Below are 112,231 nucleotides of genomic sequence, written 5' to 3' on the forward strand. Positions count from 1 at the left end.
CCTCACTGATATTTGTGTTCCAACACTCAACTTGGAAGTCATCTCCCTGGGAAATCTCTGACCCCATGGGCTGGGCCAGGCCAGGTCCCCCAGTTGGGTTCCCAAGGGCCCAGTGTGCCTCCACGTCTAGCATACTTCACCCCGAATTACAGCTGCCTTTGTCCTCATTGTCCCCCGCATCAATACAGAGGCTCCTCATGGGCAGGGACTGGATCCACAGGGCCTGGCACACAAAAGACTCAAGTAAATGTTGAATGAACCAAATAATGGGTCTCTAGGAAATAAGTTAACAGAGATAGATGTTGAGAGTCAGTTTTATTGCCATCTCTGGGAGGGGCTCAAATCCGCCCAATCTCCTTCAGCTTGGCCACCAGGTCCTCAGTGGTCTCCACCTTGACGCCGGCCGTGCGCTGGGGCGGGTCCTCCACACTGATCACAGAGAGCTTGGAGGTCAGGTCCACACCCAGGTCCCCAGGCTTGATCACCTCGATCTTCTTCTTCTTGGCTTTCTGCACATGGGAAGCCATTGTTCACAGGGCTGTGGAACTCCTGCCACCCTCCTGCCACCTCCTTCCCATGGGTGCCAGGCCTGCAGACCAGTCCCATGGGCTGAACCCTCTGAACCCACCCACTGGCCAGGACACACGAAACTTCTCACAGGGCCACACCTGGTGTGGACAACTCCTGCTGGCTAGGAGGCCCTGGGAGGCCCAACTACTGCAGCAGTCCTCCTTTAGGTAACCAAATCAGGAAGCCTTTCACTAGCTGCAACAGACTGGCAAACCCATCCTTTTGGTAGTAATGACTCAGTGGATTTTTGGTTGAGATGGCATGCTGAAGGCTCCCAATAGGCTGAGATGATGCACTGAACCCTCCCTATAGACTGAGATGATCCCTATAGGCTGAGATGATGCACCGAACCCTCCCCATGGGCTGAGATGACGCGCCGAACCCTCCCCATGGGCTGAGATGACGCGCCGAACCCTCCCCATGGGCTGAGATGACGCGCCGAACCCTCCCCATGGGCTGAGATGACGCGCCGAACCCTCCCCATGGGCTGAGATGACGCGCCGAACCCTCCCCATGGGCTGAGATGACGCGCCGAACCCTCCCCATGGGCTGAGATGACGCGCCGAACCCTCCCCATGGGCTGAGATGACGCGCCGAACCCTCCCCATGGGCTGAGATGACGCGCCGAACCCTCCCCATGGGCTGAGATGACGTGCCGAACCCTCCCCATGGGCTGAGATGACGCGCCGAACTCTCCCTATGGGCTGAGATGATGTAGTGAACACTCTCTAATGGCTGAAATGACTCATTGAACCCTCCCCATTAGTTGAGATGATCCAGTGAACCCTCCCTGTTGGCTGAAATGACTCATTGAACCCTCCCCATTAGTTGAGATGATCCAGTGAACCCTCCCTGTTGGCTGAGATGAATATTCTCTATGGGCGGAGATGACCCACTAAACTGTTAATATTGGCCAAGATGACCCAGAGAACCCATCCTACTGGCCATGATGATTAGTGAACTCTACCTGTTAGCCAAGAGACCCCATGCACCCTTCCTAGTTAACTAAGATGATCTGCATGGTAACTTCACATTGGCAAAAATTACCAAGGGGACCCTCCCTAATGAACCTAGATGACCCAGTGAACTTGTTCCACTGGCTGGAATGACAAAGGGAACACCTTCTGCTGCCCAGCGAAGCCTTTCTACTGGCCTAGATACCAGCAAGCCCTCCCTGCTAGCCAAAGCAGCCCCCATGAACTCTCAGTATTGGCAGAGATGACCCAGCAAACTCTCTCTATCAGCCAAACTCCAGGTGACGGCTTCCTGTGCACGAGACCTCCTTTGGATCCTTCCCTCCCCACGTGCGACCACCGGGGGGCACTGGGCTGGCAATGTGCTTGCCACCCCCAGGCCCTCAGTGCCCGCTGGCCAGGGGCTCACCATGATGTTGGGCAGCGTGGCGTAGCGGGGCTCGTTGAGCCTCAGGTCAGCTGTCACCACAGCTGGCAGCTTCAGGCGCAGGGTCTCCAGGCCCCCATCGATCTCCCGCTCCACTTTCAACTTGTCCCCCTCCAGCGTCACCTGGGAGGCGAATGTGCCCTGGGGAGGGACAGTGTAGGAGGAGAGTGGGTGAGGCTAATTCAGGTCCGACCCGAGCAGTCTGCTTATGCCACTACTGAGTACACGCACGGACTAGTGAATGAATGAGGGAGCGAACAATGCAGGGTCCCATGAGGTTTAGAATCGACCTTGTACACCTGGGAGAGGGTCTCTTTCCTTTCCCTGAGAGCCACGGTGTATGTCCTGATGTCCTATGTCCTGATGCTGCCAGTGAGGCCTCCCCGCCTTCCTGACAGGGAACATGTACTGAGTGCTGAGCCCTGCGCTAAGCAACTGATGTATCAAGTCATCGAATCCTCGCAGGAACTTTATGAGGTAAATGTTATTATCCCCACTTTACAGATGAGAGAAACTGAGGCAGCAAGATGCTGAGTTACACGCCCACTGCCACCCACAGCTGGTAAATCCAAAAGCTGACAATCTGGCTCCCAACAGCCCCCCGTGAGGCCCCTCCGCTGGGCGGACAACAGAACTGTGTGTGTCCACACCAGTCCTTAAACCACCTTCTGGGACCCCGTCCTCTACCCAGGTCCCTTTGCCTCTCAGTCCTGAATCAACATTTCCTCCCCTGGTAACTGATGCCACCTACACTCCTCTTTGTCTAACGACCTTTGTCCCTGTCCACTTATTAACTGGACACATTTTTCAGGTCTTAGTGTGAACATCACATCCCTTCATTCACAACCTCCTCCTAGTGCCCTTATGAACCTGACCCTGGAGACACACTGTGAACACGACCAGTGACGCACCAGCTTGGGTGGGCTCATATTCTGCCAGGGAAGACAACCAGTCACCAGGGAAAAACACACACACACAAATGAGATCATTTCCAATCAGAAGGAATAAGAAGAAAATAAGACACATGATATGAGAGCAAGAAGGGCGCACGTTGGAGAAGCTAGTCAGACAGTGGTAAATGCTTTGAAGATAAAACAGGATAATGGTTTTGAATGTGTTGTCCCATCCAGTAGCCGCTGGCCGCGTGTGGCTGTCCAGCCAGTGCAGCTGAAGAATGAATTTTTAAATTTTATTTAAATTTAAATACTGATAATTTGGCCAGGCGCAGTGGCTCATGCCTGTAATCCCAGCACTTTGAGGGAGCAAGGCGGGTGGATCACTTGAGGTCAGGAGTTCAAGACCAGCCTGGCCAACATGGCGAAACCCTGTCTCTACTAAAAATACAAAAATTACCCAGGTATGGTGATGCACGCTTGTAATCCGATCTACTCGGGAGGCTGAGGCAGGAGAATCGCTTAAATTCGGGAGGCGGAGGCTGCAGTGAGCCAAGATCGTGCCACTGCACTCCAGCCTGGGGACAGAACAAGACTCCACCTCAAAAAAATAAAAATAAATAAATACTGAGAATTCAAGACACATTATCATGATTGTGGTGATGATTTCATGGATGTAACACATATCAAAACTTAAATTTTGGAGGGCTGAGGTGAGCAGCTTGCTTGAGCCCAGGAGTTAAAGACCAGCTTGGGCAACATAGTGAGACCCCCATCTCTATCTAAATAAAAGAGTTTAAGAAAAGCAAACTTAACAAATTGTGCAACTTAGATATGTGCGGTTTATTGTAGGTAAATAACTCAACGAAGCTGTTTAAAAAAAAACAAAAACAAACAAACAAAAAAACACAGATACCCAATGCAGTTACTGGAAATGCAGTTACTAGAAAACTTTTGTTTTGAACAACTTGGGTGTGTAAATCTATTTCAACTGTCATCTTTAGGAATGTGTTTCTCATAGAAATTTAGCACCTGAATTGAGATGTGCTGTAAATATAAAATACATGCTGAATTTTGAAGATTTAGTACAAAGAAAATCCAAAAAATGTAAAATACAGATGGTCCCTGACTTATGATGGTTTGAATTAAGATTTTTCAGTTTTCCGATGGTGTGACAGTGATAAACATTCAGTAGAAACCATACTGCCAGTGTCCGTACAACCATTCTGTTTTTTTAGTTCCAGTACAGTATTTGATAAATTACATGGGATATTTAGCACTTTATTATAAAATGTGCTTTATGTTAGATTATTTTACCCCACTGTAGGCTAACGTTAAGTGTTGTGACATGTTTAAGGTAGGCTGGGCTCAGCTATGATATTTGGTAGATTAAGAATATTAAATGCATTCTCTCAGTTATAATATTTTCAATTTATGATGGATTTATCAGGACGTAACCCCATTGCTTGTAGAGCATATGTATCTTAATATTTTTATGTTGATTACATGTTAAAATAATATTTTAGATATAATGGGGTGAAATAAAATATAATTTTGTCTGTTTCTTTTTACTTTTTTATGTAGCTGTGAAAATTTTTAAATTTGTCTATGTGCCTTGCTGCCTTGCTTCTTTTTTTTTTTTTTTTTGAGACAGGGTTTCCCTCTTTCACCCAGGCTGGAGTACAGTGGTATGATCACAGCTCACTGCAGTCTCGACCTCCTGAGCTCAAGGGATCCTCCCACCTCAGCCTCCTGAGGTTGGTACTACAGGCATGTGCCATCACACCCAGCTAACTTTTCTTTTTTGGTAGAGATGGGGTCTAACTATGTTGCCAAGGCTGGTCTCGAACTCCTGGGCTCAAGTAATCCTCCCACCTTGGCCTCCCAAAGTGCCAGGACTACAGGTGTGAGCCACTGTGCCAAGCCTGCATTTCTTTTTTCTTTTTTTGAGACGGAGCCTCCCTCTGTTGCCAGGCTGGAGTGCAGTGGGGTGCGATCTTGCCTCACTGTAACCTCCGCCTCCCAAGTTCAAGCAATTCTCCTCCCTCAGCCCCCTGAGTAGCTGAGACTACAGGCGCACGCCACCACACCCAGCTAATTTTTAAATTTTTAGTGGAGACGAGGTTTCAACATGTTGACCAGGCTGGTCTCAAACTCCTCCTGACCTCAAGTAATCCACCTGCCTCGGCCTCCCAAAGTGCTGGGATTACAGGCATGAGTCACCATGCCTGGCCCCAGCCTGCATTTCTATTGGACTGGCAGAGATGGGGATTGGGGAACCTGGAGTTGAGCGGGTGGGCATGAGTATTTCACGTAGGATGGCAAGGAAGGCCCCTTTGAAGAGGTGATACCTCAGCAGAGACCTCAAGGAGGGGAACAAGAAAGCCATGAGGCAATCTGAGGGAACAGTGTTCCTGGAGGAGAGAACAGCAAATGCAAAGGCCTTGAGGCAGAAATGAAGTTTGAGTGATGAGGGCCTGGCCCTCAGCAGGTGCTCCCCACTCCAGTCTCACCTGTGGCCAGTCGAGAAATCCAGCTGTCATCTGCCCTGTCTGGTTACAGTCATCATCGATGGCCTGAATGGGGAGAGACAGAGAAGACTGTATGACAATCAGTGGAGCTCATGGACCATTCGGGCCTCTGTCTAGAACAGGGGTTGGCAAACTTTTTCTTTCTTTTTTTTATTTTTGAGACGGAGTCTTGCTCTGTCACCCAGGCTGGAGTGCAATGGTACAATCTTGGCTCACTGCAACCTCCGCCTCTTGGGTTCAAGCAATTCTCCTGCCTCAGCCTCCTGAGTAGCTGGGATTACAGGCACCCAACACCACGCCCAGCTAATTTTTGTATTTTCAGTAGAGACAGGGTTTCAACAGGTTGGCCAGGCTGGTCTTGAACTGCTGACCTCAGATGATCCCCCAAAGCTCTGGGATTACAGGCATGAGTCACCACACCCAGTCGGGTTGGCAAACCTTTTCTATGGTGGAACAGATGTAGTAAATATTTCAGGCTCTGCAGGTCATACGGTCTCTGTCACGGTGACTCAGCGCTGCTGTTGTAGCACACAGGCAGCCATAAATAATATGTAAATGAATGTATGTGGTGATGTTCCAATAAAGCTTTATTTACAAATCAGAGGTCGCTCTGGGCCATAGTTCACTGACTTTTGGTCTAGAACGATCCCCTCACTTGGACCCAGAGATAAGCAGCCACTTGTCCAGGGACATGTGGGGCCACCTGGCATCCCTGTCGTCAAGTCTCTGCCCTCTGTATAAAGCCTCTCAGGAGTCCCACCCTATGTGGCCCCTGGGCAGCTGCGTGAACAGGATCTGGGCCAGCAAGGACATTCTAGCCCCAACCCAGTGATTGGTTCAGGGAGGGGCACATGACTCAAGCTGCACCAAAGAAGAGTCAGCCCTGGAAGTTTGCTGGAGCCCTTGGGAAAGATGCTCCTTTCTTTCTGCTGGGGTCACTGGGCTGGTGGGATCTGAGCCTGGAGATGCAGACAGTGAAGACAAGGTAGAGGGGAGCCTACAGCTCATATGTGACCCTGGATCAAGCTGTGCCTGAAGCCCCTGATTTACATGAGATAATAAATTCGCTTTCTGGCTTCAGCCAGTTTGAGTTGTGAATCTGCTTCCTAGAACAAACAGTATCCTGACCAGTTCATCCGTCATTTCCCCAGCTGGAGGCCCTGGCACCAGGAACTGTCCCTGGCCCAGGACAGGTAGGACATCGGAGTCTGAGAATGACCAGCAAATGCAGGGGGCTGCAAAGGCCATGCTTCCAACACCTCGGCCTCTGCAGCCCCACCCAGGCCCTGCCTTTTTGGCCTGTTCTCTGGGTAGGCCCTTCGGCCACAGTTGACTGATCTGTACTCTGATGCCCCTGCTGTTGATAATCTCTCTCTGTTTTCTTCTGACTTTCTCAGGGCTGGGCAGGACACCCAGTGACCTACCTGGACCCATCAGCCTCCTCTTTGTCCCAGAACTGACCTGGCCCTGGGATCCCCATCTCTCTCCGGGGGCCCCAGCTCTACCTGAGCCTGCTGTGCTCTGCTGTCTCCGTGCTCTGCTTGACATACCTTGCAGTCTTTGGCCTTCCTTCTCAGCCTCATCCCTAATTCCCTGCCTCTTCTCACTCCCGTCTGCCTGTGGCTCTTCTGACGTCCCTCTTCTGCCCCTTCCCTGGTTGAGGCCATGAGGTTTGCCCTCAAATGAGATGAGCTACCCCTGAGCAGAGGTGGTGCCCGAGGGTCTCCTGGGGGAACAGATGAGCTCCATGTACCTCTATCTCAGTGGGGAGCACCAGTGTGGCAGGGAAGGTTCTGGTCGGGTCCTCACCCAGCCCTAACCTCCTTCCCTAACTCCTGGCCTCCAAGTTCCCATTCCAGTCCATTCTCAAAGCCCAGGGGGGCTCTTTCTGCAGCTAGTGCTGATCCCACCCCTCTTCTGCTCATAGACCTCCCACAGCTCCCCAGTGCCCTCCAAAATTCTCAAGTCTTTGTTTCAAGCCCAGGCCTGTCTCCTGAACCTGCATCGATGTCTCCTGGGCTCTTCACGCTCCCCTTGTAGGATCCTCCTCTAACCTCCTGTTCTTCCTGGGTTTCCCACCTGTGTTAACAAGGCAGAACCAGGCACTGTCCTTGCCTCCTCCCTGCCCTCCCTCCCCATGCTAAGCCCAGTCTCTCCTGCCACATCATGTCTCTGCTCTGTCCTGTCACCTTTGGCTGAGACCTCATTCTCCCCACGTGACCATCACCTCAGCCTCCCAGCCTCTAAACTCACCCGAAAGGATCTTTCTTCTTTTTTTCTTTTCTTTTCTTTTCTTTTTTTTTTTTGAGACAGTCTCACTCTGCTCCCAGGCAGGAGTGCAGTGGTGCCTGGAGTGCAGTGGTGCGATCTTGTATCACTGCAACCTCCGCCTCCCAGGTTCCAGTGATTCTCATGCCTCAGCCTCCCAAGTAGCTGGGATTACAGGCAGGTGATACCACACCCGGCTAATTTTTATATTTTTAGAAGAGATGGGGTTTCACCATGTTGGCCACGCTAATCTCAAACTCTCGACCTCAAGTGATCCGCCCGCCTCGGCCTCCCAAAGTGCTGAGATTACAGGCGTAAACCACCGTGCCTGGCCCAAGAGGATCTTTCTAACACCCAGAGGGACTCTGTCCTCCCTGCTCAAACTCTCTGTCAGAAGGGTCAGCAAAGTCCCAAGCTGCTCAGCCTGGAGTGGTGAATGCCCTGGGCCTGGCCACCTGCTGTCTCACCCCGTATCTCCACCACCCTCCTCCCGAGCAGGGATGAGCAAGGGGGCACAGGGAGGGCTGACCACAGCTACCTGTTTGCCCAGCAGCACCAGGTCCACCTTCTCCTTCTCTGCCAGCTTGGCCAGGACCCGAGCCACCTGCAGGGGACCCAAGCGTTCTGCTTCTGCTGGGGGCACCTCCACGTGGATACCTCGGTCTGCACCCATGGCCAGGGCGGTACGAATGGTCTCCTGCCAAGGACAGAGGGGCTTGACTTGGCTGCTATCCTCAGGGGGACCTAGGAGTCTGGCCCCCATCCCCTCCTCCCTCAGACCCAGGAGTCCAGGCCCCCATCCCCTCCTTCCTCAGACCCAGGAGTCCAGGCCCCCATCCCCTTCTTCCTCAGACCCAGGAATCCAGGCTATCAGCCCATCCTCCCTCAGACCCAGGGGTCCAAACTTCCAGCCTCCTCCTCCCTCAGACCCAGGAGTCCAGGTCCCAGCCCCTCCTCCCTCAGACCCAGGAGTCCAGACCCCTCCCCAAGACCTTGAGCACCTGGCACTGTGCAGGCCCACAGCTGACGGCGATGACCTCCTTCACCAGCTTCTTCTCCTTGAGCCGCACAGCCTCCTCCACTGCGATCTCACAGAAGGGGTTCATGGAGTGCTTCACGCCATCCGTGACCACACCGGTCCTGTCAGGCTTCACTCGGATCTGCTCAGCAGGAGGGGAGGGGGCGGGGTCAGGAGGAAACAGGCAAGAAGGTGGGGGCCTCAGCGCCAACCCTCTCCCAGGCTGGATGAGGACAACAACAGCCTGGAAAGGGGCAGGGCCTTGTCCAGGGTCACACAGCTCCAGGGACAGAACTGGGTTAGAGTTTGTAGGCAGGGGCAGGTCACCCTGTCTCCTTCTCTCATCCAGCCATTCCTGGGTACCAGGGACATCTGACTTGATCATCCCTACTGTTGTCACTGCTCCTCTCAGGCCTGAAAGAGTGTTTCTCAAATTTACAGTATTTATGGTAACCCACAGTGAGAGGTACATTTTACTGTATCTCCAAGTGTATATAAATACATAACACACTGATACATAAATACAAATGAGGAGAAGAAAAGGAAAAAACAGTTAGGTAGACAGTTAAGGGTGGTCCTCAGAGAAGCAGCCTGCCTGAAAAATCACAGCTACAGGCAACAATAGAGCAGCCTGGGGAAAACTCAAGCTGTCCAGCACAGAAGCCTTTTGTTCTTTGCGTGACTGACAGGCTCCCAGGAAAAGTTCCCTCCCCTTTTCAGGCACGTACATGGTGGTCTCTGTGGGAACTTGCACGGGGAGGGGCGGAGCTTACCTAAAACAAACCCACGGTTACACAAACAAGAGAAGCGGAGCTTTGTGCTTGCCTAAAGACGTACCCACAACTACATAGATAACGGAGAGTTATGCAGATAGCTTTACAGATAAGATACTCAAACAGCTACAGAGATGAAAGGAGTTTCTTATAAAAGCTTTTGGTGTCTTTTGCTGTGCAGAAGCTCTTTAGTTTAACCATCAGAGTGAACAGGCAACCTACAGAATGGGAGAAAATTTTTGCAACCTACTCATCTGACAAATGGCTAATATCCAGAATCTACAATGAACTCAAACAAATTTACAAGAAAAAAACAAACAACCCCATCAAAAAGTGGGCAAAGGATATGAATAGACACTTCTCAAAAGAAGACATTTATGCAGCCAAAAAACACATGAAAAATGCTCATCATCACTGGCCATCAGAGAAATGCAAATCAAAATCACAATGAGATACTGTCTCACACCAGTTAGAATGGCGATCATTAAAAAGTCAGGAAACAACAGGTGCTGGAGAGGATGTGGAGAAATAGGAACACTTTTACACTGTTGGTGGGACTGTAAACTAGTTCAACCATTGTGGAAGTCAGTGTGGCGATTCCTCGGGGATCTAGAACTAGAAATACCATTTGACCCAGCCATCCCATTACTGGGTATATACCCAAAGGACTATAAATCATGCTGCTATAAAGACACATGCACACGTATGTTTATTGGGGCACTATTCACAATAGCAAAGACTTGGAACCAACCCAAATGTCCAACAATGATAGACTGGATTAAGAAAACGTGGCACATATACACCATGGAATACTATGCAGCCATAAAAAATGATGAGTTCATGTCCTTTGTAGGGACATGGATGAAGCTGGAAACCATCATTCTCAGCAAACTATCGCAAGGACAGAAAACCAAACACCGCATGTTCTCACTTATAGGTGGGAATTGAACAATGAGAACACATGGACACAGGAAGGGGAACATCACACATCGGGGCTGTCGTGGGGTGGGGGGAGCGGGGAGGGATAGCATTAGGAGATATACCTAATGCTAAAGGACAAGTTACTGGGTGCAGCACACCAACATGGCACATGTAAACACATGTAACAAACCTGCACGTTGTGCACATGTATCCTAAAACTTAAAGTATAATAATAATTAATAAATAAATAAATAATAAATAAAAAGCTTTTGGAATCAACTGTAAAAATGGCAACCCGCTTGGGCTTCCCTCTCCTCTGCGGAGAGCTTTCTTCTTTTGCTTATTAAACTTCCGCTCCAACCTCACCCTTTGGGTGGTCTATGCTCTTTAATTCTCTTGGTTGTGAAACGAGCTCGGATAACACCTTAGACAACGTGACCAGTGACCCTGACCTATTTCACAAATGCCACTGCAGTGTAAGGGTCAGTGACCAATACTGACCCTGGCTACACACACACCATACCCTGACATTTTCTACCCTTTTTCAGAAAAATGCCAGCCCTCTGCCTGGATGTCATGATCACACATGGTCACAACCTAATTTGGAAAACACCAGCATGAAAGACCTCTTTGCTAAACAGACAAGGGAGGTAAGGGAGGTGGGTGGCAAACCCCACCCATTTGCTTCTGCACATCATTTTTGTCTCTCCTGGGCCCCACTGTGTGCCTGGCTCTGAGCTGGATCCTGGGGACTCCATCATGTGCCAGGGAGAGAGGCTTCCGGTGTAGACCAGGGGGTAGCGTGAACCACTAACCACTCTCCTATTAGTTTCTCTCGGCTGCCGTAACAAATCACCATATATTTGGTGGCTTAGAATCTTACAGCTCTGGAGGACAGAAGTCCAAAGTCAGTGTCACCAGGGTGAGACCAAGGGGTCTGCAGGCCCCGGGAGGAACACGTTTCTTGCCTCCTCCAGCTTCTGCTGACACTCCCTGGCTTGCGGCTGCATCGCTTTATCTTCAATGCCAGCATCCTCAGCTCTGTCTTCACGTGGCCTTCTCCTCTCTCTGTGTGTCTAGTCTCCCTCTGTCTCTCTCTTATAAGGACTCTTGAGATGGCATTCAGGGCCCACCTAAATAATCCAGGATAATGACCCCATCTCAAGATGCTTAATTTAATCACATCTGCAAAGACCCTGTTTCTAATTTCTTTCTTTCTTTTTTTTTTTAGATGGGCTCTCGCTCTGTCGCCCAGGCTGGAGTACAGTGGTGAAATCTCGGCTCACTGCAACCTCTGCCTCCCGGGTTCAAGCAATTTGCCTGCCTCAGCCTCCCAAGTAGCTGGGATTACAGGCATGCATCACCACGCCTGGCTAATTTTCGTATTTTTAGTAGAGACAGGGTTTCACCATGTTGGCCAGGCTGGTCTTGAACTCCTGACCTCAGGTGATCTGCTCTCCTCGGCCTCCCAAAGTGCTGGGATTACAGGCATAAGCCACCATGGCCAGCCTGCAAAGACCCTGTTTCTAAGTGATTTCCCCTTCTCAGGCGCCAGGGATTGAAACCTGGCTGTTTTGGAGGGCTATTTCTTGGCCCACCACAATCCTCTTTTTTTCTTTCTTTTTTTTTTTTTGAGATGGAGTCTTGCTCTGTTGTCCAGGATGGAGAGCAGTGGCATGATCTCAGCTCATTGCAACCTCTGCCTCCCCAGTTCAAGCGATTCTCCTGCCTCAGCCTCCCGAGTAGCTGGGATTACAGGTGCCCACCACCACGCCCAGCTAATTTTTTGTATTTTTAATAGAGACAGGGTTTCACTATGTTGGCCAGGCTGGTCTCGAACTCCCGATCTCCGGTGATCCACCCACCTCGGCCTCTCAAAGGCAGGGGATTACAGGCGTGAGCCACCGCTCCCGGCCCAACCTGAGTTTTTATAAGGTCATTCTGGATTCTTGGTGGAGAAAATTGGAAAAGGATGAGAGGAAGTGGGGAGAGAGCTAGGTGGCTGTTTGTCACCAAAGTGAGAGGTGACAGTGGCTCAGACAGCTGTGACAGCAGAGACAGATGCAAGAGGTTTCTGGAGGTGCAACTGACAGGCCATGGTGCATGATGGGAAGATGACACCAAAAAGGGGCTTCCAGTCAGTACATCAGCCAGAGCCGGGAAGACGGCGAGTTTGGTTTGGGGCACAAATTTTTAAAAAGCCTCTAGGGACATCCAGAGAAGCCTTGCTAGGGAGCTGCCCCATTTGGCCTGGAGCCTGCCCTCTTCCTCTTCTCCCATGTGGCCGCCACCCAGGGCTTGGCCAGAGCAGATCTCGGGTGGCAGCTGAGCCTGGTGAGGACACTGGGATGCTCTTGCTATTTCCCTGCCCCTTTTTCTCTGGGGCTGTGGGTGTAACTGTTCCTCCCACAGGCAGGACAGAATCCAAGATGAGAAGGTGGGACCCATAAGGGGCTTCCCACTCTGGCTGTGCCTCATGGAGAGGGTAACATTAAAAGATGGAGGACGGAGACCGGGCGCAGTGGCTCCTGTCTGTAATCCCAGAAATTTGGGAGGCCAAGGTGGGAGGATCGCTTGTGCCCAGGAGTTGGATACTAGCCTGGGCAACAGGTTCTACAAACAACAACAACAAAAACAAAAACAGCTGGGCGTGGTGGCTCACGCCTGTAATCCCAGCACTTTGGGAGGCCAAGGTGGGCGGATCACCTGAGGTCAAGAGTTCAAGACCAGCCTGGCCAACATGGCAAAACCCCATCTCTACTAAAAATAAAAATAAAATAAAAAATTAGCCGGGCATGGTAGTGCACGCCTGTAATTGCAGCTACTCAGAGGCTGGGGCAGGGAGAATTGCTTGAACCCAGGAGGTGGAGGTTGTAATGAGCCAAGATTGCGCCACGGCACTCCTGCCTGGGCGACAGAGCAAGACTCCGCCTCAAAACAAACAAACAAACAACAACAACAACAACAACAAAAAACATTCAGGTATGGTGGCACACACCTGTAGTCCCAGCTACTCAGGAGGCTGAGGCGGGAGGATCACCTGAGCCCAGGAGGTCAAGGGTGCAGTGAGCCGTGATCATGCCACTACATGTAACCTGGGTGACAGAGCAAGACCTCATCTCAAAAAAGAAAAAGAAAAAGGAGAAAGAGGAGAAGGAGCTGGAAGAGGAGAGGAAAGAGAAAGAACTGTTATTTTCATCTCTCTGGTTGCCCAGGCTGGAGTGCAGAGGTGCCACCTTGCCTTACTGCAACCTCCACCTCCCAGGCTCAGGTGATCCTCCCACTTCAGCCTCCCCAGTAGCTGGGACCACAGGCGGGCACCATCATGCTGGGCTAATTTTTTTTTTTTTTACTTTTTGTAGAGAAAGGATTTCCCCGTGTTTCCCAGGCTGGTCTGGAACTCCTGGCCTAAAGTGATCCGCCTGCTTCGGCCTACCAAAGTGATGGGATTACAGGTGTGAGTCGCAGTGCCTGGCCTTTTTTCTTAAAAAAAAAAAAACACAACATAGGAGTTGCCCCTTTAAGACAGAAAAGAACCTCATCCACCCATCAGTAAGAGGCCCCAGGCTTCTTGCTGTGAGTCAGGGAGGCTTCTGAAGGGCCTCAAGCCACATCTTGCTCTTGCTCTGGCAGAACTCCCAGCCCTAAGCTCCTGATTCCCAGGCTCCTGACTCCTGAGGAGAAAGGGTAAGAACTTTCCAGACACACACACACACACACGCACACACACACACCCGAGGAAACAAACTAGCTCATCTTCTCAATTAAGCTTGAGTTGATTTTAAGCTTCAAAAACAGTTTAGTTATATTACATAAGTCAGGAAACAATGGTAGGGCTGAAAAATGATAGCTTGTTTGTTTTTTAAATAATGATGGCTCATGCCTGTAATCCCAGCACCTTAGGAGACTGAGGAAGGAGGATCACTGGAGCCCAGGATTTCAAGACCAGCCTGGGCAACATAGAGAGACTCCATCTCTACCAAAAAACAAAATTAGCAGGTCATGGTGGCGTGCACCTGTAGTCCCAGCTACTGAGGAGGCTGAGGTGGGAGGACAGCTTGAACCCAGGAGGGTCGAGGCTGCAGCGAGCTGTGACTGTACCACTCTAGCCTGGGTGACAGAGCTAGACCTTGTCTCAAAAAGAAAAAAAAAAAAGTTTTATAATTGAGGTAAACCATTCAGCATTAAGTGCTGGCTTTCTCTTAAAGAGACGACATATCCACCAATATCAAAAACAGCCTCAAAGCTGGGCGTGGCGGCTCACACCTGTAATCCCAGCACTTTGTGGGGCTGAGGTGGGTGGATCACTTGTGGTCAGGAGTTCGAGACCAGCCTGGCCAACATGGTAAAACCCCATCTCTACTAAAAATACAAAAATTAGTCGAGCGTTTTAGCACATGCCTGTAATTCCAGCTACTTGGGAGGCTGAGGGAGGAGAATCGCTTGAACCCAGGAGGTGGAGGTTGCAGTGAGCAGGGATCACATCAATGCACTCCAGCCTGGGTGACAGACCAGATTCTATCTCAAAAAAAAAAAAAGAAAAGAAAAAAAAATTTTTTTTAAAAGCAGCACTGACCTATGCAGACAACGAGTCAAGGGTTTTATATGCATTAACTCGTTTGACCATCCTAGTAGCCTGTGAGGTTGGTTACTGCCATTACCTCTCATTTTACAGATGAGGCAACTGAGGCACAGAGAGGCCAAGTACCTTGGCCAGGGTCACACAGCATGGAAGTGGCAGGACCACGGGTCTAACCCCAAATCTGTCTTGGGAACTGTGAGACTCTGAAAGAGGCTACGTGTGCCCACGGTGTTAGGAGAGCCAGCCTTCCTATTTGTTGTCCACTGCAGGCAAGAGGGATTTTCTTCTCTTCTCTTTTCTTTCTCTCTCTCTCTCTCTCTCTCTCTCTTTTTGATACAGAGTCTTGTTCTGTTGCCCAGGCTGGGGTGCAGTAGTATGATCTTGGCTCACTGCAAACTCTGCCTTCTGGGTTCAAGCGATTCTCCTGCCTCAGCCTCCCCAGTAGCTGGGACTACAGGCGCCTGCCACCACGCCTGGCTAATTTTTTGTATTTTTAGTAGAGACAAGGTCTCACCGTGTTAGCCAGGATGGTCTCAATCTCCTAACCTTGTGATCCACCCGCCTCAGCCTCCCAAAGTGCTGAGATTACACGTGTGAGCCACGCCCGGCCCACGCCTGACTAATTTTTTTATTTTTAGTAGAGATGGGGTTTCGTCATGTTCGCCAGGCTGGTCTCGAACTCCTGACCTCAGGTGATCCGCCCACCTCGGCCTCCCAAAATGCTGGAATTACAGGTGTGAGCCACCACGCTCGGCCCAAGAGGGATTTTATAAAGTGATTTTCGATAGCTCTTCCTGAACCCCTGACACAGCTCAAGGACTTGTGTGGTTCTGTCCTCTCGGCTTTTCTGTCAAGCGAGTCCCTGGGCACGCGCTAGGGCACTCAGCAAGCAGGACAGCCAAGGCCAGGGAGCCACCCCAGTGACAGATCACTAACTCGGCGGGGGGCAGACAGAGAACTCGTCCCTGAGGTGACATGTGAGCCCCACATGTGCCCTGTCAGACAAGGTGGCCTTGCTGAGAGCAGGAGGGGCAAGTGTGTGGAGCCCAAAGAGGAAAACCTGAAGAAACACCAGGCGCTCCCAGACGAGAGGGTGTGGCTGGTCGGGGTTGGGCCCCGAGATGGAAACACGTTTTCTGGGCCTGGAGTTTCTATACTGTGGGGTCATCTCTAAGAAAATGAATCCCAGATAATGAATACAAAATTGCCCAGCCTCTCCTGGGTTTTTTTTTTTTTTGTGAGACGGAGTCTCCCTCTGTCACCCAGGCTGGAGTGCAGTGGCACGATCTCGGTTCACTGCAACCTCCGCCTCCCTGGTTCAAGCGATTCTTCTGCCTCAGCCCCCCGAGTAGCTGGGACTACAGGCACGCGCCGCCACGCCCAGCTAATTTTTGTACTTTTAGTAGAGACAGAGTTTCACTCTGTTGGCTAGGATGGTCTTGAACTCCTGACCTCGTGATCCACCCACCTCAGCCTCCCAAAGTGTGCGTTTACAGGCGTGAGCCACCAGGCCCAGCCTTTCTCCTGGGGCCTTGAAAGAGGCCCTGAAGGTTAAGCTTCATCAGCTTCCTGGAAAATGTGCCCCTGAACAGGACAGGGTGTTACTGAGTTGCCAAATACCTATTAAAATGCTAGATACATGCACATACCCAGAAACATGCACACAGCCGGACACACATACACACACACACACACACACACACACACACACATATGAATACACTCTGAGCACAGCACTTATGTTTTGAATAAATGACTAACTAAACATCCATTACTACTTCTCCCAATAAAAACACTTATTGCAGCTGGTCACAGTGGCTCACACCTGTAATCCCAGCACGTTGGGAGGCTGAGGCGGGCGGATTACCTGAGGTCAGGAGGTCTAGACCAGCCTGGCTAACATAGCAAAACCTCGTTTCTACTAAAAATACAAAAATTAGCCAGGCGTGGTGGCTCACACGTGTAATCCCAGCTACTCAGGAGGCTGAGGCAGAGTTGCTTGAACCTGGGAAGTGGAGGTTCCAGTGAGCTGAGATCGTGCACTGCACTCCAGCCTGGGCAACAGAGATAGACTCCGTCTCAAAAAATAAAACAAAACAAACTACTGTGTGCCAGGCACTGTTCCAAGGGCTTATTTAATTTTCATTACAACTCAATAAAGTAGATAGTACCATTATCCCCATTGTACAGAGTAGAAAAATGAGGCTCAGAGTGGTGAAGCAATTTCCTCAAGATCACACAGCAGGAAGTGGACGCAGGTGCTGGGCTTGGAGTCTGAGGTCTGCACTATTCTAGTAGTGCACCCACTGTCTCAGGAAGCAGTGACCACATCAAACTGTCTTCCCCACACCTGGAGCTCAAATTCCAGAAGGGGCGACAGACACCAGAGCAATCAATAAGTAAACAACACTGTGGATTACAAAGTGTCCACACCAGCTTCCCTCTGGGGACAAGCTGGGCTCTCAGAGGGTGCCCCTGCTCCCACCTCTTTCATGGACAATGTGAGTCACTCCCTCCACTCAGTTAGGTTGGCTCCTTGAACTTTCATCTCTAGCAAACATACTTTCCTCTCCCTTCCTAGTTGCTAAGTATAGGGGAAAACACAGCAAAACACAGGGACCTGGGGCCTGTGATTTTAAGGAGGCAAGCAGGGAAGTCCTCCCAGAGAAGGTGATGTTTGAGCAAGGAGGTGAAAGAGGTCAGGGAGTGAGCACGTGATTCTGGGAACAGAGGTGGATCGGACATGGCCCCTCTCTGCAGGGAGCTACCAGCCTGGGGATGATGGAGTAGGGCAGTGGGGAACGTGGGGTAAACAGAGGATCCCAATCCAGTCTGGCGAGGGCTGATGGAAGCAAATCTAGGGACTGCAGAAGCCCCCAGGGATATACCAAGGCAACCTGAGGGTGTAGGGTCAGGGGCTTCCTGGAGGAGGCGATGCCAGGGAGAATCACTAAATTATTATTATTATTTTGAGACTGAGTCTAGCTCTGTCACCCAGGCTGGAGTACAGGGACACAATCCTGGCTCACTGCAACCTCTGCCTCCCAGGTTCAAGCGATTCTCCTGCCTCAGCCTCCCGAGTAGCTGGGACTACAGATACATGCCACCATGCCTGGCTAATTTTTTTTATTTTTAGGAGAGATGGGGTTTCACCATGTTGGTCTGGCTGGTCTCAAACTCCTGACCTCAACTGATCCACTCGCCTCGGCCTCACAAAGTGCAGGGATTAGAGGTGTGAGCCACCGTGCCTGGCCGAGAATCACTAGATTTTGATATAATCCATGAGTTGGAGTTTGGGCAGGACAAAGGACAGAAAGCAGAGGTAGGAGGGTGGTGCTGGAAGAAGGCATGGAACGGGCGAGCCGCGGCCTGGTCTGTCAGGACAGGAGGAGCAGGTCACAGTGGCAGAAGCACAAAGGGTAAGGGAGGGTCCAAGGAGGGAAGTGGACGGCTGAAGCAGACCATGAAGAGGAGGCTGGACCACAAAGCATCCCAAATGCCAGGCAGAGGGGCTGCGACTCTGTCCTGAGGGTGCTGGGGAGCCACAGGCAGGCTGGGAGCAGGGGAGAGCAGGGTGAGCTCTGGGTGCAGAAAGGCCCCTAAGGCTGGGTAGAGGTGGGCTGAGAGGGAGAGACTGGGAGTGAGGGAGGACCAGGGTGAGGGTCCAGGTGAGACAATGACACCAAGAGACAATAGGGCAAGAAGGGCGGGGGGTGGAGAACTGACAGCTTTGGGAGAAGGGAAAGGGGGTGGGACAGTACCCAGGTCTAATCTGGTGTTTAGGAAGCTGTCAGGGTCTGAATCATTTATTTGTTCTGAAAAGGACATCAACAGACACATCCAGTGAGACAGGATGTAATGCAGGGAGCCCTGGGGCACTGCGGGAGGGGAAGGCAGCACCCTCTGGAAAGGACAGTAGCTGATTCAACGCGGCCTTCACGCTTCCCCTCTGTTCTCTCCCTGAGCACACCAGAGACATCCATGTGCCAGGGAGTGATGCTGGGACCAGAGCTGAGTCAAACGTGGGCCTGCACCATGGGGGAGACGGATCCAATCCCAGACATGCCAGGCGGGGAAGGCCAGGGCTGGGATGGAGAGAGGAGGCCCAGGGAGCTGTAGGACTCCAAAGATGTGACAGTAACGAACAGTCAGAGCAGGGAAGAAACCAAGTGTTGGGTCCCAGGACCCCAAGAGGAATATGTCTCAAAAGGGCTACAGGTGACATCCCTGTCATGTGCTGCCAGAGGCATCATTAGGACAGGGGGCATTGAGGGAGATGGGAGAGCAGAGTCTAGAGCCAGACTTGCCCAGGGTTTCGATCGTAACTCTGCCACTTACTGGCTGGGAGATCTGACAGGCCTCAGTTTCCTCATCTATCCAATGGAATTAATAATACAAAGGGTCGGCCAGGCATGGTGGCTCAGGCTTGTAATCCCAGCACTTTGGGGGGCCGAGGCAGGCGGGTGGATCACCTGAGGTCTGGAGTTTGAGACCAGCCTGACCAACATGGTGAAACCCCATCTCTACTAAAAATACAAAAAATTAGCCAGGTGTGGTGGCGCATGCCTGTAATCCCAGCTACCTGGGAGGCTGAGGTAGGAGAATTGCTTGAACTCGGGAGGCGGAGGTTGCAGTGAGCCAAGACTGCGCCATTGCACTCCAGCCTGGGCAAAAAGAGCAAAACTCCGTCTCAAAAAGTAAAAATAAATAATAAATAATACAAAGGGTACTGAAAGGACTGAATGGGTTAATCTCTGCAAAGGACTTGGAACGATGCCTGCCACGTAAGTACCCGCTAAATGCTGGCTGCTATCATCACTGACACTTTCATGCTCAAGTCTGGCTCCTGTACCCTCTTCCCCAGCCCACTCCCTAAGCAGGCAGGGGCAGTATCAGTGTCAACTTTGTGACCCTGGTTTTGCCCACCCTGAGGCCTCCAGGGTGCCAGGCCCTGCGCTAGGTAATGCTGGCGACACGGAGGTTAAGTCCCCAGGCTGATGGGAAGGACAGACATGGACAGACAGTCACCATCTTCAGTCCAGTTCAGGCCAAGCATTGAGAGAAACGGGCCTGAGAGACCGTGTCTGATTCACCTCTGTCCACACCAGCTTCCCTCTGGGGACAACAAGCCAGGCGCTCAGAGAGCACCCTCCCCCCTCTTTCATGGAGAATGTGAGCTACCTCCAGCTCAATCAGGTTGGCTCCTTGAACTTTCATCTCTAGCAAACACACTTCTCTCTCCCTAGCTAGAGCCTCCTGGCTCACCCTGTGGCTATGGAGGGTGGAAAGCAGCTTCTGGGGCCCCACAGGACCCTGTCTGACTCCCTCTATAGCACATTTCGGGTAATATAAGAGTACAATGGTAAGTAATGCAGCCTAGTGGGTGAAAGCAGTCAGAGGAACCCGGATAGAACTCTCGGCTCTGCCCTTCTCTAGCTGGGTGACCTCTCTGTGCCTCAGTTTCTCCGTGCGTTAAACAGGGACCGTGACTTCTTCCAGTGGGTAAGAAATAGAGATAGCAACTCACTCTGAACAGTTATCAAGAGAGTGAATCCAGAACGAGGGAAAAGAGAACATGGCCGTGACCCCGGAGGGATCGGATGTTAGAACTTCACTCTTGGATTTTTGCCCTCAGGTGACTTTGACGTTTGGGGGTTAAAGCGGCAGAGGTCGGGGGTTACGAGAAGACCCCCACCCAGCGTGCGCTCGTGGCCCCGGAAGCACACGGCTGCGGGACTCAGGGATGTGGGAGAGGGGGGCCCGGTCACCTTCACGGCGTAGTCGATGACCCTCTTGACAGCTACGAGCGCGCGCAGCTCCGCCATCTTCCCGCCGCAGCCACTTACAGGGTCAGCCCGCACCCTCAGCGGCTCAGTCCAGAAGCCCCACCACCCCCGCCCCCCGCGCCCCTCTCTGCGCCTGCGCGCAGCGCGGTCAGCCAGTCAACCGCTGCAGAGCCCGCCTCCCCGACAGAGGACCAATCGAGAGGCCGGAGGGAAGGGAGGTGTGGCAAGCAATGCAAACCAATGGGAAGCGGATCTCGGGGAGCGAGCGGGACCTGGAGAGGGAAGGAAAGGCCTGGCGGAGAGGGCAGGGCAGAGAACTAGGGGAAAGGTCGTGCACTGGAGGGAAGCGCGCCCGGAGTTTATAGATCCTCTCGGTCCTATAAACACTTCCCGGTATCCCCGGATCTGCTCTCCCTCTCCAGATCCCCCACTTCTTCCCGGCCTCTCCAAGTTGCGCTACTCGTATTCCCACGCCTCTGAATCCTCGCGCGTCGGTCTCTCCACTCTCTCCATCCCCGTGTTCCCTGTCCCTTCCATATCCGTATCCTCCCCTGTCCGTGTCTCTACTTCACCTCCATGTCGTCCCCACAGCCTCTCCACACCCTCTCCAAAGGCCCACGTCCCCGCCTGGCCCCGCCCCTCCCACATGTCCCTGTTCCCATCCCAATCCATGGAGACTTGTGTCTCCATGTCTGTGTCTCCCTGTCTCCACGTTCCCTATGAGTTCATGTCCTTATGTCTTCCCTGAGCCTCTATGCAACCCCGTGCCTGCGTCCCCACGACCCGCAGAAAAGCACGCGGAGCCGCAGCGCTAAAAAAAAAGCCGTTCCTTTATTCTGCCCCAGGCAGGCTGCAGTCACAGACACACGGGGAATCCACTGATGGCGTCGGTGCTCTGCATGATCATGTCTGCCAGCAGAAAGCAGAAGCCTGGGGGGACGGGGGTGCGGGGCAGGGAGAGGAAGGTGGGCCCTGGGGCGGATGGCCGGGAGGGCCCCGGGGACTGGGGTTTGGGGCTCCAAGGGGGTCTCTGCCGGGTCTGCGGGAGTCGTTAGTGTGTTGGGGAGTCCCCGAGAGGTCCCCGGGGTTTCCTGGGAGGGCAGCTGGGGAGCCTCTGGGGTGAGGGTCTTCTGGGCAGTCTCCTCCACCCTCTTCCCGCTGTCCAGGTTACCCGCGAGAATTGAGAAGGGTAAGGCCAGCCACCCAGAAAAATAGGACCAAGAGAAGAAGACGTTGTTCTTCCACGCATTCTTCACGGTGTAGCCTATCAAGGCGGTCAGCAGCAGCAGTCCTGGGCCCCGCCCAGCCGCAAGATGAGCTAGCTGGGCCTGGTGGGGCTGCACCCAGGCCACGCCCCCTCAGACCCGCCCCCTTCTATCAGACCACGCCTATCGCCTCTCAGCCCGCCTCTGGTCCAGGCCCCTTCCTGCTCCTCCCGCTCTGAACTCTGTCTCGAGCCCCGCCCACCTCTCTCGGCTTCTTCCAGCCCTGCCCCTCGGATCCTGGCCGAGTACCTCAAGCCCCTCCCCTGGTGACCAGGCCCCTCCATCACCCAGGGCCCGCCCCTGCCTGCCCGCCTGGGGCGGTCTGCAGTCTCACCGCCGAGGAAGAGGAAGGCACTCGTGGTCTGGCCCCGCAGCGACTCGCCCTCGTCGCACCGAATCCGCAGTCCCATCACCATGCCCACCACGCCGACACCCACCGCCAGCACCATGCACGCCACAGTCACCGCCAGCGTGGCTGGGGAGAGCGGGCGCATCAGCCCCCGCGGGCGCCGCCCCAGTCACTACGGGTTCGGCCGCAACCGGAAGCTCTCCCGTCTCCTGCCCCCAACCCGGTGTGTGGCCAGGAGCCGAGATCCACCGACCGGGAGTCAGGCGTTTGGATTGAGACTTGGAGGTCACATCAAGACCTGCGGTTACTGCCGCTACCAGGACGGGGAGGGGGTCGGGGACAAGCCCACGAGTCGAGGGGCGGGGTTCGTGGCGGCCTCGGCCGACAAGGGACAGCTGCAACTGAGCCCGGGGTGGAAGGGGTGGGCGTCTCGCCATGGGCCCAGCTGTGTGTCCCAAGCCCTGGGGGTCTGAAATGCCCTCTGACATCTGGGCGGGCGGAGCCTCACTCTGGCAGGGGATGCTGGAGCAGATGCCGTGGTTGCATTCCTGCCACAGGCCACTGTGGCCCTCTTGTTGGCGGGTCCAGTAGTTGGTGGCCGTGGAGAGCACCATGAGGACGTTGGCCACGAGGCTGAGCAGAATGCCCCCACTCTGGAGGCTCCGCTTCACCCCCATGCCACTGAGGCTGCAGCCGGGGGCCACAAGGGCAGGATGGGCCCAGGCCTTTCCTACCCCAAGGCCCCCAGCTGAGGAGCCCGCTTCCTCCACACTCCTCCCCTGGTACTCCTGCCTGAGGTCCCTGCTTCTGGGGACCTGAAGACCCCCCTCCCTCAACAACCCTGCCTGAGGACCCACAACCTCCTCCCTCCAGACCTCGTTCCCCTTACTGGAGACCTTGAGACTTCCCCTGAGAGGCCTCTGAGACCTTCACCACAGGCTTTGCTGTGAGGAACCTGTCTTCCCAGAGACCTCCCCCGACAGCCGAACGCCCTTTCAGCCCAGCCTGTTCAGTGTCCTCCCCAGACACCCCTCCACACAGGCCCACCTAAGTGACTCACACCCAGTGCCCTAGGGCTCCTTAGACACAGAGCCCAGAGAGACGGGGGGAGGGAGGCTGGGTCTCTGTGAGGCCAGGGGTTCCAGAACCCCCTCCCCCAGTGGCTGTTTAAAGGGATAATCACTACCCCCACCACCATACGCATACACCCCCGCAGCTCTCAACTGAGTGACTGCTTAGATTCAGACCGCAGCTTTGGGGGCCGTTACATGATAGGCCAAGTCCTTCTTTTATCATTATTATCATTATTATTTTTTGAGATGGAGTCTTGCTCTGTCGCCCAGGCTGGAGTGCAGTGGCACGATCTCGGCTCACTGCAACCTCCACCTCCTGGGTTCAAGCAATTCTTCTGCCTCAGCCTCACAAGTAGCTGGGACTGCAGGTGCACACCACCACATCTGGCTAATTTTTGTATTTTTAGTAGAGACGGGGTTTCACCATATTGGCCAGGCTGGTCTCGGACTCCTGACCTTGTGATCTGCCTGCCTCAGCCTCCCAAAGTGCTGGGATTACAGGCGTGAGCCATCTCTCTCTCCCAGGCTGGAGTGCAGTGGCACCATCACAGCTCACTGCAGCCTTGAACTCCTGGGCTCAAGGAAACCTCCTGCCTCAGCCTCCTGAGTAGCTGGGACTACAGGCATGTGCCACCACACCTGGCTAATTTTCTTAAGATTTTTTATAGAGATGGGGTCTTGCTATGTTGCCCAATCTGATCTCAAACTCTTGGGCTCAAGCGATCCTCCTACCTTGGCCTCCCAAAATGCTGACATTATGGATGTGAGCCACCACTCCCAGCCCTTTCTTAGAAACTTCTCTTTCCCTTGGCCGGGTGCGCAGTGGCTCACGCCTGTAATCCCAGCACTTTAGGAGGCCAAGGCGGGCAGATCACCTGAAGTCAGGGGTTTGAGACAAGCCTGACCAACATGGCAAAACCCCGTCTCTACTAAAAATACAAAAATTAGCCAGGCTAGCCGGGGGTGATGGCAGGTGCCTATAATCCCAGCTACTTGGGATGTGAGGCAGGAGAATCACTTGAACCCGGGAGGTGGAGGTTGCAGTTAGCTGAGATCGCGCCATTGCATTCTAGCCTGGGCGACAGAGCAAGACTCCATCTCAAAAAAAAAAAAAAAAAAAAGACAAAATTAGCCAGGTATGGTGGCACACGCCTGTAATCCCAGCTACTCAAGAGGCTGAGGGAGGAGAATTGCTTGAACCCGGGAGGCAGAGGTTGCAGTGAGCCAAGATCACACCACTGCACTCCAGCCTGGGTAATAGAACAAGACTCCGTCTCAAAAAAAAAAAACAACCTTCTCTTCCCTTGACATTCTAGGCACCGCAGAAGCTCTCCAGGTCCCCAGCTGTCTGACTGCAGACTTCTGCTCCTCTGCCTTCTCCCCTTCACTTGTAAATCTGGGTATCCCTTGAAGCTCCACCCTGCACTCTCTTGCCAGGCAAGCCTCCTCACGGCCAAAGTTTCAGTGCTCCTTAATGCTCCATCCAAAACTCCATCTCCAACCCAAGGTCTCTCCCCTGAGCCTGACTCAAGTTCTCACCTGCTCCTGGCTGCCCCTCAGGGCCTTAATAGTCAACCATATTTCAACAGAGCTTAGTGTCTTCCACCATATTAGGGATGGCCCTGCCATCCCATCCAGTTCATCGAGCCAGACCCTTGGGCACTGTCCTCACCTTCTTCTTGCCCTTCACCCTGAAAAGCCTTGGGTCCCCAAGTCCTGCTCCTCCTGCCCCTGAATCTGTCTGGCTCATTCCCTCCTTTCCTGGTCCCAGGTCAGGCCTCATCATGTCCCACCTATTGCATTGCCAAGTTCCTCCCTCACCTTCTGGCCTCCCCTCCATGTCTACAGGGGGGTCTTTCTGGCACCCAGAGCTGACACTGTCCCTCCCCTGCCCACAATTTTCTCCCAACTCCCCATCATGCTCAAGAGAAAGTCCAGCATGACATTAGAGGCCACAGCCCCCACCTGCCTCTCCCTCTTCATTTTCCATCCCCCGCCCCCCACATTCTATATCCTGGCCCTAAATTACCGATCTTCATCCCCACAAGACTCCTGACTTTTCTGCACGTTCATCTTTGGGCCCCTCTGCCTGGATATTACCTTTCCCTGGCCCTTAAGAAGCTCCTAAATGTTCTCTCTCCAGAAAAGTTGTCTCCATCCCTCCACAATATGGTCAGTCTTTTTCCGGCATTCTCCCTGCACTGGGACTGCTGTCTGGCCTGTATTAACTGCTTCTGGTCTGTAAGTGCCTCCTCCCCACCACCCCACAGACTGAGCCCCTGGTGGGCAGGGCCTGGGTCTGACCCGTGCCAGTGTCCCCAGCATGGGGAAATGTGCAAAGAGAACTGACTGAGTGCAAGGAAGGGCTGAGTTCTGGCAAAGGGGACAAAATCAGAGAGGGAGAGAGAAGGAAAGAGAGCCAGCTAAAGGGAGAAAGACACAGGGAGGAAGAAAAGTGCTGGAGAAGGGGAGACATAGACACGGGTTGGAGCCTGTGTCCACATGGGCCGGGCACTCGCACTGGGCAGGAGTGCCCTGCAGGCTGGTCGGCCTGGTGGGCCCTCACCTTCCCTTGGTGCCCAGCTCCTACCATGGAGCTGGCAGACAGTTGGCTTATGTCTTGGCAGAATTAATCTCAGAATAACCAGATTCCAGCCAAATTTTGTTGAATGAATGAAGAAACAAGAGGAGGGGCTGGGGAAGGGCTAGAAGGGCGGGGCAGATGTAGGACCAGACTTTCCCGAGGCTCCAGATGAGGCCTTTGGAATACAACACTCAAAACTCATCTTGCCGCTCTTGCCTTCTGCTCACAAGGTTTCATAGCCAGGACGGGGACCGCCACAGTGAGCACCCAGGCTCAGGGCACCTGGGGAGCCAGAAAGAGTTTAAGCACTTGCCCCTGCCCTCTGTCCTCAGGGACCCCAACTGGACCCTCCCAAAGCTCCCCAGGGCAGTGGGCAGGATAGTCACCTGTACAGAGCAAGAGGATAGCTGAGACCCAGCCCAGGTAGAAGGACCAGGAGAAGAAGGTCTGGATCTGGGGGTGTGGAGGCTGGTCCCACCACTCGCTGGTGTACACCGCCATGGCCACCGCCATGGAGATGGCTGGGGACAAGGACAAGAGAGATGGCTCAGCTCCTCGGCAGGAATTCGCTGGCTCCCGATGCCCCAGTCCAGTCCAGAGTCCTTACCTGCAGCAAAGGCTGCGGTGGTTGAGACAAGCGGGCCGTGGCCTAGGCGGAACAGTGAGGGGATGCAGGACAGGACCAGGAAGCTCACGGACACCAGGGCCCACAGAACAGCTATAATGCTGAAGGTCTGCGTCACGTGGATGTAGCCTGATCGGGAGAAGACCACTGAGCACCCATCCCCGCTGGCAACCCCTCTGTAGGACACCCATTCCCCTTACCTGATATGATGTCCCCATGCCCTGTTGGCCAGAGGCCCGAGTGAGCTGAGTGGGTGGGACCCACAGCCTCAAACCAGAAATCGGTGCTCAAAGCAATCAGGCAGAACATCAGGCCCAGGGAGCCCACCAGCAGGGCCAGGGACCGGCAGAGCTCCATGGGGGTAAGCTCAGGGCTTCTGGGTCCTGGAGAAGGAAGAGGCTGCTGATCAGACTCTTGAATCTCAGAGAGAAGGAGGCTGTGCACCCAGACTCCTGGGTCCTTAGAGCCCAAGAAAGAGAGAACAGCAAGCAGTCGGGGCAGCGAGGGGTCCTGCGCTTTGTCAAATGAGGCTGGTTTGGTTTCACACAGTTCCCGGTAGCTTTTCACATACCCTCCCTTCCTGGATTGCACAGGCAACGTCCTCCCTCCCCTCCCTGGGGTCCGGTTCCCCGCTTAGTGTGTGATGGGGGAGGGCACTGAGGGTGTCAGATCATCAGTGGTTTGGGCGGTGGTTTAGTACTTGCCTCTGTCACAGGTTCTACAACTCCCACCCATGGAACCTTCAACACCAAGTCGGGGCTTCCTGGAAGAGGTGAGAGAGAGAGAGGCTTGGGGGCCCTGAGGTGGGAGGAAGCCAATCAGGCTAGGGTGTGCATTAAGGGGGAGGGCAGATGTGGCTGGAGGGGACAGTTGGGGATGTGTCATGCTTTCCTGTGGGTTCTGCAGTCTTCCATTCTGGGATAGGAAGTCCCCAAGTCTAGGGTCTCTACTGAAGGAGGGGAATTGGGAGTTAGAACTCCTGGGGCTTAACGAGGAAGGAGCCGGGGGCCTGAACTCCAGGTCCTGAGGGAGGAAGGGGCGGGCAGGAGCTCAGAATCCTGGGCCCCAGTTTGGAGCATATGCCAAGGGCAGGCAAACAGCAGAGAATCACAGTTCTGAAAGGTTTGCAGAGAGTCAGACATACCCACATCCTCAACTGATTAATGAGTTCAGTGGCATCCCTGCTTGGGTTGGGGCTCCAGCCTGGTGGCCTTTATCACCAGGATCGGGGGGCCTAGGGGGTGTTGGGGGACATAAGGATTTTGGTCCAGGGTTCTCCAGCCCCCCAAACGCTAGCCTCTTCCATCCACACCAACATCAGATCCTGGCAATACCTCATCTACGAGCAGGTATAAGGTGACGGTACCACAGCCCAGGTAGAAGGCCCAGGAAAACTTGACCTCTGTGAAACAGGGTGATATGGTTAGGGTTTGTGTCCCTACCCAAATCGCACCTTGAATTGTGTCCCCATAATCCTCACGTGTCTAGGTAGAGACCAGGTGGAGGTAATTGAATCATGGGGCCGGCTTCCCCCGTGCTGTTCTTGTGATAGTGAGTGAGTTTTCACAAGATATGGTGTTTTTTTAAGGGGCTCTTCCTGCCTTGGCTTGGCCTTCTTCCTGCCTCTCTGTGAAGACAGTGGCTTGCTTCCCCTTCACCTTCCACCATGATTGTAAGTTTCCTGAGGCCTCCCCAGCCATGCTGAACTGTGAATCAAATAAACCTCTTTCCTTTATAAATTACCCAGTCTCAGGCATTTGTTGTTGTTGTTGTTGTTGTTGTTGTTGTTGTTTGAGACAGAGTCTCACTCTTGTCACTCAGGCTGGAGGGCAGTGGCAAAATCTCGGCTCACTGCAATCTCCACCTCCCAGGTTCAAGCAGTTCTCCTGCTTCAGCCTCCCAAGTAGCTGGGATTACAGGTGCCCGCCACCACACCCAGCTAATTTTTGTATTTTTAGTAGATTTCAGGTTTAGTAGATTTTCGGGTTTTCACCATGTTGGACAGGCTGGTCTTGAACTCCTGACCTCAGGTGATCTGCCCACCTTGGCCTCCCAAAGTGTTGGGATTACAGGTGTGAGCCACCACGCCTGGCCAGGCAGTTATTTATAGCAGTGTGAGAATAGACTAATACATAGGGAGTAGTCTGGAAGAGGACCTCTGTCTTGGAGATGAACTGGTCCAGCAGTCCCAGGACAGCTGGCAAATGTGGAGAATGGGAAATGACCTGGAAGACTGGTTCCTCTCCTTTATTGGAGAGACTCAGATTGGCAGCCCCCATCCTTCACTCAGATCTGCACCACTCTGAGAACACATTTATGAGCACAGGCTCCCAGAGGTGGCAGAGGCCATGAGCAGGCCAGGCCTCCGGAAAATCTGCCATGGTGTGCAGTGAGTAGCAGGTCAGAGCACACAGCCTATCTGTGACCCTGACCCCCTCCCAAACCCAAAGCCATCCTTAACCCCAAACCCAACTCCATCCCCAAACTCAATATCAAGCCCAGTTCCAACTACAAATTCAACCCATCCCTATCCCCAAAGTTAACCCTATTCCCATTCCTGAACATAACTCCATACCCAATCCCATCCCTATTCGTAATCTCCACCCCAGCTCCAACCCCCATCCTCAAATAGAACTCCATTCTCAGTCCCAACTACACACTCAACCCCATGCCCCGATTCGCCCCCATCCCCAAACCTAACGTCATTCTAATTCCCAAACTCAACATCATCCTTATTCCCAGTTCCAACCCTTAAACCCTTCCCACCCTCAAATCTAACTCCATTCTCATTCTGAAACCCCACCCTATCTCCAAACCAAACCCCTCTCCATTATTAACCCCAGCCCCTACTCCAAACCCAACCCATCCTCTTCCTGAAACTTGACCCTATTCTCATTCCCATCCCAACCCTTTTTTTTTTTTGAGATGGAGTCTCACTCTGTCACCCAGGCTGGAGTACAGTGGCATGATCTTGGCTCACTGCAACCTCCGCCTCCTGGGTTTAAGTGATTCCTGTGCCTCAGCCTCCTGAGTAGCTGGGGTTATGGGTTGTACGCCACCACACCAGGCTAATTTTTTTTTTTTTTTTTTTTGTATTTTTAGTAGAAATGGGGTTTTGCCATGTTGGCCAGGCTGGTCTTGAACTCCTGACCTCAGGTGATCCACCTGCCTCAGCCTCCCACAGTGCTGAGATTACAGGAGTGAGCCACTGCGCCCAGCCACTGTCTTTTCATTCTTCTCTGCAACCTCTATAATTCATACCTAACTCCGACCATTTTCATTCTCCTTTCACCTCCAGGTCCAAGCCTGTAACCTCATTTCTCATCTCCCCAAGTGGGTCCCACTACCACCACCATCACACCCATGCATGCATGCACACACAGAGGTGACCTGTACCTGGCTCCAGTGAGTCTCTGCACATGTAGGTATCACAGGCTGATCACAGGCCCAGGCCCTCTGACAGACACCACAAGCCAGTAAGAGCGGGTGAGTGAAGGTCATTTTTTTTTTTTTTTTTTTTTTTTTTGAGACGCAGTTTCACTTTTGTTGCTCAGGCTGGAGTGCAATGGCATGATCGGGGCTCACGGCAACCTCTGCCTCCCAGGTTCAAGAGACTCTCCTGCCTCAGCCTCCTAAGTAACTAGGATTACAGGCATGCGCCACCATGCCCGGCTGACTTTCTATTTTTAGTAGAGACAGGGTTTCTCCACGTTGGTCAGGCTGGTCTCGAACTCCTGACCTCAGGTGATCCACCTGCTTCAGCCTCCCAAAGTGCTGGAATTACAGGCGTGAGCGACCGCACCCAGCCAGCCAAGACCATCTCTTAAGAGCACAAAGGCAAGGCAGCTGGGGCCTTGAAGAAGAGAATTGCTCACAGGATCTCCAGCAGCTTTCTCAACCAGATGTGGTCTGTGGTTGCCAGAGGAAAACCCCAGGCCTCCTTCTGAAGCTTTTCCTGAGAGCTCTGTGAAAGGAAAATCTTGGGGCCCCAGAATTATTGAGCTAAAGGGGAAAGTCAGGCTGGGAACAGCTCAGGGCAAACCTGCCTCTCATTCTATTCAAAGTCATCCCTCTGCTCACTGAGATCGATGCATATCTGATTGCCTCCTTTGGAAAGGCTTATCAGAAACTCAAAAGAGGCCATGCCTGTAATCCCAGCACTTTAGGAGGCCTAAGCAGGTGGATCACCTGAGGTTATGAGTTCAAAACCAGCCTGGCCAACATGGTGAAACCCCATCTCTACTAAAAATACAAAAATTAGCCGGGCATGGTGGTGCACGCCTGTAATCTCAGACTCAGGAGACTGAGGTAGGAGAATCACTTGAACCCAGGAGGTGTAGGTTGCAGTAAGCCGAGATTGTGCCACTGCACTCTAGCCTGGGCAACAGAGTTAGACTCCATCTAGGAAAAAAGAAACTCAAAGAATGCAACAATTTGTCTCTCACCTACCTGTAACCTGGAAGCCCCCTCCCTGCTTTGAGTTGTCCCCACCTTCCTGGATGAACCAATGTACTTTTTACATCTATTGATTGATGTGTCATGTCTCCCTAAAATGTATAGAACCAAGCTGTGCCCCGACCACCTTGGGCACATGTCCTCAGGACATCCTGAGGCTGTGTCACGGGCGCATGTCCTCAACTTTGGCAAAATAAACTTTATATTGTTCTTTTTTTTTTTTTTTTTTTTTTTGAGATGGAATCTCGCTCTGTCGCCCAGGCTGGAGTGCAGAGGCAGGATCTCAGCTCACTGCAAGCTCCGCCTCCCTGGTTCACGCCATTCTCCTGCCTCAGCCTCCTGAGTAGCTGTGACTACATGGCAAAATAAACTTTCTAAATTAACTGAGACCTGTCTCAGATTTTCGGGGTTCACAGCTCATGTCGCCTGCTTGGCCACTTGGTTTTCTTAGGTCTCTGTCAGTCTTGTCTAAGCACTGTCAGTTTTTTTGAATCACCCGGGTCTCTTCCAACTTTCTCCAGCCCCTTCCAACCTCTCCCGGGCTTGAAAGCTCCTCAGTAGCCCCCATCTGCCATGGAAGACCCCCAAAAATTAGCTGGGAGTGGTGGCGTGCACCTGTAATTCCAGCTACTCGGGAGGCTGAGGCAGGAGAATCGCTTGAACCCAGGAGTCAGAGGTTGCAGTGAGCCAAGATCGCACCACCGTACTCCAGCCTGGGTGACAGAGTGAGACTCCATCTCAAAAAAAATAAAATAAAATAAATTTAAAAAGACTAATCCTCAATTAACCTACGTTCTATTAAAGAAATGAATGCTAATGGTAAACAGTTATTATGGAAGGCATCATCATTTCTATTGAGGTGCACTCTAGTCATAATATTTAATGGCTATTATAATGATAAAAAGATATTAAATCTCAGTATCATTAGAGTACATTTCAATAAATAATACTTTATGTAAGTCAATAAACAGCACTTACTTTATGTAAGTCAGTTGGCCTGAATAAAGATGTATTGTTCAACAAATGTTCTTTTGAGTGATTACCATGTGCCAGGTGCTGTCTTTGAGGATTTACAGGAAACCAAAAGCAGACACAGGCCAGCTGGGGTGGCTCACGCCTGTGATCCCAGCACTTCGGGAGGCCAAGGTGGGAGGATCACTTGAGACCAGTAGACAGAGACCAGTCTAGGCAACATAAGGAGACCCCATCTCTACAAAAAATTAAAAAATTACCCAGGCATAGTGGGTGGTGCATGCCTGTAGTCTTAGCTGCTCAGGAGGCTGAGGTGGGAGGCTCAGTTGAGCCTGGGAGGTGGAGGCTGCAGTGAGCTGTGATCACGCCACTGCATTGTAGCCTGGGCAAGAGTGAGACCCTGTCTCAAAAAAAAAAAAAAAAAAAAAAAAAAGCCAACATTGAATCTCAAAGTTGTTGGCTTGAGTAGCTGGATAAAAATGGGATTGTTTGGCTGGGCGCGGTGGCTCACACCTGTAATCCCAGCACTTTGGGAGGCCGAGGTGGACGGATCACTTGAGGTCAGGAGTTTGAGACTAGCCTGGCCAACATGGTGAAACCCCGTCTCCACTAAAAATACAAAAATTAGCTGGGCGTGGTGGCAGACGCCTGTAATCCCAGCTACTTGGGAGGCTGAGGCAGGAGACTCACTTGAACCCGGGAGGGGAGGCGGAGGTTGCAGTGAGCCGAGATTGCACCACTGCACTCCAGCCTGGGCAACAGGGTGAGACTCCATCTCAAAAAAACAAATAAGTAAAATAAAAAATGGGGTTGCCATTTCCTAAGATGGGGAAGACCATGGGAGGAACACATAAGGTGTGTGTGAGATCAGGAACTTATTTTTGGATATGTGAGATTGGAGATGCCTCTTCTTTTCAAGTGGGAATGTTGAGTAAGTAGGTTGAGCAGGTAAGTTGGAGTCCTGAGTCTGGAGTCATAATTATATCATTATTATTGCTAGAGTAAGCCCCTATAAATATGATTACTAGAATAAGTCTCGGCAAATATTTCTATTTAAATAGGCCTCAATAAATTATTAGAGAAATCTTCAATTGTCATTATTATTAGAGAAAACCTCTATAAATACAGTATTTTTATTTGAGGAGGCCCCAGTAAATATTGTTTTAGGGAATAAGCCTCTATAAACATAACATTTATTAGCATAGCTGTAGTAAATAGTCTGATTAGAATCAGCCTTATGAAATAGTCTTATTCTATGATAGACATCAGTAAATCTCATGGCAGTTAGCAACCATTTATTTTCTTTTTCTTTTTCTTTTTTATTTTGAGACAGTCTTACTCTCGCTCAGGCTGGAGTGCAGTGGTGCTATCACATCTCACTGCAACCTCCATCTCCTCGGACTCCAGCGACCCTCCCACCTCAGCCTCTTGAGTAGCTGGGACAGGCACACACCAACATGCCCAGCTAATTTTTTTTTTTTTTGTAGAGATGGGGTTTTCTCATGTTGCCTGGGGGACTCCTGGGCTTGAGCAATCCACCTGCCTTGGTTTTCCAAAGTGCTGGGATTACAGGTGTGAGACACCACACCCAGCCAGCATCAATTAATAGAATGAATTACTAATGAGTGAATGAAGAGAAGATCACGGTCATGAATGGTGTGTGAAGAGCAGGTGCCGGAGGTAAGGCTCAGGGTTCTGGTGTTTCCTTTGAAGGGACGCATCAGGGGAGGAGAGAGGAGGCTGGGGAGAGCCAACTGGAGGTGGGGTGGGCAGGGAGTATTTTCAGAGATCTTTTCATTTGTCCGATTATCCTACACATCCATATCCTGGAAGTTGAACTGTGGTGAGCTCCTGGACACGGACTGTTGATTTATCTCTGTTCCCCTCCCTGCAGAAACTGAGAAGGTCAGGCCTCCATAATACAGCACCCCTGGGCTGGGTGCGGTGGCTCACGCCTGTAATCCCAGCACTTTGGGAGGCAGAGGTGGGTGGATCATCTGAAGTCAGGAATTCGAGACTAGCCTGGCCAACATGGTGAAACCCCATCTCTGCTAAAAATACAAAAAGTAACCAGGCGTGGTAGTGGGCCCCTGTAATCCCAGCTACTTGGGAAGCTGAGGCAGGAAAATCACTTGAACCCAGGAGGCAGAGGTTGCAGTGAGCTGAGATCGCACCATTGCACCCCAGCCTGGGCAACAAGAGCGAAACTCCGTCTCAAAACAATGAAGACAACAACCACAAGAAAAACACACAAAAAAGCACCCCTGCCCACACCCACCACCCTTACAGCTGTTTCTCCCCATCCTAGTCCCTCAAGGATTAACACTTTAGTAGTTTCACATCAGTTTTATTAGGCCCCAGAAAGTTGCTCTAATGGATAGTCCATTTTTCTAACAACCTGCCAGGCAGACGGGGACTTGAGTCTTCTCAGCTCCCTCCCATGGGCCCTATTCTTCCTCCTTCCAGCCTAGGACCAGGAGTCAGCCTCCCCCCACAAACCCACAGTCCAGAACTGAGCCCCCTCATTCCCCTAGGAACCAGGATTTCAGGCCTCTAGACCCTCCTCCTCCTCTTCAGTGGCCTCACTTTAACTTCCAGATGAAGTTGGGGGACACATTTGGGCTCAGCGGGGTGTAGACAGGCGCCGGCATTCCTGCACCCGGTAGGCGCACATGTAGAAAATCCCTGCATGAGAAGAAGTTCAAATTCACCCCCCCAAACCTCCCCCAGCTCCATTTCCACCCGAAGAGAGCCCAACACCCTACTCTCTTTCTCCCTGGGTATCCCCGACCCCAGACTCCATAGGCCTGGAGTCTTCCTCCTGACCCAGTGCTGTGGGACTCATGTGGGACACCCTGTCATCTTCCACCCTATCTGCTGCCCACTCTGCCCCAGACACTGACCTTCCCACCCCTTGCCCCCAGTACCTGCGAAGAACGTCATGAGCACTGCCACCCAGCCCAGGATGTAGGACCAGGAAAAGCGCCAGTCCCCAAAGCGGCGGCCCAGGAAGCTGACGGTGACTCCAGTGTAGATGGCCAAGGCCAACACGACGAAAAGGGCTGGGGAGAGAGGGCGGGAGGATGCAGGTGGGACTAAGGCTGGGTGTGATTTTGGAGGTGGGCAGAGAGCTGATGATGGGGGTGGGAACTAAGATTGGGGAAAGGGGTGGAAATGGGTTGGGGGTGGGGATAAGAGTGAGGATGGGGGTTGAGTTGAAATTAGGGGTAAAGATGATTGGGGGATAGGTTTGGGATGGGGTTGGACACGCTTGTGTTTTATAATGTAATTGGCCATTGTCTCTGGTTCCTGGGAAGGAGAAACAATATTTGGAACTTCCTGAGTAATAGGAGGGTCTTTGTTATTCTTGAGCCTCTTGGGCCCAACCTGAGTTTATGGTAATGAGATGAGATGACTCAGGGTTGGGTGTGGTTGTCAGAAAGACCAACCAGGTCAGGCACAGTGACTCATGCGTGTCATCCCAACACTTTGGGAGGCTGAGTAGGGTGGATCACTTGAGGTCAGGAGTTCAAGATCAGCCTGGCCAACATGGTGAAACCCCGTCTCTACTAAAAATACAATTTAAAAAAATTAGCTGGGTGTGGTGGTGGGTGCCTGTAATCCCAGCTACTCAGGAGGCTGAGGCAGGAGAATCACTTGAACCCAGGAGGGGAGGTGGAGGTTGCAGTGAGCTGAGATCGAGCCACTACACTCCAGCCTGGGTGACAGAGTGAGACTCCATCTCAAAAAAGGAGAACAAAAAAGAAAGAAAGAAAGACCGACCATGATATTAGAGGGTTGAGGCTCTGAACCACTTGATATCAGGGAAGAAAGGAAGTTGGAAACTGCATTCCATCAATGACCAACGATTCAATCAGTCATGCCTATTTTACAAGACTCCAATAAAACCTCTGGACACTGAAGCTCAGTGGCGCTCCCTATTGGTGAAAACATCTGTGTGCTGGGAGGGTGATCGCTGGCTCCACAGGAAGAAGGCTTGGAAGCTCTGCATTTTGGGCTCTCCTAGACTCTGCCCTCTGTGTCTCTTCATTTGCTTGGACCTGAGTTGTGTCCTCTATAACGAAACTATAACTGTAAGTATAGCACTTTCCTGCATTCTATGAGTTATTCCAGCAATTTTTGTTGTTGTTATTGTTGTTGTTGTTTTTGTTGAGACAGAGTCTTGCTCTGTCGCCCAGGCTGGAGTGCAGTGGCACAATCCCAGCTCACTGCAAGCTCTGCCTCCTGAGTTCATGCCATTCTCCTGCCTCAGCCTCCCAAGTAGCTGGGACCACAGGCGCCCGCCACCACGCCTGGCTAATTTTGTTTTGTATTTTTAGTAGAGATGGGGTTTCGCCATGTTGGCCGGGCTAGTCTCAAACTCCTGACCTAGTGATCCACCTGCCTCGGCCTCCCAAAGTGCTGGAATTACGGGCGTGAGCCATCGCGCCCGGCCTCCAGCAAATTTTTGAATCTGAATGGGTCTTGGGAACCTCCTAGTTTGTAGCCAGTGGATCAAAAGCATGGGTGGCCCAGGCACCCGGCTTGCAGCTTGTAGCTGAGGTGGAAGCAGTCTTGCTAGGGACTGTGGTCTTAACCTGTGGAGTCAAACACAAATTTTAGGTGATTCGTGCCAGAACTGAATTGTAGTACACCAGCTAGTGTCAGAATAGACTGGAACTAGAAATAGTCATGAGGTTGGTTTTGGGTGTGGGGATGGGATTAGGGTGGGGTGGGGTTGAGTGTGAGGAGGAGTAAGGGGTGAGAATGGTGTTGAGGGGTGGGGACAGATTGCGGTTTGAGATGAGAGCGAGGAGAGGGGTAGGGAGAGGGTGGGCTTACTCACTTGAGGAAAAAAACATGATGCCAGCAGAGAAGGGCCGGGAGATGCGGGAGAAGGTAGGCTGATGAGCAAAGGCCATGATGCCCATGATGATGCCGGAGATGGCGCATAGGGCAGACAGGATCATGAAGGCCCGGGTGGCATTCCAGTATGCTGTGGGAGCACCCCATGGTCATTCCCACACCTCCCCTGCTCTAAGTGAGAGATGCTGCTACCTCTGAGATGAAAATGCCTTGCCCCTTTCCATATCCCTAACCCAGCTCATCCTTCCCTTCTTTGCAAATGCCCTCTTCTTCACCTGGCAAACTCCTACTCATCCTCCAAAGCACAGCTCCCGTGACCCATCCTCTAGGAAGCATCTCCCCACCCCTCAGTCATCATCTTCACCCACGGCTAAGGGTTGTGACTCTCTTTGTCTGTCTCCCCCTCCAGCCTGATTGCTCCTTGAAGACAGGCGGTGGGTTGGTTCTGTGTCATAAACACCCACACCACACATTTGGTTTGCATTCTGGCCTTGGGAAATGTTTGTTGAATGAATGAATGAATGAATGCTGATTCCCTATATTTTCCTACTAATTACTAGTCTCTCTCACATTTCTTTTTTTTTCTTTTCTTTTTTTTTTTTTTTTTTTTTTTTTTGAGACCGAGTCTTCCTCTATCACCCAGGCTGAAGTGCTGTGGCACAATCTCAGCTCACTGCAGCCTCCACCTCTGAGGTTCAAATGATTCTCCTGCCTCAGGGTCCCGAGTAGCTGGGACTACAGGTGCGCACCACCATGCCCGGATAATTTTTGTATTTTTAGTAGAGACGGCATTTTGCCATGTTGGCCAGGCTGGTCTCAAACTCCTGGCCCCAAGTGATCCACCTGCCTTGGCCTCCCAAAGTGCTGAGATTACAGGTGTGAGCCACTGCGCCCAGCCTACTCTTTCATTTATTTTATACTACTTGCTTATATCTGAAAATGTCCTATTTACTTGTTTTTAACTTATTTATAATGTCTGTCTCTCCTCAGTAAATCCTTAGCTCTCAAGGACAAGCACCTTGCTGTCTCATTCACCACTGTGTCCCCAGCACCTACACCTGGTGCATAATAGGTGCCCAATAAATGCGTGAAATGAATTAATGTTGAGCACTGGGGCCATTCTTCTCTTGTGCTTTGCCCAGGGATGGCCCCTCAGGAAAGATAATAATAATCTCTTCATCCTTCAGCAACGGCTAACTATATGCCAGGCTCGCTACCCAGGTGTGATGTTATTTATTCCTCCAGAGCCCTACTCTATAAGTACCATTTTTATGCTTCTTTTTCAAGTGAAGAAATGGAGGCCCAGAGAGGTAAAGTGACTTGCCCGAGGTCTCATAATTAGAAACAGGGCTGGAGTCAGAATCCAAGCTCCAAGGCCCACGCTCCTAACTGCTTGGCTATTCTGTCTGCTGGAGCACCTGGGAAATGGTGCACCTCAAACCTTGCATCTTGCCATTGAAAAGTAAAAAGTCTAGGATCTTTGTAAAACCCAGTCTTCTGCCTTGTAGAAGCCTCGGTGAGAGAAATTCCTGGCTGTTTCTCCATGGATTTTATGGGTTATGCCTTTCTGTCCCCCGCCTCAAATGTTTATGTTGAAATTGTAACTAGTGCCTTAGAATGGTAACTTATTTGGCAATAGAGTCTTTGCAAATATAATTAGTTAAGACGAGATCATGCTAGAGTAGGGTGGGGCTCTAATCCAAAGACTGGGCTGGGTGTGGTGGCTCCTGCCCAGTGTAATCCCAGCACTTTGGGAAGCCAAGGCAGGTGGATCACCTGAGGTCAGGAGTTTGAGACCAGCCTAGCCAAAATGGAGAAACCCTGTCTCTACTAAAAATACAAAAATTAGCCAGGCTTGGTGGTGGGCACCTGTAATCCCAGCTACTCAGGAGGCTGAGGCAGGAGAATCACTTGAACCCGGGAGGTGGAGGTTGCAGTGAGCCAAGATCATTCTACTGCCCTCCAGCCTGGGTGGCAGAGCGAGACTCCAACTCAAAAACAAAACAAAACATAAAACAAAGACTGCCGTCCTTATAAAAAGAGGAATCTGGACACAGACATGCTTTTAGGAAAAATGCCATGTGTGAGGAAGGTAGAAATTGGGGTGATGCATCTCCAAACCAAGAAACACCAAAGATTCCCAGAAAATCACCAGAAGCCAGGGAGGGAGGGACATGGAACAGATTCTCCCTCACAGCCCTCAGAAGGAATTGATTTTGCCCACATCTTCATCTCGGCCTCCAGAACTGTGAGACAACACGTTTCTGTTGTTCAAGCCACCCAGTCTGTGGGGCTTTTTTATGGCATCCCTAGCACACTAATTCAGGCTGGTCACAGCGGCTCAGGCCTGGAATCCCAGCACTTTGGGAGGCCGAGACAGGAGGATTGCTTGAGGCCAGGAGGGTTTCTTTTTAAGTATTTGTTTTATCTTATTATTATTTTTTGAGACAGGGTCTTGCTCTGTCACCCAGGCTGGAGTGCAGTGGCTCTATCTTAGCTCACTGCAGCCTTAAACTTCTGGGCTCAAGTGATCCTCCCACTTCAGCCTTCTGAGCAGCTGGGGCCACGGGAGCACACCACCACGCCCAGCTAATTTTTTGTTTTTTGTTGAGATGGGGTCTCCTTACGTTGCACAGGCTGGTCTCAAACACCTAGGCTCAAGTGATCCTCCTACCTCAGCCTCCCGAAGTGCTGGGATTCCAGGCTGAGCCACCACGTCCATCTGAAGCCGGGAGTTTGAAACAAGTCTGGGCAATACAGTGAGATGCTGTCTCTACAAAAATCAAATCAAATGAAATAATGAGGCCAAGTTCGGTGGCTCACGCCTATAATCCCAGCACTTTGGGAGGCCGAGGCGGGTGGATCACCTGAGGTCGGGAGTTCGAGACCAGCCTGGCCAACATGGTCAAATCCTGTCTCTACTAAAAATACAAAAATTAGCCAGGCATGGTTTTGGGCGTCTGTAATCCCAGCTACTCGGGAGGCTGAGGCAAGGAGAATTGCTTGAACCCAGGAGGCAGAGGTTACAGTGAGCCGAGATAGCGCCATTGCACTCTGGCAGGGGCAGGGGTGACAGAGCGAGACTCTGTCTCAAACAAAACAAAACAAAACAAAAACAAACAAACGAAAAAAGGAAAGACCTTCACCAAGGCTCCCTGTCTCCTGCATCCCTGGCAGAGATAAGACAGAGAGGTGGCTCAGGGCTGTCCCTCGGGGAATTCCCAGCCTGAAGCAGGAGAAATGTAGAAGTGTCACAAAGGAGACAGCCAGAAATGAGAAGGATGTGTGGAGTCAGGCAGACCGGACTCTGAAGCTGGTGGCCCAAGGCAAGTCTTTTCACTTCTCCCTGCCTCAGTCTACCTCTCCAGCAAACAGGCATCGTCCTGCCTCTCTCTCAGGGCTGGCTCGGGGAGAGATGAGTGGGCGAAGTCTCCCATGCCTGTCACGTCCGGCACTCAGTGACGCTTAGCTCTTCTTCTCAGCTACTCAAGAGGATGTTTGAATTTTGAGATCAAATCTCATGTCTCACTCTTACATACAATTGAACTGCCCGTAGTGTTGTTGGGGATGGAAGTGAGTTTATCCATGTAAAGTGCTTAGAATAGCACATAGGGCATAGTAAGCACTCAATCAATGCCAGTTAGTATTATTGCTATTACTAGTAGTAATACACAATATATTATATATTATTAATTAATTTTTATTTATTTTTTAGACAGAGTCTTCGTCTGTTGTCCAGGCTGGAGTGCAGTGGTGCCATCTGGGCCCACTGCAGTCTCCGCCTCCCAGGTTCAAGCGATTTTCCTGCCTCAGCCTCCTGAGTAGCTGGGATTACAGGTGCACACCACCATGCCTGGCTAATTTTTGTATTTTTAGTAGAGACCGGGTTTCACCTTTTTTGCCAGGCTAATCTTGAACTCCTGACCTCAGGTGATCCGCCCACCTCAGCCTCCCAAAGTGCTGGGATTACAGACGTGAGCCACCACGCCTGGCCAAATTTATTAATATGTTATATAGTAAGTGTGCAATATAATATACTCTACATTATATGTTAATTTATTATATAATATATAGTATAATATATACATTATTAATTTATTATATAATGTGCCATGATATATACTATTTATTAGATAATGAATGTGTAATATAATGGACTCTACATCATATATAATATATTACATGTGCATTACTTATATATGTAGCATATTATATACAATATATTATATATTAGTAATTTATTATATAATAGAGGTGCATGTATAATACACTATACTGTATATTAATTTATTAATGTATATATGTAGTTATATATATTACACATCATAAATTATATGTAATAATATAAATTGCATATATTACACATAATATAGTCTACATTAACTTAATATATTATAGATGCTATGCAGCAAGCAATATACTATATATCTCTATGTATCTCTCTATCTATGGCCTGGCACATTATAAGTAGGCAAAAATACTTTATGCTACTTTATGCAGTATTTAGCAAATTCAGGGCCCATATTTCTTCTGTATCCACCAGTACCTAACGTAGTTCTTGGTCCATAGTACATATTTAGAAAATGCTGTTTCGTGACACTAGCCCCAACTGCTGTGCATGACACCTTTGAAGCGTCAGGAAATGCCACCTCTCCCAACTTAACCTTCAAACCAGCACCCCGTGAAACTGCAGCTAGAAAACAACCCTGTAGTCCCAGTTCTGCCCCCTCCATGCTGAGTGACCTTGGGTTGCTCCCTTTCCCTCTTTGAGCCGCAGAGTTCTCCATCTGGAATACAGGTGTCCTTGGGCCCCGAGGTCCGCCCTGCTCTTTCCCCAGGCGCGGCCTGGACCCTGGCCGGGGGGCTCACCGATGCTGTCTGTCTGCAGGTAGCACTTGTTGCCCAGGCAGTACCGCCACAGGCCCTGGTGGGCGAAGGACCCTGACAGCCGGTACTGCATCCAGTGGTCTGTTGCCGTGGCCACCACCAGGAGGATGGTCCCCACCCAGGCACAGAACAGGCCACCACCCATGAAGCTGTACATGGTGATCTGTGGGGAAGGGGAGAGATGGGATTGGGAGCTGAATTCCCGGGACTTGATGAAGGAAGGAACTGGGGGAAGAGAGGGCTCAGGAGTGGGATGCCAAGTGCTTGGGAGAAGGAGATGGAGACCTAGACGCCTGGGTCCTGGGCGAGGAGGGGACTGGAGCCCGGACTCCTGGGTCTGAGGGAGGAGGATGGTAGGGATCCTGGAAAGACAACAGGGAGGGGGGGCTGGGTTCTGGGAAGAAAAGGCCGGGGGCCTGGACTTCCAGGTTCTGAGCAAGGAATAGGCTGGAGGCCTAGCTTCCTGAGTCGTAGCTTCCTGAGTCCTAGGTGAGAAGGGGCCCAGGAGCCTGGATTCCTGGGTGGTGGGTAAGGAAGGGGCTAGGGGCTAGGGGGTGGGACACCAGGTCCTGGGAGAAGGAGGAGCTGGGACCCTAGACTCCTGGGACTTGGGGAAGAGGGGGCTACAGGTCTCATGCCTGGTGCCTACCTGAGTGGCAGAGCCTGCCCGAGCCCTCCTTCTGCCACGGCCCCTCTGTGCAGACTGAGCTGAGCCTGGTCACTGGCCTCTTTGCCCCCTTAGGTTCCCCAAATCCCTTAAGCCTCCCTACACAATGGTCCCACTACCCAGCAGCTTCCAGCAGGCAGAAATGCAGCGGTGGCAGAGGCCTCAAATGGAATTCGCTGAAGCAGGCATCCAGGGGGCTCCCCCCACCCACTCACTGACCTCTGTGACCCTCCCCGGAACCCAATACCTTGTCGCCAGCCTTGCTCAAAGCAACCCTGGCTTTGTCCGAGCTGTGTAAGCACGCACACACACACATACACACACGGGCGCGCGCACACACGCAAGATTCAGGGAGAGTCATGCGTTTATTGTTCAACCAGGGCTTTCTACCTGAAGAGCAGGCAGTGGGGTGGGGAGTCACAGGTGTCTGGATATGTGGGATCAATGCGGTTCTTTGTGGGGATGGACACAGGGCTGTGGCTGAGGTTGAGGATGGAGCTCTTTGGGGCTGTAGATTCAGAGGACATTAAAGATGGGCTGAGGTACACAGGCAATGAGGAGAAAGGGGTTGGTAAAGAGGGTGGGTTAGGGTTGAGGCACAGAAGTGGAGCTGGGACTGGTGACAGGGATGGGAATGAATGGGTTTGGGAATAGGGTATTGAGAGTGGGGAAGAGAGAGGCAGGTAGGAGTGGCTTTGGGATTAGGGAGAGGGTAGGGAATGGGGTTGGAGGAGCCCTGGGGGTTGAGAATGAGGTAAGGATTGTGGTTGTGGTTGGGGATGGCATTGGGAATGGGGTTGAGGCCATCAAGGAGACAGGCCTGGGTACGAGGTTTAGGGTTTTCTTCTCACTTGGGATTCAGGTGACTTAGGTCAGGTTCACCAAGTGCCTCACAGGAGCTACTCCTGGGATCGTGGTTTTGGGGAGAGGGGAGGATGGAAGATGTTTCTTGGGGTTCTTCTGACAGGGCTGAGATCACTCTGGGCCCCAGGAAAACCCTCCTGGGTGACTGCAATCTCAGGTGCCGGACCCTCCAAGGTCCTAGTACTCTGTCTCCCAGTCCTCAGCAGCCAGTGGTGTTTCCAGGGGCGGCTCTGGACCTCGAGCTTCCTTCTTCCCATCCTGGGCAGGCAGTGTTGGTGGTGATGGCAGTGTCATTGGTGGGGTCCTGGGGCCAGCCCCAGGGCCCCCCGCCCGGCCCCTCTCTGGCTGCTCAGCTCTCCCGAGGCCCCGTCGATGCGGGCCTCGGCCCCAGCCTGGCCTGTGCCTGACTTCCCAGCCTCCGCGTCCCCTGGGAGGCCTCCTAACTGCCCCCGGCTGGGAGTGGCCTGCCTGGGGGCAGCAGGGGCAAGAGGGCAAGGCCTGTTGGAAGGTGTAGGCCCCCAGCAGGGCGCTGTGCAGGAGGCAGGAGAGGGTGTCCAGGCGTATGGGCACGGTGACAGAGGCCACGCTCTCCGGGAGCCCCAGGTGGGTGGGGTCTGTGGAGCTCAGGAGCAAGGGTGGAGGGGCTGGGAGAGGCGCAGGGGGCCATGGCTCGGTCCCAGATGACGGCAGGGACAGGTTGTTCCTAGAACAACAAAAAGACAGGTCAGTGGGGCTCAGCGTCTCCGTACTTCCTTGTTTCTCGCTGCCAGGCTGTCTCTGCACCTCTGCGGAAGGCAGCCATCTCTCCATCCTCAGTGCCCACCTGTGACTTCCTCCCCCGCTTCTCTCTTTTTGTTTCTAACCCAGGTCTCTCTAAAGAAACAGACAGCTCTGCCATGAACTTCGGCATCAGACAGAACTCAGTTCCAATTCCTGGCGGCCTCGCTTTTGGTGGTGTATCTTTGGACAAATCATTTTCCTATTCCGAACCTTAATTTGTGTATAGTCACAGATGGCTTTGGATGGTATCAAAGGTGCGTATGACAGGGCTGGGTCTGGTAAGTGCTACAACAGTGGACAGCTACGATTTCTCCAGCCTTCTGGGGATCCCTGGAGTCTTCACATTTCTTGGTTTATTCTTGGAAATTTCTGTTCGATGAGTATCTGTTTCTAGCTCTTTTTTTTTTTTGAGACGGGGTTTCACTCTTGTTGCCCAGACTGGAGTGCAATGGCGCTAACTTGGCTCACCGCAACCTCTGTCTCTTGGGTTCAAGCGATTCTCCTGCCTCAGCCTCTCGAGTACCTGGGATTACAGGCACGCACCACCACGCCCGTCTAATTTTGTATTTTTAGGAGAGACAGATTTCTCCATGTTGGTCAGGCTGGTCTCGAACTCCCGACCTCATGTGATCCACCCGCCTCGGCCTCCCAAAGTGCTGGGATTACAGGCATAAGCCACTGCACCCGGCCTCCGCCTGTTTCTAAGTATCTCGCTCAACTCTCACCAAGATCTTCTAAGATTCTGTACCTATGTGGTGATACCTGAGCCTTTTTTGTTTTTCCTGATTCTCTATGCAGGTCTGTTCAGCGCGCCCTTTCTCTCTCGTTTTCTCTGTCCCCTCCTCTCTCTGGGTCTCTGTCCCCCTCTCAGGAGGTCTTTGTTTGTCTCACCCTTCAGGCCCAGCCCCGTCCTTTGGTTGTTCCATCTCCACTGCGGCCCTCTTACGTATCTTCTAGCAACTTCGCCTCCGAGATCCTTCGGGGGCCGGGAAGGTTGGGGAGGGGCCGAGGCCGAGAGAGGCGGGGCTTGGCCGGGTCAGAAATGGGGCGTGGCTCGCGGAGTTATCCGGGCTCCCAACAGAAAGCGCTCAGGCGGGGAGCTGGATCTAGTTCCCCAAGATCGCTTACTTAAGGCCTCCAGCACCCTGTAGCCCCTCCTCCCTCAGACCCAGGAGTCCAGATCCCCAGCTCCTCCTCGCTCAGACCCAGGAGTCCAGATCCCCAGCTCTTCCTCCCTCAGACCCAGGAGTCCAGATCCCCAGCTCCTCCCTAAGACCCAAGAGTCCAGATCCCCAGCCCCCTCCTCCCTCAGACCCAGAAGTCTAGGGCCCCAGCCCCTCCTCCCTCAGACCCGGGAGTCCAGATCCCCAGCTCTTCCTCCCTCAGACCCTGGAGTTCAGATCCCCAGTTCCTCCTCCCTAAGACCTAGGAGTCCAGATCCCCAGCCCCCTCCTCCCTCAGACCCGGGAGTCCAGGCTCCAGCCCCTCCTTCTTCAGACCCCGGACTCTGGTTCCCCAGCCCCCTTCCTCTCTCAGATCCAGTAGTCCCGGGACCCCTGCCCCCTTCTCTCTCTCTCTCTGTCTCTCTCTCTCTTTATTCCTGCCATATCCTCAAGACAGATTCTTTAGGACTCAAGGGACGTTTTAGGTAGGGAAATGTGGACACTCCCCAGGGCAGAGGGCGTGGTAGATGGTCTGGGGGTCTTAGCCATTCTAGGCGCTGGGTTCTACTAGGTGCCGTGTCTCTAACTTGCTTTGTAACTTTAGGTCCTTCTACTCTCTATGCCCTAGTTTCTCCATCTGAGAAATGGGGCTAATATTACTGTCCAGGTTCTTGTGATATTACTTGTGTATTAGTAAACACAGAATCTGGACCACAATTAGGCTGAACACATGAGATTTACTTATTGTTATTGCTGGTGGTTGTGACGGTGTTTTGCTGAGAAGCAATCGTCATTATTACATGCATTCATTTAAGAAATATTCAATGCCTGCTATGCTTTGGGCTCCAGGCTTCACACGGGACAGAATAGACATGGCCCCTACTCTCAGGAAACTTGCATGCTTGTAAGGGAGACAGACGAGACATACATAGCATATATTCTGTAAGAATAAGTACCTGAAGATGTCAAATCAGGGCAAGAGGATATAGAGGCACCGAGGTAGGGAGATAGAGCAGATAACGTGGTTAGGGGCCTGGCCTGGTGGCTCACGCCTGTAATCCCAGCATTTTGGGAGGCCGAGGTGGACGGATCACTTGAGGTCAAGAGTTTGAGACCAGCCTGGCCAAGATGGTGAAACCCCATCTGTACTAAAAATACAAAAATTAGCTGGGCGTGGTGGCAGGCACCTGTAATCCCAGCTATTCGGGAGGCTGAGGCAGGAGAATCGCTTGAACCTGGGAGGCAGAGGTTGCAGTGAGCTGAGATCGTGCCGCTGCACTCCAGCCTGGGCAACAGAGTGAGACCCTGTCTCAAAAATAAATAAAATAAATAAATAAATAAAAATACAAAAATTAGCCAGGCATGGTGGGGCATGCCTGTAGTCCCAGCTACTTGGGAGGCTGAGGCAGGAGAATCACTTGAGCCCGGGAGGCGGAGGTTGCAATGAGCTGAGATGGCACCATTGCACTCTAGTCTGGGCTACAGAGTGAAACTTCATCTCAAAAAAAAAAAAGAATAAAAAATTAAGTAGATAAGATGGTTAGAAAAGGCTGTTATGGGAAGGTGCTGGAAGACTGGAAGTTGAATATTCCTGGGGAGGGAACAGCTTCTGAAAGTAAAACAAATGTAGTGATTCAGGGACTGGAAAATAATCAGCTAAGAGGAGTGGCATAGGTCTTTATATTTTTAAATAAATGCTTTATGTTGCAATACTTTTTGCGTGTGTTTTTTTTTTTGAGACAGGGTCCCCCTCTGTCACCCAGGCTGGAGTGCAGTGGTGTGATCATGGCTCACTGCAGCCTCAACCTCCTGGGCCCAAACCATCCTCCTACCTCAGCCTCCCAAGTAGCTGGGACCACAGGCACACACTACCACACGGGGTGCCTTATTTTGTAGAGACAGGGTCTCAGAATGTTGTCCAGGCTGGTCTCAAACTCCTGGGTTCAAGAGATCCTCCTGTTTTGGCCTCCCAAAGTACCAAGAGATTACAGTCATGAGCCACCATGCTCGGCCTGGAATACTTTTATACTTAGAGAAAAGTTACAAAGATAATACAGAGAGTTCTCATTTACTCCAGACAGGAGTTCCCCGAATGTTGCCATCTTACATTGTCATGTAATGTACATGGTACATTAGTCACAACTAAGAAACTGACAGGACTATTAGGTAAACTGCAGGCTTTATTTGGATTTTACCAGTTTTTACACTAATGTCCTTTGTTTCTGGTCCTGGATCCAATCTGGACTACCACATTGGATTTAGTCATCCTCTCTGCTTAGTCTCCTCTAATCTGCAGCCCTCTCTAAGTCTTTCCTTGTTTTTCACAACCTTGAGAGTTGGGGGAGTTCTAAATTATTTTGTAAAATGAAGGTCTTTTTTTTTTTTTTTTTTTTTTTTTGAGACAGGGTCTCCCTCTGTCACCTAGGCTGGAGTGCAGTGGTGCTATCTCAGTGCACTGCAAACTCCACCTCCCGGGTTCAAGCGATTCTCCTGCCTCAGCCCCCTGAGTAGCTGGGATTACAGGCGCCCGCCACCATGCCCCGCTAATTTTTGTATTTTTAGTAAAGATGGGGCTTTACTATGTTGGCCAGACTGGAGATCTATTTTAATGAATAATATGAACTCATTTAATCCACATTTTTAAAAATTATGTATTTATTTTAATAGAGAAGAGGTCTCTCTATGTTGGCCAGTTGGTGTTAAACTCCTGGCCTCAAGCAATCTTCCCACCTAGGCCTTCCAAAGTGCTAGGATTACAGGGTATTTTAAAATTTTATTTATTTATTTATTTATTTATTTATTCATTTAAGACAGTCTTGTTCTGTCGCCCAGGCTGGAGTGCAATGGCACGATCTCTGCTCACTGCAACCTCCGCCTCCCGGGTTCGAGCGATTCTCCTGGCTCAGCCTCCCAAGTAGCTGGGATTACAGGCATGTGCCACCATGTCCATGTCCAGCTAATTTTTGTATTTTTAGTAGAGATGGGGTTTCCCCATGTTGGCCACGCTGGTCTCGAAATCCTGGCCCCACGTAATAATCCTACCTTGAGTGCTGGGATTGCTGGGATAGGCCCCCGTGCCTGGCCCACAACATTGCATTTTAAGGAGGAGAAGTCCCAGGCAACAGGATCGCCCTATGCTGGACTATGTTAGTGGCACTGACTGGCCGGAATAAGATTTTTGCCAAGAGATCTGGCTTGCTTTTCTTTCCTGGAGACTGATGAGAACCCGGATCTTCAGATTTCAAGTCTGGGTCTATTCATTCGGTTACTTTAAATCACAGAAGCAGATGGCGCTCACTGCTCAAGTCTAGCGTCATGGGATTGTTCTAGCTTGTTCTTTTATTGCTTCTCCTATTACTAAGATCAGGATCTGACGCCATTTGGAAACCAGGGTCTGACCGCTTACCACGTACCTCGCCCTTTAAGGCTTTTTCTGCCCCGTCCCCCGTGCCCCTGCGGCGCTAGGAGACTGGAGGCGGGACCTTGTGTCGCTAAGGAAATGCCCTTTACTCAGCTTCCAAAATTGACAGGCTAGTTCTGAAAACTGGCCAACCAACTTCTGCTTAAGGGGAAGCGAGACTTCCGATTTGTAGGGGAACGCAGCGGCGATTGGTTAGAGTCCCGCCCACTTGTTAAGCGTCGCGAGCCACTATTCTCGGCTCTGATTGGCCAGAGAACTCGCGCCGCTTTTGAATCCCCATCCTGCGGACCCCGCCCGCCTCGCCTTCTCCCTCTGGTTGGCGAGCTCCTTTCTGCGCCTTCAGGCATTTTTGCTGAGGCTTTTGTCTGCGCACGTGCGGGTAGGTTCCGGTAGCGTCCGGGAGACCCGGCCCAGGCCTGGAGATGCTGAGCGGAGCTTGGAGGGAGAGAGGGGACTGGGTTGTTGAGGGGAGAATCCCTCTCGGCATCTCCTTGGCCCACTGGGGAGCCCCATTGCCCCATCCACCGCTTAGAACCAGACCCTTCCTTTCACTCTCCACTCCCTATCCCTACCGGCTTTAGACCTTCAAAGTTCCAAGATTCGACCTTCGGGGTCTCCCCATTTCGTAGGGGCTTACAGATTTCCTAAAATCCCCCTCCTCCCCGAACCCCCTTCCGTCCCTGGAGATTCTGGGGTCCCTGCTCTTTCCCATTCATTCCACCCCATCTACTTGGGACCCTTCCAAGGGCAACGGGGGGCCTCTCAGTGCCTCTCCCACCCTCATGTCCTTTCTCCTCTTTTAGGTCCGGGAGATCATCTTTGCCTCCCTTCCTTGAAATCTCCCCAGATTTAGAGGCCCTCACCCAGCTTCTCCCCTCTCAGCCCTGTCGAGGTGTCAAGGTTCGGGGATCACCTTTGTTGTTGTTATTGTCAGGGCGTCAAGGTTCGGGTGTCACCTTTGTTGTTGTGTTGTTTTTTTTTTTTTTTTGAGACTGAGTCTCGCTCTGTCGCCCAGGCTGGAGTGCAGTGATGCCATCTCGGCTCACTGCAACCTCCGCCTCCCGAGTTCAAGCGAGTCTCCTGCCTCAGCCTCCCGAGTAGCTGGGATTACAGGTGCCTGCCACCAGGACTGGCTAATTATTGTATTTTCAGTAGAGACGGGGTTTCACCATGTTGGCCAGGCTGGTCTCAAACTCCTGACCTCAAGTGATCCACCCGCCTTGGCCTCCCAAATTGCTGGGATTACAGGCGTGAACCACAGCGCCCGGCCTAAGCCCTAGCTGTTCATTGCCACAATGAGAGGAAGTACAGGAAGGTGTTGACATCATGGGCGTGGAGTCCAATGGACATGCTTGACTGATGTCACATACTGCTCTGCCCCTGAAAAGCTGAGTCACCTTGGGTAATTTGCTTAGCCTCTCTGAGCTTCAGTTTCACTCGGGAGCTGGCCAAGAACACTTGTCTCAGAGTTGCTATGACATTCGAACATGGCGGTGTACGTAAAGGGCTCAGCATGGAGCTTGTTCTCATTAAGCCCCATGGCACGTGGGCATCTATGCTTTTTTTTTTTTTTTTTTTGTAGAAAAAAGTTTATTTGCTGGTTATTGTTTGATCCTTGAAATACAATTCCTCACTGGTGATACTAGTATAAAATGGTGGTTATGAATCCATGCTAGCCCAACGAAAACTAATTTAACAAATTGGTAAAAAAAAAAAAGTCGTTTTTGAATCTGTATTAAAATTTGAACTAATACATAAGCAAATCTGTGCTAAAACTGGAACTGCTGGGCCGGGCGCGGTGGCTCACGCCTGTAATCCCAGCACTTTGGGAGGCCAAGGCGGGTGGATCACGAGGTCAGGAGTTCGAGACCAGCCTCACCAACATGGTGAAACCCCGTCTCTACTAAAAATCAGCTACTGGGGAGGCTGAGGCAGGATAATCACTTGAACCCAAGAGGCGGAGGTTGCAGTGAGCTGAGATCGCGCCATTGAACTCCAGCCGGGGGGACAGAGCAAGACTCCATCTCAAAACAAAACAAAACAAAAAACTGGAACTGCCTTCTCACACTACATATAATTTGCCTTCCAGCTTCAACCATCTGATGTTGAAATCTAAAGCACTCTCATGAGTTAAATGTCCCTGACAAACCATGTAGATGGACAAACCAGATTGGTGGTCTTTAACTGCTGGTGATAGAAAAAGGCTGCAGTTTAGTACTTAAACCTGCAGTTAGTGGTCAACTTTCCATCTAGGTAGAGTAACTAAGGAGAGCTGTGAAATATCAAAAGAAACTAGAGGCCAGGACAAAGAGGCAATGTCAGTCAAGCCACTGCAAGCTGGTATGCACCCTTGTATTTCAGCCAAAGGCAGGCAATCCAAAATTACAGATTGCTTTCCTTAACTTGACCAAACAGTGCATTTTACCTCTGAAAGTCTTGTCAAGGGTTGCATTTCATTGTACCTAGTAAAACACAAAGTCCACTCTCAAAAAAATATTATATTTTCCAGAAGAAATATTATATGTAATACACTGAAAATCACTGATTGCTTTTGCTTCGTCTGTTTTTCCATGAATGTGTAGGTGTTTGAGTCTCTTGTGTTTCTTATTTTACATAGGATATGGGCTGTTTGAAAACTATTTCATTAGCTTCATCATCATCATTCATTTCAGCCACTTCAGATTTTCGTCTCTCCAAAAATGTTGGTGTACAAACTGGTGTGAGGCCCTGGATATCCACAGTCTTCTCAGGAGTGTCAAGAGTGCCTAAAACCTTTTTCTTCTTCTTATGTAAAACATGGTCTTTTGTAGACGTCTGACAATTAGTTTTTGAAATACTTTCTGTTTTCTGGAAAATCAAAGAAGGAAGAAGGAAAATCATAATCAATTCCTTTTTTAGCTAATTCCTTTTTTTTTTTTTTTTTTTTGAGATTGAGTCTTGATCTATCGCCCAGGCTGGAGTGCAGTGGCCCATTCTCGGCTTACTGAAACCTCTGTCTCCCAGGTTCAAACAGTTATCCTGCCTCAGTCTTCCAAGTAGCTGGGATTACAGGTGCCTGCCACCATGGCTGGCTAATTTTTGTATTTTTAGTAGAGATGGGGTTTCACCATGTTGGCCAGGCTGGTCTCGAACTCCTGACTGTTGGGGTGATCAGACCCAACACTAGACTGTGGGGGCTGTGAAGTCCAGCGGAGTCAAAGGAATGAGAAAAGACAAGAGTGCATAAGATGGGTCCAGGGGGCCAATGCTAGTATGGAGGCTGCAAAGGCCGCAAGCTCTGGAAGCCCGCACTATTTATTGGTGATCAAACAAAGAAGCAGGTAGTGAGGATGTGGGGGTTGAAAGAAAGTGGTGCATCAAGCGCATGATTTACAGCTGTGACAGTTTAGCATTTTCTTTGACGCATATGGAACATGTTCTGCTACTTGAGATAATGGGAAACATGTTCTTCTAGTTTAAGATACAATTGATCTATGAGCCTGGGAATGCTAGAAGCAAGGAGCCGGCAAGTCTAGACACATTCCAGAGGCCACGAGGGGTTTCATGCTCTGAGCCCTGGATTCCATCCAAGCCATGAGGGGTTTTATGCCCTGGGCTTAGATTATGGTGCCGCAGGGCAGCCTTCTACCCTTTAGCACAGAGCTTGGTGTTCCAAAGGCCGCAAGGGCTTTTAGACCCTGGACCCCAGACATGTTCCAAGACTCTTTTTATATTATGTCAGACTAGCAAGCCCTGCCTCAGCTTTTTTCTCACTACTTAGCTTTTCTCCAACATGACCCCCTTTTCTTTTTTGTAAAACCACCACAGCTATCATTGCTTGTTCTCGATGGTGGCTTTCTCTCCAGAGGTGGCTTCCGCATCTGCAGACTAAAAGGAGACAGCACAAGCACATAATTATTAGAACAGGATTTCCAAGTGTAGAGTTTTCAATGGCCTTAATCCGTTTAAGAGGATTGATTGCAGACAACCCATTGGCTGTCTTGTTCAAAATATCAGTTCCAGGGAGCAGGGCTAAGTGAGTCTGAGAGGCTTCAAAATCCTGCTCTTTTAGTTTTACAATTTAGAGGGTGAGATTTTCCTCTCTACCCTCTAGATGGCGTTTAACCTTCTTCCATCAGTGTTCTGTCTCATTATAACTAAGGAGTAATACAAAAGTCAGATGTATTCCAGTCACATTGCATTTGAATTCTACTTTCTAAATTCATAATACGATCTCCCATCCAAATCTCTGTCTGACGGAGATCATTAATTTGGTTAACTATTTTTTTTATCTATTTGAGCTTGGGAGTTCCATAATTTTGTGGAATTCTTTTGCCACTTATTGACAAATTCAGCAGTTTTCACAGATGAATGTACAGCCACACCGGCTATTGCAGCGGTAGTAGTAACAGCAATGAGGCCAATTATAGCAAAGAAAAGAGCAACTATAAATCTTTGGGATAAGAGTTTTTTAAGGATTTAGTTACAATATGAATGGATGATGATGCCTCCCATGGTCTATTTAGAGACACATAGGGATCCAAACTCCTTCTCTGGCTTTAATTATCAGGATAGTCTGATTTTTATTAAAAGTTGGTAACATTTCCTGTTGCTAGCATAAAAGATGGCCGAACACAGCTTTGAATCCAAAAGGTCCTGTTGGAAAGAAAAGAGAGAGCATATTTATTTTTACCTCCCTCCCCTCTATACCTTTTATATGTACCCTCCCAACTTTTGATTGAACTTTCAGCCACAGCTAATTTCCATAATTCAGAATGTTCCTGTCTTATGGCAGGAGATATCATTTTTGGACTAGGGGCAACAATGCCAGCAGGACTCTATATGATAGGGGCATTAGCTTCCGTCCGAACATACTGTGTATGATTCCTTTGCCAGCGATTCCTCTGGTTTACTACATTTGTTCTACAAGAAGGCTTTCCAGTGCAATTTTCTTTAAAGATCCCCTTGGGGGACTAATCAATGGTGATTCCATAGGAATTATTTTGTAGCACCTCAGCCTTACTTGCTATACAATCTTCCCAAGTTCAAGCATCCACACCTTCAAACCAAACTTTGCTTCGCTCACATTCATGCTTATTAGGACGGAACTTCAGGGTTTTAGGATTGGAATAATTATATTTTAAACTACTCCCCCAAATCATATGCAAAGCAGCCTGTGATTTATTTTTTCCGGGGATTACTGCCAACCAAGCTTGTGTGTCAATCTGTAAGCATCCAACAACAGGCCCCAGGCATATGGGGGATATTTATATCCTATAGATATATTCATTTTTTCATCCTTTCCTCATTAGGATGCATTGGCCCTTATTCAGAATGGAGTCGTTCTGGTTTGAATGCTTCTTACATATTTCCACTTTCCCTTTTACAAGAGGACCCTTAATCCTAAGGGTTGCAGAAGGATGAAGGTCCGTCTTCTGCAACTTCTTCATGCTGAATAGGGGTGATGATATTCCTGCCTAACTATTAGGGTCTCTTGTATTCAGGTAGAGAGGAGCTCAGTCAGAAAGCATTGGTCCGTTAAGCATCTGTTGTACCTCTGAATCCCAGCAAAAGGTACAACCTTGGTGTTCCAGCAGTTTTTCAGCTTCCTGTGTGGTTTTTCTTGATCTGTCCCCATGTTATGGGGGTGAACGTCAGCATGACTCCGGTTGGTCCTCGTTCCGTCTTCGCATTCAGACTCAACTGGCTCATGGCTTGTACTGGGGGAACCAGGTCCATGGTTGGGATCCATGGGTCTCTCCAGTCTCCCATTCCATGGTCGTACACATCTTGAGGGCATCCGCACGGTTTGTTCATCTCCTGCAAAAACACAAGCATACTCTCAAAGCCATGTTAGTAAATCTAGCGAAACAGAAGCAAAAACTTTTGTGGCTGTAGCCGGGAGGCATGCCATTGCTGAAGCATTTGTTCTACAAGCTGTAACTCAGCTTCTGCCTCTGTGGTTAATTACCATGGGGTAAAACTTTCCACTGATAATGAGAAACAGGCCCCTTCTAACAGAAGGCACAGAAAAAGCAAATCGAGGCTTATCCTTCTTGTGCAACAGTATAGCAGAAAAGCAATCCTTAAGCCTTCAATTTGCACGGTACAGGTGGGTCCACTAGATGCTGTAACTGACGATACATCTTCGGATGTTTGGTGGGCACCACACAGGCACCTGATTGTCACCTGGAGAGACACAAGCAAATCCTCTTCCCCATATAATTATCTTTCCTTTTTCTCAGCTCTTTGTATGTGCTTCGCTCCACCATATATCTTGTCCAGACTTTTTATTTTCCTTTTCTACATTCCTTTTTTGTGTGTCCAAATTGCCCACAATTAAAGCAAGGGCCTGAGAAACGGGGCACATTCCTTCCTACTTTCAATCCAGCCATAGCCTGAGCTAAAAGAGGAGCCCTATGCAAGGTATCTCCAATGCCATCGCAAGCCCCAATATATTCAGCCAAATGAGCCTTCCCTCTCATAGGTCTGATGGCAGTTTGACACTCTGCATCAGCATTTTCATATGCAGGAAGCTGTATTACAACATCCTGAGCTGTTTTATCAGTTATGGCTTTATACACAGCCTCTTGGAGCCAAGCAATAAAATCAATATATGGTTCTTTAGGTCCCTGTCGGACGAGCTGAAAGAAGGATATTTTTCCGCTGTAACATTTATCCTTTCCCATGCCCGTAAGCATGCAGGGCACAGCTGAACAATGGCAACATCCTCCATTACTGCTTGATTTTCTAATCTACCCCAGGTGGGACCAACTCCCATGAACTGTTCAAAGGAAACAGGCACAGGTCGCTGCACTTGTGTGTTTTCCCTTGCCTGATTTTGCGCTTCATCAGCCCACCAAGTTTTGAACTGTAAATATTGAGACGGAGTGAGAACAGATTTTGTTAAAGTATCCCAATTATACGGTATTAACCTAGTATCAAGAGCCACATTTTTTAACAAAGTTTGCACAAAAGGAAAGTTCGGTCCATATTGAGTAATGGCTTACTTAAATTCCTTTAATAACTTAAAAGGAAAAGTGGCCCAATTAGTTATATTCTGTCCTCCTTGCTGGATTATAGTAACTGGAAATTGCCATGCTTCAAGGTCTTCCTCAGTTCTAGCTTTTTTTTTTTTTTTTTTTTTTTTTAAACAGAGTCTCACTCTGTTGCTCAGGCTAGAGTCCAGTGGTGCGATCTCGGCTCATTGCAACCTCTGCCTCCCGGGTTCAAGCGATTCTCCTGCCTCAGCCTCCTGAATAGCTGGGACTACAGGCGCACGCCGCCATGCCCGGCTAATTTTTTTGTGTCTTTAGTAGAGATGGGGTTTCACCGTGTTAGCCAGGATGGTCTTGATCTCCTGACCTCGTGATCCGCCCGCCTCGGCCTCCCAAAGTGCTGGGATTACAGGCGTGAGCCACTGTGCCCGGCTTGCTCTAGCTTTTTGAATAGAATTTTGCATAGCACCACCAATTGCTCCAGGTTTTAATGTTGCAACTACAGGAACAGAAAGTTTTATAGCTAATTCACTTTCTCACCCATTAAGGGGAAAGGGAGGAGGTGGCCATTTACTTAATTCAGCAGGTGGAGCCGATGGGCTAGTAAAATATACTTTTTTCGGTTTCCCCTTCTTTAACCTCTTCTCTTTTTTGCTCCTTGTATTCAGAATCTGAAGTTAGTTTTTTACACTCGTCCTCCTCTTCCTCATCTCAATCTCCCTCATCATCTGTTTGAAAGGGCTCAAGGGCTGCCTTTATTAGTGCCCACATTGACCAAACGGAAACGGAATTTTTGCTCCCTCTTTATACGCCTTTTTAAAATCTCTGCCAGTTCTCTCCCATTCATCCAACTCCATAGTCCCTTGTTCTGGAAACCATGGGCAAAACTGCTTTACTGTACTAAAGAGTGATAACAAATTTTGAGTACTAACGTTCACTGCCCCTTTTTGTAATAAATGCCTTAAGAAATTCAAATAAGCAGAATGTTCGCTTTCACTTTGTCCGATTGTTACCCTGGTTCTTCTGAGCACTCAGCTTTCCCACCGAGCTTCTTTCAGTCGTCCTCGGGTGTCCTCTGATGATACTTCCTCCACTTTCATGTCCTCTAGCGTTCCTTCACCAGGATCTTCATTGTCCCATGTTGGGCGCCAGGAATGCTGGGGTGATCAGACCCAGCACCAGGCCATGGGGGCTACAAAGTCTGGCGGAGTCAAAGGAATAAGAAAAGACAAGTTAAAAGTGCATAAGGTGGGTCCAGGGGTCCAACACTAGTATGGAGGCTGCGAAGGCCCCGAGCTCTGGAAGCCCGTACTGTTTATTGGTGATCAAACAAAGAGGCAGGTGGTGAGGATGTGGGGGTTGAAAGAAAGCACTGCATCAAGTGCATGATTTACAGCTGTGACAGTTTAGCATTTTCTTTGAAGCATATGGAACACGTTCTGCTACTTGAGATAATGGGAAACATGTTTTTCTAGTTTAAGATACAATTGATCTATGAGCCTGGGAATGCTAGAAACAAGGAGCCAGCAAGTCTAGACACATTCCAGAGGCCATGAGGGATTTCATGCTCTGAGCCCTGGATTCCATCCAAGCCACAAGGGGTTTTATGCCCTGGGCTTAGATTATGGTGCCGCAGGGCAGCCTTCCACCCTTTAGCACAGAGCTTGGTGTTCCCAAGGCCATGAGAGGTTTTAGACCCTGGACCTCAGACATGTTTCAAGACTCTTTTACATTATGTCAGACATGTAAGCCATGCCTCAGCTTTTTTCCCAACACTCAGCTTTTCCCCAATACCTGACCTCAGGTGATCCACCCACCTTGGCCTCCCAAAGTGCTGGGATTACGGGAGTGAGCCACCGTGCCCAGCCAGCTAATTTCTTCCTGAGTAATCTTTGTTTCTTTTTAAATCACTCCTCATCTGTAGCTTTTGTGTTAGTGTCCGATTCTGATTATACCATTTCGCTGATGGATTTGATGGCTGCTTAAATGGAATATTCCAGTGTTTAAAGAGTTCTTTATGTACTTTTCCAGGTGGCATAAAATGACACTCCAAGAGTCTTTCACCAAACAGGTAGTTGTTCATTGTTTCAGCAACTATCTTGGCAACATCCTCAGACTCAAACTCCACAAATGCATAGCCTTTGCTATTTCCAGTCATTTTACTTCTGGACAGTCTGAACTGTGTCACAGTGCCAAACTGGGAGAAATATGAAAAGATCTGGGTTTCGTTAAGTAGGTTAGGTAGGTGGTGCATGTAGACTACTCCAGGAGTAAGCTGTTCTTGTTTTTTTTGCTGGGTTATGTGCTTGCAAACCTGCGCCACCTCCTTTTGAAACTGGACATCTTCCTGCGGGTTAAGCAATGAGATCTCAGCCAGGCCAGAAAAAGCTGCCATGCCAAAAGCGGCTGACACTAACTCCACGCAGTGCTCCTGGAAACGTCGGGCTCCCAGCTCCCCTGAGGCAGAAAACGGGCATCTATTCTTTTAACATACATATGTATACACAGTCCAAGTGATGGAACATCAGCATCAGTGGCAGCTGGGAGGGTGGGGGAGGCAGCACCACCTGATATTTAGGAGGGAGAATGACGGGGAGTTGCCGATACGTGGAGTGAGGGACAAGTCAGAGTTGTTCCTAAGATTTTGAGTTTGGGCAATGGTGGCATGGTAAGCTAAGATCAAGGATATAAAGGGAAGAAGGGCTTTCAGGCTGGGAGCATTTAGGAGAGCATGAGAGGATAATGCATGTGTTTTGGACATGAGGTGCTTGCAGGGTGTCCACATACAGATGTCTGGGAAACAATAGATGCAGGCTGGGTGTGGTGGCTCACGCCTGTCATCCTAGTCACCTGGATAGCTGAGGCAGGAGGCCTGCTTGAGGCCAGGAATTTGAGATCAGCATGGGCAATAAAGCAAGACCCCATATCTACCGAAAAAATTTAAGGTCAGGCATGGTGGCTCATGCCTGTAGTCCCAGCACTTTGGGAGGCTGAGGTGGATGGATCACGAGGTCAGGAGTTCGAGACCATGCTGGCCAACGTGGTGAAACCCTGTCTCTACTAAGAAAAAATACAAAAATTAGTCAGGGGTGGTGGTGCATGCCTGTAATCCCAGCTACCCGGGAGGCTGAGGCAGGAGAATCTCTTGAACCTGGGAGGCGGAGGTTGCAGTGAGCTGAGATCGTGCCAGTGCACTCCAGCCTGGGAAACAGAGGGAGATTCCATCTCAAAAAAAAAAAAAAAAAATCAAGAAGAAATAAACGTGGTGCTCTCTGGAGCTGGAGGCTGTTGATGTAGGTGTGGGAATTACCACTTGGGAGAGTTCATCTCTGCCTGTTTCAAAATCCATCGTGAGCATTGCCAGTGCTTTCTTGAAGAGCTCTCATGAGCATGGGGCAGGAGTGGTGCCATTTTCATATCACAGGCTGTCTTAGTTCATTTGTGTGGCTATAACAGAATACCACAAACTGGGTAATATTTAAATAATAAAAAAGTACTTCTCATGGCTCTGGAGGCTGCGAAGTCCAAGATCAAGGCACCAGCAGGTTCAGTATCCGGTGAGGGCCTGATCTCTGCTTCCAAGATGTGCCTCTCTTATGGAAGGTGGAAGGGCAAAAAGGGGCCAACACCGCATGAAGCCTCTTTTATAGTCTAATCCCATTCATGAAAGAGGATCCCTCATGACATAATTACCTCCTAAAGGCCCTGTCTCTTCATATTATTGCATTGGGGATTAAGTTTCAACATGAATTTTGGAGGGACACAAACTTTCAATCCATGGCAGAAACTCTTTGCTGAGCCATTTTGCTGCAAAAACTTGAGGGTGGGGGTATGACTTATTTAATAAAGATGACATTTTCTGTATAAATGATACCTAAGTCCTCCTCATTAACAAATGTCGAATAGGACATTTTCTTTTTTTTTTATTATTATACTTTAAGTTCTAGGGTACATGTGCACAATGTGCAGGTTTGTTACATATGTATACATGTGCCATGTTGGTTTGCTGCATCCATTAACTCATCATTTACGTTAGGTATTTCTCCTAATGCTATCCCTCCCCCATCCCCCAACCCCACAACAGGCCCCGGTGTGTGATGTTCCCCGCCCTGTGTCCAAGTGTTCTCATTGTTCAATTCCCACCTATGAGTGAGAACATGTGGTGTTTGGTTTTCTGTCCTTGCGACAGTTTGCTCAGAATGATGGTTTCCAGGAATAGGACATTTTCTTTCTGTTTCTCTTTCTTTCTTTCTTCTTTTTCTTTTTCTTTTTTCTTTTTTTTTTTTTGAGATGCAGTCTCACTCTGTTGCCCAGGCTGGAGTGCAGTGGTGCAATCTTGGCTCACTGCAACACCCACCTCCTAGGTTCAAGTGATTCTCCTGCCTCAGCCTCCCAAGTAGCTGGGATTATAGGCACCCGCCACAACATCTGGCTAATTTTTGTATTTTTAGTAGAGACAGGGTTTTGCCATGTTAGCCAGGCTGGTCTCGAACTCCTGACCTCAAGCAATCCACCCGCCTTGGCCTCCCAAAGTCTTGGGATTACAGCCGTGAGCCACTGTGCCCCCCACTGAATAGGACTTTTTCTGTTGCCTCTTAAATGGTTTAAAGAGGGCAGCCAATAATGGGGTCAGAAAGCTTCTCTCTGCCTAGCTTCCCAAAAAAACAAAGCTGCCAGCTGGCTGTTGGACAGGTGAGAAGTCTTTGGTGAGATGCTTCATCATCCTCTCTTTCCTGAACTCTTCAAGTGTACCAGGGCTCTGGGTAGGAGGGGGTGCTCCAAGAAAATGTTTAGGAAAGACTAGGGTTTCCTGATAGAATGGGAGGAATCAACACACTATCTCCCCATTGGGTGTCTGTGTGGGCAGCCAACTTCTTGCTGTGCCCTGCATCTCCCTGCGCAGGGGAGAGGAGCATTAGAGAGGAAAAGCTGGGGGCAACGAGGAGCTTGGGGCAGTGTAGCCTGCACTCCACAGTCCAGCATGGTTAGGATGTGTGGGTTTCTGAGTCCTTTCTGGCTACTATAACAACAATACCATAGGCTGGGTGGGTTGTAAACAATGAAAATTTATTTCTTATAGTTTTAGAGGCTGGGAAGTCCAAGATCAAGATGTCAGCAGATTCAGTGTCTGATGTGGACTCACTTCCAGGCTTACAGATGGTGCCTTCTGGTTGTGTCCTCACTTGGTAGGAGGGACAGCTCTCTGGGGTCTCTTATTAAGGGCACTAATCCCATTTATGAGGGCACCACCCTCATGACCTAATCACCTTCCAAAGGTCTTGACTTCAAATATCATTACATTGGGGGTTAGGAATTCAACCTAGACTTTGGAAGGACACATACATTTTGTCTATAGCAGGGGGTGGATGGACACGAAGGAGGGTAGCTGGGCTTCTGCAATCTAGGTGATATGTCACCCAAGAAAGCGGTAAGAGGCTGCATGGTGTCTGCCAATGGTGGAATTGGAGAAGGTATGGGAGAAGCAGGGGACACAACTCTCATATCAAGAAACAGAGGAGGCTGGGCACGGTGACTCACATCTGTTATCCTAGCACTTTGGGAGACTGAGGCAAGCAAAGCAGTTGGGGTCAGGAGTTGGAGACTAGCCTGGTGAACATAGCGAAACCCCATCTCTAGTAGTAAAAATACAAAAATTAGCTGGGTGTGGTGGCGCGCACACGTGTAGTCCCAGCTACTCGGAAGGCTGAGGCATAAGAATCGCTTGAACCCGGGAGGCAGAGTTTGCAGGGAGCCGAGATCGCACCATTGCACTCCAGCCTGGGCAGCAGAACAAGACTCTTGTCTCAAAAACGAAAAACAAACAAGCAAACAAACAAAAAAACATGATTGACTCAGTGATCAGGAAACATATAACTATTTTATATTCATACTTCCTGGAGTTAATGTCCCAGTTGACTGGTTAAAAAGAATATTTGGGGGCCGGGCGCGGTGGCTCATGCCTGTAATCCCAGCACTTTGGGAGGCCGAGGCGGGTGGATAACAAGGTCAGGAGATCAAGACCATCCTGGCTAACACAGTGAGACCCCGTCTCTACTAAAAATACAAAAAATTAGCTGGGCGCGGTGGCAGGCACCTGTAATCCCAGCTACTGGGGAGGCTGAGGCAGGAGAATGGCGTGAGCCCGGGAGGCGGAGCTTGCAGTGAGCCAAGATTGCACCACTGCACTCCAGCCTGGGCGACAGAGCGAGACTGTCTCAAAAAAAAAAAAAAAAAGAAAAAGAATATTTGGCAATACGGAAAGTTCCCCTTGGGTTTTCTGACTCCAAGCCTGGTGTTTTTGTTTGTTTGTTTGTTTGTTTGCATTTGCACAACATTGCCTTTCCCCAAGAGTACTGGATAACAATGCCCTCCCTCCAAGTCCCAAGTCACTATTGCAGAAGTCAGGACCTTAACACACACATTTCAAAGTTACTGACACCTAGTCAAACCTGGTGCCTTAGCAATGCAATCTTGTAATTTCCCAGGTCAAACAGATCTTCAAGGGTTGCTCTCATGGCAGAATTTGGTGGTAGAAGGAAGGAAGCAGAGTCTCAATCTTTGTGCAGCTTGTAGGGAGTTCCCTTTTTCTCAAGCCCTTGCAGCATCCTTCCCACTCTAAGCTTAGTTAAAGGAGACTGTGTAACCAGCAGTGCTCACCCATCCTGGGCCTGAGTTTGAATCCCAGCTCTGGAGTTCAGCTGTGTGACATGCAAGACCTTGTCCCTCTCTGAAGTCCTTCTGTAAAATGAGGTGGCTGCATTGGGTGATCCCATTCCACACCATGAGTCTATAGTCCTATCATCCTGGGTATACTGACGTCTGGTGGCCAACTTTGGTCCTTGCAGCTAATTCAGGTTTTTTCTTTGTTTTTGAGACATAGTCTCGCTGTGTCACCCAGGCTAGAGTGCAGTGACGCGATCTCAGCTCACTGCAGCCTCTGCCTCCCAGGTTCAAGCGATTCTCATGCCTCAGGATCCTGAATAGCTGAGGAATACAGGCACCTGCCACCACACCTGGCTAATTTTTGTATTTTTAGTAGAGACAGGCTCTCGCTCTGTTGCTCAGACTGGTCTCGAACTCCTGAGCTCAAGTGATCCGCCTGCCTCGGCCTCACAAAGTGCTGGATTACAGGCGTGAGCCACCATGTCCAGCTCAGTTTTTTATTTTTTATTTTTCAGTATCTGGAGTGTTTAGCACAGCCAGGAAACAAAACACACCAGAGAGGGCCACCTTGCCATGTCACCAACGATGCAATAACTACCGAAGAAAGGCCCCTTGGGTGGCTATGGAGGAGCAGAGATCAGCAGAGGAGATGGCCAGCAAAGTGCTCTCCTTTGCTCTATTTCTTTTTTTTTTTGAGACGGAGTCTCACTCTATTGCCCAGGCTGGAATGCAGTGGCATGATCTCGGCTTCTGCAACCTCCACCTCCCAGGTTCAAGCAATTCTCCTGCCTCAGCCTCCTGAGGAGCTGGGATTACAGGTGCCCGCCACCACACCTGGCTAATTTTTGTATTTTTTTAGGTGAGACGGGGTTTCACCATGCTGGCCAGGCTGGTCTTGAACTCCTGACATCAGGTGATCCGCCCACCTCAGCCTCCCAAAGTGCTGGGATTACAGGCATGAGCCACGGTATGATTCTTAGCATGTTGTAAGTTTGTCATTGTTCTATTTCCAAAGCATTCCCACCTCCATCCCCGCATGCGTTTGCACTTCTTTAGATTTGTGGGTCTGAGAGCGCATTAGCACCCCATCCACATGCAGTCTCCTGCCCTTCCAATCCTCACCCTGAAAACCTTCCTGTAGTCACAGACCTAGTCATTTTTCCCACGGCTACTCTTGAACTCTTTATGGACCTCTGCCCTCGCTTCCTCTTCTGTGAAAACAAATGAGTTTATGTAGATTAAGATCTAGCCAACTTCTGTAAAGGATCAGATGGTAAATATTTTAGGCTTTGCAGGCTAGTGACTCAACTCTGCATGAAAATAACTGCAATGTTTAAAGGAATGAGCATGGTTGGGCACCACACTGAAATTTGAATTTCATCTCCTTCCCGGGGGCCCCAGAAGAGTCTTCTTCTTCGGACTTTTTCCCCAAGCATTTAAATGTAAAAACATTTCTAGCTTGCAGGTGGTATGAAAATAGGCAGCAGGCTGGAGGTGACTGAGGAGCCTATCTAGTCATTTTTTTTTTTTAAACAGAGTCTCGCTCTGTTGCACAGGCTGGAGTGCAGTGGCGCAATCTTGGCTCACTGCAACCTCGGCCTCCTGGGTTCAAGCAAATCTTCTGCCTCAGCCTCCTGAGTAGCTGGGAATACAGTTGCACACCACCACGCCCAGCTAATTTTTGTATTTTTAGTAGAGACGGGGTTTTACCATGTTGGCCAGGCTGGTCTCAAACTCCTGGCCTCAAGTGATCCATCAGCCTCAGCCTCCCAAAGTGCTGGGATTACAGGCGTGAACCACTGCGCCTGGCTGTATCTAGTCATCTTTAAAGGCCCTCCCATTTCTGAGAACCCATGAAACCACGCAGTCCTCTGGACTGGAGCTGGGGTGTGTCAAAGGCAAATCTTTGCCTGCCTTCTCAGAACACCATATTCAGAGAAGGCCATTCAGGACAGATTTGTCAGGCTGTTCCGAATGCCCAGGTCTGGGATGAGATGGCCTATCCATGGAGGATTTTTATTTTTTCGAGACAGGGTCTCACTCTGTTGCTCAGGCTGGAGTGCAGTGGTGTGATCTTGGCTCACCACAGCCTCTGCTTCCTGGGTTCAGGTGATCCTCCTGCGTCTGCCTCCCAAGTAGCTGTGTTACAAGAAAGGGGTCCTGATCTAGACCCCCCAAGAGAGGGTTCTTGGATCTCACACAAGAAATAATTCAAGGCGAGGCGGTAAGGTGAAAGCAAGTTTATTAAGAAAGTAAAGGAACAAAAGAATGGCTACTCCATAGACAAGAGCAGCTCCTAGAGCTGCTGGTTGCCCACTTTTATGGTTATTTCTTGCTTATTTGCTAAACAAGGGGTGGATTATTAATTCCTCCCCCTTTTGGGACATATCGGGTAACTTCCTGACGTTGCCATGGCATTTGTAAAGTGTCATGGTGCTGTCAGGAGTGTAGCAGTGAGGACAACCAGAGGTCACTCTCGTGGCCAACTTGGTTTTGGTGGGATTTGGTTGGCTTCTTTACTGCAATCTGTTTTATCAGCAAAGTCTTTATGACCTGTATCTTGTACCGACCTCCTGTCTCATCCTGTGACTTAGAATGCCTCCACTGTCTGAGAATGCAGCCCAGTAGGTCTCAGCCTCATTTTATTCAGCTCCTATTCCAGATGGAGTTGCTCTGGTTTAAATGTCTGACAGCTGGGACTACAGGCACACACCACCAAGCCCAGCTATGTTTTGTATTTTTTGTAAAGATGGGGTTTCACCATGTTGCCCAGGCTGGTCTCGAACTCCTGGGCTCAAGCAATCCACCCACCTTAGCCTCCCAAAGTGCTGGGATTACAGACACCCAACCCATTTGGAGGATTTTTTTTTTTGAGATGGAGTCTCGCTTTGTTGCCCAGGCTGGCGTGCAATGGTGTGATCTTGGCTCACTGCAACCTCCGTCTCCCAGGTTCAAGTGATTCTCCTGCCTCAGCTTCCCAAGTAGCTAGGATTACAGGCGCCTGCCACCATGCCCAGCTAATTTTTGTATTTTTAGTAGAGACAGGGTTTCACCAAGTTGGCCAGGCTGGTCTCGAACTCCCGACCTCAGGCGATCTGCCCGCCTCAACCTCCCAAAGTGCTGGGATTACAGGCGTGAGCCACTGTGCCCTGGCCAGATGTTTTTTTAAAAAAGAGAGAGAAAGAGAGAGAGAGAGAGGGAGAGAAGGAAACTTTGCACTCTGTTATCTTCAACCTCTTACTCTACCTTCCTCCCTAGCCGAAGTCCCAGTCCTAAAGCCTAAGAGACCCTCATTGGAACTTGACTTCTGCATAATCCGCCTGGGTGCCCTTGGGCATCCGGGCCTCAGGCCTGGGTCTGACGCCTGGGAAGTTGAGCGTGGCATAATGGAGCTCCTCTTGGCTCTCCTGGGATTCTGGGGCTTGAGTGGATGATTTGGGTTCTGGGAAACTGGGCAACTGATACTGCTTTTTCTGGTTCTTCTTTGATTCTGGGGAGGGAGCACCTGGTGGAAGAGGGGTCCGAGGACTGTTTGGTGTGGCTTTCTGATTCCGCTTCTGAGCCTGAGGGAAGAACCACCATCCTTCATTCATTCATTCAGCAAATATTTGAGCACTTACCACGCGTCGGGCACTGATTTACAGCACAGAGTGAAACTAACTCCCTGCCCTTGCCTTGCTGAGCTTGCATTCCATCTTGGAAGGAGGAACAGACAATAATTAGCAAAAGTACAATGACTGGTAAGTGACAAATGCCATCAAGAAATTTGAGCACCTTTAGAAGGCAGCGAAAGGGAGGGTGGGATGACTGTTTAATAGGTCATCCAGGGAATTTCAAGACCAGCCTGGCCAACATAGCGAAACCCTGTCTCTACCACAAATACAAAAATTAGCCGGGCGTGGTGACACATGCCTGTGGTCCCAGCTACTCAGGAGGCTGAGGCAGGAAAATCACTTGAACCTGAGAGATGGAGGTTGTAGTGAGCTGAGACTGCGCCACTGCACTCCAGCCCGGACAACAGAGACAAAATCTGTTTCAAAAAAATAATTGATAGCCGGGTGCGGTGGTTCACACCTGTAATCCCAGCACTTTGGGAGGCTGAGGCGGGTGGATCACCTGAGGTCAGGAGTTTGAGACCAGCCTGATCAACATGGTGAAACCCCGTCTCTACTAAAAATACAAAAATTAGGGGGGCATGGTGATGGATGCCTGTAATCCCAGCTACTCAGGAGGCTGAGGCAGATGAATCGCTTGAACCAGGAGGTGGAGGTTGCAGTGAGCCGAGATCTTGCCACTGCACTCCAGCCTAGACAACAACAGTGAAATCCCATCTCAAAAAATAAAATAAAATAAAAATAAATAAAATAAAGAATAGCATGCATGCATGGAGAGAAAGACTGGAGGGGGTGAGAACGGAAGCAGAGAAGGCATGCAGAAGGGGCCAGTGGTGCCCGGGGCGGGGGTGGGGGGTGTTGATGCATGGCTTGTAGTAGTGAGGGAAGAGTAGGGAGAACTGGCTTGGTTGTATTTTGAAGGGAATTTGCTGATGGATTGGTTTTGGGGTGACAGAGAAGAGAGGAGTGAAATATGATTCTAAAGCTTTAGACTTGGCTGGGAAAATGTGGTGTTATTTGCTAAGATGGGGATAGAGATGGAGCATAAATGGTGGAATTAGTCTTTTTTTTTTTTTTTAGATGAAGTTTCGCTCTTGTTGCCCAGGCTGGAGTGCAGTGGCATGATCTCACTGCAACCTCCACCTCCTGGGTTCAAGTAATTCTCCTGCCTCAGCCTCCCGAGTAGCTGTGATTACAGGTGCCCACCACCATGCCCAGGTAATTTTTTGTATGTTTAGTAGAGATGGGGTTTCACCATGTTGAACACGCTGCTCTTAAACTTTTGACCTCAGGCGATCCACCCACCTCGGCCTCCCAAAGTGCTGGGATTACAGGTGTGAGCCAGCAGGCGTGGCCTTTTTTTTTGAGACAGGGTCTCACTCTGTCACCCAGGCTGGAGTGCATGGTGTCATCATGGCTCACTGTAGCCTCCAACTCCCAGGCTCAAGAGATCCTCCCACCTCAGCCTCCCGAGTAGCTGGGACAATGGGCATGCACCACCACACCCGGCTAATTTTTTATTTTTTTTGTAGAGAAGAGGTCTCACTATGTTGCTCAGGCTGGGGAATTATCTTAAGTTGGTTTTGGACAGGCTAAGTTTGAAGTGCTGATTAGACACCCACATGGAGATGTTGCATAGACAGTCTTCAGGGAAGGAGCCACGAGATACAATTTTGCAGTCATCAGCATAAGATGTTATCTCTTAATAATTTCCAGAATTTACAGAGTATTACCCAGGGGCCAGGTGATATTCTGAATATTTTATTATACAAGTACAATATATTTAACACCCAGCATCATCCTAGGAGGTGGCCGCTAGTATTGTCTCCATGTTACAGCTAAAGAAATTGAGGCACAGAGAAGTTAAGACACTTGTTTCATGACACAGTGATGACAGCAGGATTTGAACCCATACAGGCTGATTTCAGACCCCCTGTGCTGAATCCCTAGGATGTACAGCCTCCCGATGATACACATAATTGTTAAGCAGTTAAGTGTAGTCATGCCAATGGTGGCAGTAATAATGGAACAATGGCTACAGATTGAGAAAGTGCATGTATTCTAATCCTCAAACCAACTCTCAAAGGAGACAGAGGAAGAAATGAAGGCTCAGAGGGGGTGAGTGACGTGGCTGAGGTCTCGTAGCTAGTAAGTGCCAGCCAGGATTTGAATTCAGAACTATCGTTGGTGCTTTTCCCACCTTGATGTCCCTAAGACAAGGGGTGCAAAAGTCAGAAAGTGGGATGTCAGCTTTAGAGAAGAGAAAAAGCGGAAGCATGGCCCAGACACTCACCAGGGGGCCGGCCTTCGGGACCACATTGATGTAATCCAGGATCGTGCTGTGCCGGGAGAACCTGGGCCTCGGGGTTTCTGTCTGAGTCCGTCTCTTCGGTAGAATCTTCATGCTGAGGAAATGAACCCACCTGTTTGTGCCCTGCTGCACCTCCCTGTGACAGACTGCCACGTTTACTACCTGAGACCGTCACTATGACAGTTACTACTGTTACCACTTGAGACCGTCATTATGAGACTGAAAGAAGGAGGACAAAGGTAGAAATGAAAACTTAAGACAAAAGAAATTATTTTAAAAGAAGGGGTCAGGGGAAGAAGAAGAGGGTTCCCTGCTACTAGTGAGCCAGGGCAGCTGTCTGAGCCTCTACAGCCCTTCGTATTTATTGGGTAGAAAGAGCAGGGAGCAGGAGGTAACAATTGGTCAGCTGTTTAATTGATCACAGGTTCATATTATTACAAGCTTCAGCTGTGCCTAATTACAAGAAACCCTTCGCTTGGGGCGTGACTGCCCTCAGCATTCCCTCTGGGAAGCAGACGCAGTTTGTCAGTTGGACAACATTCTGCATTTATGAGAACAGTTTGCTGTTTACTCATGTCACCTCCAGAGGTATATACTGCGTTGATCACGACCTTCACTCTTTCGGCCTGCAACACCTCCCCTCTTCCTGGGTCCGGGCCCCAGACCCCGCCACGCCTCCTCTTAACCTACATGATCGGGGCCAGGCAGAGGAAAAGAAGAGCCGTGATGCCGATTCCCAGAAACGCTCCGTTGGAGAATGCCGTTGAGATGAGTCCCTTCTTATCTGCACACGGAGAGGGCAAGGTGAGCATTTCCCATCCACGCAGGGCTCACGAAGCCCGCTCATCACTCGGCATTAAGGCTTCCGGTTCCCATGGCGGACATTGTATCTGCAACCCCTCTGTTTACTTTTAGGAAACCCTGCCACACCCCGGCCCAGGTGTTAGGACTTCCCATTGTGTTTTCCTGTCTACATACAGATGCCACGGGTCTGCTGTGTCCCTCCAAGCTCCTGCTCCAACCACAGGACCCTACTCTTTGCCCCACTCAGCTTCTCCTCCAAGAACCTTGGCATCCAGGCGGCCCCCTAACCTGGCAGCTGCAGGATGGATCCACTCTGGGCCCCATGGACGTTCCAGGCCTCACAGCTGAGCCTGAGGCCAGAGCTGAGCCCTCCATGGAGGCTCAGGGAGCTGTTGGCCCAGGGCCCGGCTGAGCTGGGGGTGACCTCGAAGGAGTCCTGGCTGCTGTTCCCCTCCAGCAGCTCCTCCCCAAGCCACCAGCGCAGAGAGGGAGCCGGGCTGGCTTGGGAGGAGCAGCTGCAGCGCAGACCCTCAGCCTCCCAGGAGCAGGAGGGGCCCAGCAGCTTCGGGGGGTCTGAGGGGAGGGAGGACAGGACTCAGCAGGGGCCCCTTCCTGGGACCCAGGTGCCCCCCTTTCCCCCACTCACAGTGCACGGAGAGGCTGAGAGAGACGTGCTGGGAGCCCAGCGGGTGCTGAGCGTGGCAGGTGAACTCTCCTTCGTGCTCCACTTGAACCCGAGGCAGCTCCAGGACCCCGGGGTCTGAGGGCTGGGAGGGGCTCAGAACCTGTCCCCTCTGGGTCCAGCTCAGCCTGGCTGGGGGGCTGCTGTGTGTGACACAGACCAGGCACAGGCTTTGGCCCTCCAGTACTGGGAGAGACGTGCCATTCCCAAGGTTTTCCAGGACTAGGGAAGGAAGAGGCAGAATCGATGAGCAGCTCAGGGCTCAGGGACCCTCCTGCGTGGGGACTCTCCAGACTTCTGGGCCCCCAATTCGGCACTGAGAGGCCCTGGCTCCTCTGTCCCCTTTCCTACCTGTCCTGTTTGCTTGGGAAACCATCACTCTCAGGTTCTCTGGAGGATCTGAAATGGAGACAGGGGACTGGCTCTAGACGGACCAGGGGCTTCCCTCTGGGTAAAGGGAACCATCCTGGACACTGAGGTGGGGGAAGTGGGTGGGATAGAAGGGCAGTGCAGAATCACCCACTGAGTCCCAGACACAAACTGCATGAGGGTCTACACAGGTAAGAAGGTCGGTCTCCGAGGCCTGGGGCTCCAGGCCCCCTCAGCTCTGGGACCCTGAGCCCAGCCCCTGTATCCCTCTGCCCTCCCAATGGACTCCAGGCCCCTGCTGGGCACACTCACACTGCACAGAGAGGTCCAGGGCTCGCTGCTGGGAGCCAAGCCTGTTCTCCGCTCGGCAGGTGTAGCGCCCTGAATCCCCGGCCTTCACCCCGGGCAGCTCCAGCCCCAGGGGTCTGGGGCCCCAGGGATGGGACAAGGAGAGGACTCTGTCCTGCAGGACCCAGCTCAGCGTGGCAGGGGGCTGGCTGTCAGCAGCACAGAGGAGCCGCAGGAACTGGCCTTTTTGGGCTTCCAGGTATGGGACATTTCCCTGGGGCTGGGGCTCCAGGGCTGGAGTGGGAGGAAAAAAAAAAGAGAGAAAGGGAGGGAGAAGGAGAGAAGGGGTACAGGGAGGAGCACATCCCCTCATCCCCTGAAGCCTTTTCATCTAAAGACAACTGGCCTAGCCCCAGCCCGACGGCCCTCAGTACCTGGCGTGTTGTCACGTGAAATGCTGATAACAAGGTCTCTGGGGGCATCTGCAACAAGATTGTGAGCTGGCTTCAGGGAGGGACAATTTATTCCTCACACCTGGAAAAAACTCCCTCAGGGAAAAGAAAGTGGGACTATCCCGGGAAGACAAGTGACAACCAGCGCCAGGGCTCACGTGTGTGGACCAGACGCCATTCCCATCCCTCTCCCAGGGCTGAGCCGGCATCCTGGGACCCCACAGCTTCCTCTCCCTGGATGCTCCTGAGCTGGGAGCCGCTCACTGTCCCACTGGGCTCCTCCACCTCCTCACCCACCGGGCCTGTCTGCATGCCCCACCCTCCCAGGCCACACTCACAGGCCACGCGGAGTCGGACGGTCCTCTGTGCACTCACACCCTTTCTGGAGAAGTCCACATGGCAGGTGAGGTCGGTGTCGTGGTCCTGGGGGCTGGGCGTGAAGCTGAGCACTGAGAAGTGGGAGGTCGTTGGTTTGGTTCCTTGGGAGGAGAGGGCAGCCCCCGTCCAGGAGAAAGAAGGGGGTGGACATTCCTCAAAGGCCCAGTTAAACACACAGATGACCGTCACCGGCTGCCCGGGCTCCAGGGTCTCGGGGATGTAGACATCAGGCTTCTGAGTCAGGGCTGGGACAGAGACCGGGGTGGGGAATTCTTGTGCTGCAGGGGTCCCTGAGAGCCCTCTCTGCTCAGCCCATAGCCTGTCCCCAGGGTCCCTCCCCAGTGTGAGAGGCAGGGGTTCCCACCCCATTCCATACCTGTTACTTTTAGAAAGAACCCATTGTTCATGAAATTATATCTCACATAGCTTCCTCTCTCCACCCGAAAGAAGTACTGTGACTCATCCTGCATCTGCGCGTCTCTGATCACCAAGGAGCAGTTCCCCTTGGCGGGATCCCCAGTGAGCTGGAATCGGCCCCGGGTGCTCATTTCCACCTCTCGACTCTGGTGGTTTGTGGCCACAGGAGCACCCTTGGTTGTCTCAGTCACTGCTTTGAACCAGTAGCCATAAGCTGGGGTAGACCCTGTCCAGTCCTGTCGGGGGTAGGAGAAAGAGCAGGGCACAGAGATGCATAGGCCCTCCGGCACCATCACCGACTCCTGCACTCGTATCCAGAATCTCTCATCCATAGCCTGGGACCCTGTGGGGAGACAGAGGCTCAACCTGCAACCCCAGCCCTAGCTCCGCCCCAGGTCCTTTCCGGCCCTTGGCCCACTCACCGCCCAGCAGCGAGGACAGCAGCAGTGGCAGTAGCATCTCCGCATAGGAGGCGCAGGACCTGCCTGAGACAGGCCTATTCTCTGGTCGTGCTGTGAGTGGCTCAGGGCTCTTGGCAGAAGGGGAAGCCGAAGGCGGAAGCTGAGCCCTGGGGCCTGATGCATGAAATGAGCTTCAGATGCTGAGGTCACAGAACTCCTTTGCCTTCCCCTACACTCTCCAGCCCACCTTGCCCAGTTGTCCTGTGGGTCTCCTGGGGGCCCAGCCTGGCCTTGGGCTTGTTGAGCTGGTCCTTCCAGAGCTCCCTGTGTAGGAGGAGAGGGCAGGCTTGCGTCTATCCTGGGGGCCTGGCTGGGGGTGGGGTAGTGGGGTGGGGGCTCTCCCTCTGGGCCCTGGGTCATCGGAAAAGCAGAAGTGAGAAGTCCACAGTGAGCTACCCTTATCTGGGCCACTGGTGGTGGAGGTGGTGGGTACAGGGGAAGGGACAGTTACTGGAGGGGGCTGGTCTTGTCAGGTAAAATGTAGGATGCCTGGTTAAAGCTTTCACAGAAAATGTAAAGTATTTTATTTTATGTTTTTTAGTATAAGTATGTCGAAAATGCTGCATGGGATATACTTATACCAGAAAGCAAAATAAATTTATCTGAAATTCAAATTAATTAATTAATTAATTAATTTATTTTGAGACAGAGTCTCACTCTGTCACCCAGGCTGCAGTGCAGTGGTGCAATCTCTGCTTACTGCAACCTCCACCTTCCAGGCTGAAGCGATTCTCCTGCCTCAGCCTCCTGAGTCTGGGCTTACAGGCATGCACCACCACGCCAAGCTAATTTTTGTATTTTTAGTAGAGGTGGGGTTTCACCATGTTGGCCAGGCTGCTTTTGAACTCCTGACCTCAAATGATCCACCTGCCTTGACCTCCCAAAGTGCTGAGATTACAGGTGTGAACCACCGCACCTGGCCTAAAATTCAAATTTAACTGAGCATGTTGAATTTCTTTTTTTCTAAATCTGGCCACCGTAGGGTGGTGTCAGCCCCACCTCTTCATGCTTCCTGGTGAGCTCACTGACCCTTGGTCCCCAGAAGCAGTCTCCTGCCCCAACCAGGCCCTAGTCCACTTCCCAGTCTCCCTTCCTCCTCTGTCATTCAGTTGGGACACCCATTGGGATTAGAACACATATGCCCAAAACTAATGCTGATGGGAAGAGTTTGAGGAAAGGCGGGAGTGAGGGGCAGAGTGGGGGAAACAGACTAGGGAAGGGGTAATTTGCAATGAATGGAGTAAACTCTACAAGATGTTTTCCCCTCACTGAGCTCTTCCTGAAATGACTCTGTTTGGGTCACACCGAAACACAACTCATCCTTCAACCTCCACACACCTTGGGTATCAAGCACTGAGCTTTAGGGGGACTTGGAGGTGAATCCTCCATGGTGAGTCAGCTCCAGGGCCCCAGGTTAGCAAATGAAGATTCTTAGAAACAGGAAAGTACAGAAGGTCCCCTAAATGAACTGGATGCTGGACAGACATTCAGGATGGGACCCGGGGAAGGAGTGGTCAGCTCTTCCTGGTGGAGGGAAGTCAGGAGAGGCCTCCTGGAGGAGATGACCCAGCCTCTGCCCTGTCCTGGTTCTTTCATCCATGGCATTTTTGTTTTTTGTTTTTGAGACAAGGTCTTGCTCTGTTGCCCAGGCTGGAGTGCAGTGGTGTGATCATGGCTCACTGCAGCCTCCATCTTCTGGGCTCAAGCGATCCTCCCACCTCAGCCTCCCAACTAGCCAGGACTATAGGCACACACCACCACGCCCAGATAATTTTTGATTTTTTTTTTGATAATTTTTGTAGAGACAGAGGTTTTTGTTGTTTGTTTGTTTTTGTTTTTTGAAATGGAGTTTCCCTCTTGTTGCCCAGGCTGGAGTGCAGTAGCATGATCTTGGCTCACTGCAACCTCCACCTCCGGGGTTCAAGCGATTCTCCTGCCTCAGCCTCCCAAGTAGCTGGGACTACAGACATGCGCCACCATGCCTGGCTGATTTTGTATTTTTAGAAAAGATGGGGTTTCTTCATGTTGTTCAGGCTGGTCTCGAACTCCTGACCTCAGGTGATCCACCCGCCTCGGCCTCCCAAAGTGCTGGGATTACAGGCGTGAGCCACTGCACCTTGCTGAGACAGAGTTTCACCATGTTGGCCAGGCTGGTCTTGAACTCCTGGGCTCCAGTGATCCTCCCGCCTCGGCCTCCCAAAGTGCTGGGATTACAGGTGTGCGCCACGGCCTCATCCACTGTATCAGTCGCTTGAGCTGCTGTAACAGCGTGCCCCAGACAGAGGGGCTGAAACAACAACATTGACTTCCTCACAGTTCTGGGGCTAGACGTCCAAAACCAAGGTATGGTTCCTTCTGAGGCTTCTGCCTGGCTTGCAGATGCCACTTCTCCCTGTGTTCTCACACAGCTGTTCCCCTGTGGGTGTCTGTTTCCTCAACTCCTGCTCTTATAAGAACTTACAAGAACTCAAGTCATACTGGACTAGGCCCACTCTAGTCCAAATGAGTGACCTCATTTCAGTCGGCCCTCAGTATGCACAGGTCCCACATCCCGGAATTCAACCACCTGCCCATCACGGCATTTAAATACAAAACCAACAAAAGCCAACATAACCATAAAAAACAGCATGAATTAAAAATACAGCATAACAACTATTTACACCTCATTACACTGTATTAGGTGTGATAAGTAACCTGGACATGGGAGGATGTGCAGAGGTCCCACGCAAACACTACTGTATAAGGCAGCTGAGCATTGTAGATTTTGGTATCCAAGGGGTGGGGATCCTGGAACCAATCCCCCACTAATACCGTGGAACAACTGTATCTCTTTAAAGACTGTCTGCATGTGCAGCCACATTCTTAGGTACTGGAGGTTGGGACTTCAACACAGAAATTTGGTGGGGGGAGGGGGGACACAATTCAGACCCTAATATCCACCTCTCCCCACTTTTTTTTTTTTTTTTTTTTTTTTTGAGAGAGAGTGTTGCTCTGTTGCCCAGGCTGGAGTGCAGTGGCATGATCTTGGCTCGCTGCAACCGCTCCCTCTCTGATTCAAGCGATTCTCTTGGTGCAGGCTCACGAGTAGCTGGGACTACAGGTGCCTGCCACCGCGCCTAGCTAATTTTCATATTTTTAATTTTATTTTTATCTTTTTTTTTTTTTTTGAGACAGGGTTGTGCTCTGTCACCCAGGCTAGAGTGCACTGGCATGATCTCAGCTCACTGCAACCTCTGCCTCTCGGGTTCAAACGATTCTGCGTCAGCCTCCCGAGTAGCTGGGATTACAGGTGCCTGCCACCATGCCCAGCTTATTTTTGTATTTTCAGTAGAGACGGGGTTTCACCGTGTTGGCCAGGCTGGTTTCGAACTTGTGATCTCAGGTGACCCTCTCGCCTCGGCCTCTCAAAGTGCTGGGATTACAGGCGTGAGCCACCAAGCCCAGCTTCACCTTCTCTTTGATCCCTGCTTCCCTGTGACCTAACCTGGGCCTTCTCTGAGGACACCAGCCTCCTTTCCCCGGGGGAGCTCTTGTGTTGGGACACATCACACCTTCCTCTCCACAGAGCTCAGAAAAGGCCTCTCCCAGGGAGGAGTGAGGGGAGGAAGGGTGCCTGGGTCCTGGTGGAGGTGGGTCCCTAAGGAGCTGATCTCTAGGGCCCCCAGCCTGGGCCCAGCCCCACCTCTGCGTTTGAACATTTCACACCCATGGGATCAGCTGACAGGAGCCAGGAGAGCAGCACCGTCTTCCTCCTCCCGCGGGTTTCTCCACATCGCTGCCCCCTCCCATTCCCCCCTCTTCACTTTTCTGAGTTCCTGTGGTTTCTGTGGCCTCCTCACCACGTCCCCTTCTCCAGCGAGGCCAGAGCCCCCGACGCCCCGACTTGCTCCCAGCCCTTCCTACCCAAGCCGCCCTCCCAGCCTTGGTCAGACAGGACTGGAGAGGCTGCCTGGGGCCCCGGGACTGGTTTCTGGGCAGCCTCAAGTCTGTTTTCTGGCCTGAGAAGGTTCGGGTTTTCTCTGAGCTGCTTCCCTCCAAAACCAGCTCCCTCAATACCAGCCCCCCCACCCCCGCACCCGCCTCTCCTTCATTCAGCAGGGGCTAGGCGCCTGCTCTTCCTCCATAATTCCACACGGAGGGGTTTAGGAAGCCCCACCCAGGCTCCAGACCCCGGAGCTGCACGAGGGCACAAGTGGGCGCTGGAAGGAAGGGCGGGGACGGTGGGAGGTGGGGGAGGGAGAGGCGGGGGTGTCTGACAGGGGTCGCGGCAGGATCTCGCCCTGGGGGGCGCAGGTGCGGCGTGAGGACCGCGTCCTGAGGAGGGAGGGGCGAGGGCCAGGGTCCTGGAGAGGATGGAGAGCCCACGAGTGGCTGCAGCTGAGACCCCGAGGGAGCCCAGGAGGTTTTGTCGGAAGAAGGGCGATCTGGACTTTCCCTGACCAGCGTGTTTGTGTCCTTTGAGCTCCGGACCTGGTCCTGGGTTCCTCCCACCTCGGGCTGTGCTGCAGTTCAGGATGCCGCCCCCAGGGGGCGCTCCACCTTCAGAGCAGGCGGCAGCCGAGCCTCAAGCCCCAGAGCCCGCGCTGTCCATGGTGCTGCAGAAGGGAGGCTCCCAGGGGAACGAGTCCCAGGCTCTGGACACGTTTGCAGACAGTACTCTCTAAAAAGGCTACTTTTCGCCACACATTAGAACAAGATCTCCTCCGGGGGAATCACATTAAAGCAAAAACGAAGTCACCATCGTCACTCCACTTCTCTCATCCCAAACCCACCCTCCCCAAGATATAAAGCCCTTCAAAATATTCACTCTTTTTTTTTTTTTTTTTTTTTTTGACAGAGTCTCGTTCTGTCGCCCAGGCTGGAGTACAGTGGTGCGATCTCGGCTCACTGCAAGCTCCGCCTCCCGGGTTCACGCCATTCACCTGCCTCAGCCTCCCGAGTAGCTGGGACTACAGGCGCCCGCCACCACACTCGGCTAATGTTTTGTATTTTTTTTTTTTTTTTCTTACTAGAGACGGGGTTTCACCGTGTTGGCCAGGATGGTCTCGATCTCCTGACCTCGTGATCCGCCCGCCTTGGCCTCTTGAAGTGCTGGGATTACAGGCGTGAGCCAACGCGCCCGGCAATATTCACACTCTTTACAGCGTTATCCCCAAATGACTTCCACCCAGGCCCATTAAGCATGTGATGTCCACATAAGAAAATGCGCTCCTGGGGGCTTTTCAGGTCATTCATCTTTGCTTTGTCTGGATTGGGGTCGTGTATATTTCAGGGGCTCTTAGCTGGGCCTCCGTCCTTTCCTTTTCAAGTCAGAATAACACGTTGCAGGGCAAGAAGAGTGAAATATCACTGGAGGATAGACTTGGATTCACCCTAATTTCTAGTGAAGGAAAAATTTTGCAAGTGCAACACCTTATTGTCAGATATAATAGTGACTTACTGGTGTGTGAGTGTGATATGACACTCACTTCAAGCATTAGTTTTCCAAAATAAGATTCAACTCCTTATGTCAAACCCCAAAGCTGTCTGTGATCTGACACCTGTTACATATGTGCATTTCAGATATTTTCCCCCCATCTGTTAACTTTTCTTTTACTCTCCTGTTATTTACAAAACAGCAGGACTCTTGCTCCCCAAAACATGAGTTACCCATGAAATGATCCCCTACTGTGGATGGAAAAGAAGAGCCAAGAAGATAAAAATAGCCCTGGAATAAAGAGAACACTAGGTCCATCACAGGAGAGGGTGAAAGGTAAAGAGCCTTAAAAAGGCCAACCTAGGCCGGCATAGTGGCTCACGCCTGTAGTCCCAGCGCTTTGGGATGCCAAGGCGGGAAGATCACCTAAGGTTAGCAGTTCAAGACCAGCCTTGCCGACATGGTGAAACCCCATCTCTACTAAATATACAAAAAAAATCAGCTGGATGTGGTGTCGGGCACCTGTAATCCCAGCTACTTGGGAGGCCGAGGCAGGAGAATCGCTTGAACTCAGGAAGCGGAGGTTGCAGTGAGCTGAGACAGCACCAGTGCACTCCAGGCTGGGTGACAGAGCAAGAATCCATCTCAAAAAAAAGAAAGAAAGAAAGAAAGAAAGAAAGAAAGAAGTCAACGTAAATGCAAGTGACTTTCAAGAAGAAACACCAATGCTGTTTAATGGAATATAACAAAATCAAGCAGCCAATCACATAAAGATCACAATGTCCAGTATATAGAGAGAAGAAAATCAGAAAAAAAATTACATAAATATCACTTTCAATTGTCCAAATTTGACCAGAACTATAAATTTACAGATCCAAGATACTCAACCTACTTGAAACAAGATATTACTCTCTCTCTTTCTCTTCTCTGTCTTTTTCTATCACACACACTCCTGCTCTCCACACAGAAAGGGACATAATAATCAAATAATTAAAACTCAGTGACAAACAGAAAATATTAAAATTAGTCAGTGAAAAATGCAAACTTCCAACCAAGAAGTAAAAATTAAAATTAGGCTGGGCCCAGTAGCTCACACCTGTAATCCCGGCACCTTAGGAGGCCGAGGTGGGCAGTTCACCTGAGGTCAGGAGTTTAAGACCAGCCTGGCCAACATGGTGAAACCCTGTCTCCATTAAAAATGCAAAAAAATGGCCAGGCGCAGTGGCTCACGCCTGAATCCCAGCACTTTGGGAAGCCGAGGCAGGCAGATCACGAGGTCAGGAGATCAAGACCATCCTGGCTAACATGGTGAAACCCTGTCTCTACTAAAAATAGAAAAGAATTAGCCGGGCGTGGTGGCGGGCACCTGTAGTCCCAGCTACTCAGGAGGCTGAGACAGGAGAATGGTGTGAACCTGGGAGGCGGAGCTTGCAGTGAGCAGAGATCACACCACTGCACTCCAGCCTGGGCAACAGAGCGAGACTCCATCTCAAAAAAAAAAAAAGAAAAAAGAAAAAAAATACAAAAAATTAGCTGGGTGTCATGGTGGGCACCTGTAATCCCAGCTACTCAGGAGGCTGAAAGAGGAGAATCGTTTGAACCTGGTAGGCAGAGGCTGCAATGAGCCGAGATGAAGCCACTGCACTCCAGCTTGGGTGACAGAGTGAGACTCTGTCCAAAAAAAACCCCAGAAAACTACAGTAGAATGCCCACAAATTTTGCAAGTCAAGGGATTTTAAATACAAAAGGGAAAAAATGTTAACCTAGACCCAATTTCATTAAAAATATCATCCCTGGTTCACACCTGAATCTCAGTTCTTTGGGAGGCCAAGGTGGGCAGATTGCTTGAGCCCAGGAGTTCAATACCAACCTGAGCAACATGGTGAACCCCCATCTCTGCTAAAAGTACAAAAATTAGCCAGACATGCACCTGTAGTCCCGGCTACTCGGGGGGTACTGAGGTGGGAGGATTGCTTGAGCCTGGGAGGCAAAGGTCACAGTGAGCCAAGTTGGGGCCACTATACTCCAGCCTGGATGACAGAGGGAGACTCTGTCTCAAAAATTAAAAAAAAAAGTATTATTCCAAAGTGAAAGTAAATGAAAATGTTTCAAAACCACAGCTGAGAGAACTCATCACCAGCATGCTAACACTATAGGAAATGAAGTCTTCAGGCTAAAGAAAAATGATACTTTAGAGAAAATTATATGAACACATAGGAATGAAGAGCAATTAAAATGGTTAATAAGTGAATAAATATGAAACAGCTTATTCTGTAATAAAACATCTTTTTAAAAAACGAACTCTTTTCAGGCCGGGCGCGGTGGCTCACGCCTGCAATCCCAGCACTTTGGGAGTCCGAGGTGGGCGGATCACAAGGTCAGGAGTTTGAGACCAGCCTGGCCAACATGGGTGAAACCCTGTCTCTACTGAAAATACAAAAAAAAAAAAAAAAACCACTTAGCCAGGCATGGTGGCACGTGCCTGTAATCCCAGCTACACGGGAGGCTGAGGCAGGAGAATTGCTTGAACCTGGGAGGCAGAGGTTGCAGTGAGCCAAGGCTGCACCATTGCACTCCAGCCTGGGTGACAGAGCAAGACTCCATCTCAAAAAAAAAAAAAAAAAAAGAACTGTTTTCAATAAACATAATATGGAGTTTATACCAACATATTATGGGGATGAATTAGTGGCCTATCAAAATCACATTAAAGTAAGCATGGAGAACAAGATATTGCATGGATTATAACTCAAATCAGTGATAACACATATCAATCTATTTCCTCTCCTGCCTTCCCAACCATTCCTATAGAGCCATAAGGAACAGGTGTGGAAAACAGAGGTGAGGGGTGGAGAGAGGTTGTTCTGCCCAGGAGGTGGGACCGAGGCACCCAGGAGCTCCTTGCTCCAGCCATCTGCAGAGTGAGAGTCTTAGGACACATGGTCTGAAGGACCCTCACCTCCACTGGGGCCCTGGAGCCCAGACCTCAGCTCTGCTGTGAGGAGGGAGCTCAGTCACCGCAAGCAGCCGTATCCCCTTGGGAGCCTGTGAGCCTGTGTGGGAAACACAGTTCTGAGAGGAGAGACCAGTGCTGTGGAAGGTGTGCTCTGGGGAGGAGAGGATAGGTGAAGCCACTCAGGGATTTGAGGGCTCAAGTTATAGAACAACTTGAGAAGGGCTTCTCACCTGTGCAGACATCCAGGTGATGTCACAGGTTAAAAGAAAGCCATCCGCATTATGGCTCCCCTGAGCAGGGTGAGGGGCAGAAGCCAGGAGCCCCACTGCTCTCCAGAAATTTGAGAGCAGGAACAGGTGGTACGGGGAGGGGGCTGGGGGAAGGAAGACAGAGGTGGGGGTGTCCTCAGTCCACTCTTCCCTTGCCTAAGTCGCCCCCACCAGAATCAGCTGTTCTGCTAACACTCACCCTGCACAGCCAGGCTCAGGGAGATGGGGTGGGAGCCCAGCAGGGCCTGAGCCCGGCAGGTGAATTCTCTTCCATCCCCTAAAACCACCTGGGGCAGCTCCAGGACCCGGGGATGCAAGGGTTGGCAGGGGCTCAGGATCAGGCTGCCCTGAGACCAGCTCAGGCTGGCAGAAGGGCTGCTGTCAGCATCACAGACCAGGTGCAGGGACTGCCCTCCTGCACCCGCAGAGAGGCAGCATTGCCCAGAATCTATGGGACTAGGGAAACCGAGAGAGCTGGAGGGGAGGGCTGAGAGGCCCTTCTCTCCCTGCGCCTTCCCCTAGACTCAGGAGAGGAAACCGCGTTTCTGAGATAAGCATCACAAGCAAGGGCAAGTAGGGACGAAGACCCCCAGCATGCAGGGGTGGGGAGACAGCTTAATGATCCCGGGACAGGGGCATGGAAACATGCAGAGGACTTGGCCGTATTGGGACATGGAGAGAGCGTCTCAGGACTACACGCCTTGATGTGCAAAACCGTGGAGGGCACTAACCCTCGTGGTTCTGGCCACTTGGAGGAACCAAGACAGGTGACACACTTGGGCTTTCTCCAGGAGCCACAGGAGCCAGGGGAGGAGCTGAGTAGGGATGTGACAGGGAAAGATTTGGTTAAAGAGAGACTCCTCTTTGGGGCCCGAATTGTGGTCGTTGAAGGGAGCAAGACCAGAGGCTGCTAGGCCAGGAGAAAGGCTGCTGCAGGTCCAGGCATCACCCGGGTCCAGGTAAGCAAAGTTAGACTTTGGCTAAGTGGGACTGTGGCTGTGAGAATGGAGGAAGGGAGGGATTTGAGACATTTTCCAGTAGCCAAGTTTGCAGAGCTCTTGCCTCATGGGAAGACTTCGGTGAAATTCTGAGATGTGTAAAGAGCTTTCCAGGACATTGACTGAGCTGACTCACATGGGTGGGGGCGCCTCTCAAGGGGAAGTAAGTTGTGCTCAGAACAAGCTGCACCAGACAGAAATTTGTGGGCATCTTCCAGGCAGAGATAGGGCTAGGATACAAACTTCCTGAAAGGGTCATGCAGAGGGAGGCTGGAGGCCTGGGGCGCCACTTTGAGCTAGTGGCCATAGCTGGGGTAAAGTCATTCCAACAAGGATCATTGTTGCCTATTCCACTCATTAATTCCACATCTCCTGGACCCCATTTATTTCTTCTTTGTTCACCATTTACATAAATATTGACTAATGACAATGCGTAGACCTGATTAGATGAAGTGGTCAACAGGGTAATGGCCCCCAAAGATGTCCACTTGCTAATCCCTGTGAAAGGCGTTAGCCAGCTTGCATTAGGCAGACAGTAAGGGAAGGGTCCCCTGAGAACCTCTGACCCACCTGATAAGCAGTTACACCAGATGTTTTGTGCAGATAAGGGAACTTGCACAGGGGGCTTGCCTAAACACCCCAGCAGGGGACTAAGGGCCCACATACGCACTGGGGGAATGGGGTGGAGCCATCAGGAATTTGCACCTTATACAAACAGGGAACCCAGCCCCAACAGCTTATATAAAAGCCCTTGTGGCCGGTTGCAGTGGCTCATGCCTGTAATGCCAGTATTTTGGGAGGCTGAGGTGGGTGGATCACCTGAGGTCAGCAATTCAAGACCAGCCTGACCAACATGGTGAAACCCCATCTCTACTAAAAATACGAAATTAGCCGGGCACGGTGGCTCACACCTGTAGTCCCAGCTACTCAGGAGGCTGAGACAGGAGGATCGCTTGAACCCAGGAGGTGGAGGTTGCAGTGAGCTGAGATCGCACAACTGCACTCCAGCCTGGGCAGCAAGAGCAAAACTCCTACCCCACCCGCCCACAAAAAAACACACACACAAAAAACAACAACACCTTGTATTCAACTGTGAGGGGGTAACCGAGAACCTGCTTTCAGGAACCCTCTCTTTGCTGAGAGCTTTCCTTTCACTTAATGAATTCTACTCCACTCCATCTTCAAGTGTCCACATGCCTAATTTTTCCTGGTCATGAGACAAGAACCTGGACCTAGCTGAGCTAAGGAGCCAAAAACCCTGCATCACCTGGAAACTGTGATGTTGCCATACAAGATAAAGGAACTTTTACCCTTCAGAGCCAACAGCCAAGAGTTGAAAAAAAAAAAAAAAGACAAAGGGACTTTGCAGATGTGATTAAGTTCAAGTTCAAGATCTTGAGATGGGCAGAAGATCCTGGGTTATCCAGATGGGCCCAGTGTGATCACAGTGTCCTTAAAAGAAGGAAAGGGGGAGAATCAGAGTCTGAGAGACAAGATGTGAGGATGGAACAAAGGTCAGAGAGGAGAAAAGATGCCACGAAGTTGGCTCTGACAACCAAGAAATGGGCCATGAGCCCAGAAATGCAGGTGGCCACTGAACGGTAGAAAAGGTGAAAGAACAGAGTCTCCTCTGGAGCCTCTAGAAGGAACCAGCCTTGATTTTATAGCCCAGTGAGTCCTGTTCCATCCTTCTGACCTCCAGAACTGTAAGAAAAGAAATTGTCTTGTTTCAAACCACGAATCCTGGGGTAATTTGTTAGAGCAGCAACAGGAAAATAGCACAGGTGAGGACTAATCGCACTGCTTCCTCCCCAGATCCTACAATAAACTCAATGCTATGCTTTCCATTTTGTGTAAAAGGACATTAGGGCTGAGGAATTACGGATAATCTCTCTGAGTTGGCGCACGCGGTGGTGATGGATTGAGGATCCAAATAAAGAGTCAAAAAATTATGGAATTCAATGGAGGGCCCCTGAGGCCTGGGCAGGGCAGGTGTGGCTACAGAAAGAGCCCCTGGAAGATGCCTGCCTGACCCTGATCCAGGTTACTCTCCGGTGCAGGGAGCAGACAATAAACCAAGAACATAATTATGCAGCTGCGAGTTATTAAGCTTGATGGAGGGGAGCCGGTGCAGTGAGAGAAACAAGGTCCCAATGTAATGCAGCCTCTGGGGTCCAGGAGCCCCACTGTTGTGGGGAAATGGGGTCTGGATCCCACGGTAAAGGGAAGTCCATAGGAATAAGCGGGGAGGCTGACACAGCCGGGTTCTCAGGTGCGTCTTCCTCATTGGATTCTCCTGGGTCTCTGTCCTGTGAACTTCTCTACCTGCAATCAGCTCTTACCCTTTCAAATACCTTTTAATTTTGGTAAAAAGGAAATGCAGAACATAAACATCACCATTGTCATTATGTTTATGTGTGTGGTTCAGTTCTGTGAAGCATATTCATTCTGTTGTACAACCAATTTCCAGAACTCTTCCATATTGCAAAATTCACTCTGTACCCACAAAACAGCGACTTTCCATTTTCCCTGTCCTGGGTGCCTGGCAAACACCACTGTACTCACTGTTTCTGTGAATATGACTCCTTTAGGAATCTCAGTAGGTGGAACTGTGCAGTATTTGACTTTTCATGACTGTATTTCCCTTAGGATAATGTCCTCAAGGCCCAGCCTTGTGGTAGCAGGTGTCAGAATTTCTTTTCTTTTTAAGGCTGACAGGTTCAAATGCATGATTTTACCACCTTTTGCTTACTCATCTGCCTCTCCAGAAATCCACCTCTTGGCTCTGGCGAATGATGCTGCCATGAACACAGGAGTATAAATATCTATTCAAGTTCCCACTTTTTTTTTTTTTGAGACGGACTCTGGGACTCTGTTGCCCAGGCTGGAGTGCAATGACATGATCTTGGCTCACTGCAACCTCTGCCAGTCAGGTTCAAGTGATTCTCCTGCCTCAGCCTCCCGAGTAGCTGGGATTACAGGAGCCTGCCACCATGCCCAGCTAATTTTTTTATTTTTAGTAGAGATGGGGTTTCACCATGCTGGCCAAGCTGGCCTCAAACTCCTGACCTCAGGTGATCCGCCTGTCTCGGCCTCCCAAAGTGCTGGGATTATACTCGTGAGTCACTGTGCCTGGCCCTCAAGTTCCCACTTTCACTTCTTTTCATGTAGACCGGAAGTGGAGTGGCTGGATCCTATGTGAATTCTATTTTTAATTATTGGAGGAATTGTCATACTGTTATCATCCTCTTTCCCCCATGATCTCTTGTCATCACTTTATAAAGATTTACTCTAGAGCAGTCCCCCATCCACAGTGGATAGCTTCCAAGACCCCCAGTGGATGCCTGAAACCACAGACAAGGCAAACCCTATATGTGCTACGTTTTTATACACACACACACGTATGTATATTGATGATAAATTTTATTTTATTTTATTTTTTTGAGACAGAGTCTTGCTCTGTCACCAGGCTGGAGTGCAGTGGCGTGATCTCAGCTCACTGCAAGCTCCGCCTCCATGGTTCAAGAGATTCTCCTGCCCCAGCCTCCTGAGTAGCTGGGACTACGGGCATGCATCACCATGCCTGGCTAATTGTTTTCTTTGTATTTTTAGTAGAGACAGGGTTTCACCATGTTGGCCAGGATGGTCTTGATCTCCTGACCTCAAGTGATCCACCCGCCTCAGCCTCCCAAAGTGCTGGGACTACAGGTGTGAGCCACCGTGCCCAGCCTCCTACTCTTTCTCTTTCTCCTACTCTGGCCTTGTAAGACCTGCCTGCTTCCCCTTCACCTTCCGTCATGATTGTAAGTGTCCTGAGGCCTTCCCAGAAGCAGAGGCTGCTATGCTTCCTGTACAGCCTGCAGATCCTTGAGCCAATTAAGCCTCTTTCCTTTCTGAATTACCCAGTCCCAGGTATTTCTTTATAGCAGTGCTAGACCTGACTATACAATATGTAACATATAGTTTGCAATTTGTAACATTCTACAGGGTACAATTCAGTGACATTAAGCACATTCACCATGTTGTGCAACCACTATTTACCGAATTTCCTCATCCTCCCAAACAGAAACTCTGCACCATTTGCACAATCACCCTTCTTCCTTGCCCTGTTCCCCAGCCTCTGATACGCAATTCTACTTTCTGTCTCCATGAATTTGCCAATTCTAGGTAAGGCTACATAAGCAGAATTATATACTATTTGTCATTTTATGTGTGGCTTCTTTCATGTGGCATGTTGTTTCAAGGTTCACCCATGTTATAGCATGTATCAGTTCCATTCAATTTTTAAGGCTAAGGAATATCCCATATTATGGATATGGAAACTTTTTCCTATCCACTTATCAGTCAATGGACACGAGTTTGTTTTTTCCCCCACCTTTTAGCTCTTGTAAATAATGCTGCTATGAACATTGATGTATAGGTATCTGTTTAAGTTCATGCTTTCCATTCTGGGAACATATCTAGGAATCGACGGCTGGATTACAGTGTATTTCTAGGCTTAACTTTCGGAGAGAATTCCAAAGAGTTTTCCACAGGGTCACACCATTTTACATGCAGTGCAAAGGGGCTCCCACTTGTCCATATTCTTGCAAACAATTAGTTTTTTTTTTTTCTTTTGAGACGGAGTCTCAATCTCTCGCCAGGCTGGAGTGCAGTGGCACGATCTTGGCTCACTGCAACCTTTGCCTCCTGGGTTCAAGTGATTCTCCTGCCTCAGCCTCCTGAGTAGCTGGGACTACAGGTGTGCACCACCACGCCCGGCTAATTTTTGTATTTTTAGTAGAGATGGGGTTTCACCATGTTGGCCAGGATGGTCTCGATCTCTTGACCTCGTGACCCGCCCAGTTCGGCCTCCCAAAGTGCTGGGATTATAGGTGTGAACCACTGCGCCTGGCCAGTAATTTTTTTTTTCAAGAGAAGTGTATGTTTGGTTTTATTCAGACCTTTACAAAGAGTTATAAACCAATTGAAAAAATTAGGTCGCCCATGGCAGCTGTACTCAAGGTATTCAAAACACAATGCAAAACACTTGTATCTGTCTGTTCTTGCAGCTGTTACATTCGTGATCGTTCTACATATGCTACCAAATACCTATTTAGTCCTTATTCGAAAGGCCATACAAAGGAAAATATCAACAATACAGTAGGACTCTTCTCACTTCTCTGAGATCCAAACTCTTCATTATAAGCAACTAACTACTTAGTTGTATCTATCAACATCATCATACCAAGCATTTATTTCTGTTTTTGTTTGTTTGTTCATTTTTATTTGTTTATTTAACGCCTTCCTAATAAGTGTGAAGTAGTATCTCCTTTGCAGCTTGGTTTTGCATTCATCAAATGAATAACAATACTGAGCATTTTCTCATGTGCTGCTTGGCCATTTGCACACCATCTGGGAGCAAAGTCCAGCAGGGGACAGACCATGTAGGGCCTTCAGTCCAGACTGTGGTGTTTCCACCTCATTCTCCAATAGTGGAGAGGAAGCACCGCCATTCATATTGTGGAGGCACTGAACGAGGAGGCATCTGGAAGCAGAGTCTGGAGGCCTGTGTTGGGGAGAGATGGAGGCAAAAGGTGAGGAGGGTTCAGTGACCAGGGAAGCAGTGAGGCCCAAGTCATGATCAGAGTCAGGATGGCGAAAAGGGCTCCAAGATGAGTCCTGCTGAGGAGAAAGAGGAACAAGAGTTAATGATTTATGGGCCCTGGAGGAGGGAGGGAGCTCAAGGTGGAGACTAACATTCTGGTTCTGAGTTTAGAAGTGTCGAGCCCTAATAAGTAAAAGGAGTCAGGCTGGTGGGAGCAGAGGAAAGCAAAGAGAGAAAGCAGATAAGCTACAAGCCTGCCTCTCTTCATGGTTCAGGACAGGTAGCCCTTCTGTGCAAATAACTCACAACTTTTCTGTGCCCAGCTATCACCAGAACCTCAGCCGATAGAACAATGCGAGTTAGCTCACTGCAGCCTTGGCATTATCAGTACTCCATGCATCCCTCTGCAGCACAAGCACAAGCCCCTGGCTGGGGCAAGCCTTTGTCTCTTTGCAGTCAGCTCCTCTCTTGCTGGCCTGCCCATTGCAACATATTTTCATACTTTCTCTAATAAATCTGCGGTTCTACACCTACAACTGTCTTGGTAAATTCTTTTCACTGCCCGTGCCAGTGGCCCCAGATAGTCACTTACCTGTGACAAGAGGCAGGGCCACCGTGTCATCAGTGGGATGGGGATCCCAGGAGGAGAAAAGGGTTTGGGGAGGGAGATGGGTGCACCATGCTGAGCAGAGCCATCATGGGGGCCATCAAGGGGGAGGTGCCCAGTGGGACGTTGGAGGGTGAGATGCCCTCAACACTCACCTGAGAGATTAACCTTTGACAACCTTTGCAGCCTCCACACCTGTAGCTGCCTTTGCTGCCTTCCTCTGGTGGGACTTCACTCTGAGTGAAGAGACAAGGACTTGTGAGTGCGGCCAAATCAGGGTGCAGGGGCCAGCAGACTCACTTCCCTGTGTTCTGCTAAGGGGCTGGAGGGGACTGATGTGGAGAGAGCAGGTTCAGCCTCCAAGACCTCCACGATGAGAGAAGGAACCTCTCACCCTGGACACACAGCAAAGTTGGGTACAGAAAACATTTTCTTGGGTAAAATTCTCACCACAGCTGAGCCTCTGTGGGCCCAGGTTCTCTTGACTGGTTCAGGACCCTCCAGCACTGGGACTCCAATTCAGCATTGTGTCCCCTGCCCTCCCCGCACCTCCCTTTGCTCCCTGGGGCAGTGCTTGCCTAAGGATGATGAGGCAGAGGAAGAGAAGCAGGATCTTCACAGCGGCCTCCCCGATGGCCACCAGAACCACCTCTGCCATGGGCCCTGATTTCCCTGCAAAAAGGTGCATGAGATCGATTCATCTGCTAAACCACAATTCCTTATTGTTTCTCTCCTGATAATTGGACATAGGTTCTACCAGTTCTACCTGCATCCCTGCATGTCAGTAAACAGCCCAGGGCTTACCTCATCCCCTACCAAGACTGAGCAGCAGTAAAAGAAGGCTCTGGCCCCCGAGACATTGCTGGCCTCACAGCTGAGGCTGAGGCTGAGCTGAGCACAGCCCTATTCTCTTGGTGAGCCCGGTGGACTACTTGTTCAAGACCTGGGAGTAAAGGTCACTGGGAGAGAGGATCTGGTGTGCAGCCCCTTGACACTCACTCTGCACAAAGAGCCTCAGGGAGACTTGCTGGGAACCCAGAGGGTTCCGAGCTTGGCAGGTGAATTCTCCTTCATTCCTGAGGTGCATTTGAGGCAGCTCCAGCATCCCGGGGTTGGGCTGTGAGGGGCTCAGGATCAGGTTATCCTGGGCCCAGCTCAGCCTGGCGGGAGGATTGCTATCAACAGCACAGACCAGGCGCAGGGACTGTCCTTCCAGGACCTGAAGAGATGATTCATTTCTCAGGGTTGTGGATGCTGAAGAAAAACAGACAGAGGATCAGAGTGACAAAGAGGTTGAGAGAAAGAAGAAGGACACCTAAGGAGACCAAATAGAGGAACAGATTCAGACTCACAAGAAGCAAAAACTGATAGACTCTGTGAGATGGATCCAGAAAGTGGGGTGAGCCTGGGCTTAGAGGGTGCCTCAGGCCCCAATTTCTCTACATAGCATGGTTTACATTTGTCTCTGCACTGATGGGCCCTTTTTGGCTGGATTTGTGCCCCAGAAATCACAGAGGGAGGGTCTCGGGCTTCACAGGGCAACCAAATAAGATGTCAGTTTAGGCCCATATTCCACGTCCTCTTCAATGCTCCCGCTGAAACCTCAGCTTCCAGGTTCTCCCTGAACCTTCTTGTTCTTTATCCGGGTCCTTACCTGACACTGGTTTACTGACTTATCACTGTGCCTCTGAGAGGCTCTCACTCCCAGAAATTCAGAGTCTGGTTGGTAGCAGGATTTAGGAACAGGTGCTCATGAGGCCACATGACATGTGGTGGAGGTGACTCAGGCTCCAGTAGCCTTGGGGATGTCAATGTATATGAGACCAGGTAAATTATGTGATCCAGGAAGGCTTCCTGGAGGAGGCATACGTACTTCACACAGGAAGTAGTAGGGTATGGAGGACAAGCAGGGGTAGCTAGATAATGAGGGCTGGAAGGACATTCCATTAAGAAGGAACAGAAAGTGCAAAGATGACAAAAACCTGATCACATCCAGAAAATGCAAATAGACCTGCAGGGCTGGAGGGAGACAGGGTGTACAGGCTGGGGTGGAGGGTGGAGTTCAGACACAAGACAGAGGAGGAAGAGTGGGGAGATTTTTTTTTTTTTTTTTGCTGCCCAGGGTAGAGTGCTGGTGCTTGATCTTGGCTCACTGCAACCTCCACCTCCTGGGCCCAAGCAATTCTCCTGGCTCAGCCTCCCATGTGGCTGGGATTACAGGCACGCACCACCACACACAGCCACACACAGCTAATTTTTGTATTTTTAGTAGAGATGGGGTTTCACCATGTTATTCAGGCTGGTCTCGAGCTCCTGACTCAACAATCCACCCACCTTGACCTCCCAAAATGTTCTGGTTACAGGCGTGAGCCACTGCACCTGGCCGAGATTTGTTTTAATAAATTCGGCATGGGGGTAATTGTCACCAATAAAAGAAATCAAGGAGTGTGAATACAGGAATAAATCGATTCCTGTACATTGAGAAAATCATGGACAGCTAAGAAAAAGCCACATGGGGCTGGGCATGGTGGCTCACACCCGTAATCCTGGCACTTTGGGAGGCCGAGGTGGGCAGATCACCTGAGGTCAGGAGTTCGAGACCAGCCTGGCCAACCAACATGGTGAAGCCCCATCTCTACTAAAAATACAACAACAACAGAAAATGAGCCGGGAGTTGTGGCGCGTGCCTGTAATTCCAGCTACTCGGGAGGCTGAGGCGGGGGCATCGCTTGAACCCAGGAGGTGGGGTTGCAGTGAGCCGAGATTGTGCCACTGCATTACAGCCTGGAGGACAAAAGAAAGAAAGAAAAAGCCACATGGCATATTGGGATATGTATTTGTAATGTATATTACTGATGTTCAGTAATTTCTCAAACTGAAGAGAGCCTCAAGAATAAATAATAAAGGTAAAATCACTCTGGAAAGCTGAGAAAAGACTATAAACGGGAGTTCACAGAACAAAAGAAATAAAATGGCTCCTTAACGTACAAAAAAATGCATACCATTCACAGTAAGAGAAACATTCTAATGAATGTGTACATGGAGATGCAGATTTTCACCCAATATTGGCAAAGGTCCAAGTGTCTCACCCCACACTGGGTTGGTGAGGCTGGGGAAACTCACGCATTCACCTCTTCCTGTCGGCAAGGTGAGCCTGTCCTTTTTAGATAGAGAACAACATGGCCATATCTCTCAATATTCAAAAAACACAATGGCCCAGCTATTTTGCATTTAACTTAGAGGCGTTCACATACACACTTGTGAAAAGAGATACAGGATAAATCACTATAGCAGTTCTGTGCTCAGATAAGTTAGTGCCATGATCATGAATTAGGAGACTCCACAAAATCAGAGTCCATCCATGCAGCGGAATCACACACAGCCCTAGAGGAGGGGGCGGACAGTCTCACTACGGACGTCAAACCACCTCTGAGATCCTCCATGTGCACAAACCAAGGCTCAGAGCAGCCTGGACGGACACTAGTGAATTCTGGTGAGGGGCACAGGCCTCTAAGGACAGACTCTGCTGTGCATTTTGAATTTTTGCCCATGCGACAATATCATCTATCCAGAAGTATGAGGTCAGAACTATTAGGGAAAATAAAAAGTTGAGGCTGAATGTGTGTTCCGGGAGTGGATCATCAGGGGCCTCGGGGCTGGGGCTGCGTGACTGTCACCCTGCCCTTGCAGTGGGGCCAAGGTGTGTGTGTGTGTGCAGGATTCTGAAGGGAGTCGGGGGGAGGGGACAGGTGCTCAGGTGGCCACTGGGGCTGAGGATGCAGAGAGGTCCTGGGTTCACACACATGGGGGTCTCAGGTCACCAGGGTGAGGCCAGGATGAGGAGGGACCTGGCTGTGCTCTGAGCTGGAGGCCCTGGTTCCCCAGCCCCAGGGAGGGAGCACCATCCTACCTGTGCCGTCTCCTTGGAAGACAGTCAAGGTCAAGTTCTGAGGAGGGTCTGGGACAGAAAGACACAGCAACCCGCATCACTGTGAGGGCTGAGGGCACCGGTCCTCTCTCCCCAGGAGCTGCATAAACAGGGAAGGCAGAGCCAGTGTCCTCCTGACCCCCCACTGCAAGCCCAAATTCCAGGACTCGGCCCCCATGTCCAGCCCTGACCCCCATCTCCTGCTCTCAGTGACCCCACCCCATCAGGGACCTAGGTGTCCTGGCCCAGCTCTCACAGGATACATTAAGTCAGACGGTCCTGGTCGTGGTTACACCAGCCCCAGGCAAGGTCACCTGACAGGTGAGTCTGCTGCCGTGGTCCTGGGGCTGTGGGATGAGGGTGACCACCGAGGAGAGGGCTGTGGTGGGGCTCAGTGGGGACACAGAGGTCCCAATCCAGGAGAAGATGGGGGGTGTCCCCTGCTCACAGGCCCAGGGCACAGAGCAGATCAGGTTCCTGGGGCAGCCAGACTTCAGGGCCCCCGGGATGAGGATGTCGGGCCTGTGGGTCAGGGCTGGTGAGGAGAGGGGGATGCAGGATCAGGAAGGGGTTCTGAGGTGCAGCTTGGGGGAAGTGCAGGCTCTGGTTCAGGTCTTCCCCTGTGCCTGACTCACTTCGCCCTTTACCCCTTCCCAGCCCGGCCCTGCCTTGCAGCCCCCATGACCTCCCGCTGTGGCTGCTCCTGGATCCCGTGCCTTACCCGTCACATGCACAGAGAGCGGGGGATCTTTGTAATTATATTTCATCATTGTTTCCTCCACACGAAAGAAGTACGAACCACTGTCCCTCCTCCTGGCGTCTCTGATGCTCAGGGAGCAGTTTTTCTCCCTGGGATTACCCAGGAGGCGGAATCGACCCCGCGTCTCCTCCCGCACTTGTCGAGCAGGGTCATTTGTGGCCACTGGAGCATCCCGTAGAGGATTGTCTCCTTCCCGGAACCAGTAGCCACGAGCAAGGCTAATCTTGATGAAGGTGTGCCTCGGGTAGAAGAAAGTGCAGGGCACGAAGACGCACAGACCCTCCTGCACCGTCACCGACTCTGGCACCTCCAGCTGGAATATGCCCTCCAGAGCCAGGGCCCCTGTGGAGACACGAGGGTCAGGTTGGCTCATCCCCACAGCCCCTCTCCCTGGGGCCACTCACCTGCCCACAGCAGGGGAAGCAGCAGCGGCAGCATCTCTGAAGCGGAGGCTCCTTGTGCTCCCCCTTGTGAGGAGAGAAGGGGAAGGGAGTGGAGGGGAAGGGCGGTGGAGGCCGATCGGGAAGCTGAGGAGGAAGAGAGACTTCAGCCCTGCACAGAAGAGGAACCTCAGGCCCACAAGTCAGAGCTCCTCTCCTCCGCACCGACTGGACGGAAACCCCATGGCCCAGAGAACCCAGCGACCTGCCCAGAGAGGAGACGAGATGGAGCAGAAACTGATTCTTACCAGAGCCTGGATCAGGACCTCTGGGGACATCCGAGCCATGGGACACTCATGAAGATCTAAAAACAGAAATCGTTGGGCTAAAGGCTACCCGTGTGCTTAACTTTGGTAAAATGGCATGGACTTTTACCACTCCTCCCAGCCATGTGCCAGAATTCCAGTAGCTCCACGCCCTTATCAATGCTTGGTATTGCCATGCTTTATGTATAGCTATACACTTAAATTAAAAATGTTTTTTGAGGCAGGGTTTCACTCTGTCGCCCAGGCTGGAGTGCGGTGGCACCATCTCGGCTCACTGCAACCTCCACCTCCTTGGCTCAAGCAATCCTCCCACCTCAGCCTCCCGAGTAGTTGGGACCACGGGTGCTCACTGCCACGCCCGGCTAATTTTTGTATTTTTTTGTAGAGATGAGGTCTCACCATGTTGCCCAGGCTGGTCTTGAACTCCTGACCTCAAGCGATTCTTCCTCTTTGGCCTCCCAAAGTGTTGGGATTATAGGCGTGAGCCACTGTGCCCAGCTTATGCTTTATATTTTAAGAGTTCTAGTGACAGTGCAGTGGCATCTTATGTTTAATTTTTAAAAATTTACTTAAAGTTAGATATGGTTGAATTCATTCTTTATCATATGTAATTTTATGTGGGTTGACCGATGCATATAGTTATATACACAACCGCTGTGAAGACAATGAAAAGTGTCATTACCTGAACATTTCCTCCCTCTGCTGACTCTAGGTAGTCAATCCTCCCTCTACACTTAGTCCCTGAGAAAACACGGATCTATTCTCCATCCCTGTCGTTTTGCCTTTTTATAGAATGTCATATAAATGGAATCATACAAAATGTATCCTCTAAAATCTGGCTTCATTTACTTGGCATAATGCTTTTGAGGCTCATCTATGGGGCTGGGTATAAATCCATCATTTTAGTTTAATTGTTGACTGGTGCTCCATTGTTTTCATGGTCTCTCATTTTGCATATATTTGCCATTTGCGGAGCACTGCAACTGTTTTCAGGTTCTGGTGACTCTAAAATAATGTTGCTATAAACATTCCATTCAACTTTCTGTGTGTGAACATAATAATGTTGCTATAAACATTCCATTCAACTTTCTGTGTGTGAACATAAGTTTTTAATTCCCTTGAGTAAATACCTAGGAGTCGAGTGCTTGGCCAAACGTACACTTGGTCAAGTGTAAGTTTAAATTTATACGAAATTGACAAACTATTCTCCAAAGTGTATATACCATTTTGTATTCCTACCAGCAGTAGACATGAGCTCTGATCACTTCACATCCTTGCTAGCATTTGATATCATCCACATATTTTAAAATTTCTTGTTACCTTTGTTGTACTTTTCAGTCATTTTTCTTAGGTATGTAATTCTACCTCATTCTTCTTCTATTCTACAATTACCTAATGACAAATTATATTGAGGCTATTTTCACGGCCTTGTTCGCCATCTGCTTTTCTTTTTTGGTGAGGTGGCTATGAAATTTTCGGTAGCTTTTTTCCTAATTGTGGTAAAATATACAGAAGAAAAAAATTACCGTTTTAACTATTTTTCAGTGTTTAGAGAAGTTGCACCAAGTACACTCACGTTGTTATGAATCACCATGATTGATCTCCAGAAGTTTCTTCATCTTCCCAAACTGAAACTGCATCAAAGAGGTGAAAACCCCCTATTTCTTTCTGATCACAGCCCCTGGCAAGCATGGCTCTACTTTCTGTGTCTGTGCATTTGCCTCCTCTACACACCTCATATAAGTGGAATCATACAGTGTTTGTCCTGCTGTGACTGACTTAGAATATATTTAAGGTTCATCCACGCTGCATCATGTGCTAGCTTCTCCTTCTTCTTTTTTTTTTTTTTTTTGTTGTTGTTGTTTGAGACGGAGTTTCACTCTTGTCGCCCAGGCTGGAGTGCGATGGTGTGATCTCAGCTCACTGCAACCTCCACCTCCCGGGTTCAAACAATTCTCCTGCCTCAGCCTCCTGAGTAGCTGGGATTACAGGCACCTGCCACCAGGCCCGGATAATTTTTTTTTTTTTTTTTTGAGACAGAGTTTCGCTCTTGTTGCCTAGGCTGGAGTCCAGTGGCGTCATCTTGGCTCACTGCAACCTCCACTTCCCAGGTTCAAGCAGTTCTCCTGCTTCAGCCTCCCGAGTAGCTGGGATCACAGGTACGTGCCACCACACCCGGCTAATTTTGTATTTTTAGTAGAGATAGGGTTTCACCATGTTGGTCAGGCTGCTCTCAAACTCCTGACCTCAGGTGATCTGCCCGTCTCAGCCTCCCAAAGTGCTGGGATTACAGGCGTGAGCCACTGTGCCCGGCCTGTATTTTCTTTCTTTTTTTTTTTTTTTTTTTAGTAGAGATGGGGCTTCACCATGTTGGCCAGGCTGGTCTCGAACTCCTGACCTCAGGTGATCCACCTGCCTCGGCCTCCCAAAGTGCTGGGATTACAGGCGTGAGCCACCACGCCTGCCTCCTTGGGTTTTTTTGTTTTTGTTTTTTTGTTTGTTTGTTTTGTTGTTTTCTTTTTCTTTTTTTTTTTTTTTGAGATAGGGTCTTGCTCTGTTGCCCAGGCTGCAGTGCAGTGGCATGATCGGGCTCACTGAAACCTCTGCCTCCCAGGTTCAAGCGATTCTGCTGCCTCAGTCTCCCGAGTACCTGGGATTACAGGCACATGTCATCATGCCTGGCTAATTTTTATATTTTTAGCAGAGATGGGGTTTCATCATGTGGGCCAGGCTGGTCTAGAACTCCTGACTTCAAGTGATATGCCCACCTCGGCCTCCCAAAGTGCTGGGATTACAGGCGTGAGCCACCATGCCCCAGCCCAGCTTCTCCTTCTATTTTAAGGCTGAGTAATATTCAATTGCATGTATACAATACACTTTGTTTATTCATTCACTTTTTAGGAATAGCAGGGTTGCTTTTCCCTTTTACCTACTGTGAATATGCTTCTGTGAACACAGATGCATAAAACTATGCTCAAGTTCCGGCTTTTGATCTTTTGGGCCATATACCCAGAAGTGAAATTGCTGGATCATAAGATCATTCTATTTTTAATTTTTTTGAGGAACCCCACTACTACTCTCTAGAGCAACTTCACCATTTAACTTTCCCATCAGCAATGCACAAGAGTTCCAATGCATAAGAGATCACATGGACAGCTCAGCAAGCTGAATAATGGCCACCCAAAGAAATACAGTCTCAGCTCCTTGAACTTCTAAATATTACCTTACAAATAAAGTGTCTTTGTATAATTTTTTTTTGAGACAGTCTCACTCTGTTGCCCAGGCTGGAGTGCAGTGGTGCGATCTCAGCTCACTGCAACCTCCGCCTCCCAGGTTCAAGTGATTCTCCTGCCTCAGCCTCCTGAGTAGCTGGGATTACAGACGCCCGCCACCACACCCAGCTAACTTTTGCATTTTTGGTAGAGACCAGGTTTCACCATGTTGGCCAGGCTGGTCTCGAACTCCTGACCTCGAGTGATCCACCAGCCTCAGCCTCCCAAAGTGCTGGGATTACAGGCATGAGCCACCATACTTGGCCACTGTACAGAGAATACTGTAGCCACATGGAATACATGTGGTTAGGGCATTGTGTTAGCCAGTCTGGGCTGCCATAGCAAAATACTATAAATTAAGCCTCCTATAAACAACAGAAATTTATTTCTCACAATTCTGGAGGTTAGAAGTCCAAGGTTAGAAGATCAAGTTGTCAGATGATTTGTTTTCTTGTGAGGCTCTGTTTCCTGGCTTGTAGATGCCACCTTCTCACTGTGTCCTCACATGGTTGAGAGACAGCAAGTTCTGTGGGGTCTCTGCTTATAAGGGCACTGTATTAGTCCGTTTTCACACTGCTGGTAATGACATACCTGAGACTGGGCAATTTACCAAAGAAAGAGGTTTAATGGACTTACAGTTCCACGTGGCCAGAGAAGCCTCACAATCATGGCAGAAGGTGAAAGTCATGTCTCATATGGCGGCAGACAAGAGATGAGCTTGTGCAGGGAAACTCCCCTTTTTAAAACCATCAATCTTGTGAGAATTATTCACTATCATGAGAACAGCACAGGAAAGACCTGCCTCCATGATTCAATTACCAGCCACAATGTCCCTCCCACAACACGTGGAAATTCATGATGAGATTTGGGTGGGGACACAGCCAAACCATATCAGGCACTAATTCCATAGTGGGTCCCCACCCTCATGACCCCATGTAACATAATTACCTACAAAAAGCCCCATCTCCAAATACATCACATTGGTGGTTAGGGCTTCAACATATGAATTTTGGGGGAACATAAACATGCAGTTCATAACAGGCATTTTACTGAAACCTTGTCATCTCCCATGCCATGAGTTTAGATCAACAAATAATCATGCGGAAAAAAAAATCTATATAGAAATTTCTTACAGCAAAGCCTCTGCTCATTTTTTCGATAATCTCATTTTTTTAAATTGTAAGGAACAGAAATGAAAACCGATAGCTTAATCTGGAAAAGAAGGGTTTTATTAAAAAAACACGTTTGCTTAATTTTTGGCCCAGGCAGTGGGGAATCTGGGAACATCTCCTAACTCAAGGTCAACATCAGCACATCACTGATATCCAATGTAACCCTCAGGGTGCTGTTTCTTGCTCTCCGCATGGTGGGCTGCAGGTGCCTGAGCCATCTTCATTCTCTGGCTAGCAATGTTCGTGCAATGTGAGGTCTCCCCAGCTCAAGGCTCATGCCGTTCCTGCAGCTGAAAGGGAGAGCAACACCTCCATCCTGTAAGCTCCAACAGCATCTTCCTGACAGCCACGAGGAGCCACATCCAGTTCTTTCCTCCATGTTTTTATGAGCGAATAGGTTGACTGGAGTTTGAACTTCTGGGTTCAAACCCTCAGAAGTTCAAGGTTCAATCCCCCATTGACCTATTCCCACACTCGATATCCATGATAAGAATGATTCTCAGGGTACATTGGGCTTGTTGACAAAGAAAGGATGATTTTTTATAAGAATTTCCATCTCTGACTTTTGTCCAACAATTAGATTCTATTCCTTGTTTCTAAATGAAAATATGAAGAAACACATCCTTTTGGAAATAAAATAAATAACACTTTGAAGTTGAAACAGAGAAAATATGAGGCTGCACATGGAATTAGTGGGAAATTATGCTCTCATTTGAGGTTATTCTGATTTCTCCAAGGAAGATTTAAGCTCAAAAGGTAAGGTGGACAGGGAATCACCCCATGGTGAGACACATAGGGATATTCGGGCATAGAGTACAAGCTAATTAAGCTTGATATGTACAAGGAATTTCTCTTAGTAATCAATGAGAATGTGAAGTGTACAGAAAATAACTTTTGATGAACAAGGAAGAGTACATGAATTTATATACAAGAAATCTTTCCTCACTGGGCAAAAAGCTCATTCAATTTCTTTCTTTTTTTCAAGCCAGAGTCTCTGTCACCCAGGCAGGAGTGCAGTGTCACGATCTTGACTCACTGCAGCCTCAACCTCCTTGGTTCAAGAGATTCTTGTACCTCAGCCTCCCAACTAGCTGGGATTACAGTCGTGTGTCACCACGTCCCACTAGTTTTTTGAATTTTTGGTAGAGATGAGGTTTTGCTATGTTGGCCAGGCTGGTCTCAAACTCCTGGCCTCAAGTAATCCTCCAAGCTTGGCCTCCCAAAATGCTGGAATTACAGGTGTGAGCCATCATGCCCAGCTTCATTCAGTTCCTTAAGGAGGATGAACAGCATTGAGCGGATGGGAATGTGCCTTCTCTGGAGACAGGTTTGCATGTAGAGATGCCATCATAATTTATAAGGACAGGTTTTCTCTTTTTTCCTATTTTTTAGAGATGGTGTTTTGCCATGTTTCCCAGGCTGGTCTCCAACTCCTGGGCTCAAATGATCCACCTGCCTTGACCTCCCAAAGTGCTGGGATTACAGATGTGAGCCACTGTGTATGGCTTTCTTTTTTCCTTTTCTTTCTTTTCTTTTTTTTTCCTTTTTAGACGGAGTCTCACTCTGTCACCCAGGCTGGAGTGCAGTGGCGCGATCTTGGCTCACTTCAACCTCCACCTCCTTGGTTCAAGCGATTCTCCTGCCTCAGCCTACCGAGTAGCTGGAACTCCAGGCGCGCACCACCATGCCCAGCTAATTTTTGTATTTTTAGTAGAGACGGGGTTTCACCATGCTGGCCAGGATGGTCTCCATCTCTTGACCTTGTGATCCGCCCACCTCGGCCTCCCAAAGTGCTGGGATTATAAGCGTGAGCCACCGCACCCGACCCCAGGACAGGTTTTCTAAGGCTCATGGCCCTTGGCCATTTGCTGCGTGATCTCCATCTCCATAGGGCTTTGTAGCCGCTCTCATCGCCTCTCCCACAATTCATGCATCAGGCAATGCCCAGGAACCTCAAGAGTATAATTAATATTCACATTCAAAATCATAGTTGTTTCTATCCAATGTTATAGCATGCATTTTTTTTTTTTTTTTGACTTTTAAGGAAAAAAAGCATTGATTTCTGTTGTCTGGGAAATCTGAGGGGTAGACCTGGCTTCAAGGGTGGCTGGATTTCAGGGTCCAATGATAGAAGGGCTCATCTCTCTGCTTTTGGCTCTTGTTCTTGTTTGTTGTTGCTGCTGTGGTTGTTCATTTATTCTCCCTGGTTTTTGTTCTCAGGCTCATAAATGTAGGAGCTCTGATGTCCACTTTGCAGATGAGGACGCTGAGGCATACAGAGATCAAGTAATTTCCCTTCTGAGGCAGAGTCCGTGGACTTCCCACAGCCCCATGACACCCCCTTATGGCTGTGTATCCAACTCAACATTCCCTGCCCTGGTCAGGGCGCCCCCTGCTGCTCACCCAGAGATTTGCCAGGATCCCTGCACCAATCTCCTCCACCCTTTTTGACTCCCAAATGCTTCCTGACACCTGACTCCCACCCTGTCACTCAGAGACTAACCTATGTCAAGATTTACAAACTCCCCGGGTGCGGTGGCTCACGCCTGTAATCCCAGCACTTTGGGAGCCCGAGGCGGGCAGATCATCTGAGGTCAGGCGTTCGAGACCAGCCTGGCCAACATAGGGAAACCCCCATCTCTACTAAAAATACAAAAAGTAGCTGGGCGTTGTGGCAGGCACCTGCAATCCCAGCTATTTTGGGAGGCTGAGGCGACAGAATCGCTTGAACCCGAGAGTCAGAGGTTGCAGTGAGCCGAGATCGCGCCATTGCACTCCAGCCTGGGCAACAAGAGTGAAACTCCGTCTCAAAAAAGAAGAAAAAAAACTAAACAAACAAAAAACAAACCCCTAAAAACAAAGATTTACAATCTCACCAAACAGGAATGGTAACTACAGGAAGTAGTTACTGTCTGGGGTTATTGGTAATGTTATTGCTATTGTTAATGTCACTTTTTTTGTCCCACTCCCATTTTCTCTGGAAGCCGTTTGGGGGGTCCTGCATCTCACCTTCTCTATCCACTTCTTACCCCTAGCAGAGGTTGTAGACAAAGATTAGGGTTGATGCATTGTGCAACTCTGTGGCTCCCCCTAGTGATATGATACATTTGGGGTGATGGGGTTTGCCTAGACAGGGCCCCAAAGATGCTGGTAGGGAGTGGGTAGGGAGCGGGTAGGGAACCCCACCTTGTGTACGGCTCCTCAAAAATCCCAGGTTAACATACCATTTGGTCTCCAGGCCTGATAAATGGGGAGGAGTGGCTGTTCATTAGTGTGCACTCTGGCTGCACCGGGCAGGACTTTGCCCTGGGAGGGACTGTGACGTTCTGCTCTCTTGGTAAGAAGGTACAAAGCTGGGCTCCAGAAATGGATTGAGAGCTCCTTGGGTCTGCTCCCCAGGCTGCCTCCCGCCCCCAGGTGAGCCCTGGATACTGCTATTCCTGACTGAAGAGACAGGGTTTTGGACGAGGTGCTCCAGAAGGCCAGATTTCTCTCTGGGCAAGGTTCATGTGTTTCCCACACAAGTCTACTTCTGGGATTCTTCATGGATCTACAAATCGGACTAGGCAAAAGCTGTGCATGCTGCTGTGTATACAAAATAGTAAACCCTGATATAAACGATGGACTTCGGGTGCTAATAACGTATCAATGGAGGTTCATCAAGTATGACAAATGTACCACTCTGGTGGGAGATGCTGATAATAGAGGAGGTTATGCATGTGTGGGGGCAGGTGGTATATGGAGAATCTCTGTACCTTCTGCTCAATCTGTGAACCTAAACTGCTCTAAAAGTTATGTCTATCCCGTCATATGCTTCTGGGAAAAATTGTCTATATATATTTTTTAAATGGAAAGAACTGGCTGGGCATAGTGGCTCAAGCCTACATCTCAGCACTTAAGGAGGCTGAAGTGGGAGGATTGCTTGAGTCCATGAGTTTGAGATCAGCCTGGGCAACATAGGCAGACTCTGTCTCTACAAAAAAAATAATAATAATAATTAGCTAGGCATGGTAGTGCATGCTTGTGGTCCCAGCTACTCGGGAGGCTGAGGCGGGAGGACTGCCTGAGCCTGGAGGGTTGAGGCTGCAGTGAACCATGATCATGCCACTGCACTCCAGCCTGGGCAACAGAGCAAGACCCCGTTTCAAAACAAATTGAAAAAAGCTTAATGCTCCTAAATAGGGTATTGGTTGAATAAGTCAACACACATCAAATTCAGTGGAATACTATGCAGCCATGAATAATTACCAGTAGTGGTGCAGAGCTGTGCTTCTCCAGTGGGAATCCAGGACCCAAGGGCAGGGCGTGAAAAGTGCTTCAGAGGAGCTAAAGGCAGAAGGTCCACTTTGCATATCTTCTGGGGATGTCATTTATACTCAAATACTGAGTCAGGTCAATCAGACAACTTTAGTGACAATGAATGCATTATTTTCCTATTGAAACTAACAGAAACGTGTTTTTCTATAGGCCACAAACATTCATATGGACTTTCAGAGTAAAACAGAAGACTTCAGAGATATTTTGTAATTATATCTAGATACAGAAGACTTGAGATATTCTGTAAGTATATGCTAGACACCCACAGCTGTATATTCACCTTCCTCTGATTAAATTTGCCCTTAATGTTTCAGAATTCCTAATAAAGGACATTTAAGAATATGATCCCACTTTGGTAAACATTATGTATATGTGCATGAGTGTATATAACACATCAAAACTGAAAAGAGAGGATGGCAGATTGCGGGCATTGTTAGCAGGCCTCTCCCACCTTGGAAAGATGAGACAGTGTATAAAGATTTATGTTGTGACCTTTTCACCAGGGACCAACACAGGAACTTAACAGGAAAACTGGAAGAAACCACAGACCTTTCTAAAGAAACGGTGGGCAGCAGCCTACACCACGAGCCAGACAGAAAACTGTGAGTCCCCACAGTGTGAGAAGGGGAGAGACTGACTCAGGGATGTGCACTCCCACTGGGGTGCCACGCAGTCCAGGCCACAGGAGGGGGAAGCCCTCACCCTGCCCAGCACTGGAGCTGAGTTAGGGAGCGTTGGGGAGCAGATAAGAAGGAGCCACATTGGGATGTGCTTGGCGTGCAGTCCCGGGCTCCAGCAGGGACAGAGGGAAGCCATTCCCGATGCTACCTCACAGGGGGCCTTGCAGAAGCCAGCTAGCTGACTCAGGAGGCGGTCACGGGTTGAGAGAAGCTCCCGACTGAGATCTGCAATGTCATCTTGAGTGGGGAAAGTAGACTTGCCCGAAATCTAAGACTCATAGGTGTTCTTGAGGGAGAAGAAAAAGCAAAAAGTTGAGAAAATTCATGATTGGAAAGATACAGAATCAACCTAAGTGCTCTTCAACCCGAAGGAAAGGCTACAAAAGAATACACATCCCTGAGTCAGTCTCTCCCCTTCTCACACTGTGGGGACTCACAGTTTTCTGCCTGGCTCGTGGTGTAGGCTGCTGCCCACCGCTTCTTTAGAAAGGTCTGTGGTTTCTTCCAGTTTTCCTGTGAAGTCTCTGTGTTGCTCCCTGGTGTAGCTGCAGCGGAAGTAGGTTAGACAGGCGTTTCACAGCCTCCCTTAAAGGGAAACACATTTGCTAAATAGCCGGAGAGAACAATCCGCCAGACAGCTCGCAAACCCCGACAGCGCATAAACCGCATCCTGGGCTCATGGTCAAAACATCCTGTAGCAAGGAGGTAGAAGGGAAGAAGGGACAGTACCCATATTCGTGCAAGTGCAGAAACCCATGCTTAGTTAGTGTCCTTGGGCTGACCTATGCTCATTATAATAGTGAAAACACACCCCCAGGTGGAGACTTAAGGTGCTACTGAGACAGCGATGCATATGCACTAGCATGTACAGCCATTGCGCATGCGGGCCTAAGAAACCACACAGAACATGCTTAAGAGCAACACCGTCCCACCCCCGCATGAGCAATCACAGAAGATTCCCCTAAAGGGAGTTTCCCCAGCGTCAGTCAGCGCTGTCTCACCTTTGAGCAGCCGCTCTGACCAGCTGTTAAGAGTGCACTTTCACTTTGCAATTAACTCTCTTGCTTACTTTTACCTTGGACTCACTCTCAAATTCTTTTTTTGAGGCAAAGTTAAGAACCGGAACTGGCCCACCAGCCTTAGCAGGGGAGACTGTGTGTGCCGCGGTGCAGGCAGCACTCATGCCGGGAATGGTGAGGATGGCACCAGCTTGTCGGATTTTTTGTTGGCATTTGTGTTTGTTTCTCTACTCACCACCCAAGTGATAAAATAGGATCCTTGGTGTGGAACTTAGAATTATGCCAGAAAGCTAACAGTTCTCCTTTCTAGCCAGCTGCAAAGCCAGACCGTGCCCACCACTGCCATGCTTGCAAAACGGGTCACCACGGCCTGTGGGTGAGCAGTTGTGTAGGAGAAAAGAATCCAATTTTTTGTGTGTGCTCTTTACTATTATGTAGACAGCTCCGTCTTCAGCCCACACTTTGATTCCCTGTGGATTTCAGTTTGTGTCCTGTGTCTGAGGACAGCGGACTGAATACAGTGATTTTTTACCTCCAATAAATGTCATCCTGCTGCCCTTCCTGTGCCTCGAGGGTTGTCTGTTTTTCTCTTTCTTTCTTTCTTTCTTGCTTTTCTTTCCTTCCTTCCTTCCTTCCTTAACTCCTTTCTTTTTGACAGAGTCTTGCTCTGTCACTCAGGCTGGAGTGCAGTGGCATTATCCCAGCTCACTGCAACCTCCGCCTTCCAGGTTCAAGCGATTCTCCTGCCTCAGCCTCCCGAGTAGCTGGGATTACAGGCGCTCGCCACCACGCCCAGCTAATTTTTTGCATTTTTAGTAGAGACGGGGTTTCTCCATGTTGCCCAGGATTGTCTCGATCTCTTGACCTCGTGATCTGCCCACCTCGGCCTCCCAAAGTGCTGGGATTACAGGTGTGAGCCACTGCGCCCGGCCCTGTTTTTCACTTTCTTTTTTTTTTTTTCCACAGGATTAAAATTATTTATTGAATAGACATTTATGGAGCATCTATTATAACAGGAAAAAGTACCAGGCCCTGAAGACACAAGAATAAAATCAAGCGTTTACAACTTACAAAAGGAGAAAGACAAGTACACCACAGTGTACAGCAATATTTATAGTACTGACATAAAGTAGTCATAGAAATGGTGTTCGGGGGAGCAGTGAAGGACAAGGACCAGGACAGGGAACTCCATTTTGAGCAGAGTATTAAAAGATGAGTAGGATAAAATCTTGAAGCAACGATATGCTATGCATTCCATGAAAACAAAACGAAAAACACCAGCGTGCTCTGCCTATCAGGATTCAAGCTGCCTTGTAAATATTACTAATTATTCATATTAGGAACACACTAGTCAACTCCATTAAAAAGCCACTTTCCATCCCTGCGTAATGGTAGCTCTGTGAATTTGTGATTCAGACCATATTCCCTCAAACAAATGCATTACTAAACTTTGACTAGACATCAGAATTGTTAAACAATAACAAAATAAAATTGAACAACTGAATAAAGCTGAAGCCCTAAACAGCCTAACTGGAAAAGGAGAAGACCCTTTAATTGGTCATATACACCTCTTGACCTGTATTTGGCAATCTGCTCCCCGACCGTCAACAGATAAGCAGCACAGCCCTCAAGGTTGGAGACTGATCTTTGGTAAAGCAGGCATCCATCCCAGATGCTGCTGTCTCCCGTACACAGCCCTCAGAGCCAAGGGAGGCCTGGAACCTGAGAAGTTTATTTCCAATTAGGACAGTTGCCAATGCTTCTCATTCAAAGCATCCAGAGACAAGGGCCAGCCCAACCCCCAATGCCAGGAGCCAAGGCAGCATTATCTTCTGTATGAGTTCCTGACCCAGAGGTGACCTGCACGATTTCTTCTGTGTCCGCTGAGGGCCATGGAAGAATTTTCTCAGCTCGGCTATTATGTAAACTCTAATCTTACCAGTGGCAACATGGCAACCACAAATCCCAAGTCCCAGGAGGATTATACTTAATGGAGAGAACTCACTGGTCTATTGGGACTATTGGCACTGCAAAAATGGCATAAAGAGCTATTTATGACAAACCCACAGCCAATATCATACTGAATGGGCAAAAACTGGAAGCATTCCCTTTGAAAACTGGCACAGGACAGGGATGCCCTCTCTTACCACTCCTATTCAACATAGTGTTGGAAGTTCTGGCCAGGGCAATCAGGCAGGAGAAAGAAATAAGGGGTATTCGATTAGGAAAAAAGGAAGTCAAATTGTCCCTTTTTGCAGATGACACGATTGTAAATTTAGAAAACCCCATCGTCTCAGCCCAAAATCTCCTTAAGCTGATAAGCAACTTCAGCAAAGTCTCAGGATACAAAATCAATGTGCAAAAATCACAAGCATTCTTATACAACAATAACAGACAAACAGAGAGCCAAATCATGAGTGAACTCCCATTCACAATTGCTTCAAAGAGAGTAAAATACCTAGGAATCCAACTTACAAGGGATATGAAGGACCTCTTCAAGGAGAACTACAAACCACTGCTCAACAAAATAAAAGAGGACACAAGCAAATGGAAGAACATTCCATGCTCATGGATAGGAAGAATCAAGATCGTGAAAATGGCCATACCGCCCAAGGTGATTTATAGATTCAATGCCATCCCCATCAAGCTACCAATGACTTTCTTCACATAATTGGAAAAAAACTACTTTAAAGTTCATACGGAACCAAAAAAGAGCCCTCATTGCCAAGACAATCCTAAGCCAAAAGAACAAAGATGGAGGCATCACACTACCTGACTTCAAACTATACTACAGGGCTACAGTAACCAAAACAGCATTATACTGGTACCAAAACAGAGATATAGACCAATGGAACAGAACAGAGCCCTCAGAAATAATACCACACATCTACAACCATCTGATCTTTGATAAACCTGACAAAAACAAGAAATGGGGAAAGGATTCCCTGTTTAATAAATGATGCTGGGAAAATTGGCTAGCCTTATGTAGAAAGCTGAAACTGGATCCATTCCTTACACCTTATACAAAAATTAATTGAAGATAGATTAAAGACTTACATGTTAGACCTAAAACCATAAAAACCCTAGAAGAAAACCTAGGCAATACCATTCAGGACATAGGCATGGGCAAAGACTTCATGTCTAAAACACCAAAAGCAATGGCAACAAAAGACAAAATTGACAAATGGGATCTAATTAAACTAAAGAGCTTCTGCACAGCAAAAGAAACTACCATCAGAGTGAACAGGCAACCTACAGAATGGGAGAAAATTTTTGCAATCTACTCATCTGACAAACAGCTAATATCCAGAATCTACAAAGAACTCAAACAAATTTACAAGAAAAAAACAAACAACCCCATCAACAAGTGGGCAAAGGATATGAATAGACACTTCTCGAAAGAAGACATTTATGCAGCTAACAGACACATGAGAAAATGCTCACCATCACTGGCCATCAGAGAAATGCAAATCAAAACCACAATGAGATACCATCTCACACCAGTTAGAATGGCAATCACTAAAAAGTCAGGAAACAACAGGTGCTGGAGAGGACGTGGAGAAATAGGAACACTTTTACACTGTTTGTGGGACTGTAAACTGGTTCAACCATTGTGGAAGACGGTGTGGCGATTCCTCAAGGATCTAGAACTAGAAATACCATTTGACCCAGCCATCCCATTACTGGGTATATACCCAAAGGATTATAAATCATGCTGCTATAAAGGCACATGCACACGTATATTTATTGCAACACTATTCCCAATAGCAAATACTTGGAACCAACCCAAATGTCCATCAATGATAGACTGGATTAAGAAAATGTGGCACATATACACCATGGAATACTATGTTTTTCACTTTCACTGTGGTTCTTTGGCAACTGAATCCACTCAATATGCAATAGACAAGACAGAGATCGAGAGATGGAGAAATGAGAAGCCCATGCGGGAGCAGAGGCTGCAATAGGAAAGGATGAAGCCTGTTTTTGTGGATCCCCCTCACTCCCCTGATGAATCCTTTCTTCAGCTACTGGTTTAGGCGACTGCCGATGAAACCCAGAAGAGGAAGACTGGGTTTCTCCGTATGAGGCCCCTCTCATCAGGCTGGAACTTGGTAACTGGCTTTCACTTATTTATTTGGAGTCTGAAAGGAATCAACAGCTCTTTTGGGACCAATGGGGCAAATGGAACCTACACAAACCAATCGCTTGCAGCAAGCCGTGTTTTATAGATCTATAAATCTATAAAACATTTACAAATGCAATGTTTTTAATATATTTATAAATATATAAATTTGGATTTTCCAAATCAGGTGAAGCTCTCCTCAGTCCCCACCTGTATAACTAAAGAAAGATGTGTGGCTATGCAAAGAAGCCAAATGTCATTACCTTCCTGTAGAATTAGGGTTTTTTTTAAGAATACTTCGCAATTTCTAAGAAGTTGTTTGGGATATTACATGGGTTATTAAAATTCTGTGTACTGAGTTATTTTTCAATCATGAAGGAAAAAAAAAGTCAATCCACTGAACAAGAATTTACCAAGCAGTCGTTTCAGGGAGTTCCCGTTGAACCTGTAATTCAGTAGTGCACTCCCTTGATCACAGCAGGGACGTTTACAAAGACATTTTGGTCTGGATTAGCTCTAACGCTAGACACTGAAGTTACAAGAAATCTGTATACTGAATGGCAAAGGCGACTTCCAGTACACTCCCCGCTGTCTGGGAAGAGGCATCCTTTGACCGTTTTAGCAAATCTGTGTATGTGTCTGTGCACGTGTGCACGTGCATGCCTGTGTCAAAATTGGGAGTGTTGCTTAGGCAGTGTAACATTTCACAGTTGTGTGCAGCAAACAAGCTAGTTTTTAGAAACTAGCAGCCAGCGTTTCAGGGAGGAGGGAGAGCTGCCACAGGGTCCTCCCTGTGGGTTACTATGAATGCACTGTATATTGGAGAATATCTTGATCCAAACAATAGTCATTCCTGAGTGGTCCTTTTGTATCTGGAATTGGTTCCTTCTGGTGGGTTCTTGGTCTCGCTGACTTCAAGAATGAAGCTGCAGACCCTCGCAGTGAGTGTTACAGTTCTTAAAGATGGTGTGTCCAGAGTTTGTTCCTTCAGATGTTCAGATGTGTCCGGAGTTTCTTTCTTCCAGTGGGTTCGTGGTCTCGCTGACTTCAGGAGTGAATCCGCAGACTTTGCAGTGAGTGTTACAGCTCTTAAAGATGGCACGTCTGGAATTCCTTGTTCCTCGCAGTGGGTTCCTGGTCTCGCTGGCTTCAGGAGTGAAGCTGCAGACCTCCGCGGTGTTACAGCTCATAAAGGTAGTGCGGACCCAAACAGCGAGCAGCTGTAAGATTTATTCTGAACAGTGAAAGAACAAGGATTCCACAACATGGAAGGGGACCTGAGCGGGTTCCTGCTACTTACTAGGGTGGCCAGTGTTTATTCCTTTATTTGGCCCCACCCACATCCTGCTGATTGGTCCATTTTACAGAGTGCTGATTGGTCCATTTTACAGAGTGCTGATTGGTCCATTTTACAGAGTGCTTAGTGGTCTGTTTTTACAGAGTGCTGATTGGTGCATTTACAAACCTTTAGCTAGACACAGAGCACTGATTGGTGCGTTTTTACAGAGTGCTGACTGGTGCATTTTTACAGAGTGCTGATTGGTGTGTTTACAAACCTTTAGCTAGAGACAGAGTGCTGATTGGTGCATTTTTACAGAGTGCTGATTGGTGCGTTTACAAACCTTTAGCTAGACAGAAAAGTTCTCCAAGTCCCTACTGGACCCAGGAAGTCCGGCTCGCTTCACCTCTCACTTTGTTGCTCTCCTGTTTTAATTTTATTTTGAAACTCTTGGGTGCGTCAGGGTCTTGGTACTGATTTATTGTTGTTGATCCAGCCAAATTAGCCATGTAAAAATAGCACCTGGGTAAGAGACGAGCAGCATCTTGGTAGCCTGATACTTTGGGCAGCTTGATGCTGATGGTGGTGTGTGGGAAGAGAGGGGATACCAATCACAAGATAGGAGAGGAGGGCCTGGCCCTTGGGCACCTCTTGGAAAGCGCAGGGAACACGAGGCAGCCAGCCCCTGGCAGGGGAGACTGTGTGTGCCGTGGTGCGGTGCAGGCAGCACTCATGCCGGGAATGGTCAGGATGGCACCAGCTTATTGGATTTTTTGTTGGCATTTATGTTTGTCTCTGTACTCACCACCCAAGTGATAAAATAGGATCCTTGGTGCGGAACTTAAAATTATGCCAGAAAGCTAGCAGTTCTCCTCCTTGGGGACTTGTCTTAAACTTGCCTGGTTTGTACGTTTCTGGCCGGACACGTGAAGAAGCAATCTGTGACAAGTCTGAGGGTCTTCCTTTCAACCTGCCTCCCACGCGAAGAAAAGTCGGTGTTTCCCTTCTGGGAACTGTTGTGAATTTCTCTTTATCTGTGAACTGTTTTGGTTTTGTTTTTAATTGCTCTGTACTCCCTCTGAATCAAGGCTTCTACCACTGCCGGTGAAAACCACAAAGGGACCTGCTTGAGGCGCCATCCTGGCCAAGAGAGCAAACCTGCAGGAGGTTTGGAAATGGACTCAGTCTCTGCAAAAGCGTGTGCACTATTAGGGGATGAACTGTGTCACAGCCAGGGGCACAAAGCTCGTGTTGTAGGTGATCCAGGAGACGTGAGTTCCCAGAGATTGTTTTGTGCATTCATTTGCACACTGTTGTCGGGGTTGGACTTGTGTTTCAGGCTTCAATGTGAGGCTCGTGATATGCATGTCCTGTTTATCAGTAAAAAAAAGTTATCAAAGTGGTTGAATCCTGTGACTTGGCAAGTATGTGAGAATCCAGTACACATGACTCTTCAACTTCTTCCTTTAATGTCACTTTTATAGGAAATAGAAGTAACCAATATGACAGTTCTCAAAAAAATAAAACAAAATAAAAATTAGGTCCTGAGCAGGAAAACCAAATGAAAAAAGTGGAAACAGGGCACCTGGAAATCTAAGGCTTTGCTGTGCTTTTCTGTATTTCCCAATTTTCCCAACAGTGAGCTTTGATTTTTGTGTTTTTGTTTGTTTTCTTGCTTGTTTTATAACCAGGTCAAAACAATGTAAGCAAATATAAAAATAAATAAATAATAAACTAAAGGAAACATAAAGTGAGCGCTGGGTGAGAGGTGCCTCTGTTCCCCTGATTAAGGCGCCCTTTGTGCCTTGGGGCAGCTGCCTGGATTCGACCTGGACCCTCTACTTGCTGGCCTGTGTGGTGCTGAGCAGCTCACCCGGGCTTCTCTGTGGCCTGGGTAGAGCCGGCCCTCTCGAGAGTCACTCTGAGGCCTGCAGAGACAGGATGGGTCCAGTTCCCAGTGCACAGCAGGTGCCAGCAGGTGTGTTGGTGTCAGGTGTGTTGGCTTCTTAGGGCTTCCATATCAAATTCCCACAAACTTGGTGACTTAAAGCCACAGAAATTTATTCTTTGACGTTATGAAGGCCAAATGTCCCAAGTCATGGTGTCATTGGGCTGTCTCCCTCGGAAAGTGCTGGGAAGACTCTTCCTGGCGTCTTCTAGCTTCTGGGGGCTGTGGCAGCAAAACCCCAATCTCTGCCTCCGCTGTCACGTGGCCTTTCTCCCTATGTGTGTCTTGTGTTCAATTTCCCTCATTGCGTTAGGACACCAGTCATGGCACTTAGGGCCCACCTCATCCAGTATGACCTCCTATTAACTTTGCTACATCTGCAAAGACTATTTCCAAATAAAGCCACAGACATAGATACTGGGGGTTAGGACTTGAACATATCTCTCTGGGGGACAAGATTCAACCCACAACAACTCCATTATCAGGATGATGAGACCCTCTGATGTTTCCTGTGTCCATCTCCAGCCCCTCCCTCTGTCCCTCCTGAGCTGCTGAATGTCATCTCCACAGGACATCCTGGATACTCTCGAAAGGCCAGCATGGGAATCCAACCTCATTGTTCCTATCTCAGCCCTGCCCCAAATCCTAGAGAGAAATGGAAACACCTCAATACACTATCATACAAATATGTTCACAGCAGCTGTCTTGATAATTGCCACAACCAAAACAGTATCAATGAATAGGAAAAAATAAGGGAATGAATTGTGATTTGCTCCTACAATGCAATGGTGTCCTACTCAGCAATAAAGAGGAAAAGATGCTGACACACACAGCATGGATGAATCTCAAAACATGCAACGCGGCCGGGTGCAGTGGCTCATGCCTGTAATCCCAGCACTTTGGGAGGCTGAGGTGGGTGGATCACAAGGTCAGGAGATCGAGACTATCCTGGCCAACATGGTGAAACCATGTCTCTACTAAAAATACAAAAATTAGCTGGGTGTGGTGGCGTGCGCCTGTAGTTCCAGCTACTCAGGAGGCTGAGGCAGGAGAATCACTTGAAC

General features: G+C 49.7%; 7 protein-coding genes, 1 long non-coding RNA gene and 1 pseudogene across 44 annotated transcripts; 1 reads left to right on the top strand and 8 right to left on the bottom strand.

The window, feature by feature from the left end:
• Positions 1 to 296: 296 nt before the first annotated feature.
• Positions 297 to 20,908, bottom strand: ETFB (electron transfer flavoprotein subunit beta). Of its 3 annotated transcripts, none has more exons than XM_016936709.2 (6): positions 20,726 to 20,908; positions 8,665 to 8,823; positions 8,202 to 8,360; positions 5,378 to 5,440; positions 1,954 to 2,112; positions 297 to 509 (listed from the first exon to the last, which is right to left on the bottom strand). In XM_016936709.2, the coding sequence occupies exons 1-6, from the start codon at positions 20,780 to 20,782 to the stop codon at positions 339 to 341; spliced, it is 768 nt and encodes a 255-aa protein (XP_016792198.1). In that variant the 5' UTR covers positions 20,783 to 20,908; the 3' UTR covers positions 297 to 338. The 3 variants fall into 3 exon arrangements, with proteins under 3 accessions (XP_016792198.1, XP_016792199.1, XP_024207388.1); XM_016936710.4 differs by lacking the exon at positions 20,726 to 20,908 and adding an exon at positions 20,485 to 20,673; XM_024351620.1 differs by lacking the exon at positions 20,726 to 20,908 and having other exon boundaries at positions 8,665 to 9,168.
• A 534-nt stretch (positions 20,909 to 21,442) lies between these two features.
• Positions 21,443 to 23,483, bottom strand: CLDND2 (claudin domain containing 2). Of its 5 annotated transcripts, none has more exons than XM_016936713.4 (5): positions 23,405 to 23,483; positions 22,866 to 23,044; positions 22,343 to 22,483; positions 21,915 to 22,034; positions 21,558 to 21,673 (listed from the first exon to the last, which is right to left on the bottom strand). In XM_016936713.4, exons 2-5 carry the CDS (start codon positions 23,032 to 23,034, stop codon positions 21,600 to 21,602), a joined length of 504 nt encoding a protein of 167 aa, XP_016792202.2. In that variant the 5' UTR covers positions 23,035 to 23,044; positions 23,405 to 23,483; the 3' UTR covers positions 21,558 to 21,599. The 5 variants fall into 5 exon arrangements, with proteins under 5 accessions (XP_054528644.1, XP_016792201.2, XP_016792200.2 ...); XM_016936714.4 differs by having other exon boundaries at positions 23,418 to 23,463; XM_016936712.4 differs by having other exon boundaries at positions 21,472 to 22,034; positions 23,418 to 23,463.
• Positions 23,484 to 26,075: 2,592 nt separating this feature from the next.
• On the bottom strand, positions 26,076 to 27,279 carry NKG7 (natural killer cell granule protein 7). The gene is made up of 4 exons (XM_003316572.7): positions 26,840 to 27,279; positions 26,622 to 26,768; positions 26,401 to 26,535; positions 26,076 to 26,296 (listed from the first exon to the last, which is right to left on the bottom strand). Exons 1-4 carry the CDS (start codon positions 26,994 to 26,996, stop codon positions 26,238 to 26,240), a joined length of 498 nt encoding a protein of 165 aa, XP_003316620.5. The 5' UTR covers positions 26,997 to 27,279; the 3' UTR covers positions 26,076 to 26,237.
• A 7,118-nt stretch (positions 27,280 to 34,397) lies between these two features.
• On the bottom strand, positions 34,398 to 42,773 carry LIM2 (lens intrinsic membrane protein 2). Of its 2 annotated transcripts, none has more exons than XM_001174194.5 (5): positions 42,469 to 42,773; positions 41,802 to 41,982; positions 36,913 to 37,062; positions 34,994 to 35,128; positions 34,398 to 34,751 (listed from the first exon to the last, which is right to left on the bottom strand). In XM_001174194.5, the coding sequence occupies exons 2-5, from the start codon at positions 41,974 to 41,976 to the stop codon at positions 34,690 to 34,692; spliced, it is 522 nt and encodes a 173-aa protein (XP_001174194.1). In that variant the 5' UTR covers positions 41,977 to 41,982; positions 42,469 to 42,773; the 3' UTR covers positions 34,398 to 34,689. The 2 variants fall into 2 exon arrangements, with proteins under 2 accessions (XP_001174194.1, XP_001174186.1); XM_001174186.5 differs by having other exon boundaries at positions 41,676 to 41,982.
• Positions 42,774 to 42,832: 59 nt separating this feature from the next.
• Positions 42,833 to 45,316, bottom strand: C19H19orf84 (chromosome 19 C19orf84 homolog). Its single transcript, XM_001174201.4, has 2 exons — positions 45,022 to 45,316; positions 42,833 to 44,053 (listed from the first exon to the last, which is right to left on the bottom strand). Exons 1-2 carry the CDS (start codon positions 45,054 to 45,056, stop codon positions 43,528 to 43,530), a joined length of 561 nt encoding a protein of 186 aa, XP_001174201.1. The 5' UTR covers positions 45,057 to 45,316; the 3' UTR covers positions 42,833 to 43,527.
• Positions 45,317 to 48,934: 3,618 nt separating this feature from the next.
• LOC107969794 (uncharacterized) lies at positions 48,935 to 72,744 on the top strand. 22 transcript variants are annotated; one of them, XR_010153611.1, is made up of 11 exons: positions 48,935 to 49,093; positions 56,801 to 56,939; positions 57,723 to 57,762; positions 65,956 to 66,094; positions 67,049 to 67,186; positions 68,364 to 68,518; positions 68,866 to 69,083; positions 69,260 to 69,788; positions 70,506 to 70,681; positions 71,070 to 71,277; positions 71,679 to 72,744. It is a non-coding gene; the product is annotated as an uncharacterized LOC107969794 (long non-coding RNA). The 22 variants fall into 22 exon arrangements; XR_010153600.1 differs by lacking the exon at positions 57,723 to 57,762 and having other exon boundaries at positions 69,195 to 69,788; positions 70,976 to 71,277; XR_010153599.1 differs by lacking the exons at positions 56,801 to 56,939; positions 57,723 to 57,762 and adding an exon at positions 63,214 to 63,321 and having other exon boundaries at positions 48,979 to 49,093; positions 69,195 to 69,788.
• Positions 51,253 to 58,086, bottom strand: LOC456246 (MKI67 FHA domain-interacting nucleolar phosphoprotein-like; annotated as a pseudogene).
• SIGLEC10 (sialic acid binding Ig like lectin 10) lies at positions 64,580 to 72,175 on the bottom strand. Of its 9 annotated transcripts, none has more exons than XM_063800809.1 (11): positions 72,092 to 72,175; positions 71,629 to 72,012; positions 71,213 to 71,323; positions 70,857 to 70,904; positions 70,447 to 70,716; positions 70,117 to 70,164; positions 69,730 to 69,987; positions 69,372 to 69,656; positions 68,970 to 69,063; positions 68,262 to 68,373; positions 64,580 to 65,917 (listed from the first exon to the last, which is right to left on the bottom strand). In XM_063800809.1, the coding sequence occupies exons 1-11, from the start codon at positions 72,126 to 72,128 to the stop codon at positions 65,645 to 65,647; spliced, it is 1,920 nt and encodes a 639-aa protein (XP_063656879.1). In that variant the 5' UTR covers positions 72,129 to 72,175; the 3' UTR covers positions 64,580 to 65,644. The 9 variants fall into 9 exon arrangements, with proteins under 9 accessions (XP_063656879.1, XP_001174256.1, XP_063656882.1 ...); XM_001174256.6 differs by having other exon boundaries at positions 71,213 to 71,497; XM_009436150.5 differs by lacking the exon at positions 64,580 to 65,917 and adding an exon at positions 67,715 to 68,178 and having other exon boundaries at positions 71,213 to 71,497.
• Positions 72,745 to 86,999: 14,255 nt separating the features above from the next.
• On the bottom strand, positions 87,000 to 93,110 carry SIGLEC13 (sialic acid binding Ig-like lectin-13). The gene is given in 8 exon segments (NM_001042622.1): positions 87,000 to 87,427; positions 88,116 to 88,196; positions 88,539 to 88,632; positions 88,960 to 89,214; positions 91,871 to 91,918; positions 92,145 to 92,423; positions 92,610 to 92,990; positions 93,053 to 93,110. Coding segments are annotated over 7 exon segments (1,164 nt in total). The 5' UTR covers positions 93,087 to 93,110; the 3' UTR covers positions 87,000 to 87,427; positions 88,116 to 88,123.
• Between the last annotated feature and the right edge of the window lie 19,121 nt (positions 93,111 to 112,231).

Source organism: Pan troglodytes, chromosome 20, assembly GCF_028858775.2.
Source record: "Pan troglodytes isolate AG18354 chromosome 20, NHGRI_mPanTro3-v2.0_pri, whole genome shotgun sequence".
NCBI classification, from domain to species: Eukaryota; Metazoa; Chordata; class Mammalia; order Primates; family Hominidae; genus Pan; species Pan troglodytes.

Bases quoted from the DNA above. Each gene is read 5' to 3' on its own strand.
- SIGLEC10 (XM_001174256.6), bottom strand. From the start codon at position 72,128: ATGCTACTGCCACTGCTGCTGTCCTCGCTGCTGGGCG. The intron at 69,988-70,116 runs GTAGGAAAGGGG...TTCCTTCCCTAG, and splicing joins TTCCCAAGCAAACAGGACAG to TCCTGGAAAACCTTGGGAAT. The intron at 69,064-69,371 runs GTTAGGGGGCCG...CTCCGTGTGCAG, and splicing joins ATCCATCCTGCAGCTGCCAG to ATAAGAAGGGACTCATCTCA.
- NKG7 (XM_003316572.7), bottom strand. From the start codon at position 26,996: ATGGAGCTCTGCCGGTCCCTGGCCCTGCTGGTGGGCTCCCTGGGCCTG. The intron at 26,536-26,621 runs GTAAGGACTCTG...CCTTGTCCCCAG, and splicing joins CACCGCAGCCTTTGCTGCAG to CCATCTCCATGGCGGTGGCC. The intron at 26,297-26,400 runs GTGACTATCCTG...CTGGCTCCCCAG, and splicing joins TATCCTCTTGCTCTGTACAG to GTGCCCTGAGCCTGGGTGCT.
- CLDND2 (XM_054672669.2), bottom strand. From the start codon at position 22,845: ATGTCAGAGGGCATTTCAGACCCCCAGGGCTTGGGACACACAGCTGGG. The intron at 21,902-22,342 runs GTGAGACTGCAG...TAACCTGGACAG, and splicing joins TGCCTTCCTCTTCCTCGGCG to CGGGAAGAGGGTGGAGGAGA.
- C19H19orf84 (XM_001174201.4), bottom strand. From the start codon at position 45,056: ATGGAACAACCAAAGGACGGGGCTGGGCCTGAAGG. The intron at 44,054-45,021 runs GTGAGACAAACA...TTGTTGTTCTAG, and splicing joins GACGGGGCTGGGCCTGAAGG to GAACAACCTGTCCCTGCCGT.
- LIM2 (XM_001174186.5), bottom strand. From the start codon at position 41,976: ATGTACAGCTTCATGGGTGGTGGCCTGTTCTGTGCCTGGGTGGGGACC. The intron at 35,129-36,912 runs GTGAGTAAGCCC...CTCTCTCCCCAG, and splicing joins CATCATGTTTTTTTCCTCAA to CCCTTTTCGTCGTGTTGGCC. The intron at 34,752-34,993 runs GTACTGGGGGCA...CTTCTCATGCAG, and splicing joins GCTCATGACGTTCTTCGCAG to GGATTTTCTACATGTGCGCC.
- ETFB (XM_024351620.1), bottom strand. From the start codon at position 9,153: ATGTACCTCTCACTGTGGGTTACCATAAATACTGTAAATTTGAGAAAC. The intron at 8,361-8,664 runs GTGCTCAAGGTC...TGTCCTTGGCAG, and splicing joins GTGGGCCTGCACAGTGCCAG to GAGACCATTCGTACCGCCCT. The intron at 5,441-8,201 runs GTAGCTGTGGTC...CTCCCCATTCAG, and splicing joins TGGTGCTGCTGGGCAAACAG to GCCATCGATGATGACTGTAA.